The 121896-nt window shown below is 42.1% G+C and overlaps 1 protein-coding gene across 2 annotated transcripts; it reads left to right on the top strand.

Annotated features, from left to right (window-relative positions):
* Nucleotides 1–486: 486 nt before the first annotated feature.
* Nucleotides 487–70572, top strand: GPAT3 (glycerol-3-phosphate acyltransferase 3). 2 transcript variants are annotated; one of them, XM_044945702.2, is made up of 13 exons: nucleotides 487–583; nucleotides 1400–1686; nucleotides 11488–11554; nucleotides 38047–38317; nucleotides 43011–43085; nucleotides 46285–46374; nucleotides 49193–49286; nucleotides 54246–54361; nucleotides 57608–57663; nucleotides 58720–58805; nucleotides 59885–60013; nucleotides 60503–60582; nucleotides 69299–70572. In XM_044945702.2, exons 2-13 carry the CDS (start codon nucleotides 1546–1548, stop codon nucleotides 69408–69410), a joined length of 1317 nt encoding a protein of 438 aa, XP_044801637.1. In that variant the 5' UTR covers nucleotides 487–583; nucleotides 1400–1545; the 3' UTR covers nucleotides 69411–70572. The 2 variants fall into 2 exon arrangements, with proteins under 2 accessions (XP_044801637.1, XP_006072480.1); XM_006072418.4 differs by lacking the exon at nucleotides 487–583 and adding an exon at nucleotides 974–1229.
* The last annotated feature ends 51324 nt before the right edge of the window (nucleotides 70573–121896 follow it).

Genomic DNA, 121896 nt, shown 5'->3' with positions numbered 1-121896 from the left:
TACCCACCGGGAGAGAGGTGCAAAGGCCGAATATTTACATTCTTCGCCGGGGGATTCTTCTTCCTTCCACTCCTAGTTTCCGCTACACCTTAGGCCCCGGCAGCCTCCTTGGCAGTATTTTCGATCAGCCCTCTGAATTCAGTTTTTCTTGCCCTCCCTGCTTTTCCAGCTTGAAATAACACCCGAAAGAGACTGCTGTGAGATTTTTGGTCTCATTCAGTGACGACCTGGAAATCCCAGGGAGCCTGATTTTCTCATCTACCACACAGTCTCAACATCCCTTCTGCGGCTTATTCTTAAAAACAGATCAGGTTTGTAAAAGGCGTGAACCGCAATGAAGTCAATACCCCTCCAAGGTTGTTCGAAGGAGGGCCAGCCAGACGGCGGTGCGGGGACTGAATTCCCCGGCAGCGCGCGTCCGCGGGGTGAAGCCAGCGCGGGCCTGGCGTTCTTCTGTGGTTTTCGTGCCTTAAGTGGGGGGGGAGGGGGGGGGGGTGAAAGGAGAGGGGAGCTGTGGTCGGAATTTTGCCCCAGGAAGGGAGCTACCCTGGGCGGAAGGATTTCTGTGCGGCGGCAGAGCTAGGTGAGAGGTCGAAAAAAGCTTTCCCCTCCGGGGATGAGCTAGGTGTCTCCCTAGCGGCTCAGCAGAGGAGGGAGGGCATGGGGGGCGGGGGGAGGAGGAGGTGTGGGAGACCGGGAAGCCGACGGACCGAGGCGTTTCTCTCCATTGCGGCCCCCTGCCTTCAAAGCCCAGCCGAGAGGTCGTTTTATACCCAAATAGGACCTTCTCTAGCGTCCCGGACCTATCGGTAGTCCATTCTGGGCATGAGAAAAGGCTACCGTTTTGCAGATGAAAATTCTGCCCCCAAAGGGACCTCCGCTGAGAGTGCTGGGAGGCGGGGCGGCGAAGGCGGGAGGCCGCCCGGGGAGGCTGCGGCGCTTTCCGCGTGGATCCCGTCTGGAGGCTCCCCGTTGGGTGGCGGAGGAGGTGGGGCCAGGGCAGGGCGCAGAAATAGGGACTCCCGGCGTCCGCGCGCAGCCCGCCGGCGGTGCAGTCCTCGGCCGGGCGCCAGGTCCGCGGCGGTGCGGTGCCGTGTGCCTCGGTATCCTAGCCCGGGAGGGCCTCCGTGAGTCACCGCTTGAGTACTCGCAATCGCCACCCAGCGGAAATCAGACCCGGGGTGGAGCCGGTTCTCCGCCGCGCTCGCGTGTCTTCGCGCTTGCTCCAGGTCTGCGCTGCAGGCGACGGCTTCGGTGGGGGGCCTGGGCCTCCGGCGCAGAGGGAGTTAATCGGCCGCGGCTAGGAGGAGCCCGAAGAGGAAGGAAGGAAATTGCTGTCCTTCTGAAAGTTTTTTTTTTTTTTTTTTTTTTTCCTTCCTCTCTTCTTTTTCCCCCGCAGAGGTGAGTGCCGGGAGACGGCGGCGTTGACTCCTGGGAGCCGGGCTCCGCGCTGCTGCTCCCGGAGTTGCCTTCGGACTACCTGGAGACAGGGACGGCCATCGCACTCGGACCTCCTCCGTGGACCCCGTCGGGGTGCCCCGAGCCATGGATGGCGCGGAGCTGGCCGGGCAGATCCTTTACACCTGGCTGACTCTGGTGCTCGGCCTCATACTCCTGCCTTCGGCCTTTGGGGTGTCTTTGGGCATCTCTGAGATCTACATGAAGATCCTGGTGAAAACTTTAGAGGTGAGTCCGTGGAGGGATGCTGCGCCCCCTCCTCGGAGGGCTTTGGAGGGGGGAAACCCGGGGCGATGGGGAACAAGGTTAGAGCTGAGAGCCGAGGAGACGCCAGGAGACCAGGAGGAAGGTCAGTTGTCTGGAAGGAGGTGCGTTTTAGTTTATCCTCGGCCGTATCCCGGCTTCTCCCGCAGAGTTGGAGGGATCCTGAGACCATTGGACCACCTTGTTGCTGTGGTTGGAGGTAGAAAGACCCCCACTCCCTGCTATTATGATGATGCTTTTTACTCATCTCAATAATGCGACCGCCTTTTCTATCACCGGTATTTCTTTATGTTCTTTAAGCGAGGCAGCCGCCACCTCATTCTCCTTAGTTTTTATAACCTCAGGTTTCAGAGGTCCTTCTGTGGACTAAGATTTCCCGTCCAGAAAGGCATCAAGTTTATGCCCAAGATAAGAATGGATGGTAGAAAGAAATCTGATTATATTTTAGGAGTCATGGAAATTTAATCTAACCAATGGCACTTGACACGTCATTGAAAATCTATGTTTTCTTTGACTTCAGCTCTCCCTACCCTCCTGTTTCCAGATTTTGCAAAGAAAGGTGTTAGATGGGAGAGGCCCTGATGGAACAACTGTAACTTGCCCGTCATACAGGGTTTTATTAAGTCACCGAGGGTTCCCTGTGGACTCTCATCAGATGTAGGGAGAGCAAAAGTTATCCCCCCTTTACAGGTAAGGACACTGAAACTCTGAGAAGTTCAGTGGTTTGCCTGAATCAAACAGTGGAGACAGGGGTCTAACTGAAGTGAGGGCCTGTAGCCTAAAGGTTAATAGTGCAGACTCTGGTTACAGATTTGCTTTGACTTGGTACCAAAATCCCAGCACTGCTTCTCAACAGCGGACTCACCTACTTCTTATGCTTCATGTTCCTTATCTATAAAATAGTAACAATAAGAACTACTTCCATAGGGTTGTCAAGTGAGTTGAGTGAGTTAAAATATGTCAAGCACTTCAGATTGGTATCTGGACATGTTAGGTGCTGTGTAATGTTTGCTGCTATTAAAAGAATAATATTATTGGGACTTGCCTGGTGGTCCAGTGGTTAAGATTACATGCTTCCACTGCAGAAGACACGGGTTCTATCCCTGAGGATCTTACATGCCTTGTTTCTCTAGCTGCTACAGAAGCTTCTAATGTGCCTACGTGCCTGCTCAGTGGTGTCCAACTCTTTGTGACCCCGTGGACTGTAGCCTGCCAGGCTCCTCTGTACGTGTGGTTTCCCAGGCAAGAATACTGAGTGGGTTGCCATTTCCTCCTCCAGGGGATCTTCCCGACCTAGGGATCAAACCCCAGTCTTCTGTGTCTCCTGCATTGGCAGGTGGATTCTTTACAGTACCTTCTTACATGGGTTCTCATTCTTCTGCCCTTATTCTCTGTCTGCCCAGGGCTTGGCTTTATTTGCTCTTCTCCCTCAGCCAGGAGAGTGGCTTTCAGATACACATCTCTAATCTTTTATCTCCTACCTGGAGATTACCTGTTGATCACCAACCAGCTGCTGCTGCTGCTAAGTCGCTTCAGTTGTGTCGATCTCTCTGCGATCCCATAGACGGCAGCCCACCAGGCTCCGCCGTTCCTCGGATTCTCCAGGCGAGAACACTGGAGGGGGTTGCCATTTCCTTCTCCAATGCATGAAAGTGAAAGGTGAAAGTGAAGTCGCTCAATCGTGTCCAACTCTTAGTGACCCCATGGACTGCAGCCCACCAGGCTCCTCAGTCCATGGGATTGTCCAGGCAAGAGTACTAGAGTGGGGTGCCATTGCCTTTTCCCCACCCACCAGCTAATCTGCAAATCTTTGCTACCTACTCATGTTTTATCTCACATTTTTGTTGTACCTTATGGTTGATTTTCTGTCTAGTCTTTATGTTATATTTGACTGTTCATCAGCCCTCATGTTTTAAAAGTTCTGTTGTTTCTACTTGGGAGATATTTCAGTCTCGAACCTTCCTTCTTGATGTCACACTTTGGACATGGTCACAAATGAATGGTCACAAATAAATTTTTAGAGATGTGAATTTCACATGGTCACAAATAAATTTTTAGAGATGTGAATTTCCTAGCTGCCTCTTGCCTTAGATCATCTCCCTGTAGCAGATGATTATTTTCAGCTGGTGTTCACTCTTAGAACTCTGAAATGACTGAACTGTTCTCCCACATAGTAATATCTTTTGGAATTGATACTGCAAGTGAGAATAGAGTAAATTGCACACTCTATTTTCCAGGTGCCGACTCTTGAATGCTTGTGTAAGTCAGCTACAGCTAAAGAGACGTCAAGGAGACTGGCCTGCTAGTCCCTGTAGCATGTGTGAGTGCTTGCATGCTCAGTATTATCTGACTCTTTGTGACCTCATAGACTGTAGCCTGCCAGACTCCTCTGTCCATGGGATTTTTCAAGCAAGAATACTGGAGTGGGTTGTTGTTTCCTCCTCCAGGGGATCTTCCCGACCCAGGGATTGAACACGATTCTTGGATTCTTTATACCACTGAGTCACTGGGGAAGCCCTCTAGTTGCTGTTAGCTTGGCAAATAACTTCTACACTTTGAAAAGATATCTCCAGTCCAGGATCTGACTTTCAGTGTGGCAGGGCCTCAAGTTTTAATTTTTGTCCATCTAGATTTGAAGAGATTTTTAGAGATGTACTCCTTGTTAGTAAAACTCTCAGGAATGCCAGTTTTCTTTTTCTGCATTTGCGCTGGGTCTTTCTTGCAGCTGCTGGATCTTCGTTAGAGTAGGTGGGCTCTTCTTCCGTTGCAGCATAGGTTTCTCTTATTGTGGAGTATGGGCCCTAGTGTGCGCCAGTTCAGTAGTTGCGGTGCACAGGCTTAGAATTAATTTAATTTTAAATTAATTGAGAATTAGTTAAGTTCTCAATTAATTTAGAGTTAATTAAATTCTTAATTCCCCAACTGACCAGGGATCAAACCTGAAGCCCCTGCATTGGATGGTGAATTTTAACCACCAGACCACCAGGGGAGTCCCACCAGATTTCTAATTTTAGTGGAAGATAGACCAACTAGCTTGGAAACCAGGTAGATGGCAGCATAAGGAACCATCCTCTTTGCTAAGACCAAAGTTTATTAGGTCAGACAGATGCTTGGCATATATGTAGTTAGAATGGGGATTCATTTTGTGAGCCGCCTCTGATTTGGTGGTAGCTGCCCAGATTTCCTGTGTTTGGGAACAGCTGGGCGCCTCAGGGAAGAGCTATGATCCAGTGGCGAGGTCTGCTTTGGGCACAGGAGAGGGAGATGGTAACCCGGGGCTTTGTACCCTCCAACCAGAACAGCAATGTTGGAAGTTGACAGTGTTGCTCAGTTGTGTCTAGCTCTTTGTGATCCCATGGACTGTAGCCTGCTAAGTTCCTCTATCCGTGGAATTCCCCAGGCAAGAACACTGGAGTGGGTAGCCATTCCCTTCTCCAGGGGATCTTCCTGACCTAGATTTTGAACCCCGGTCTCCTACATTACAGGTAGATCCTTTACTGTCTGAGCCATCAGTGAAGCCCAGGACTGTATTTGGTGTTTGAAAGACATTTGTTAGGCAGAGTTTGGTATAGTGGATTGTTTTTCTGCCAACTATGGGAATAATTCCCTTAAAGAATGTGCTGGTTGTTTAATATTAAAACATTTTTATATTTGGACAAATACCCTACTCTTTGTTAAAGTCCATTCAAGGTCCAGATCTTTTGTTACTCATTATTCCTAAGTATATTCTCAACTGACTCGGTGGTTTCTTTCTTTTACTTTCCAGTTCCAAGAATATATGGCTTCCCAGGTGGCCCTGTGGTAAAGAATCTGTCTGCCAATGCAGGAGACTTGAGAAGCTTGGGTTCATTTCTTCTGTTAGGAAGGTCCCCTGGAGTAGAAAATGGCAACCCACTCCAGTATTCTTGCCTGGAAAATTCCATGGAGAGAGGAGCCTGGCTGGCTGTATATGTAGTTCTTGGGGTCCCAAAGAGTTGAACATAGCAACTGAGTGCACACACAGCCCCAAGAATATTGTTTGGACTCTTAAAAAAGTATATTTATTTAATTTAATTAATTTTTAAAAATATTTATTTGGCTTTGAGGGGTCTTAGCTGTGGCATGTGAGATCTTTGGGTTTTGTTGCAGCATGTGGGATCTTTTATTAATAGTTGCGGCAGGTGAAGTCTTAGTTGCTGCATGTGGGTTGTAGTTCCCCAACTAGGGATTGAACCTGGGCCCCCTGCATTGGGAGCTCGGGGTCTTAGCCACTGGACCACCAGGGAAATCCCTCTTTGGACTCTTTAATTAGAATTGGATATTTCTCAGGTTTCCTTGGTTACAGTTTACATACCATTTTAAAAGGTTGTTTAGTTTTATACATTGTGTGTTTACTCTGATAAGTTTTTTTGACAATGGGTAGCTTTTTTGTGACCATAAACTCAAAAAAATTCTGGAAGTTGCAGTATGAGGGGGTAATCTTCTGAATAGCTGACTATGAAAACGACTAGTTGTCAAATAACTCAGCCAGCTGAGGACTCTTCTTAGCTCTCCAGTTCAGGTAATAATTATTTATTAAGTACCTGCTGAATGCTGCCTTCTGCATTGCTGAATATCTTTATGTGTATTCATAAGTCCTTGATATGGCAAGCTACTTGAAAAACAGGGCTTGAATTCTTACCATAGAGTAAGTGAGTGATCCTCTAAACCAGTGATTTTCTTCACTTCTGTTTCTTTTTTGGTAGTTATTTATTTATTTATATATTTGGCTGTGCCAGGGCTTAGTTGTGGCATGCAAACTCCCAGGCCCCCTCTATTGGGAGCACAGAGTCAGCCGTTGGACCACCAGAGAAGTCCCTCTAAACCAGTGATTTTCTAGGGGTATCTAGTAATTTTTAGGAAGTAGATGTGTCAATATTATGACTTTATATTGGAGAAAGTTGTTTTATGAGTGCAAACTATGAAAAGTAAAACTTCTGACTGAGGGAATGCATAGTCCATGTGCTTGGTAGGGTGTATTAATATATATTTAAATCTCTGGAAGAGAATATGAGTTTTTTATGTTTATCAAACAGGAGCATGGATTAAAGGTTGAATTATGCTATTCTCAACCAGGAAGGGTTAATGATGCTTGTTATTCATTGGTCTAAGGACTGTTATTTGTTGGCCTGAAGTTCACAATTAGAGGGAAATAAAGAATGGAAAGAGAATATAGGATTAATGGAGAAAAAGATACAGGGGAGTGATACATAAATTGCTGAATCTAACCAGATATTGCAAGCAATAGATAGATAAAAATAAATGTTAATGGACTTAATTTTCCCCTCAACTTTTGGAGAATAATTTGGACACATGAACAGCTGCCTCCAAATTTCTGGCGTTGTAACCTTGGGCAGGTCATTCAACATCTCCACCTTAGTTTCTTCCTGTGTATTTAAGAATGTAGCTCACAGAGTTATTGTGCAGATTGAATGAGGAGAAGTGAATGAAAGCCCTTAATATACACTAGGTGCTCAAATCTTAGTGGAGTTTGGGTTGGAACCCTCTTTGGTTGTATGTGTGTGTGTGTGTTTGCTCCTATGTAGCCAAGAATTAATCTACCTTCAGATCTGATGGGTCAGCACACACATATTCAGAGCAGACTACTCCTGACTTGTATTTTAGTTACTATTCTTTCCCTTACCGTCTCCTCCATTCACCGGTTATTTTTCTGTCTTTTAAAAAAGGCAGGTCAATAATTTTCAGATGGTTAACACTTCTGTTGTTATAACACTCAGGTATCACCCCTGGTGTTAGAAATACAGTAAATCTTTTAGAGGGCCATGACTGTTTATGACAGAATGTGCTTAGTTGCTCAGTTGTGTCTGACTCTTTGTGACCCCACGGACTGTGGCTCGCCAGGCTCCTCAGTCCATAGGATTTTCCAAGCAAGAATAGTGGAGTGGGTTGCCATGCCCTTCTCCAGGGGATCTTTCCTACCCAGGGATCCAATCGCGGCTCCTGTGTCTCTTGCATTGCAGGCGGATTCTTTACCTGCTGAGCCATTAAGTCATAATAAAAGATAACTACCAAAGCAATGTGCTTCTTAGTTAACTTCATTCCACAACACCTCTCTGGGATAGGGTGTGTTATTCCCACTGATAGACTGAGGAGAGAAGGTTCAGAGAGGTGAGTTGACTGGACAGTGGCATACAGCTGTCAGTGGTGGAATCAGCATTTATCTTGAATCTAGAGCCTAAGTTCTTATTCTGCCAAGAGACCCTTTTATTTTGCTACAGTTGATGGCCAGCCATTGAGTAGGGCTAACCTTTTGTAAGTGAAGCCGCTCAGTCGGGTCTGACTCTTTGCGATCCCATGGACTGTAGCCTACCAAGTTTCTCCATCCATGGGATTTTCCAGGCAAGAGTACTGGAGTTGGTTGCTATTTGCTTCTCCAGGGGATCTTCCCAACCCAGGGATGGAACCCAGGTCTCTTGAATTGCAGGCAGACACTTTACCCTCTGAGCTACAATTTTGTACATTTTTCCTTTTTCCTTTCCCTCTCCCTCTCCTTAGTTAATTCTTATGTGTCTTTTTAGCATGGAAACCGGAAGTTGAATTGTCTAGCTGACAGTGTCACGTTTTTGCAAACTTTTGGCCCAAATTTGAAAAATTAGGCTTACCCATTTCTTTACTGTGAATTGTGGACAGCTACTTATTTTCTTTCAAGAGGATTTTGAAATTAAGTGAAATGACAACCTGATGGAAAGTTGTCAGGACTTCCCTGGTGGTCCAGTGGCTAAGACTGCTCCCAATGCAGGGGGCTAGGTTTGACCCCTGGTCAGAGGACTAGATTCCATGTGCCACAACTAAGACCAGACACCGCTAAATAAATAAATAATCATTAAAAGCAAAAGCAAAAAACGTGCTGTCTTGAACACAGTAACTGTGTTTTGGAGGACAGACTTTGGAGCTAGCATTTCAGGAGAGGGTCTTTGTTCTAAACCTCGGGTGATGACAGACATGGAGTTCTTTGGAGCACATCATGCTATTGCAGCAAAGTACACATATTAGTTTGTTGCCATAGCAGAATCCCATAAACTCGGTAGCTTAAACCGTGGAAATTTATTCCCTCACAGTTCTGGAAGCTAGAAGCCCAAGATCAAGGTGTCAGCAGATTTGATTTCTTCTGAGGCCTCTCTCCTTGGCTTGTAGATGGTGCCGTCTTGTAGGCAGTGACCTGGATGGTCTGTCTTGTGTATACGTGTCCCTAGTTCTTCCTGTTCGTATGAGGATACCAGTCATACTGGATTAGGACTTCACCCTAAGGGCTTCTTTTTAACTTAGTCACCTCTTTAAAGACTCAGTTTTCAAATACAGCCATGTTTTGAGGTACTGGGGGTTAGGGCTTTAACACATGAATTTGTACAGCTCAGCTCATAACAGCCATGCGATACCGATATTTTCCATCCTGTCAGCATGAACTGATTGTCCTAGTCTAAAGGTAATTCCCACTTATATAATACTCAAAAGCACATGCCCACATTAAAAAAAAAAAAAAGAGCTCCAAGATAAGGATGAATGTTTATTTACAAAATTTTATCTTAATCATATCTTTAGTCTACTTTACAACCAATGATAGGTACCAAGACTGTAAAGTGAAAAACTCTTCCCCAGTGGCTCAGTGGTAAAGAATCTGCCTGTAGTGCAGGAGACGTTGGAGACGTGGGTTCGATCTCCGGGTTGGGAAGAACCCTGGAGGAGGGCATGGCAACCTACTCTAGGATTCTTGCCTGGGAAGTCCCATGGACAGAGAAGCTTGACGGGCTACAGTCTATGAGGTCACAAAGCATTGGACATTGCGTGTGGTCACAAAGCACACACACACACACGGAAATAAACCTTCACCTCTACTGAGACAAGATGGGAGGCATAAAAGTCCAGAATTTGAGAATTCCTGCCTGGGATCAGCAAGGGGGAGAAAAGGACGCAACCAAATTAAGACTCTGAGCCTGTTATCATTTGTGACTTGCCACTTGAAGCCGGGAAGATTAGGCATCTATTTATAGGCTGTTTTCTAGGCACAAATGGCATGTTCCTGCTTTGCTGTTTGGGGTGTGGTGCAGGGGTCCTGATCCAGTCAGGTTATGCCCTACTTCTTGACCCTCATGTACATGTTTTGGGTTATTTATTCTCTAGCACTTATTTTCTTATTTATTTTAAAAAAAACCCTTTTATCTTTCTGCTTAATCCCTTCAAGCCCTGCAATAACTGAAGTGTGTTTTTTCATTTGTTTGTATTTTGGAAGGGGATTGTGCTGGGTGTTTGTTGAGGTGCACAGGGTTCTCTTGTTGCCGGTGGGCTCAGCAGTTGCAGTGCTCGAGCTCTCTAGTTGTGGCACGCAGGCATAGTTACCCTGCAGCATGTGGGATCTTAGTTCCCCAACCAGGGGTTGAACTCAAGTCTCCTGCACTGGAAGGCGAACTCTTAACCACTGGACGACCAGGAAAGTCCCAGTAACTGAGTCCCGATAACTTTTGCCTTGACATGCCTAATAAATCCTGTCTTTTTGCCCCTTCAAAGGTGCTGAACTCTTAATTGTAATTATTACAGTGACCTTTACTTCTTTTGCTCTTTTTCCTGCCTCCCCGAGTCAGTTTAGGCACTGTTAGCTTCTAGAATTGTAATCATCTGGATGATATTTTAATTGATCCTTTCTCAACTGAAGGTGGTAGCCATTGGCTTTTCTGGAGTGCTGTCGTAAGAGTTCACTTGCTGCTCTTGAACTGTGATGTTAATGGTAGATGATTGGGGAAATATATAAAAAAAGTATAAAGAAGAAAAGAGCAAATCACACCTTGCTATATTTCTGGGAGTTAATTTTTTCTGTTCTCAAATTCTCTCAAAACTGGTTCCTCTTAATCATAATATTTTCTTTATCTTAGTAGGTAAGTGACCTCATGGGCAGATTTTTTTTTTAACTTTTGTTTCTTTGTTGTTTTAAAAAATTTTTATTGGTGTATAGTTGCTTTACAAGGTGTTAGTTTCAAATGTATAGCATGGTGAATCAGTTATACATATATATATATATCTTTTTTTTTCACTTTTTTTAGATTCTTTTCCCAAAATAGGCCATTTACAGAGTATTGAGTAGAGTTCCCTGTGCTATACAGTAGGTCCTTGTTAGTTATTTATTTTATGTATATGTCAACACCAATCTCCTTAGTGATTTCATGGATTCCTTTCCAGCTTTCCAAGTCTCACAATAGTCCTTCTGCAAGCTTCTGTCTGATATAGGCAGTTAGGCATCTTTGAGAATGTCTCATCCTTGAATGCCTAATTTGTTATGAAAATAATATTCTTTGTGTCCTGTGTTTATGTCTTTACATGTATTAATCTCATTTAATCCTCAAGGCAACCTTATGGGATAGGAACTATTATCCTCATTTAACAGATGAGGAAATTGAGGCTGAGAGGAATTAGTTTTATACCCAGAGTTGATGCTCTTGTCCTTCATACTTTCTGACCTTTTCAAGGAGTAATTTTTTGGATACCAGGTGTGTGTGAGAGTTTTAATAAGGTAAACATGATCTTTTCCTCATTTTTATTTGGGAATTATTGGTAACTAATATAAGAGTATACCTGGGACTTGGAATGCTATTATATCAGAGATTCAGTGGGGTATCTCTTCAATTCGGATAGCATGAGGGCTTAATGATTAATTTCATGTTATTTAAGCATGGTTTAAATATGTTGCATCCTGTCTGTGGCACATTTTACATTCATAACTTCTTGTTTTTTGAACAGTGGGCCACATTACGAATTCAAACAGGAGTTGCAAAGCAATCAGACCTTAAAAACTCAGCTTCTGTCGGTAAGTCTCCCTTTTCATTATGATGGTTAAAATATCCAAATTGGGTAGATATGTGTCTACCCAACTTGAACTTGAAATATACCCCAAATAGTGCATTTTATGGGCCTTGGATTGTTCATAATTCTGTCCTTTATGCAAAACAGCAGCTTTCTGAGTTCTGGATGACTTTTCACTGTAGTCATACCATGCTGGTTCATCTATGTGTTCTTACAGGGTATTTCTAGAGGTATGCATTTAAAAGTGGGTGCCCATGGTATTTAAATGGTCTTAAGAAAAAAAGAAGGGGGCTAAATGGACCACCTGGGGTTAAGTTAAACCTATGTTGAGATTTCATTAGCACCTTATTCTAACTTTGGTTCTTAAAGTATGTTCCTTAAAATATTATTTCCTGCTAAAAACCAATTAGTAATTAATGAAAAAAAAAACAAAAAACAACCTCCCTTGTGATATAAGCTTGGGAGTCACCACATGCTACTAATAATGTCTAGTAATAAAGGCTCAGAAAATTTGGTAGTAAAGACCCTCCCTTAGTTTTTGTTAGAAGTGAATTACCAAATCAACCGAGCTGACTAGTCCCTGCTTCTGTTTGTGTGTTTTTCCTTTGTCCCCAAAACCCCTTTCATGTGAGTTAAGAACTTTAAGAATTTTTTAAGACACAGGGTTCATAGGGGAATAGAATTCTGTGGAAGCGATGGCAATGAAATTAGGAAGAAATAAACCCTTGATTTAATTAAAAGAATTAGGCTGTATGTGTTTTCCAAAAATAATGTATAGAAACAATATTGTGCCCATCTGATTTAGGGTTCAACATGGTCAAAATGTCAAATACTTCACTAGATGGGATGGAATTGGTCTTCAATTCCATGGAATTTGTCTTCTGAAGGCTTGTCTAAGGAATTGTAGATGGAATTACACTAGATGGAATTTGTCTTCTGAAGGCTTGTCTAAGGAATTGTAGAAATTATAGTACATTTTGGAAATAAAGAATTTGAAGGAACATATCTGTGCATTTTTGTATAATTAGATTGCTGTGTTCTAATGATTGAAGCAACTAGTGAGCTTTGCGTTGTCTATGTAAACACCAAAGGATTAGCACTGATAACATTTTTACCAAGATTGGGTATTTCCGGCTATACTTGATCCTCTTTTTATTGCCGGATACCCTCTCTGATAGTGACTAAACGGCACTAAACTTTTTTTTCTGGGTTCTCTTTATATGTGTGTCCTGTGATTTAAGGAGAGAAGAAACTTTATTGCTGATTTTTTGTTGCACTCGATGAGACTTTGGGCTGTTGTTGACCTTGGATGAAATTCTCTGGGACCTATAGATTGGGGTGGCGGCGGCCAGTATCTTGGGCCATGAATTTACAAGAGCACAAAGTGTTTCAATTTGGTAGTTAAGAGGATTAAAGTCACTAGGTAAGGGTGCAGCATTGTTTTAGTTTTGTAAAAATTGTTTGTTTTTGGCTGTGTCAGGCCTTAGTTGCAGCACTTAGGCCTCTCTAGTTGAGGCACAGGGGCTTAGTTGCCCCAAGGCATGTGAGGTCTTAGTTCCTGGGCTAGGTGTCCAACCTGAGTGCCCTGCGTTGGAAGGCAGATTTTCAACCCCTGGGCCACCAGGGAACTCTCTGTTTTAGTTTTTTCAGCCTAATGGGAATGAATATTTCCACTTGGATTTATTTATTTTTGTCACGCTCTTTTCTTTTCTGTCTTTGGTCTTTGCCTTTTCCTGGGTACCTCCAGGAGACAGTGGAAGTGAGCAGGAGGGGAAAATACACATCACAGTGGTTGGGAGTCATCTGTTGATTCTTTTGATGTCATCAAACACTTTTGATGTCTACAAAATTTGTCCTGTTTCCTTCAGAGTGGCTGTTCTTCCTTTTCAGCCTGTGCAGTTGGGAATTGACTATTGCAGAGACCAAGCATCTGTTGCCAGTGAGGCTGACAATGGATCCATAGGTGATTAAGACACGGTTCCTGTGGGGAGACGGGCATCCGACAGCCCATTGCAATAAATGCTAAAGTAGCTGCATAAGCAGAGGATGATATGAGGTCTCATGTAGGCTCTGCCATGTGCTGCTTTCATCTCTGGTAATCCCACAACTGTGCTTGGTATGCCCCTCTCCTCCTGACTTATGTCTTGTTTGGGTCACCCGGTGGCAGGGTGTGTCCCCTGTGGATACATTCTGATGCCTGGAGTCAGCCGGGAGGTAGTGTTGCAGTCCTAGACAGAGGCAGAGGGTGATGAAACCTTGAGCACGTATGTGTCTGGCTGGTGCAATCTCCTGCCTTCGGAACATCCTGCCTCTGTCCCGCGGCCAACTAGAGCACAAGTCAGGGTTGAGGCGGGCAGAGTTTAGGCAAGGGTCACTGGCAGGCCACGGGCCGGGGGTGTGGGTATGATTTTGAGATGTCCGAATGATGTAGTGCTGATGAAAGGTTTGGGGAACCGAGAGGAAGAGATGAGCTAAACAGGGATGAGAGTTATGTTTATTTTCTGCATCCAAAAATTCTCTCTGCCGCTCTTACTTGGTGAAACACATTTTTGGAAACACTTTTCAAATCTCCCTCTCCAGTTAAACCCCTCTTGTACTGTATTGGGTTGGCCAAAAAAGTTCTTTCGGGTTTTCTGTACCGGCTTATGGAAAAACACAAATGAACTTTTTGGCCACCCCAATATTTTTTCTGTGCCTTTATTGAATAAGCTGATTGAAAGCTGAACTTTGAGAAGTGTTATCTTTGTGCTTAAATACTTCATTGCCGTCCTTGACTGTACTCTACCATGACTTTTATTAAAACGCTGTCTTAACTCATTGAGCTTTAAATATAATCATGAAGAGGCTCTTTAAGAAGCTCTGTCATTGTACATTCCTCTTCTAAGTTAGGGTTAGTGTTAAAACAGTGGTGAATATAACTTTTCTCCTCCCTTCAAGTAACTGTGTTATAAAGGAAGCATTCATCTTAAGTGGAGAGTATAGAGTTGCCCTCTAACCTGGTTTTTCTTCCCTGAGAGCTGATGTGCTAGAAGGTAAAATAAGAGTCTTGGTTTCTTTGCATCAGCTGTGCTCTAGCCAGAGGACAAATGCATCTCCTTGGAACCCTGGAATGTGGTTTTTAACAACTTTTATTTTACTTTGTTATAAATAGTGGAAGGGACCTTTGGACTATAAGAAGCCACTTGCCTCTTTCTTTGGGTATCTGATTTCCAGGATTTAGGCTGCCAGACTTGAAGGAGTCAGTAACTGTGATTGTCATTAAAATGAATGTCATTAATTATATCATTTTCACGACTCAAGGTAAATTCCGCTGTAATCGCCTTATGGTGCTAGGACACCGTGATGATTACCAACTGAATGTTGACAGGCAGGAATTAAGGACCTGCAGTTGCCCTTACCTGGGGAGTGAGTCACAAACAATGCACGTAGAGGCTGCGGCTCACACCTGCTGGCGTTCCCTGGTACGTGTTGCTGGCCTTGTTCCGTGGTGCATGTTGCTGGCCTGACTCAGCATTATTGTCAGTGGGGAAACACACTTGCCTCCTCTGGCCCTCCACCTTGCTCTGTTCCAGCAAGGATTTGGGGCCACATGCTGCTGCTGCTGCATCGCTTCAGTTGTGTCCGACTCTGTGCGACCCCATGGACTGCAGCCTACCAGGCTCCTCCATCCATGGGATTTTCCAGGCAAGAGTATTGGAGTGGGGTGCCATTGCCTTCTCCGTGGGGCCACGTGGCTTACCGTTAATTAAGCCCCTGGGCTAAATTTTTCTTCTCTCCTACATCTCTTGCCCCTCAGCACCCCGACTCCACCTCTCCCTTCTCCCAAACATACACAAAGGACAAAATGCTGTGGCGAAGCTTCTGATGTACCCGTTCAAGGAGAATTCAGCCCCACTAATGTCTCCCACTAATTTCATTCACATTTGGAATTCTTTTGTGAGAATTGACTAACCATGTTGATACCAGTACAACATTATTATTAGTAGTAGTAGTTGTTGTTGCTGTTTGATTGCTCAGTTGTGTCCAACTCTATGTGACCCCGTGGACTGTAACCCACCAGACTCCTCTATCCATAGGATTTCCCAGGCAAGAATACTGGAGTGGGTTGCCATTTTCTTCTCCAGGGGATCTTCCTGACCCAGGGTTTGAACCCGGGTCTCCTGCCTGGCAGGTGGATTCTTTACCACTGAGCCACCTGGGAAGCCCTGTAATTCCATTTATATAAATCGACCAGGAGAGATGAATCCATAGACACAGAATACAGTTAGGGGCTGGGGTAGAGGGGTAAGGAGTGACTGTTTCACGGGTTCAAGTCTCCCTTGGTGGGAATGAAAATGTTCTGGAACCAGATAGAGGGGCAGCTGTACACTGTGAATGAGCTAAATACCACTGAATTAGATACTTGAAAATAGTGAATTTGGTGTTAGATGAATTTCACCTCAATTTTTGTTTTCTTCTTGCCATACCACAAGGCACGTGGGATTCTTTACCGCTGAGCTATAATGACAACTTAGTTTAGCGACACTTTGGAGGACAGTTTGGCAGTTTGTAACAAAGTTGAAGACCTACTTATTACCCGTTAACTCCTCAATTCCTGTGGTATCAAACCTATCCAAACTCAGCACGTATGTGTTAGGAGACATGTTATGAGTGCAAGGAAACATGGAAATGTGGAGATGACCCAGTTACTCCTGAGGAGGGAAGATTATGTAAGCTGCTTTATTTATACTGTACAGCAATCAAAATGAACTAATTGGATTTACATGAAGAAAACAAAATAGACAAATCTCAACGTTGAGAGAAAATAAATATACAGTATAATAATATTCATTTGAAATTGAGTACCTTAAACAGATATAAGGTTTAAGTACCTTAAACTATATATTTATGTAGATGTATGTCAATTAGTTAAATGAACAGGGTGACAATATACAGCCTTGACGTACTCCTTTTCCTATTTGGAACCAGTCTGTTGTTCCATGTCCACTTCTAACTGTTGCTTCCTGACCTGCATACAAATTTCACAAGAGGCAGATCAGGTGGTCTGGTATTCCCATCTCTTTCAGATTTTCCACAGTTTATTGTGATCCACACAGTCAAAGGCTTTGGCATAGTCAAGAAAGCAGAAATAGATGTTTTTCTGGAGCTCTCTTGCTTTTTCCATGATCCAGCGGATGTTGGCAATTTGATCTCTGGTTCCTCTGCCTTTTCTAAAACCAGCTTGAACATCAGGAAGTTCACGGTTCACATATTGCTGAGGCCTGGCTTGGAGAATTTTGAGCATTACTTTACTAGCATGTGAGATGAGTGCAATTGTGAAACACAAGCTGGAGTCAAGATTTCCGGGAGAAATATCAATAACCTCAGATATGCAGATGACACCACCCTTATGGCACAAAGTGAAGAGGAACTAAAAAGCCTCTTGATGAAAGTGAAAGTGGAGAGTGAAAAAGTTGGCTTAAAGCTCAACATTCAGAAAATGAAGATCATGGCATCTGGTCCCACCACTTCATGGGAAATAGATGGGGAAACAGTGGAAACAGTGTCAGACTTTATTTTTCTGGGCTCCAAAATCACTACAGATGGTGACCGCAGCCATGAAATTAAAAGACGCTTACTCCTTGGAAGGAAAGTTATGACCAACCTAGATAGCATATTCAAAAGCAGAGACATTACTTTGCCAACAAAGGTTCGTCTGGTCAGGGCTATGGTTTTTCCTGTGGTTAAGTATGGATGTGAGAGTTGGACTGTGAAGAAGGCTGAGCGCAGAAGAATTGATGCTTTTGAACTGTGGTGTTGGAGAAGACTCTTGAGAGTCCCTTGGACTGCAAGGAGATCCAACCAGTCCATTCTGAAGGAGATCAGCTCTGGGATTTCTTTGGAAGGAATGATGCTAAAGCTGAAACTCCAGTACTTTGGCCACCTCATGCGAAGTGTTGACTCATTGGAAAAGACTCTGATGCTGGGAGGGATTGGGGGCAGGAGGAGAAGGGGACGACAGAGGATGAGATGGCTGGATGGAATCACTGACTCGATGGACGTGAGTCTGGGTGAACTCCGGGAGTTTGTGATGGACAGGGAGGCCTGGCGTGCTGCGATTCATGGTGTCACAAAGAGTCGGATACGACTGAGCCACTGATCTGATCTCATCTGATGTGATGTCAATTAGTATGAAGGAGCCTGGTGGGCTATATACAGTCCATGGGGTCGCAAAGAGTTGGACACGACTGATGAGAGATTGGTCTTATGTCGATTAGTAATAAAATACTTACATAAGTGATACGTCAGCTAGAAGGAAGGTCAGGTGGAGAGGTGGGCTTTAACTGTACCTATGATTTTTTCTTTAAAAAATAACTGAAGCGGATAGGCCAGTGGGTTTCTTTTTTTTGTTGAACTCGTGTGTTTTGGTTAAACTTGTATTTTAAACATAAATGTTAAGAAAACCAATCAAATAAGTTATTAATATCAATAATCATTCAGCTAGAGTCTGTAGTCTGATGAATGGAACTAGTTTTATGTGAATAGAAAACAGACACTTATCTCAGGGGTGTGACTGATGGATTCAGGCTCCAAAATTCATCTCTAGTCAGTATGCCCAGTGCCGGGAATTTAAACTTAAACCTGTGGAACTGAGTTAGAGCTGAGTTTCACAACCTTAGTACTACTGACATTTTGTTGTTCAGTTGCTTCGTTGTGTCCGACTCTTTGTGACCCCATGGACTACTGCCCACCAGGCTCCTCTGTCCATGGGATTCTCCAGGCAAGAGTACTGGAGTGGGGTGCCATTTCCTCTTCCAGGGGATCTTCCCGACCCAGGAATCGAACCATGGTCTCCTGCATTGTGGGCAGATGCTTTACCAACTGAGCCATCAGGGAAGCCCCAAATGAAGGCTCTGACCTCTCTGAAGCTGAATCATTCTTTGTTACAGGGAGCGGGTCCTGCATAGGGTTCCGGGTCTCTACTCATTAGGTGACAGTAACACATTGTTAATGTGACAACCCAGATATTGCCCACTGTCCCCTGGGGGCAAAATCCTCCCCTTTCTCCCCCACCCCGCCTTCCACTTCTCTTAGGGAATAATACGTTAATCTATTGGTACCCACTCTCATTGGAATAATTTATTTATTTTTCTAACCAGTAGCACCTCAAAGGAGCAGAACTTGATTTCTCCAGTTTATGGCAACTGGTATGGGGGGAGATGGTATGCGAGGTAAGGCATGAAAACCACAGGGTTAGCGGGGTCACTGGATGGTGGGAGAGGAGGCGGCAGGTTCTTCAAGGAAAGGGAGAGGCGAGTGGAGGGAATCTTCCTTCAAAGTTTACCTCGTCATCCGATGAAAATAGACTTCCTCTTTTAGAGGAATCTTTACTCTCTTACCTCTGAACGCAGATGACTGTGCATGTTATTCTGGCCAACAGTGAGTAAGCGGGATGGAGTGGTTTTGGCAGGAAAGAGAAGACAGGACGTCAGAGCAGACTAATGGTCTTAACTGTGCGGTGAGGGATGGGTGGGAAAAGAGCAATTTGATCCTTACATCACAGAGAGGAAGGCTCCTAGCCTAAGAAACCAGTTTTTCCAGTATGTTTTAGCCCATAAAACATACTCTATTATTTTTCAAGATTGTTTTTCTTTTCATGTAGCTGTAACAAAGTGGATGACTTGCCCTGTGCCCTGTCCCTATTTTCTGTGAAATTAGGTTTTTTTTAAAATTTATTTTTTAAAAATTATTTTTTAAATGAAGGATACTTGCTTTACAGAATTTTCTTGTTTTCTGTCAAACATCAATAAGAATCAGCCATTAAAAAAAAAAAAAGTACCTAATCTAAGCAGATTTTTAATCTAATGGCAACCCACTCCAGTTTCCTTGCCTGGGAAATTCCATGGACAGAGGAGCCTGGCGGGCTGCAGTCCATGGAATCATAGAGTTGGACTGTGTTTTCCGGGTGGCTCAGTGGTAAAGAATCTGCCAATGCAGGAGACACAGGTTTGACACAAGGGATCTTCCCTGGGTTGGAATGATCCCCTGGTGAAGGAAGTGGCAACCCATTCCAGTGTTCTTGCCTGGGAAATCCCATGGACAGAAGTACCTGGCAGGCTGTAGTCCACAGGGTCAGAAAATAGTCAGAAACAACTTAGTGACTAAACAACCACAAATCCTCAGCTGTTGGAAGTCTCGTTGGTGATTTCGCTCTCTTTATCCCAATTCCCTCAGTTGTTTAGAAGAGGGGATCTGCATTTCAGAATTATGAGATTTGAAAAAGCTGGGTGTAAACGAAGACTCAAGGACTCTTTGAGAGGGAAAAGAATGTAGGATCAGATGATAAAGACAGTCAACTCAAGAGCACGTCTCCTGTTTATTTAGAGTTCTCTTTACTGCTGGGAGGGGTGGACATCTCACTGGGGACTCATCAAATTTAAAATGCAGCTTGTTATTTTAGAAGCATTCCTAAAACCAGCCTCCCCACCCGCCACACCCCTTCTGGCCACCCTACACCACAGAGAAAACCCTGATCAAAACGCCAAAGCTTTTCCATTCTGTTTCTGCCTTATAGGTGAGAACCTATCAATAATAATGATAATTTTTGTTAAACACTGACTCCATTGTGCAAACTTTATTTACATTGCTTATGTCAAGATAATGTCTTGTTAGGGCTTCCCATGTGGCTCAGTGGTAAAAAGAACCCACTTTGCAAGGCAGAAGACGTGGAATCGATCCCTGGGTCGGGAAGATCCCCTGGAGAAGGAAATGGCAACCCACTCTAGTATTCTTGCTTGGATAATCCCATGGACAGAAGAGCCTGGCGGGCTACAGTCCATGAGGTCTCAAAAGAGTCAGACACGACTTAGCAACTAAACAACAACATTGTCTTAATCCTCATTTTATGGATGAGAAAATTGTAGATGAAGAAGTTCAAGTAACTTGCTTCAGATCAAGTCACTAGTCAAAGGCAGCCTGGAAAGGAATCTCAATTTGTCTTTCCTACTCAAAACCCCTTGCCACCACTCCCTACCTAATCCATGCCTTCCTTACCAGCCTGTCTGGTCAATGACTTCTGATTCTCCCTTTGAAGGTTGAGGTGACTCTTGCACAAATGGAAACTCCTCTGCTGGGTGTTGGCTTTGTCACATCCTAGGAAACTCATAACATTTCAATCTCAAGACATCAACAGAGATTTTAAAGAAATGACTCTTTTCAGACTATTCAACATTATGATCAAAGCTACTGTACATAAATGCCAAACCCTAATACTGACATTTTAATTGAATTAATGGTTCATTTGATGATGAAGTTTTATGGACACTTTAGTGTTGTGGAATTTGTTGTTTAATCTGATTAGTTATGTCCAAAGCAATGAATAATGTGTGTCAGTCAAAATATAAGTCGACAGTGTATTGAATAAGATGTTAAAATGTTAGTTGTTAAAATGAAACTATGCCTGTTATTCCAAATGCCTGTTGGTTTCTCTGCAGTGTCAGTTGACAACTGATTACAGTGTCCATACTTCTACTCCATTGATGCCTTGAAATGGGTATAAATACATAATTCATTCCATGATTATATATCTGGGGCTAAAATCCTCCCATTTTATAATCAGTATTGGCTATTTTGTACGTTTCTGAACTACTGAGGGATATAATGATGGGAATCATGGTAGGTTTTCTCATCCATGTTTCTCAAGAGCTGCAAGTACATTTCCAGTACTTCTGGCTTACTGCTTTTAGTCTTGATAACCGAGACACTAATAGAAAATTACTCACAATGAAAAGGGCAAATTACTCTATCATAGATATATGAACCATGTAGAAATCAGGAAAATAGAACATTTATTTCAGCAGAACTTTTGCTTCTATCTTATTCCCAAATAACAGGGTCAACAAATGCATTCTGTTGGGTTGGCAGAAAGTTCATTTGGGTTTTTCCATACACTGTTACAGAAAAACCCAAATGAACTTTTTGGCCAGTCCAGGACCACGTTCATCTTCCTGTGACCCTGGAGACATCACTAAGTGATGATGTCTTTGTCACCACTCAGCCGTCTTTATGGTCCAACTCTCACATCTGTATATGACTACTTGAAAAACTGTAGCTTTGACTATATGGACCTTTGTCGGCAAAATGATGCCTCTGCTCTTTAATACACTGTCTAGGTTTGTCATAGCTTTTCTTCCAAGGAGCAAGCATCTTCTAATTTCGTGGCTATGGTTACCATCTGCAGTAATTTTGGAGCCCCAGAAAAGAAAATCTGTCACTGTGTCCACTTTTTTCCCATCTGGGTAGTAGCTATTTTTTTCTTCTCCTGGATGACCCAGTGGCACTGGATTGCATTCTGAACACTGCTGTACTCTTCTTGTACTGTTCTGTATTTGGGTCCTGTATCTCCTCAAATAGAACTAACTTACGTGGATGGACCTGCAAACACGTGTTCCTGTTTGAAAGTTCGCAAGTTGAAAGTTATGTAGGGGACTTACTGTACTTTGGAGACAGTGCAAATACATAGCAAATGACACCTTTCTTCAAGTTCTAAGAGAAAAGATTGTTATGGATGGTGGTTTCAGATATCCCTTTGTAACCAGTGGTCTCTTGGTTTAAGCAAAATGGAAATTGATAATGAATTCCAGAGACCATCCCTTGAAAGGAAGAAAGAAAGGAGATTAAGATTGGATACACAGCGCAAATGTTGGCTGTGTGTGATTTATAGCGTGCACCCGCTTGGTAGACTATATAAAGTACTCCAAGTCTTTGTAGAGGCTTGGTGTTGTTGATTTTTTCCCCTAAGTGTGGTAAACTTTTTGTTTATTAAGTTGGTATCTGTTAGTGTTTCATGCAAACTTGAATCCCCTTCCTTCCTCTTCCTGCTTCTGCCACAGTATTTGCACAGATATACTTGAATAAACGAATGTCCCCATTTTCAGTGACTCGCATGTTCACACAGTGAGTTTTTTTGCCAGTCAGTGGCAACCCACATGACCCTCTGCAACAGTTACTGAGTGTGTGACACCAGCAGGCATTGTGAAATCCCAGTACGGCAGTTCTCAGCTTAGCCTCTGATGCCCCTCTCAACGAGCCTGTGCCCAAGATCGCTAATTAGTAGGGAAGCTTGCGTCTCAGAGTACCTGTGCAAGAGAAAAACAGGCATTTTTTAATCAACAAAAAGAGCCGACATCCTTTTCTTTTTTTTTTTAAAGGCAGGACATTGCTTTGCCATTTCACCCTCATCTTTTTTTTTTTTTTAAATTATTATTTATTTGTGGTTGTGCTGGGTCTTTGTTGCTGTGCGTCAGCTTGCTTTAGTTGTGATGATGACAGGGGGCTACTCTCTAGTTGCGGTACGTGGGCTTCTGATTGTGGTGGCTTCTTCCTTTGTGGAGCACGGGCTCTAGGCACATCAGCTTCAGTAGCTGCGACTCATGGGCTCTAGAATGCAGGCTTGTTAGTTATGGCGCATGGGCTTAGTTGCAGCATGTGGGATCTTCCCGGATCAGGGATCAAACTTGTGTCCCCTGCATTGGCAGGAGGATTCTTAACCACTGAACCGCCAGGGAAGTCCCCATCCTCATCTTCACAGGGCAAGCCATCCGCTGTGTCTTTTAGTATAAGCCTGATTTAGTTGTAGTAAAAGCCTGATTTAAATACTGAAGTTGAAATTGTAATACTTTGGACACCTGATGCGAAGAATTGACTCATTGGAAAAGACTCTGATGCTGGGAAAGATTGAAGGCAGGAAGAGAAGGGGATGACAGAGGATGAGATGGTTGGATGGCGTTACTGACTCGATGGACATGAGTTTGAGCAAGCTCCGGGAGTTGGTGAAGGACAGGGAGGCCTGGCAGTGCTGCAGTCTATGGGGTCAGAAAGAGTCAGACATGACTGAATGACTGAACTGAACTACTGAACTGATTTATATTTAGAAACTTACAAGTGATATTTTGTAAGTTTGATGAAATATAGTATTTCCCCTCCTTGTCTTTGCAGATTATCAGTTAAAACAACGCCTGCATCATATAATGAGTGGGGTTGGTGGTTTATGGGCTCAAGGAAAATGAAAAGGGGAAAATGGAGTTCCGCTGATGTGAAGAATTTTGAGTTATTTTGGGAAAAAAGAGTATCAGGTGGAAGAAATTGTAAGCAAAGACAGAAGTGTAGGAGAGTCTAAAAGGTATTAGGGGCCCTAAGAACTAGGGGCCTAGCCTGGCTGGAGCTAGGATGAGGGAAGATGAGTTGGAGGTGGAAAGAATCGAGATTGGGTTTCAGTTCTGAAAGATCTTGAATGCCAGGCCAGGGGATTATTTAATTAAATTCAGAACAAATCTGGTAGCTTTGTGGAAGTGGGGCTAGACAGGAAGAGGGTGGGGGAAGTGGAGAAAGGATGGTGGTAGATGGAAAGCCATTCTGAAAGGTAAAGGGGCTTTGAACCAGAGCCATGAGGCTGGTGCGGAGGTAGATGGTCTGGGCAGCCATATATTATAAAATGTGAGCCATGGGGTAGAAGTCAGGACTAGAGTTGCGCGTTTGGGAGTTATTTGCAGAGGGTGGAAGTTGAAATGGTGGACTGAGTGAACTCACTTAGTGGAAGACATTTTATTGAGGCTAGAGAAAAAAGAAAAAATGGAAAAAGAGAAGGAAGAGATAAATGAACCAAATAAGGATTCACCAGGGAAGAGAATAGGAGCAGAGAGAGTCAAAATTCAGAGGAGAGGGGGTTCTGACTTTATATTTTCTCTCTGTATTTCTCTGCCCACTGATACCTTTTCCCCCTTAATTTTAATTAATTAATTAATTTGACTGAGTGTGAGGAGTCTTAGTTGCAGCACGCACATCTTCGATCTCTGTTACAGCCTGCAAGACGTTTAGTTGAGGCATGTGGGATCTAGTTCCCTGACCAGGGATCCAACCAGGGCCCCCTGCATTGGGAGGGCGAAGTCTTAGCCACTAGACCACTAGGGAAGTCCTGAAACCCTTTAGTCTTAATTTGCATTTCTTTTATAGAGAGTGTGATTTGGTACTTGTTTTATGTTTTTAAGGGCTATTTGTATTTGTTTTTCTGGGAACTGTCTACTCCCATCTTTGGTCATTTTTCTTTTTTTTGGCCACTTTTCTATTTCTCTTGATTTCTGTTTCACCTTGACATCTAGGCTCTTCTCATGCATTCAAGTGGTTAGCTTTTGTCTCTGCGGAGATAAAAGTGCTGCTTTCAGTTTGCAGTTTGTGTTTTGTCCTTTGCTTATCATGTGTCTTACGTTACGAATATTTTTCATCTTTATGTAGTCAAACTTATCAGTATTTTCTTTTTATAGCGTCTGAATTTTGAGTTTTGTAGTAGAAAGATTTTTTCCCCTCTGCCAAGTCCTAAGGGAATTTACCTAATGTTTTCTTTGATTACTTTTATGGCTTTAAAAAAACTTAAATCTTTGATTCATTTATTCTGGTCTGTTTGTCCAGATGACTATCCAGATGTTGCCAACTCCCTATTAAAAAGCCCATCTCTACCCAACTGATTTTCAATGCGTCCTTCATAGTTTCCTGTGTTCTAGTACATTTTTGGATCTATTTCTGAACTTTCTGTTCTGTAACATTTACTTGTCTTCTCTTGCACGGGTATGTTGCTTTAATTATTGACATTTTTAACAGATTGTTTTAATATCTGGTAGGGATTGCTATTTGGTCACTTTTCCTTACAGAAAACTGTCTTGATAATTCTTGCTTTTGACCCATATGATCTTGAGATTTAGCTTGTCTGTGATCAAGAGGAAATCCAGCATCTGTTTTTATTGGCACTGTGTGAAATTTATAAATTTCCTGAGGGTGGTTTGAAATGATCAGTGTGGAGTCTTCCTCTCCAAGGATATTACATCTTTCCATTGGTTTAGGTGTTTTTTTTTTTTTTAATCGTCCAGAGGTGTTTGAAAGTTTTCCTTAGTGTACATTTCCTCTTAAGTTTATAATTCTAGCTGATATTATAAATGGAGCATCTTCTTCCATCATATCTTCTAACTGGTTGTTGTTTGTATATTGGAAAGCTTTTGATTTTAGTAAGGCAGAAGAATATACTCAAGTAAGAATTCTCCTACTGTATGTAGATTTTCATATTTCCTTGTTTCTTTCCCCCAGGTATGCAGTAATTTTATTGTCAAATAGTGATAGTTTTGCCACCTATTATTCAACGTTAGTCTGTATTTTATTTCTTTTCCAGTTTATTTTCTTTCTTTCTTTTTTTTTTTGATTGCATCACACAGCATGTTGGGTCTTAGTTCCCTGACTGGGGATCAGACCCGTGCCCCCGCAGTGGCAGTGTGGAGTCTTAACCACTGGACTGCCAGCAAAGTCGCTCTTTTCCAGTTTATACTTCCTTTCTTTCCCTGGTCTAATGGTGCTGGCTGCTGCTTCAGTACAGTGTTGACTAGCAGTGCTGTTAGTTGTCATGCCTACTGGAGACAGGCCTCCAGTGTCTTCCCAGTAAGCATCAGGTTGGGCTTGATCTAGTTTTCCATCTTATGGTAAATACTTCTTGATGCTTGCTTTGTAAGTCAAGAACAAATGTTGAAGTTTTAATGTTTTTTCAGCATGTTTGGTGATGAATATACATTCCCTCCCGTTAGGGATATTTTGGTAAATTACATTAATAGCATAATATCTGAGTCATCTTTGAGTTTATGGACTAAACATTGCTTGACCATGATGTGCTAGAAACTGTCTGCCAAAATTGAAGTTAGGACTTTTTGCAATTGATCCTTATACTTGAGGTTAATGTATTACATACCAACTTACTTTTTCCCCCTCCTTCCCTTCTTTCCCTTGTCCCCTTTCTTCTCAGATTTAAAGGTTTGGTAGAATTCCTTGTAAAAACAGTTTGGGTCTGGGACTGATAAAGTTTCTTTACTCCCACATTATTTCATTTGTGCAAATGGTTCTCTTTAGAGCATTCATCTCTTGGTGTCAGTATTAGTAATTTTTTTTTTTTTAGTTAGAAAGCCAACACTTTTGCTCAGCTTATTGAATTTTCCAGGACTTTGTGCAAAGTTGTTTCTTATTCCTTTTATACTTTCTGTTTATATTTCTTTTTTTCCTCTTTTTTGGCTGTGTTGGGTGTTCCTTGCTGCGTGTAGGCTTCCTCTATTTGCATCACATGGGGGCTTCTTTAGTTGTGGTGCAAGGCTTCTTGTTTCCATGTACAGGCTTCTCTAGTTTCTAATTTCATCTTTGTAAATTCTTATTTCATACTTATGTGACTTTCTCCCCTGTCCTTATTTTTCTTGCTTGGATTAACTGATGGGATATATAGGTGTTTAAAGTAAACTTTACCCTTTTTATGTAAAAAAGAAAAAAAAAGTTGAATGTAACTCTTAAATGTGCCAACTGGGGAAACGTTACTACAGGAGCATAATTTCATAACTCTAATGCTTTTAAAAAAACTAGGCCATCGTGATAGAGTAGCACTTAGGAAACCAGAAGAAGTGCTAAGTCAGCACTTATTTTTAGCACATATCATGTATATGATAGTGGTAGCTTCATGATAAGTTCTGATTTTGTCCACCCCTTTTTTTTTTGGCCGTGCAGCTTGAAGTATCTATGTGGAATCTTAGAGCCCCCACCAGGGATTGAACCCAGGTGCTTGGCTGTGAAAGTGCCAAGTCCTAATCACTGGACCACCAGGAAATTCCTTGCCCCCTTTTCTTTTTATGGTTCTATTTTATGGTACACATGAATCTAGTTCTAAAGCAGGGACACTTGTGAAACTTCTGTGTAGTGATTTTGTTTTCAGTTAGCATTGTTTTCACATTTTTGCTTTTTATCTTTACCAATCTCTCCATTTCCAACAAGACAGAAACATCAGACCTTAAAACAACATCCAAATGACTGAGCAAACGGCAACTCCTCCTCTTAAAAGTACATCTGTTAATTTGACCATCAGATAGATAAAATATCAATAATAGGTCAGAAAACTAAGATCACGGCATCTGGTCCCATCACTTCATGGGAAATAGATGGGGAAACAGGGGAAACAGTGGCAGATTTTATTTTTCTGGGCTCCAAAATCACTGCAGATGGTGACTGCAGCCACGAAATTAAAAGATGCTTACTCCTTGGAAGGAAAGTTATGACCAACCTAGATAGCATATTCAAAAGCAGAGACGTTACTTTGCCAACAAAGGTCCGTCTAGTCAAGGCTATGGTTTTTCCAGTAGTCATGTATGGATGTGAGAGTTGGACTGTGAAGAAAGCTGAGTGCCGAAGAATGGATGCTTTTGAACTGTGGTGTTGGAGAAGACTCTTGAGAGTCCCTTGGACTGCAAGGAGATCCAACCAGTCCATTCTAAAGGAGATCAGTCCTGGGTGTTCTTTGGAAGGACTGATGTTGAAGCTGAAACTCCAGTACTTTGGCCACCTCATGCAAAGAGTTGACTCATTGGAAAAGACTCTGATGCTGGGAGGGATTGGGGGCAGGAGGAGAAGGGGACGACAGAGGATGAGATGGCTGGATGGCATCACCAACTCAATGGACGTGAGTTTGAGTGAACTCCGGGAGTTGGTGATGGACAGGGAGGCTTGGTGTGCTGCAGTTCATGGGGTCACAAAGAGTCGGACACAACTGAGCAACTGAACTGAACTGAAGAGAAAGATGTGAATGTGTATGAAATCTCAGTGTTCTAATACTTATTGGTAATAATGTGGTTCTCTCAATCCTAAGTATTTCTTTTTCTAAACCATTTTAAGGGGCTTCCCTGGTGGGAAAAACTCCGCAGCAGCAAAAACTCTGTCTGTAATGCAGGAGATGTGGGTTCGATCCCTGGGTCGGGAAGATCCCCTGGAGGAGGACATGGCACCTACTCCAGTTTTCTTGCCAGGAAAATCCCATAGACAGAGGAACCTGGCAGGCTACAGTCTATGGGGTCACAGAGTTGGACCTGACTGAAGCGATTGAGCACGCACAACTGTTTTAGGTTGTAGAGTAAGTGTGTTAACATAGATCTGTGCTTGTAGCAACAAAATAATAATGTGATTCAGAGGTGGGGGCCAATCCAGGTTTTGTGGGGGCCTGACGCTTAAGACAGTTTGGAGACTCTCTTTAAGAAAAATAATACTCAAAAGTAAATGTGGGAGCTTCAAAGGGTCTATGCAGGTGAGGAAACTGAGGCTTACCCTTGTTAACGGCACGGTCCATCTGTCTTTGGCTCAGAGACCTTGAATTCATTGTACAGTCATGGCTGAGGATGTAGCAGGTTATTTATTGGGACCAAAAGAGATAGAGGCTATTTTCTACAAAACTTGGCTGGGTGACAGTACAGGTTACTATACCTCGTTAATATAACAGATGTGGACAATTTTAGAATATGCCTTAGCAACAGCAATAAGCATCAGGGATGATTATCCTTTCTAAACCTTGACTGATCTGCAAGATACATGGGGCAGCTGCCTCTGCCTCAGAGAGGACTTGAAGAGGAAAGATACAGGGAGGACATCTGTGTGCTGAGTCATAAACTGGACAGAACAGCCTCCTCAGAGAACTTGAGTCTGGCCGAACTACAAACCAAGGGAGTATTAAATAGACCACTGCCCAGGGGCTGTTCTTTGTTGGACTTGTAGTGGGAAGACCTAAATAGATTGTGCTCTAATCTGTAAAGATTCCTGCCCCTGTTAAAAAAAGCAACAACAAAACATTAACTTGAATTCAGGCTTCCTGGGAAAGATGATTGAGCCTAGTTCAGTTAGTGACAAGTGTGTGTCCAGATTAATGGCAGATGGTGCTAACTTATAGATTTTCCCGTATCAAAGTTCATTTCTTTCTTCAGAGGTAGAAGAGATATTAGGAAGAACTGCTACTCGAGTAGGGCTTCTGTTTAGCAAGGAAAAACTAGCTGTTGTGGAGTTGATGGGGGACGATCTTAATTATGTCTTTGAGGTTTGTGAACGATCAAGTGTTGGACAGAGTAACATGGAATTTGGAAACTTAGGATATGAGGGAACATTTGGTTTCAGAGTCACAAGCTTGGTTTTTAAATCCTGGTTCTGTTCCTCTTTCTCCCCATGGCCTTGGGCAAGTTAATCACTCTGAGTCTTAATTTCCTCATCTGCAAAATGGGGATAATAGACAGTACCTCCCAGGATTCCGTCAGTGCATGTGTCAAGGGTTTAGCACACAGTCTGGCATCAGGAAGCACTCAATAAATGTCAGCTGTCTTTTAGTTCAGGAAAGAAGATAAAAATATCCATGGGAAGTGTAGGTGTGATTGTCTAGAGCCTCTAATTGAGAGGCTAAAAGCTGAAAGCTGTGGAGACTTTTTGTTTTTGGCCACACCATGTACCATACAGCATGTGGGACCTTAATTCCTTGACCAGGGATTGAACCCATGTCCCCTGAGTTGGGAGCGTGGAGTCTTAACTGCTGGACCACCAGAGAAGTCCCTGTGAAGACTCTTAAAAAAAAACACCAAAAAACCCTGAGGCATAATTAGGATACATTAAACTGTACAAATACCAGCTGTTCAACAAGATGAATTTTTACATGTTTGTAGACTAATGTGACTACCCCCCAGATTCAACTAAAGGTAGTATTCATCATCTCAAGGTTCTTGCAGGCCCCACTCTAGGAGACATCACTCATCCCTCAGTCCCTGCTGTAACCTCTCTTGATTTCTGTCATCATCATTTAGTTTTTCCCATTTATTGAAATTCACATAAATGGAATCATACTGTTCGGGCTGTTTTGTATCTGTTTTTTCACCCAGCATAATGTTTGTGCAATTTCTCCATGGCATGAATCAGTGGGTTGTTTTTTTTTTTAAATTGCTGTGGACTATTTCTTTATATGGGGTTTCCCACGTGGCCCTCATTTTTAAAGAACCCATCTGTCATTGCAAATGCAGGAGACTTAAGAGACGCTGGCTCCATCCCTGGGTCAGGAAGATCCCCTGGAGGAGGAGGGCACAGCAGCCCACTCCAGTATTCTTGCCTGAAGAATCCCATGGACACAGGAACCTGGCGGGCTACAGTCCATGGGTTCACAAAGAGTCAGACATGACTGAAGCGACTTGGCACGCGCACCTTTCTTTGCATACAAATACATACTAATTTGCTTACCTATTGTTGTATTGATTGAGATTTGGGTATTTTACAGTTTTTAGCTATTAGGAATAAAGCTGCTGTGACCATTGTTGTGAACCTATTTACTTGGTTTTTTGTACACACCTTATAGCAAGATTGCCGGGTCATAGGGTAAGCAAATGTGTTTTAACTGTTGAAAACTGCTAAGTGGTATTCCAAGATGGTTGTGCACTCTCAGAGCTGGGCCTGAGTTCCATAATCTCTTGAGTGCTTGGTATTTTGGGCTTTTTAAATTATAGCCATTGTGGTGGGTAAGTAGTAGTACATATCTCATTTTGTTTTTTTTAAAAACAGCATTTTATTAAAAACATCATTTTATTAAAAACATCATTATAAGTACTTTTCTCTCACTATGTAAAATGATGTGTTTGCTCACTTGTGTCTGACTCTGTGACCCCGTGGACTGTAGCCTGCCAGGACCCTCTGTCCATGGGATTCTCTAAGCAAGAATATTTGAGTGGGTTGCCTCCGGGTGATCTTTTCTACCCAGAGATCGAACATGCATTGTCAGGCAGATTCTTTACCACTGAGCCACCTGGGAAGCCCATGTAAAATGATCCATATGCTTAATTGAAAAATTAGACATGGAAAATGTATAAATAAGAAAATTAAAAAAAATCCCCCACATGAAATCCTGTTACTCAGAAAAGACCTAATATTTTGATGGCTTTCCTTATAATTTTTCGTCTATTCCTATGTATTTTTTAAAAGGTAGTTATTTTATTTTATTTTTTTTGGCCTCATCACATGGCACGTTGGGTCCTAGTTCCCTGACCAGGGATCAAACCTGTGCCCCCTGCATTGGACCGCCAAGGAAGTCCAGAAAATTAGTTTATTAGATTTAGGATTGGACCCTTGTGTCTGTATTTTTCTGGAGGAGGGTATGGCAGCCCACTCCAGTACTCTTGCCTGGAGAATCCCATGGACAGAGGAGCCTGTAGGCTACAGTCCATAGGTCACAAAGAGTTAGGCACGACCGAAGTGACTGAGCATGTACTCACATCTGTATTTTTATAGATACCAAAGATAGTCTAATGTGCAGCCAAGGTTGCGAACTACTGAGTTAGTTCTATTTTTTTTTTTCCTCTCCTTTCTGTATATATTAGTTCCTGGCCTGGCACTCTCTCTGTAATAACTGAATAAGCAAATGAACGAGTGCTTTTGATTTAGATGAGGAAATTGATTCCCAGCTAAATTGACTTTTCAAATGAGTTTTTAGACACATTAAAAAATATATATATCTAGTATTCATTTTTTAAAAGTAAAGAGAATAGTACAATTAATCCCATTATACCCATCACCCAAATTCAACAAGGATTTGTTTCATCTATCCTTTTTTTTCAGTTTTTCCTTTGTGGAAGTTTTTTTTTTTTTTTCCATTAAAAGTTTAATTAGAAATGCAATATGTAAGCAATGTAGAAAATCAGCGAATACAGATAAACAATCAAAAACACCATATTCTCACCTTAGTGAATGTCCTTCTATAGAAGTATTTTATTTTATCTTTTTTTATGAAAGTATTTTAAAACTAATCTAGATACTATGTCATTTTACCTCTAAGTACCTTAGTATGCATGCACCTCAAAAACTTCACTTTTAAAAACTATAATCCAGGTACCATTATTATACTTAACTAAGTTGATAACAGTAAACTGGATTTTAAAAGGTACTTAAGAAAGAAAGCAGTTGTCATCAGGAGCACAAAGAATTTGCTATGATAAAGCACAGTCAAATCGTCTAAATTATGTGCTGGAAATTGTATTTTGACTAACAGCCCAGTGAATTTTTTGCACGTGGTATGTCTCATGCTTAGCCTTGTCATATTACAGATAAATTATTTTGAAAAAAGGTGACAAAAAGTGGACTAGAAAGCTGTGCAGTTGCGTGACTGCGTAGTTGGTGCACTGGTTAATGTGTTAATATCTGTGATGATTAATGAACTGGAGACGCACGAGGACAGACTCAGTGGTCTCTTCAGGAAACCTTGGCCTTGGCCTGCTAGCATTGCATCAGGACCTTGAACTACGCCTAAGTGACTAAGCATGGGTCTTATCTCTCCAGAGCTTGGCACTGAATATTTCTGCTCTTTAATCCCAGCATCTCTGATTCACCCCACTCTCCAAAACCCAACGGCATATAGTTAGTTTTTACAGCTACTTTACCTTGGTCTCTTTAATCAAGCAGATTGCATTTATGGATCAGAAAGGATATTGGGGCAGAGGAGGGAAGAATGTAGGACTGGCTTCCTTGCTGAGACCAGAGCCCTTCAGAGCAGCTCCTCATAGCAGAAAAACAACCTTGTTACCAGGATTTGGTACTGAGACAGATAGACTCCTTCCTGCCCAATAGCTTAATAATTGGGTAGGGGGCTATAGAGTAAAGGGCTTCCCCAGTGGCTCAGTGGTAAAAGAATCTGCCTGCAATTCAGGAGATGTGGGTTTGCTACCTGGGTCAGGAAGATCCCCTGGAGAATGGAATGGCAACCCACTCCAGTATTATTGCTAGGAAAATCCTGTGGATAGAGGAGCCTGGTGGGCTTGGCTTGCAAAGAGTCAGACATGACTGAACGACTGAATACATACACACAAATACAGAGTAAACTTTTTTTTAAAGGGAAGTAGTATTTACTTAGCCCTGTAATAGATAAATCATGAAAATAGAGGATTAACAGATACTGTCTCCTTCGATTCCTTTTTTCCCATAGTTGTGGAAACACTCAACATAAGATCTACCTTATTAACAAAATTTAAAGTGTACGTTACAGTATTGTTAACCATAGGCCATACTGTGCAGCAGGTCTCAAGTATGATTTTTCTTAAAAAATTGAAGCATAATATACACAGACAAGGGTGCAAAATTATAACTGTACAACTTGATGTATTTCCCAAAATAAATGTATCCATGAACCTCTTATCTAGATCAAGAAATGGAACATTACCCGTGCCCCAGAAAGTCCTCCTGTTGCCTCCTCTAAGTCTCTACAGGATGAGGAATTTTTTATTTTTGTTAATTCCAAACTAGATTTAATTTTTAAATTTCTTGTGGAAATAGTGCTAAAGGAAATTTCTATTTCATGGTTCAGTTCAGTTAAATCTCTCAGTTGTGTCCGACTCTTTGTGACCCCATGGACTGCAGCATGTCAGGCTTCCCTGTCCATCATCAACTCCCAGAGCTTGCTCAAACTCATGTCCATTGAGTCTGTGATGCCATCCAACCATCTCATCCTCTGTTGTCCCCTTCTCCTCCTGACTTCAGTCTTTCCCAGCATCAGAGTCTTTTTCAATGAGTCAGTCTTCGCATCAGGTGGCCAAAGTACTGGAGGCCAAAGTACTCCAAGTACCAATTTCATGGTACTGGTACTGCATGATCTGTGATCACGTATATTTTGAGTTAAGTAGACTTTGCTTGTATAGGATTCCAGCTCAAACAGACTAATTCACACAAAGTTTCCATGAGAGAGTGTTTTAAACTCTGAGTTTCTGACGTTTGGAATATAGCCCATTGGTAGGTTAAGGATCAGTTTCTGTACATAAGCCGGTTATATCCACTTCTGATGTGTAGTAGACCCTGATTTTCTGTAGTAATCGCTGACCCAGAAAACATACTTTACAGCTGCAAGATGGAAAAACGAGCATGACTTATAAATGGGCAGTTATTCCAAGGGTTGACTCAGCTAATTTAGAGTTAATTATATTTGAGATGGTTTTAACTTAAGCCTCCATTTTTTTTAACGGGCCTGTCATAGCTGGTATTATTTATGTACCAATGACTTGCTCGAGGCAGGGGGCACAGGAAGCTTGTGCAATTCATCTCTTGCATTAGATGGAGATAGTTGTTGTAATTTTATCTTCATCCCAAACATGAACCTTGTCGGGTTGGCTGAAGCATTTGGTGTAAGGACAAAGTTCAAATGTTTGTGGCTTTCCTTTTTTGAAGTTAACTTGTAAAACAAAAGGAAATAGCTCCTAGAATCAAGGTTTTATCAATTTAAGAATTGGGGTCACTCTGAAGGATCAGGATTAATTTATTAACAATAGTGAGGTTTCCTTAATGACAATAAAAACCCAATATTGAAACATCTGTGCTAGTTTGATACATATTTATATAGCCCTGCAATGGCACCCCACTCCAGTACTCTTGCCTGGAAATCCCATGGATGGAGGAGCCTGGTAGGCTACAGTCCATGCGGCTGCTAAGAGTCGGGCACAACTGAGCAACTTCACTTTCACTTTTTTCTTTTTTTCCCACTTTCACTTTTCACTTTCATGCATTGGAGAAGGAAATGGCAACCCACTCCTGTGCTCTTGCCTGGAGAATCCCAGGGACAGAGGAGCCTGGTTGGCTTCCGTCTATGGGGTCACACAGAGTCGGACACAACTGACGCGACTTAGCAGCAGCAGCAGCAGCAGCCAACCCCTGAAACTACTACTCTGATTTGATGTTTATTATTTTTATGCATATTTTCATAATTCCCCTATACATGTGAAATGAAGTGAAAGTAGCTCAGTCGTGTCTGACTGTTTGTGACCCCATGGACTATATAGTCCATGGAATTCTCCAGGCCAGAATACTGGAGTGGGTAGCCATTCCCTTCTCCAGGGGATCTTCCCAACCCAGGGATCGAACCCAGGTCTCCTGCATTGCAGGTGGATTCTTTACCAGCTGAGCCACCAGGGAAGCCCCCCCTCCCATACATGTATGTATCCTTAAATAATATAGTATCTGTTGTTTTGCATTAAGCAAACTCTAAAAATATCACCTTTCATGTATTACTCTGAATTATCTGTTTCTTATGTTTAAAAATGATCTAAGTCAGTAAATGTTTAGTTAATGAAAAAAATTATTTGTTTACTTATTTAGTTTTGGCTGTGCTGGCTCTTCGTTGCTGCGCAGTCTTTTCTCTGGTTGCAGGAGCGGGGGCTACACTCCAGATGCAGTGTGTGGGCTTCTCATTTCGTTGGCTTCTCTTGTGGAGCACAGCCTCTAGGGCACGCAGGCTTTAGTAGTTTGCACGTGGGCTCAGGGGTTGCAGCTCCTGGGCTCTAGAGCACAGGCTGAATAGTTGTGCAACAAAGACTTAGTTGCTCCTTGTCAGTGAGATCTTCCTGGCCCAGGTATCAAACCTGTGTCTCCTGCATTGGCAGGTGAATTCTTTACCACTAGCCCTACCCGGGAAGTCCTCTGAAAAAGCTTATTTTTAGAAGGGCTGGTGGCTTAGATGGTAAAGAATCTGCCTGCAATGCAGAGACCTGGGTTCGATCCCTGGATCTGGAAGATCCCCTGGAGAAGGAAAAGGCAACTTGTTCCAGTATTCTTGCCTGGAGAATCCCCGTGGACAGAGGAGCCTGGTGGGCTACAGTCCATGGGGTCACAAAGAGTCAGAAATGACTGAGCGACTAAGCACACACACACTCCTGTCTCCATTGTGTTTCATTCAGCGATTTCCCAAGTAACTGGTCACCTTTCCCCTCTAGACTTAAAAAAAAAACCATCTGTACATTGGTAAATAACGAAACTCTTGTACTGCTAAATGTTGGCCATATTGGATAGAGTAACCCATTCTGAGTGGTACTGCAGTACCTGCAGAACATGAGGGTAATTCAGTAGAACACTGGCTTATTCTCTAATACTGATTAAACCCTTTGCAGAGATGAACAAAGATTAAACTAGTTGGACTGCACTAAGAAGATAATCTAATGATCATTCAAGAACTTACTTTAGTGCTCTCATTCTTAAGGTGGTTAGGTATTAGCTTTGCTTTGGGCAAAATTGAAAGAAAACCCACCCCAAATCCCAAAAGTAAAATCAGAAAACTTTAGTCTTTGTAAGGATACCAAACACTTTCCCAACCGCTCTCCGTCCCTATTTTATAAAGGAGGACACCAAGTTAGGTGACTTATCAGTTACACCTGGACATAGAGCTACCTGGTGGTTGTCCTAATAGAACTGGACTTTGGACTTCACGTCCTCTTTATTTTCTACTCCATTATGCTGCAGTTCTTTCAGAAAAAAGAAAATGGATATATTATAGCTGCTTCTTTGGATATACATCCAAGTTCTCCAGCAGGTAGATAACATAGCTCCCTCAACTGTCCTCATTGATTTCCTAGGAAATGGAAAAGTGAGAAAATCAAAGGCGATCTCTTTCAGGGAATTTAACATCTTAATTCTTGACTTTTCTAATTAAAGTTGGACGTAAATTTGTTTGTGGTACGCCCCATAGGGGCAGATGGATAGCCATGTCACAGTATATGCAGCTGCTTTTTATTCTTTGAAGATCTTCTCATTTATTATTTTTATTATGTGGTTAGAACTGGGTGGTATTAGTCATTTTTCGATTTATCAAACTTACACTACTTTGAAAAATCTTTGAATATTTTCTTTATGGAAAGTGTACAATAAACAGTATAAAGAGGAAAACCTAACAGCCCAGAGTAACCTCTTAATTTTTTCTTCTTGACATTTTTACTGTATATATATTTAATAGAGTTGAGTAAACCAGAGTTTTAGATCCTGACTTTTTTCACTTAACATTATAGGTTTTTTCTTTTTTTTTTAAAAGGATGTACTATATTGCGTTGTCTGGATCGATTATAATGGAAAATGCTACAGTAAACACTCTTGCCTGCATTTCTGATTATTTTCTTATGACAGTTTCCTAGAATTGGAATTATAATCATCAGCAAAACTATTTTTAGTCTCTTTATGCCAAACAGATTTTGACAAGATTGCTCCTTAACTGACTACCTTAAACCAAGTGTTCAGAGTTAAGCGGCACAAGTCATAGGACAGACTGACATCATGATTCACTGAAAATAATCCAGTTCCATCCTCATACAAATTGAGTATGAGAATACCTGTGTCATTTCTGTCTGAATTTTATCATTAAACAAACATGCTGCTGATTTGATCATGTGAATAGGCCACTGTGTCTGATTCACATTTCTTTGATGACTAAAAAAGGCATTGAATATTTATTAACTATTTATGTTGTTTCTTTGAATTCAGTCCATGAACTTTGCTTACTTTCTGGCTTTATAGTTTTTCACTGGGGGAAATATAAACCTTTGTTTCTACGTGATCTAGATCTATACTCGGGGGAGAGTTTGTTTCTGTGAGTTCTTTTGCTGATGATACATAGGGATGAATGCAAGCAAGAGGGATACTGAGGACGAGATTCCTCTGTAATGAACTGAAATCATCGGATAGAAGCCATTTCACGCAGACTCAGTGATTTTACCTCGTTTCTCACTGCAGTTGCTCGTCCTTTATTTCTGAAATCTGCTTCATGTTACCCAGTAGATGTATTTGTCTTCTGCATAAAGTAGCCTTTTTGATCACTTGTTCTTCTGTCCGATGGTGTTTTCTCATGTCCTGATGCTTTCTTTTAAGGTATTATCCAAAGAGATGAGTCACCCATGGAAAAAGGGCTGTCTGGTCTGCGAGGAAGGGACTTTGAGCTGTCTGACGTGTTTTATTTCTCCAAGAAGGGGTTGGAAGCCATTGTGGAAGACGAAGTGACCCAGAGGTTCTCCTCAGAGGAGCTAGTGTCATGGAACCTCCTCACAAGGACCAATGTGAATTTCCAGTACGTCAGTCCGCGGCTCACCACGGTGTGGGTGCTGGGCGTCATCGTGCGCTACTGTGTTCTCCTGCCTCTGAGGTACGTCTCCCCGCTGGCAACTACAGCTAGTCCAGCTTTCGTTTTATGTACTTAGGATTTTTTTTTTTTGAGGTGTACCATTTTAAAGTCTTTATGGAATTTGTTACAATATTGCTTCTACTTTATGGGTTTTTTTTTTTTTTTTTTTTGACCATGGGGCATGTGGGATATTAGCTTCCTGACCAGGGATGGAACCCGCACACCCTGCATTGGAAAGCGAAGTCTTAACTGCTGGACCATCAGGGAAGTCCCCCAGCTTTTTTTTTTAAATTATGTATGTAGTGATCACACGAGAGTATATTAATGGCAGTAATCCCACCCCTTCCCATTTATTAGTAGAAAACACCATTGAATGTGACCTCCACAAAGACATATTATCTCTTCTCTCATATCTTCCCCAGATGAAAGTATATATTCAGAATCCAGTATATATCCATCTGGATCCATGTCACTTTTTTAGTCATAGATAATTTGAGGATGGATTTTCATTGTTGTTGAGTCGCAAAGTTGTGTCCCACTTTTGCGACCCCATGGACTATAGCCTGCCAGGCTCCTCTGTTCCTGGGATTTCCCAGGCAAGATTACTGGAGTGGGTTGCCATTTCCTCCTCCAGGGCATCTTCCCGACCCAGGGATCGAACCCATGTCTCCACTGAGCCACCCGGGAAGCCCCGAGGATGGATAGAAAAGGGAAGTTAGAAAAAAGAAGGGAAAATAGGTACATTTTCGTGTCCACCAGAGTATCATCCAAACTGTGACTGCCTCTCTTCCCTGGTCTGCAGCGGTTCATAACTGCACAGGAGAGGAAAAAATTCCTGAGAGTGGTTGCCACATGGGAGAGAGAATTTGTTCCACTTCGATCTCTCTTTTTTTATATTAAAAGTTCACCAGTTGGGTCCACTTTGGTTCTAAGTTAGTGTGCCTCCTTATGAGGAGTTAGCCTCAAAGCCCAGTTTACTGGAGCCACAGCGTGGAGCATAAGTAGAAAAAGTGATGAAGCAGGACAAGCTGGGCAGCGGGAGGAAGTGGCTGAGGTCTCTTTAGTGTGATGGTGACAGGTAGAAATGCGGCTGCCAGGCACAACATGTCGCTGATGGTCTTGCTTCATTCCCCTAGATGTAGCCTTGGTGTGCTCCCAGTAGGGCTTTCCAGGCAGTTGCTACCAGCCAACTAAAATTGGCACGTGAGTTGAAATGTCTTTACCACCCCTAGGGTGGCCTATCCTTGCCTCACTCGGATTTATTACAAGGAAAGAGGTTGCTTAAGTGTAGGCAAAGGCACATTTCTACCAAGCTGTTTCTCTTTTCTTGTCCTCATGTTGCCAGTGTCTAGATGGTGGGGGTAGGAGGGAGGGGAAGGGAGAAAAAAAAATTAGATGGTGGGGGTATCTTTGGGGAATCATTTCAGCCGTGATAACAGAGTGAAACTTGAACATACTTGCTTGAACATTAAGTCAGTGTTCCCAAAGTGGGGTTTGGTGTGGAAAAAGGAAATGGTTCTGCTTTGAGCTTCCCTGGTAGCTCAGTGGTGAAGAATCCACCTGCCAGTGCAGGAGACATAGGTTCGATCCCTGAGCCACGAGGATCCCACATGCTTTGGAGGAACTAAGCCCTTGAGCCACAGCTACTGAGCCTGTGCTCTAGAGCTGGGGACCTGCATCTGCTTAGCCCATATACGCCAACGACTAAAGCCTATGTGCACCCTGGAGCCCGTGTTCTGCAACGAGAAGCTACTGCAGTGAGGAGCCTGCGTATCACAACTAGAGTAAACCCACGCATCAAAGAAGACCCAGCACAACCAAAAAAAAAAAAGTCCAACTTTTATGTATTGGAAGTTTCTAGTCTGTTTATAATTAGCACCTTCCATTGATATTATTTTATTCTTATAAGGAAATGAAATTTCAGTAAAGTTGAATAATATATAGATGAGCTCTTATATCTTCACTTGGTCCATTAGTCAGGCAGTGTATCCAAGCAACCCGAAGAAAGAGTGAGGATTTTACAGTCCAGGGCACTTGAGATTCTCTCCCATGTTGGTTAGCTTCCACTTGCTGGAGGGGCCCACCAAATAGTGATATGATTCTGCTATCTAGTTTAAATTTATACTCGTAAAATAGGTACATGACATACAAGATTCTTGCAAATAAACCACAGATTTAGGATAATCCAGTAATGTAAGCACCCAATAAAAGAAGAAAATGGCAGAATTGAAGCTCCTCCTCTTAGTACATACTCTTCATGTGAAAGAATTCCTTTGCAAGTACTTTTTAGAAGAAGCAGTTTGAAGGACTTGTGGACACAGTGGGGGAAGGAGAGAGTGGGACAAATTGAGAGAGCAATGTTGACATAGTTTATAGAATAGCTAGCTAGTGGGAAGCTGCTCTGTAGCACAGGGAGCTCAGCTTGATGCTCTTTGATGGCCTAGAGGGGTGGGATGGGTGTCGGGGACTGGGAGAGAGGCTCAAGAGGGGATATATGTGTACTTAGAGCTGATTCACATTGTTGTACAGCAGAAACCAGCACAACATTGTAAAGCAATTATACTCCAATTAAAAAAAAGTAGTTTCTACAAAGTGAGCATTTAAAACACAGATTGTGCTAAAATTGATTGCGTTGATGGTGGTATAACTCTGTGAATGTGCCAAAAACCATTGAATTGCCACTTTAAGTAGGTGAATTGTTTGACATGTGAATTGTATCTCACTAAAGTTCTTCAGCAAAACAGATTGTGCCAGAAAACTCTGTCATCTGTGAGAACTTTCACGTTGGCTCACTGACACTGGAAGACAGAATTTTCCATTAATTAACGAATTAAAATGTTCAGTAGTTTTGAACCCAGCTGTTAAGCATGTTAAAATATATGACCTCTTCTGATTTAATGTGTTAGGAGCAATTGATTCATTATGCAAGATGGCAGTATTTTAAAACGTGTGTAATTGATGGATGAGATTAAGCAGTCCTTTAGTTATTGCATTAGTGGCTGACATGAAAATATGGTGTCCAAAGAAAATGAAACAGACCTTCAAACTGCTGTCTCAAAAGGTGTTAAACCAAGACTTTAACAAGGTTTAAAACCTTAACGAATTTATAAGGAAGTCCTATTTACCTCGAAAGATTTAACATCTCAGCCTTTTCTTTTCGAGTGATTATATTTACATTTCTAAAAATAACTGTTTTCTTTTTGAAGTGATTGGCCCAGATATTACAAGCACTTTTTAAAAATTAGAAAGTGTCTGTTGAGATGAGAGGTCCTGTCTATCACCTTGTTTACTAACTTCTGAGCTATTTAGAACCTCACGAAGGTACAGCAGTTAAATTTGCATGGAAAATATAATGTGCTGTTCTTATTATGAAGGAAACTTTAGGTAAAACTTCCTTGCCATTTGCTATACCTTTTAAATTTCTTTGAGGAAAATTTGAATTTTTCCCTTCTGTCCCCATGATTAAAAAATACCCTGATGCTGGGAAAGATTGAAGGCAGCAGGAGAATGGGACAATAGAGGATGAGATGGTTGGATGGTATCACTGACTCAATAGGCATGAGTTTGAGTAAACTCTGGGAGCTGTTGATGGACAGGGAGGCCTGGCGTGCTGCAGTCCATGGGGTCGCAAAGAGTTGGAAATGACTGAGTGACTGAACTGAACTGAACTTAGAAAATACAGGAAAACAAGTTATTTTAACTTAGAAAATACAGGAAAACAAGTTATTTTTAGAGCTTTGCAAGATATTTTCTTTTATAGCCTCACCAGGCCACACCAGAATAACTACTTTCAACCTAAAATGACTTCTTTATACATTATGTGAAAGGAAAAAAAAGTGAAAGTGTTAGTCACTCAGTCCTGTCCAACTCTTTGCCCCCCCTGAACTGTAGCCCACCAGGCTCCTATGAACCGGGATTGTCCAGACAATAATACTGGAGTGGGTTGCCATCCCCTTCTCCAGGGGATCTTCCTGACTCAGGGATCGAAGTTGGGCCTCCTGCATTGCAGGCAGATTCTTTACCATCTGAGCCACCAGGGAAGCTTTATACACTGTTATGAGTGACATATGGATACCATGTGTAAACTGGATACTAGTGGGAGGAACAGGGAACTCAGCTCAGTGCTTTGTGATGACCTAGAGGGGTGGGAGGAAGGCTCAAGAGGAAGGGGATAAAGGTATACTTATAGCTGATTCACTTTGTTATAGAGCAGAAACTAACACAACATTGTAAAACAATTATACTCTAATAAAAAACTTTTAAATTAAAATATGAATATATTTTTTTTAATTAAAAAAAAAAAAATAACTTCGGAAAAGCAGAAGAGCAAGATTTTATTCTCTCCACTAGCCCGATTAACCCTTTGATAATTGCATAGACTAAATGTGGCAGTTTTGTGAACAAATTTCCAGGTCTGGTCTATACATCTGTAGGCTGGTTATGTGCTTGCTGTTTTTTTTTGAAAATGGTATCAAACCCTACACAGTATTTTGAAAGTTAATGCTGTTTTTTTTCCTCTCAAAATGTACCAAGAACTGTTCTTCTGTGTCAGAATCTATAGATTTGCATGATTCTTTGAATGACTGCATCATATTCTGTGGCGTGAATGCTCCACAACTTACTTGTGGTTTTGTTATTCTTGAATTTTATGTTCCTTCTCTTTCCCCCCTGCTGTTCAACTAGCTTTTGCATTACCTTTTCTTTTCTCTTTCAGGCTTACCTTGGCTGTCATTGGGATCAGTTTGTTTGTTATAGGAACCACCCTGGTTGGACAGCTGCCCAGAAACAGGTGAAATGTTTTTTTGTTTTTTTTTCCTCCTAGCCATTTAATAGGATTGTCCCTTTTCTTTCTTTTTACATTAAAAAAAAATTTTTCTGGCCATGCTGCCTGGCATGGGGGATCTTAGTTCCCTGAACAGGGATTGAACCTGTGCCCCTGCCTTGAAAGTGTGGTGTCTTAACCACTGGACCACCAGGGAAGTCCTGGATTGTCCCTTTTCTTAGCTGTGTCCACAAAGAGAATATTTGTGTGATTCCTGTGTACTGCCTCAAATTTATGGCCTTCAGTTCAGTTCAGTTCAGTCGCTCAGTTGTGTCCGACTCTTTGCAACCCCATGAACTGCAGCATGCCAGGCCTCCCTGTCCATTGCCAACTCCTGGAGTTCACTCAAACTCACGTCCATCGAGTCAGTGATGCCATCCAGCCATCTCATCCTCTGTCGTCCCCTTCTCCTCCTGCCCCCCAATCCCTCCCAGCATCAGAGTCTTTTCTAATGAGTCAACTCTTCACATGAGGTGGCCAAAGTACCAGAGTTTCAGCTTTAGCATCATTCCTTCCAAAGAACACCCAGAACTGATCTCCTTTAGGATGGATTGGTTGGATCTCCTTGCAGTCCAAGGGACTCTCAAGAGTCTTCTCCAACACCACAGTTCAAAAACATCACTTCTTTGGCACTCAGCTTTCTTCACAGTCCAACTCTCACATCCATATGTGACCACTGGAAAAACCATAGCCTTGACTAGATGGACCTTTGTTGGCAATGTCTCTGCTTTTGAATATGCTATCTAGGTTGGTCATAACTTTCCTTCCAAGGAGTAAGTGTCTTTAAATTTCATGGCTGCAATCACCATCTGCAGTGATTTTGGAGCCCAAAAAAATAAAGTCTGACACTGTTTCCCCAACTATTTGCCATGAAGTGATGGGACCAGATGGCTTGATCTTTGTTTTCTGAATGTTGAGCTTTAAGCCAACTTTTTCACTCTCCACTTTCACTTTCATCAAGAGGCTTTTTAGTTCCTTTTCACTTTCTGCCATAAGGGTGGTATCATCTGCATATCTGAAGTTATTGCTGTTTCTCCCAGCAATCTTGATTCCAGCTTGTGCTTCTTCCAGTCCAGCGTTTCTCATGATGTACTCTGCATAGAAGTAAATAAGCAGGGTGACAATATACAGCCTTGATGTACTCCTTTTCCTATTTGGAACCAGTCTGTTGTTCCATGTCCAGTTCTAACTGTTGCTTTCTGACCTGCATATAGGTTTCTCAAGAGGCAGGTCAGGTGGTCTGGTATTCCCATCTCTTTCAGAATTTTCCACAGTTTATTGTGATCCACACAGTCAAAGGCTTTGACATAGTCAATAAAGCAGAAATAGATGTTTTTCTGGAACTCTCTTGCTTTTTCCATGATCCAGAGGATGTTGGCAATTTGATCTCTGGTTCCTCTGCCTTTTCTAAAACCAGCTTGAACATCAGGAAGTTCACAGTTCACGTAGTGCTGAAGACTGGCTTGGAGAATTTTGAGCATTACTTTACTAGCATGTGAGATGAATGCAATTGTGCGGTAGTTTGAGCATTCTTTGGCATTGCCTTTCTTTGGGATTGGAATGAAAACTGACCTTTTCCAGTCCTGTGGCCACTGCTGAGTTTTCCAAATTTGCTGGCATATTGAGTGCAGCACTTTCACAGCATCATCTTTCAGGATTTGAAAGAGCTCAACTGGAATTCCATCACATTCACTAGCTTTGTTCGTAGTGATGGTTTCTGAGGCCCACTTGACTTCACATTCCAGTATGTCTGGCTCTAGGTGAGTGATCACACCATCGTGATTATCTGGGTCATGAAGATCTTTTTTGTACAGTTCTTCTGTGTATTCTTGCCACCTCTTCTTAATATCTTCTGCTTCTGTTAGGTCCATACCATTTCTGTCCTTTATCGAGCCCATCTTTGCATGAAATGTTCCCTTGGTATCTCTAATTTTCCTGAAGAGATCCCTAGTCTTTCCCATTCTGTTGTTTTCCTCTATTTCTTTGCATTGATTGCTGAGGAGGGCTTTCTTATCTCTTCTTGCTATTCTTTGAAACTCTGCATTCAGATGCTCATATCTTTCCTTTTCTCCTTTGCTTTTCACTTCTCTTCTTTTCACAGCTATTTGTAAGGCCTCCCCAGACAGCCATTTTGCTTTTTTACATTTCTTTTCCATGGGGATGGTCTTGATCCCTGTCTGCTGTACAATGTCACGAACCTCCGTCCGTAGTTCATCAGGCCCTCTGTCTATCAGATCTAGTCCCTTAAATCTATTTCTCACTTCCACTGTATAATCATAAGGGATTTGATTTAGGTCATACATGAATGGTCTAGTGGTTTTCCCTACTTTCTTCAATTTCAGTCTGAATTTGGCAATAAGGGGTTCATGATCTAAGCCACAGTCAGCTCCTGGTCTTGTTTTTGCTGACTGTATAGAACTTCTCCATCTTTGGCTGCAAAGAATATAATCAGTCTGATTTTGGTGTTGACCATCTAGTGATGTCCATGTGTAGAGTCTTCTCTTGTGTTTTTGGAAGAGGGTGTTTGCTATGACCAGTGCATTTTCTTGGCAAAAGTCTATTAGTCTTTGCCCTGCTTCATTCCCTATTCCAAGGCCAAATTTGCCTGTTACTCCAGGTGTTTCTTGACTTCCTACTTTTGCATTCCAGTCCCGTATAATGAAAAGGACATCTTTTTTGTATGTTAGTTCTAAAAGGTCTTGTAGGTCTTCATAGAACCGTTCAACTTCAGCTTCTTCAGTGTTACTGGTATGGCCTTAGCACATGTATTAAAATGCTGCTCACTTCATCTTAAGAGTCTCTATGTGATTTTCCATCATGCTTGCATTCAAATTGACAGAAGTTGCTCTTACAAAAGAGAAAGTGAAGAGGAGGAGGGAGAAAATAGACTGAGGGACTCAAGGAACACGAGAGACTCTTGTAGGATCGTTAGACTTGTGAGGCCAAGATCATAGTTGCCTCAGCTTATCTTGGTCAAGGATTTGTCACGATGGGAACCGTCCTCCATTAGAGTTTTGTCCTAACTGCTTCAGTGGGACCTTGAGAATTGAACTGTGCTCGTATTTCAGAACATAGTATGCTTCTGTGGAAGGAACACCCTGGAGCTTTGTGTTGTTTCATAGGAGAGCCCGGAGCTGCACAATAAAACGTTTTCTGTCTCTTTCAGACTCAAAAACTTCCTGAGTGAAGTGGTCCACCTGACTTGCTGCCGCATCTGTGTTCGTGCCCTCTCTGGAACCATTCACTATCATAACAGGTGAGTGTGTACCGCTTTCGTGCCTGCTTCCTCAGGTCAGTCTCGCATGTGATTGTCAGGAGTGGGTGGGGGAAAACAAGGGAAGGAAGAGTACTTCCGGAGTGTTCATCTCTACCGTGTAGAGCGTCACAGACATAACAATGCACCTGAACACTTCCGAAAGCAGTCCAGGGACTTCCCTGGTGGTCCAGTGGTTAAGAATCCACCTTCTAATGCATGGACGGGGCTTCAGTCCCTGGTGAACTAGGATCTCGCATCCCGCAGGGCAACTAAGCCCGCACACCACAACTAGAGAAGCCCAAGTGCTGTAACAAAGACCCAGCACAGTGCCTGCCCTTCCCCTCAAAAAAGCAATCCATTTGCAGAAAGTGAAAGTGAAGTCACTCAGTCTGACTCTTTGCGACCCCGTGGACTGTAGCCTACCAGGCTCCTCCCTCCATGGGATTCTCCAGGCAATACTAGAGTGGGTTGCCATTTCCTTCTCCAGGGGATCTTCTGGACCCAGGGATCGAACCCGGGTCTCCTGCTTTGCAGGCAGACGCTTTAACCTCTAAGTCACCAGGGAAGCCCCATGGCACATGATGATAAACATGTAATGACACCTAATAATTGGGCGTTTATGGTGTGCAGGCCTGGCCTGTGATTCTTTCTCCTAGGTCATCTCTAAGAGAAGCGCTATTATACCGTTTTACAGGCGAAGAAGTGGAAGCTCCAGGATTGGTTGTTTAGGGTCATATGCCTAATAAATGTCAGAGTTAGGTTTAGAATGGGGTTAATTAAAAATTTTTTTTAAATGTTGAAGGTGATAAGGCTGTAGAATGGTGGAAAGAAGGCTAGACTTGGAATTCTGATGCTGGTTTCTAGTCTCAGCCCTGCCAGCTTCTAAAATCCCAACACTGAGCTGAAAACAGAACCTAGCTTTCTGCTTCCCTCACCCCTTCATCAGGGAGGAGAAAGGTGGTAAATGAAGTCATTAGCCACATGAAGTTTGTTTTGATTGTTTTTGAATTGCTTTTCTGTAAATTCAGTTTTTTTATACTTAATATGATTAGCTTAAAAATTCTAGGACAAACATCTTTTTTCTACTGACTAGATCTTTTTTTTAAATTAAAAAAGAATTTATCTTTTAAAAATTACTTTCTACTTACAGTTATTACAAAATGTTGGCTATATTCCCCTTGTTGTACATTACATCCTTGAGCTTATCTTACACCTAAAAATTTGTACCCTCCACTCCCTCACCCCCGTATTGGCCCTCGCACACCCCCCCCACCCCCCGCCTTTCACTTATAACCATTGGTTTGTTCTCTTTATCTGTGTGACTGGATCTTTCTCTCTAATTTGTAGAAGGAAAATATTTCATCATTTGGCTTTGCCATGTGTTACCAACCTAAAAGCCCTCTTAAATTTCTAAAATTACATGACTTTTGTGATTGGGCTGTAAGTTTTGGGGTGAGAATGAGAAGAAAATGATTTGGTGAAAGTGTGACAAAGGAAACACCTTCTTCAGAAATGAAATGAAAGTGAAGTGTTAGTCACTCAGTCATGTCTTACTCTGCAATCCCATGGACTGTGGCCAACCAGGCTCCTCTGTCCATGGAAATCTGCAGGCAAGAATATTGGAGTGAATTGCCATGCCCTCCTCCAGGGGATCTTCCTGACCCAGGGATCAAACCCTCATCTCCTGCATTGCAGGCATATTCTTTACTGTCTGAGCCATCAGGGAAGCCCCTTCTTTGGAAAAAGTGCTTTAATTACATAGAGAGTTGTTCACAACTTGTTGTAGAATTGCTTCTAATTTTAAGGAAAACATGCTGAAGTTATGCATTTTGTTCCCTTTCTTCTCTGTTTAGGCTCAAAGAAAACTACTTTGCTTCAATAGTGTCAAATTCTGCTTAAACTTTGGAACAGAGGTTAGCAAACTAAACTATGAGCCTGTAGGCCGAATGTGGGCCATCCTCTGGATTTTGTAAATAAAGTTTTATTGGAACACAGCCATGCTTATTCATTTATGTATTATCTATACCTGCCATTGTGCCAAAACAGCAGAGTCCAGGAGTTTTGACTGGGATTGGCTGGCTTGCAAACCCTAAAGTATTTACTGTCTGGGCTTCCATAGGAAAAGTTTGCCAACTTCTGCTTTAGGGGGATAAAGCAAAGGAAACTACAGTACATTTACTCTGGATCACTCTGAAGCAACTGAAAGTGATATTTATGAAGATTGAAATAATATAAGAATACTTAGGATAAAATAAGGAAAGCTTACATATCACAAAGTTTATTAAAGTGATGGAATCTTTGTATTGATAATTCAGTCTAATATTTAAAATTTTTTTTCATTCTAAAAGGACAATATGATCATTACAGAAAAGCAATATAAATATATGTAAAGGGAAAATTGTGGGCCCCCTCCTCGTATACTCTTACCCCCCTCCCATCATACTGCCTAGAGACAACCCTTTTAAGATGAGCCCATATATTTGAAAGTTTCTTTTTTTTTTTTTTAGTGTACTTTAAAAAACAAAATAGCATGAATTTCTCCAGGTGTATTGTGAGTTAGTTGCTCAGTTGTGTCTGACTCTGCGACTCCACAGACGGTAGCCCACCAGGCTCCTCTGTCCATGGAATTCTCCAGGCAAGAATACTGGAGTGGGTAGCCATTTACTTCTCCGGGGGATCTTCCTGACCCAGGGATCACACCCGCGTCTCTTGCATTGCAGGTGGATTCTTTATCATCTGAGCTACTGTGGAAGTTGCTGTTTTGCAAAATAGTGGCCGTTTTTCAATGTTTAGTATTAACCGCTGTATGTAATTGCAGGCAGTACAGGCCCCAGAAAGGAGGCATTTGTGTTGCCAACCATACGTCCCCAATCGATGTTTTGATCTTGACAACCGATGGGTGCTATACTATGGTAAGAACAGCTCACTGGTATTTCAAGTACTTGCATGTTCTGTGGATTAATCAGACTTTTATTTTATTTTGGCACAAATTAGAAAGTTAGTTTTATATTAGAAAGTGACTGGGTTATACTATATAAGTAAGTCTATAAATTATTAATGCCTAGTCACTTCAGTCAAGTCTGACTCTTTGTGACCCCATAGACTGTAGCCTGCCAGGCCTCTCTGTCCATGGGGATTCTCCAGGCAAGAATACTGGAGTGGGTTGCCATGCCTTCTTTCAGGGGATCTTCCCAACCCAGGGATCGAACCCAGATCTCCCGAATAGTAGGCTGATTCTTTACCGTCTGAGCCACCAGGGAAACCCATAAATTACTAATATATTTACATACATTAATAATGTATTTGCATTATTTATATTATTAATATATAATTACACGAGGAATATATAGTGCAAGAAAAAGAAAGAAAATAGTCATTATATTTAAGGTAGTAAGAGATTAATGTACTGAAATATAGACACGCTTAAGCATGACTAGTCTTTATAAAGTTGACTCCATCTTGCTTCTAGAATCCCTGCAGTGTTTAATGACACTTTAAGACGTTAAAGTCATCCTCTTTAGAGCTGTACAAATCCCTCACCAGCCAATTAGTTCTTTCTCCCTTAAGGGAGTCATATGCAATTAAAAAAGAAAAAAAAAAAACCTGGCTCTTTAGTGAAGATCAAGCAAGAAAGGCTAATATTTATACCACATTTCCTTTGTCAGTTCTTGCTGACAGCCCCCAAAGAAAAGACAAAGCTTACTAAAATCAAATACCTCTAAAGACCTTTTTGTGGCATTTCTTGCATTTTTTTCAAATCTAAGGTGTTTCAAGTCAGTGGGTGTTTTCTGTCACCCTGAAGAAACTTGTCAAGATTTCCTTCCTCTCTTTCCTGTGCGTGTCAGGTTAAATTTGGAGAATCTCTGAAGGCGTTCTTTCCTGCATGGTGGTAACTATGCCCCAAGCTGGTGTGTGAAATAGAAAGATGGCACAGGGATCCTGAGGTGTGCTTGGTCACTATGCTGTGTCTGACTCTGCGACCTCATGAACTGTAGCCCGCCAGACTCCTCTGTCCACAGAATTCTCCAGGCAAGAATACTGGAGTGGGTTGCCATGCCCTCCTCCAAGGGATCTTCCCAACTCAGGGATTGAACCCAGGTCTCCTGAATTGCAGGCGGATTCTTTACCACCTGAGCCATCAGGGAAGCCCAGGATCCTGAGGAGGGGAATTTCTTTTCATATCTCATGTTGGTGACTTGGGCTTCACACAGAGAACAGATGGATTTTTTAAATTTCACTCGTCAGCTCCAGTAACTGATAGTAGGGGTTTGGTGTGTTTTTCTATGAAAGCATTTGAAGGGAATCTTTATTTTATTTATTTATTTAGAGATATAGTTGATGTACAATATTATATAAGTTTCAGGCTTACACTATAGTGATTCACAGTTTTTTAAAGGTTATACTCCATTTATAGTTGTAAAGTATTGGCTATATTCCCTGTGTTGTGCAATATGTCCTTGTAGCTTATTTATTTTCTAGATGGTAGTTTTGTACCTCTTAGTCTCCTGCTCCTATGATGGATAGTCATGGTCTGGTGTGCTTTCCTGGGAAGGCAACTGAAGTGTCTGTAGGCCACCGTGGAGTCCTGGTAGTTTGATTGCCTGTGGGTTATACATTCATTGAAGGGGGTGTGAAGGCCTTTGTAAAAACTATTTTTTTATTGGCAGATATTGTCTAAAATATAAGTTCAGATATATAACTCTTGGACAACTACATTTTAACAAGTTATACATTTCTCTAAGTTGTGGAGCTCTTCCTGAATCCAAGGAAGCTTTAACCACCTCTCTGAAAAGACTTATGGGAATTGGTAGTTCTTGACATTTATTAGGTTAGCAATCAGTTAATATTTATGTATCCTTTTTTTTTTTTCAGAAAAACAATAGCATGCATTTGCTTTATACCAAGAAATATTTTTATGTAGTTCCAATATGTTTATGGATTCCAAAAAGCCCATCCAGAGACCCTCATGTTAACAGTCCTTGATAGACCCCATCCAACTCTGGGTGTATATAATAATTCCTTGCATTTAAGTGGATAAGCACTTTCACATCCATTGTAATCTTTTGTGACCTTTTGCATCCATTGTGACCTCTCTGTAATCCAAAGAGGTTAGGGCTGAGATGTTTAGCGGAGAAAGCAGCTGTTTTCCTACAATACTATCTTTGTAAATTTCTTAACCAACTTGCCTAATCATGATTTTGTGTTTCTGAAACAGTACTCATTCTGTGTCTTAGTCAACAAAGATTGAGTATAACTCATTTGTGACTGTAGGCCTCAGAATTTTCTTAGCATTTTTCTGTGCTTCTTGATCATATATAATTGTCATTACAACTTCAATATACAATGGTATAATTTACAGTTTTAGCCAAGGATTGGAAATAGAACTACAAACTTTGATGGTTTGATGATAGAAACTAAAAGCCTGTTGGATTTATTTTTTACTTTTAATTTTTTAATTGTAGTTGAATACAATGTTATGTTAGTTTCAGGTGTACAATATGATGATTCATCACTTATATACATTATGAATTGATCACCACTATACGTTTAGTATTTGTCTGCTCACCATACAAAGTTAATGCAGCGTTAATTGACTATATTCCCTGTGCGGTACATTACATCCCATGGCTTACTTGTTTCGTAACTGGAAGTTGGTACTCGTAATCTCCTTCACCTATTTTGTCCTCCTCCGCATTCCTATCCTCTCTAAGCCAAATGGATTTTTCAAATTTGGGTATTTTCCAATAGCTCACATTATAAATAATGTTGCAGTTTAAACATTGTGCATATGTATTTCCATTTTGTTTGGGGTGTATCTTCAGCGTAAATTCCTAGAAGTAAATTATTGAGTTTAAGGATAAATGTTTGTGTAAAGTGACGTGAAAGTGTTAGTCACTCAGTTGTGTCTGATTCTTTACGATTCCATGGGTTGTAGCCCACAGGGCTCTCTGTCCATGGAATTCTCCAGGCAACAATACTGGAGTGGGTTTAGTTCAGTTCACTTCAGTCGCTCAGTCGTGTCCGACTCTTTGCAACCCCATGAACCGCAGCACGCCAGGCCTCCCTGTCCATCACCAACTCCCGGAATCCACCCAAATCCATGTCCATCGAGTCGGTGATGCCATCCAGCCATCTCATCCTCTGTTGTCCCCTTCTCCTCCTGCCCCCAATCTTTCCCAGCATCAGGGTCTTTTCAAATGAGTCAGCTCTTCACATCAGGGGGCCAAAGTATTGGAGTTTCAACTTCAACATCAGTCCTTCCAATGAACACTCAGGACTGATCTCCTTTAGGATGGACTGGTTGGATCTCCTTTCTGTCCAAGGAACTCTCAAAAGTCTTCTCCAACACCACAGTTCAAAAGCATCAATTCTTCGGCACTCAGCTTTCTTCACAGTCCAACTCTCACATCCATATGTGACCACTGGAAAAACCATAGCCTAGACAGACCTTTGTTGACAAAGTAATGTCTCTGCTTTTGAATATGCTATCTAGGTTTGTCATAACTTTCCTTCCAAGGAGTAAGCGTCTTTTAATTTCATGGCTGCAGTCACCATGAAGTGATTTTGGAGCCCAGAAAAATAAAGTCAGCCACTGTTTCCACTGTTTCCCCAACTATTTGCCATGAAGTGATGGGACCAGATGCCATGATCTTTGTTTTCTGAATGTTGAGCTTTAAGCCAACTTTTTCACTCTCCTCTTTTGCTTTCATCAGGAGGCTTTTTAGTTCCTCTTCACTTTCTGCCATAAGGGTGGTGTCATCTGCATATCTGAGGTTATTGTTATTTCTCTCAGCTGTCTTGATTCCAGCTTGTGCTTCCTCCAGCCCAGCGTTTCTCACGATGTACTCTGCATATAAGTTAAATAAGCAGGGTGACAGTATACAGCCTTGACGTACTCCTTTTCCTATTTGGAACCAGTCTGTTGTTCCATGTCCAGTTCTAACTGTTGCTTCCTGACCTGCATATAGGTTTCTCAAGAGGCAGGTCAGGTGGTCTGGTATTCCCATCTCTTTCAGAATTTTCCAGTTTATTGTGATCCACACAGTCAAAGGCTTTGGCATAGTCAATAAAGCAGAAATAGATGTTTGTTACCATTCCCTTTTCCAGGGGATCTTCCAGACCCAGGGATTGAACCCCAGTGTCCTGCATTGGAGGCAGATTCTTTACTATCTGAGCTCCAGGGAAGCTAATGTATATGTAATTTTAATAGATATTGCCAGATTTCCTTCTATGAGGGTTATAAGCTCCCCATCCTAAGGACTGTGTAAGAGTGCCTCTTTCCCACAGCCTTGGTTTTTTGTCATGCTTTTGAATCTTTGCCAGTCTGTTGGGTCTGAAATCGTATTTCAGTGTAGTTTTAATTTGTATTTCACTTAGTTTGACTTTATTGGAAAATGTCTACTTTTAAAAGCCAGCGTAAAGGCAGTACCACAACATAACTTAAAATTCAAAAGTGCTACTCAACAACATTTTGTGCTTATATTTGGCCAGTCATGTCCTTTGAGCATGGGCTTCCCAGGTAGTAAAACACTGCCTGCCAAAGCAGGAGGCAGCAGGAGATGTGGGTTCAATTCCTAGGTCGGGAAGATTCCCTGGCGGAAGAAATGGCAACCCACTCCAGTATTCTTGCCTGGAGAATCCCATAGACAGAGGATCCTGGCAGGCTACAGTCCATGGGGTTGCAACAGAGTGGGATACTACTGAGCAACTGAGCCTGCATGTATGACCTTTGAAGAGACTAAGAACTTCAATCAGTAGAAGACCAGTCTTTTCTCTGAGTGGGGAATAGGAACTTACTGGTTAAAGAAAAGAAGGCTTTTTTTGGACAGCTTTGCCTTTACATTTTTTCCATTTTCTCATGGTCCTTGTAGGTGGGCCAGGTTCATGGTGGATTGATGGGAATTATTCAGAGATCCATGGTCAAGGCTTGTCCACATATCTGGTTTGAACGTTCAGAAATGAAGGACCGACACCTGGTTATTAGGAGGTAAGCAGTGACATTACTTGGTATCCATTGGGTTGGCATAAAATCTTGGCCTTCCCATCAAAGAGGGCAGAGCCAGTGGTACTAAAGGTTAACACTAAAACTAAGGGTTAAAACTAAAATATATGGACCTCTGTTTGTGGTTCGCCATTTCCAGTGAGTCACCTGTCTTAACTGGATTTAAAAAATTTTGAATTCTGTAGTCATGGTGGTATAGATGATGTGGTTAGAAGACCCATACATTTACATTGCCCTGACTTAGGTATTCCAGTCACTGAATTTCTAAAACTGAAAATTACTAACTTGAATGTAAGTAATTGGTAATGGTTGGCTGAATAAATAGATGGTTGATTGAGTATTTGCTGGATGTTATCACTTACACGCATCTAGAGATTGACAGGCAAAAAGGCAAAATGGTTGTCTGAAGAGGCCTTACAAATAGCTGAGAAAAGAAGAGAAGTGACAGGCCAAGGAGAAAAGGAAAGATATGTGCATCTGAATGCAGAGTTCCAAAGAATAGCAAGAAGAGATAAGAAAGCCTTCCTTAGTGATCAATGCAAAGAAATAGAGGAAAACAATAGACTGGAAAGACTAGATTTCTTTAAGAAAATTAGAGATACCGAGGGAACATATCATGAAAAGATGGGCTTGATAAAGGACAGAAATGGTATGGACCTAACAGAAGCAGAAGATATGAAGAAGAGGTGGCAAGAATACACAGAAGAACTGTACAAAAAAACTCTTAATGATCCAGATAACCACGAATGGTGTCATCACTCACCTAGTGCAAGACATCCTGGAATGCGAAGTCAAGTGGGCCTTAGGAAGCATCACTAAGAACAAAGCTAGTGGAGGTGATGGAGTTCCAGCTGAGCTATTTCAAATCCTAAAAGATTGTGCTGTGAAGGTGCTGCACTCAATATGCCAGCAAATTTGGAAAACTCAGCAGTGGCCACAGGACTGGAAAAGGTCAGTTTTCATTTCAATCCCAAAGAAGGGCAACACTAAAGAATGTTCAAACTGCAGCACAATTGCACTCATCTCACACGCTAGCAATGTAATGCTCAAAATTCTCCAAGCCAGGCTTCAACAGTATGTGAACTGTGAACTTCCAGATGTTCAAGCTGGATTTAGAAAAGGCAGAGAAACCAGAGATCAAATTGCCAACAACCACTGGATCACTGAAAAAGCAAGAGAGTTCCAGAAAAACATCTACTCCTGCTTTATTTATTGACTATGCCAAAGCCTTTGACTTTGTGGATCACAACAAACTGTGGAAAATTTTTCAGGAGATGGGAATACCAGACCACCTGACTTGCCTCCTAAGAAATCTGTATGCAGGTCAAGAAGCAATGGTTAGAATGGGATGTGGAACAACAGACTGGTTCCAAATCGGGAAAGAAGTATGTCAAGGCTGTATATTGTCACCCTGCTTATTTAACTTATATGCAGAGTATATCATGCAGAATGCCTGCCTGGATGAAGCACAAGCTGGAATCAAGATTGCCGGGAGAAATATCAATAACCTCAGATATGCAGACGACACCACACTTATGGCAGAAAGTGAAGAAGAAATAAAGAGCCTCTTGATGAAAGTGAAAGAGGAGAGTGAAAAAGTTGACTTCAAACTCAACTTTCAAGAAACTAAGATCATGACATCTGGTCCCATCACTTCATGGCAAGTAGATGAGGAAACAATGGAAACAGTGAGAAACTTTATTTTCTCGGGCTCCAAAATCACTGTAGATTGTGACTGCAGCCATGAAATTAAAAGACGCTTGCTTCTTGGAAGAAAAGCTATGACCAACCTAGAAAGTGAAAAAAGAAAGTGAAAGTCGCTCACTTTCGTTGTGAAAAGTGTCCAACTCTTTGTGACCCCATGGAATTCTCCAGGGCAGAATACTGGAATGGGTAGCCTTTCCCTTCTTTAGGGTATCTTCCCAGCCCAGGGATCTAACCCAGGTCTCCTGCATTGCAGGTGGATTCTTTAGCAGCTGAGCCACAACCAACCTAGACATCATATTAAAAAGCAGAGTCATTATTTACCAACAAAGATCCATCTAGTCAAAGCTATGGTTTTTCCAGGAGTCAAGTATGGATGTGAGAGTTGGAGCATAAAGCTCAGCCCCGAAGAATTGATGCTTTTGAACTGTGGTGTTGGAGAAGACTCTTGAGAGTCCCTTGGACTGCAAGGAGATCAAACCAGTCAATCCTACAGGAAATCAGACCTGACTATTCATTGGAAGGACTGATGCTGAAGCTGAAACTCCGAGTACTTTGGACATTTGATGTGAAGAGTTGTCTCATTGGAAAAGACCCTGATGCTGGGAAAGATGGAAGGCAGGAGGAGAAGGAGATGACAGAGGATGAGATGGTTGGATGGCATCACCTACTGGATGGATATGAGTTTGAGCAAGCTCCGGGAGTTGGAGATGGACAGACAGTCCTGGCATGCTGCAGTAGACCTTGAGATTGCAAAAAGTTGGACACGACTGAGCAACTGAATTGAACTGAAAGGCAGACAGAGCTAGCACTCTTTATGGAACAGGAGAGGGAACTTCTGGGTCTTGGAGTGGAGTTAAGCTACCAGAAACCTTTGTTTGAAGCAGCTTTTTGCCTGAGACCTTTAACTGGAGGCACTCGAGTCATTGCTTCTGTAAATATGATGGTGGGCTATGCTTTTAAGAGTGAAATAGTACATACCTATTGAAATGTCTTTAAGGTTAGAGAACTGTTCCCCATCTTGTGATTACTGAGCAGTGGTGTGCATGCTGGCAGTTGTAATCTATCTCAACTTTGTTAGCTCTTAATACTTGTATAGAAAGGGACCAACTTGTGTTTATTTCCTTTCTCTTCTCCTTATTGCTTTGCAATTATATTTGTGTTAGTAGAGAGTAAAGAATACCAAAGAGAGATTGGGATTGATGTATGTACACTACCATGTGTAAAATAGATAGTTAGTGGGAAGCTGCTGTGTAGCACAGGGAGCTCAGCTCAGTGCTGTGTGATGATCTAGAGGGGTGGGATGGGGGTAGGGTGGGAGGGAGGCTCAAGAGGGAGGGTATATATGTATACTTATAGCTCATTCACGTTGTGGTACAGCAGAAATTAACACAATATTGTAAAGCAACTATATACCAATTTTAAAAAATTTGCATGATTTAATTGAACCTAAAAGAAAAGATACCAAAGGGGATTCCCACCTCTTTTTTTGAAGGTATAATTTAGATCGTTTATTTTTCTTCACAGACTAAAAGAACATATTGCTCATAAGAATGAATTACCCATATTAATCTTTCCTGAAGGTGAGAAGTGGGATTGCTTACCAAGCTATGGTTGATAACAACAGGTACCCACAGTATATGGGGAGCTGGATTGTTCTGGAGCTGGCATTCTTAGTCCAGATTTCTGCTGTCGTTTAGGAATGGCATGGCCTCTCTGAGCCAGTAATTCCCTACTTTCTTATGAGGTTTGATGGAAATCATGGTACCTTTTTGATCTCAGAAGTTGTTTCTGGGTAATTAAGTTTGATGGGCTTCCCTGGTGGCTCAGATGGTGAAGAATGTGCCTGCAATGCAGGAGACTTGGGTTCGATCCCTGGGTTTTGAAGATCCTCTGAGAAGGAAATGGCAACCCACTCCAGTATTCTTGGCTGGAGAATTCCATGGACAGAAGAACCTGGCGGACTACAGTCCATGGGGCCCCAAAGAGTTGGACATGACTGAGTGACTAACAATTTTACTTTTAATGAACTTAGGTATTCTCCATAACTTTATAAAGGTCCTTATTTTAAAATATATTGAAGTCGCCATCTGTTGTGAAGAAACTGTATCTTTAGAGTAGTCAACAATAAAGTAAAATTTGTTGTTAAACCTGCTTGCTGCTGCTGCTGCTGCTAAGTCGTTTCAGTTGTGTCTGACTCTGTGCAACCCCACAGACGGCAGCCCACCAGGCTCCCCTGTCCCTGGGATTCTCCAGGCAAGAACACTGGAGTGGGTTGCCATTTCCTTTTCCAATGCATGAAAGTGAAAAGTGAAAGTGAAGTCGCTCAGTCGTGTCCGACTCTTAGCGACCCCATGGACTGCAGCCTCCCAGGTTCCTCCGTCCGTGGGATTTTCCAGCCAAGAGTATTGGAGTGGGCTGCCATTTCCATCTCCAGCTAAACCTGCTTAGAACTGTTGAATTACTACTACTTAAACAGGAGTTAATTTGTAAAATGATAGTATTTAAAATATCTGTAATTTTAAAAAAAGTCTGTAATTTTGATGTGACCTGAATATTTTAAATTATTTTATAACAAAATATTTCCTTTTTAAATTGACTGCTTTAAAAAATTTCACTCCCTACTGATGTCCTTATAGGAACTTGTATCAACAATACTTCAGTCATGATGTTTAAAAAAGGAAGCTTTGAAATTGGAGGAACCATCCATCCAGTTGCCATTAAGGTAAGACAGATTACCCATTCTCACACCCCTCCCTGCCAAAGACAGTGACTTGGTCACTTTATTTTGATATAATTTCAAACTTAAGATTTGCAAAAATATGGAATACTTGTGTGCTCTTTGCTTCCCTGGTTGCTCAGACGGTAAAGAATCTGCCTGCAATGCAGGAGACACGAGTTTGATGCCTAAGTCGGGAGGATCCCCTGGGGAGGGAAGTGGCAACCCCCTCCAGTATTCTTGCCTGGAGAATTCCATGGACAGTGGAGGCTCATGGGCTACACAGTTCATGGGGTCACAAAGAGTTGGGCACGACTGAGCATGTGCTCTTTATTCATATCCACCTGTTGTTTACATTTGTCCCATTTGCTTGATCCCTTTTTCCGGCTACTGATAAGGATATAGGTAAGTAGCGGTTGGGGGACACTATGTGCCAGGCCAGTGTCTGCCTACTGAGGACACTGTGATGAGCAATCAGATACTATTCCTACTTTCACCCACCTTCCAGGGAAGTGGGCAGACAGATATTTAAGAATCATGTCAATAACCCTCCAGTCTAAGAGCTCTGAGGCTCTAGTCAGGGGAGTTGCCCGGCCTGGTTTATTCTTTATTTTGGTTCTTTTCTTTTGTGAAAAGTTTCACTGGAATATAGTTGATTTACAGGCTGTGTTAGTTTCAGGTATTCCACAAAGTGAATCCACTCAGTTATACATATATCCAGTCTTTTAAATTCTTTTCCCATAGAAGCTGTTATGGAGTATTGAGTAGACTTCCCTGTGCTATATAGTAGGTCCTTATTAGTTATCTATTTTATATATAGTAGTGTGTTTATGTCAATCTCCGTCTCCCAATTTATCCGTCCCCTCCTTTACCCCCTGATGACCATAGGTTGTTTTCTACATCTTGTTTGCTCTTTGGATCCTTTACTTTGCTTTGGATCAAGTGAAGTAGCTTTTTTTTTTTTTTTTTTTTTTTTTGGCAGGGGGCAGGTCTGATAGATGTTTGGCCTGTCATGTACTGGCAGGTAGAAGAGAAGCTGCCATTTAATTCCTAACTAGCATGCATTTTCTTTTCTCTTTTCACAGTATAATCCTCAGTTTGGTGATGCGTTTTGGAACAGTAGTAAATACAACATTGTGAGCTACCTGCTTCGAGTGATGACCAGCTGGGCCATCGTCTGTGACGTGTGGTACATGCCCCCCATGACCAGAGAGGTATTGCACAGATAACAGGTGCTTTATCTAATCAGATGAGGGTGAGAAAACCTTTACCTGCACATGTGGGTGTCTCCCTTCCTCACATCAGTTGAAGTTGGACTTTCTGCTTTCTCAGCAAAAGAGTCATTTAAAAAAAATGTATCTAGTGCTCTGCAAAGTCACGCTGGTTTTAGATCAGGAGAATTCTTTTCCATAATACTTTCTACCATTGTTGTTGGTTTATTGAACCTAGAGATACTGTAGAATGTTGTATCTTGAATAAGTCTAGTAAAGAGCATAATATATATACGTGATAAAGATATTAAACAAAAACAGCACTGCATTTTCTTGATGGACAAATGATATTTGCTATAATTCAGAATAGAGCATATTTGAGTTAAAAATGTGAATATTATACTTTAAAACAAATCTAAGTGATTGTGAGACATTTGAAAGCATTGTTTGAGAACTCTATCTTCAGGATGTACTGGTAATTTTTTATTCCAGGAAGGAGAAGACGCAGTCCAGTTTGCTAACAGGGTTAAGTCTGCTATTGCTGTACAAGGAGGATTGACTGAACTTCCTTGGTAAGAAATTTTTCAGAAGTATTATTACTTAAAAAAAAGATGTCATTTATTATGCTTGTTAGCTGGAGGTTTAGCTGACATTGACAGTGGTTTATACAGCATAACGATGGCTTAAATAAGATAGAATTTTATCTCCCATACTTCATCATAGGCAGCCTAGACTGGTATAACAGCTCATTTTGTATTGATCTACCATCCTCAGTATGGTCCAAGACGACTGCCCAGTGAGTACAATAACATGACTAGCAGGGAAGAACTAAAACAAGAAGGATGCATTCATGTGTTTAAGAGCAAAAGCTGGAAGTTGGACATACCACTTCCACTTCTGTCTGTTGACTCGAACTCAAGTCACGTGATAAAACCTTGCTGCAGAGGAGGCTCAGAAATGTAGTCTTTGTTCTTTGGCCACATTAGTGGCTCAGTCATGTCCACTCTTTGCAACCCCATAAACTGGGGCTTGCCAGGCTCCTCTGTCCATGTAATTCTCCAGGCAAGAGTACTGGAATGGGTTGCCATTTCTTTCTCCAGGGGATCTTCCCTACCCAGGGATCAAACCCAGGTCTCCTGCATTGCAGGCAGACTCTGTCCTGTCAGAGCCACCAGGGGACCTCCTGCTTGGCCATATGTCTAACTAAAATTTACGGATCTTTCACTGAAGAAGAAAGTGGGATTGGATTTGAGGGAAATGTATCTTTGAAGGCAGGGGGCAACTTACAAACTTGTTCTTATTTATCTCCAGCTGTAATTATATTAAAGAAAACTTAAAAACTTGACAGGAAATAAGTGAAATATTTTAAGTATGGATATCTATGGCTTTAGTTTTATGTTTTTTTAAGAAAGAATATAGGTGAGAGTATTAATCTGATCAGGCTGCCAGAACAAGCTCCCATAGACTGGGTGGCTTAAACAACAGAAATTTATTTTGTCTCATTGCTGAAGGCTGGAAGCTCTCTGGTGTGTCTTCTTACACGGGCACTGTTCCTGTCTTGAGGGCCCATCCCTGATGACCTCATCTATGCCTAACTGGCTCCTCAAAGCTCCATTTCCAAATACTGTATTATTGAAGGTTAGGGCTTCAGTACCTGAATTTTGGGGGGCACATGCAAACATTTAGCCTGTGTCAGTGAGGGTTGAATATCCCTAGGTTATAATGGGAGATTAAATTTGTATATACACACAGACATTGTTTTAGCATATTTAGCACAAAAACAGTCCATTCGTTAAGTCCTGTGCATTTAATAAAGTCCCTGCTATCTATCTATTTGGTGTTTTGAAAACACTTGACATGAGAAGTTCACGAGAGGCAATTTTGGGAGTGTCGTGGAGCAGGATGTGGCTAGCTAAGTCAGGCTGTCAGCTAGGCAGCCAAAACCTTCTGACCTGGCAGAGGGACCCAGGACTGCTTAGGGATTAAGCCTATGGAAGAAGGGCTGCCTGGATTCTTATATACCCTTTAATGCAAGGGTGGGGAATATATCTAAAATAATTTCATCAATTCACGTATCTTGAACATAACTAATTTCACCCACGAAAGTCTGTTTCTGGCATCTGTCATACTAATTAACAAGCCACTAACTTCTGTAGTGAAAGTGAGTGAGTGAAGTCGCTCAGTCGTGTCCGACTCTTTGCGACCCCATAGACTGTAGCCTACCAGGCTCCTACGTCCATGGGATTTTCCAGGCAAGAGTACTGGAGTGGGTTGCCATTTCCTTCTCCAGAGGATCTTCCGGACTCAGGGATTGAACCCTGGTCTCCCACATTGTAGGCAGACACTTTACCGTCTGAGCCACCAGGGAAGCCCGTTTTTAAATTCACTATGCTAATTAACAAAGCTTGGAAAGTTGATGGGAGATCAAGATAGTGGAAGCCTTATAGTGGCACCTCTGGAGGGTGGCCTTCTGATGAAATGCCTGGCTGACCACTCTGGGGCTATGAGTTCTTGATTCAGGGCAACTCCTTGAACTATGGTTAAGATAGGTTAGGACTAACATTCTTATTACACTCTCTAAACTGGAATATGTGAAACTAAATTGCAGACATCCTACTGAAACCAGGTGACTCAGAGTGGGACTTCAGTCCATGTGGCCGGGACTTGAACTCCACCTAAACCTAGATTGGGGCTTGAGCCCACTGTCTTTAAATTAGAATCACTCACCTGATGTCTGGGGTTACTGAGGCTCAGGTACTTTGTGTCTCAGTGCAGAAGAAATTCAGTAAGAGGCAAAGTGATAGGCAACAAGTAATTTGTTACTATAGGACAGTTGAGGAAATGCAAACAGGCGGGTTGCCTGTCCCATGATTTAAGTGGTCCACAATTTTATAATCAAAGGAAAATGAGGGAGAGGAAAAGACTGTCTTCTCTGAGTAGAGGTCAGGCTTACATCATTAGCTCCTCCTTTGTATTGGGCGGGAGAGTGTCTGACCCAGAAGGTCAAACTGGGACTATCAGAGCTTATTCAAATCAGTAGAGGAGTGGTAATGTTTTTCTTTCACCTGATGACCTGGGGAATGTCTCATGCTTTTTATTTATGGCTTTATAGCAAAACAAGCCTGCTTCATTCCATGATAATCCCATAGTTTTCTTGAGCAATCATTAACTTACAGTGGTCTCCCAAAATCTCCTAAGTTTCTCTGTCTGTCTGTAGTCCCATACCGAGACCTTTACAACTACCTGTTGTTGTTTAGTCCCTCAGTCGTGTCTGACTCTTTGTGATCCCACGAACTGCAGCACTCCAGGCTTCCCTGTCCCTCACTATCTCCCAGAATTTGCTCAAACTCATGTCCATGGAGTCGGTGATGCCAACCAACAATCTCATTCTCTGTCGCCCCCTTCTTCTCCTGCCCTGTCTTTCCCAGCATGAGGGTTTTTTCCAATGAGTCAGCTCTTTGCAGCAGGTGATCAAAGTATTGGGGCATATTCAGGGTTGGTTTCCTTTAGGATTGACTGGTTTGATCTCCTTGCAGTCCAAGGGACTCTCATGAATCTTACTAGCACCACAATTTGAAAGCATCAGTTCTTTGGCGCTCAGCCTTCTTTATGGTTCAACTCTCATATCTGTACATGATGACACCACCCTTATGGCAGAAAGTGAAGAGGAACTCAAAAGCCTCTTGATGAAAGTGAAAGTGGAGAGTGAAAAAGTTGGCTTAAAGCTCAACATTCAGAAAACGAAGATCATGGCATCCGGTCCCATCACTTCGTGGGAAATAGATGGGGAAACAGTGGAAACAGTGTCAGACTTTATTTTTGGGGGCTCCAAAATCACTGCAGATGGTGACTGCAGCCATGAAATTAAAAGACACTTACTCCTTGGAAGGAAAGTTATGACCAACCTAGATAGCATATTCAAAAGCAGAGACATTACTTTGCCAACAAAGGTCCGTCTAGTCAAGGCTATGGTTTTTCCTGTGGTCATGTATGGATGTGAGAGTTGGATTGTGAAGAAAGCTGAGCGCCGAAGAATTGATGCTTTTGAACTGTGGTGTTGGAGAAGACTCTTGAGAGTCCCTTGGACTGCAAGGAGATCCAACCAGTCCATTCTGAAGGAGATCAGCCCTGGGATTTCTTTGGAGGGAATGATGCTGAAGCTGAAACTCCAGTACTTTGGCCACCTGATGGGAAGAGTTGACTCATTGGAAAAGACTCTGATGCTGGGAGGGATTGGGGGCAGGAGGAGAAGGGGACGACAGAGGATGAGCTGGCTGGATGGCATCACTGACTTGATGGACGTGAGTCTGAGTGAACTCTGGGAGTTTGTGATGGACAGGGAGGCCTGGCCTGCTGCGATTCATGGGGTCGCAAAGAGTCGGACACGACTGAGCGACTGAACTGAACTGAACTGAACTGGAAAAACCATAGCTTTGACTAGACGGACCTTTCTTGAGCAATCAGTCTCCCAAAGTTTCCTCGGATTCTGTATCTATCTATAGTCCCCTACTGGGACCTTTACAACTACCTGTATAAGTCTCCTATTTTATCCTTATCACTGCCATCAGGAAATGAACAGGCTTACCAATGCTCTAGTTTACAGATGTCTTAGTGACCCATGTTCATATGTATAACTGGCTTCCTTTTCCTCATCCATTGTTTTCTATTCTTTATCCCCCTTCCTTTTACTTGACATCCTAACCCTGCTCCTGTCCTGAGGCCATTATGAAAAGCTTAGAGCTTTGGATCTGTAGCCTCAGATACCAAGAAAAGGAAGAAAGCCTTGAGAAACAAAAAGAGCCTAAGGGAGTTAGCTCCAGGACAGACTGTCCTCAGACAGATTGGCTTGAATAGCATGGCAGAAATGATCCTCATAGTTTTTAAATTGCCTTTTATCAGGCTACATGCAGTTTTATTAAAAAAAAAAAAGTTACTTTTAATTACCTAGACTCATCTTTTAAAAGAAAATAAGTTCACTGCCTTTCTGGTTATATTTGTCATTCATCTGTTGGGTATGAATTAACATGTCTAGATTTCCGCCCCCCTCCCCAGATTAAATGAGAACTTAATTGAAACATCTTTTTAAAAATTATTAGGTGACTATTTTTTAAATGTATTGATTTATTTTTGGCTCTGCTGGCTTGTTGCCGCAGGTGGGCTTTCTTTAGTTGTGGTGAGTAGGGGCTGTCTCTAGTAGCGGGGCATGAGTTTCTCATTGCAGTGGCTTCTCTTGTTGCAGATGTCAGTTAAAAAAGATGCACCATGTGAGAGTTGCAAGTTAAGTTTTATTTAGGGTGAAATGAGGACTGTAGCCCAGGAGACAGCACCTCAGATTGCTCTGAGAGACTACTCCAAAGAGGTAGTGGGGGAAGGTCAGTATATAAGATTTTGGTGAATCAAGCACTTTACAAAAGGTTTCTTGCTCGTCATGAAGAGCTGATGTCATCGTGAAGGAACTTTTAGATTTTCTAGATATGAAGAGATGCAAAGATTGGGATCATGAAATCAGTTCCTGAAAATACCTAACTATCTAAAGGCCTGTTCTGTCAGATTCCGTGGAGCACAGGGTGCCTCACTCTCTACCCTAAACTCCCTCAGGGGTTGTTGAGTGTCAACAGCTGCAGCAGCACAGAGTTCAGTCTCCTCAGAGGCAGATGGCAAATGCTATTGTTGTTGATCGGTTCAGTTCAGTTCAGTCGCTCAGTTGTGTCTGACTCTTTGCAACCCCATGAATCGCAGCACACCAGGCCTCCCTGTCCATCACCAACTTCCAGAGTTCACTCAAACCCATGTCCATTGAGTCGGTGATGCCATCCAGCCATCTCATCCTCTGTCGTCCCCTTCTCCTCCTCCCCCCAATCCCTCCCAGCATCAGAGTCTTTTCCAGTGAGTCAACTCTTCGCATGAGGTGGCCAAAGTACTGGAGTTTCAGCTTTAGCATCAGTCCTTCCAAAGAACACCCAGGACTGATCTCCTTTAGAATGGACTGGTTGGATCTCCTTGCAGTCCAAGGGACTCTCAAGAGTCTTCTCCAACACCACAGTTCAAAAGCATCAATTCTTTGGTGCTCAGCTTTCTTCACAGTCCAACTCTCACATCCATACATGACCACAGGAAAAACCATAGCCCTGACTAGACGGACCTTTGTTGGCAAAGTAATGTCTCTGCTTTTGACTATGCTATCTAGGTTGGTCATAACTTTCCTTCCAAAGACTAAGTGTCTTTTAATTTCATGGCTGCAGTCACCATCTGCAGTGATTTTGGAGCCCCCAAAAATAAAGTCTGACACTGTTTCCACTGTTTCCCCATCTATTTCCCGTGAAGTGATGGGACCAGATGCCATGATCTTCGTTTTCTGAATGTTGAGCTTTAAGCCAATTTTTTCACTCTCCTCTTTCACTTTCATCACGAGGCTTTTTAGTTCCTCTTCACTTTCTGCTATAAGGGTGGTGTCATCTGCGTATCTGAGGTTATTGATATTTCTCCCGGCAGTCTTGATTGCAGCTTGTGCTTCCTCCAGCCACTGGCAAATGCTCTTGGCAAGTGCTAGTCTGTGGTTGACACAGAGCGTGGGTTCTAGGCGCACAGATTTCAGTAGTTGCAGGACATGGGCTCAGGAGTTCGGTGCACGGCTTAGTTGCCCCTCGGCATGTGGGATCCTCCCAGACCAGGGGTCTAACCTGTGTCCCCTGCATTGACAGGTGGATTCTTAACCACAGAATCACCAGGGAAGTCCTCAATTGTATCGTCTTAAACTGGCTTTTATATTCAGCTGCTGCCCTCCTTAAGTACTAAGATCTCCTGCCATTGCAAAGGGGAATTGAATAAAGCTTTGAAGTCTTGAGGGGGTGACGAGTCGCAGTTGGAGTGCTTAGAGCAGTGGTCCAGATGGTAAGGCGTCTGCCTGCAGTGCGGGAGACCCAGGTTCCATCCCTGGGTCGGGAAGATCCCCTGGAGAGGGAAATGGCAACCCACTCCATTACTCCTGCCTGGAAAATTCCATGGATGGAGGAACCTGGTAGGCTACAGTCCATGGGATTGCAAAGAGTTTGACCCAACTGAGTGACTTCACTTTCACTTTCTTTAGAAGGGAGATGCTCAGGATTTTCAAGGACAGATTTCACTAATTGATTTGTTGCCCTTTTTGGCCTGGAGCTCAGAAAAGGAGGGATGGCCTTTCTTCTGGCTCTCTGTTTGTTAGTTCTTACCAACCATCCTGGATGACATCACCGACTCGATGGACATGAGTTTGAGTAAGCTCTGGGAATTGGTGATGGACAGAGAAGCTGGGTGTGCTGCATTCCATGGGGTCACAAAGAGTCAGACATGACTAAGTGACTGAACTGAACTGGTAACTCAGCTGGTAAAAAATCCGCCTACAATGCAGGAGACCCTGGTTCGATTCCTGTGTCAGGAAGATCCCCTGGAGATGGGATAGGCTACCCATTCCAGTATTCTTGGGCTTTCCTGGTGGCTCAGACAGTAAAGAATCCACCTGCAATGCCGGAGACCTGGGTTTGATCCCTGGGTTGTAAAGATCCCCTGGAGGAGGGCATGGCAACCCACACCAGTATTCTTGCCTGGAGAATCCCCACAGACAGAGAAGCCTGGTGGGCTACAGTCCATGGGGTCACAAAGAATTGGACTTGACTGAGCGACTAAGCACCGCACACATTGCTTTTATGTGAATTCTGAATAGTAAGAACTAAGAAAGGGAGGGAGAGCCAGAGGAAAGGCCATTCCTCCTTTTCTGAGGTCCAGGCCAAAACAGGCAACAAGTCAATTAGCAACATCTCTCCTTGAGCAGCCAAAACAGGCAACAAGTCAGTTAACCAACATCTGTTCTTGAGCAGATGCTGAGCGGTACCAGGGAAGCCCCTAAATGCTATGTATAGTGAGAAGCATCTCCTGTGGATAAAAGAGGCTCTTGTGGACAATTCTGGAGGTCTCATGACAACTTCTAACCTTATTTCATGGAAATTTCCTACAGCTGACCCCCTGGAAGATTTGTGGGCCAAAGTCCATTTTTAAAGTTGAGGACTTCGTGGTGGACCATGTCTTAGTTTTGACTCTAGATGCCTGAACGTTACAGCGGACTCAGGCTGCCTTCTGTTTGTAGGTCAAGTTCCGTCTTCACAGCATTGAGTTCACTGGCTGACCTGTGAAACACCCATCATCATTAGAGAGCATTTGGTAAACATTCATGCTTAGCTGGGTTAAAATTAAACAGGCAGAGAATAAAGTAAGCACCTTCTTGGTCCATGGTCTCCTGGGAATTAAAATCTAAAGTGTGAGATTAGGAGAGAGTAGATCCAGATAATCCAGTCTTCTTCCAGGTCTTCCAACTTGTTTCTTTGTATTGTCAAAAGGAAGAAAGACATACACAATCTTTTTAACTTTGGCAGGTCTGATTTTTACCACCCTGAAGTGAGTTCAAAGATTCGTAGGCTCTGAATTAAGGAATGCTGCTTACATAGGCACTGTGATTGGTTGAATGCCATTTATGTTTTTGTTGCTTGTTTTATTTTAGTCTCTTTTGGAATATGGAAGATTATCAATACTTACAATAGAGCACTTTGAATCAAAACATGACTTGTTAGACACAGGATTAGATTTGAATCATGAGCACATTTCTTTTTGAGGAATTTACCCCACCCCCACCCCCACACACAGCACCTTCATCATTTCTTATATGTGTATTTATAGTGAGACCAGGGAAACCCAGTAACTCAGATGGTAAAGCATCTGCCTGGAATGCAGGAGACCTGGGTTTGATACCTGGGTCGGGAAGATCCCCTGGAGAAGGAAATGGCAACCCACTCCAGTGTTCTTGCCTGGAGAATCCCATGGACGGAGGAGCCTGGTGGGCTACAGTCCGTGGGGTTGCAATGAGTCGGACATGACTGAGCGACTAACATACACATAGGCCGATTTAGATGAAAAAGTCTAGTACTTGGCTTTCCTTGGGGAAAAAGATAAACAGTCCGAGTTTTAATATAGCATCCAAATATGGAAGATAGCAGCCCTAACTTCTAAAAAAGAAACTGAGCAGTGAAATTGTGCTTAATTCTTACCAAACATCAAAGAGATTGTTCCTTCCTTTAAGTAGCACAGGTCTGGTTAAGCAGTAAAGCAGAGGCTGAAATCTGGGTCTTTCTGCTTCCAAATCCATTGTACTTTGCCTCCTCTCTGAGCATCTGCTCAATGCCATGGCACTGTGCAGCATGTATAAGTAGGTAGCCCTTTGCAATCATTGCTGGGAGTATTTATGTGTCTTTCTGTTCTCAGGGATGGAGGCCTGAAGAGAGCCAAGGTGAAGGACACCTTTAAGGAAGAGCAGCAGAAGAATTACAGCAAAATGATTGTGGGCAATGGATCTCTCAAGTCGGAATTGGACTGAATGCCATCCAGGCTTTCCAGAGCTAGTCCTTAGAGATGGAACGGGGTGGAGTTTTTTGTTTTTTGTTTTTTGTTTTTTTGGCGAGGGGAGGAAGGGAGTGTGTTGTTTTGTTTTACTTTTTTTTTTTTTAATTGTTAACCTTTTCTGCAGGATGGTTGTCTCTACCTCCTCGTGCCAGAGGTGGAACCCATGGTGCCCTTCTTGGCTTTTGTTGTTATAGCATTAGCCGCATCAACTGTAAAGTAGTGTACTGAGTTTGAACTGATTCTGCCTTTTGTGAAATGACTGTGGCCTTGTGGATTGAATGAAGTATTTGTACTGGAAAAAGTTCTTCTATAAAACACTTTGGGAACTCATTGAGAGGGCAGTTCTCAAGAAAATACCCCAAACTTTGTTCATGATTCATTTTCACACGCCCTTCCCTTCCTACTTTCCTTAATTGCTTAAACAAGGATTGCATATTAGATTCGAATGGCTGTCATGGTTTTGTTCTACTACAAGGTTGAAAAGAAAAATGGAAGATAGTCTTTAAGAGAAAGGACAGCTTTGTGGCCCCTTGGTCTGAAAGTTGAAAGGAAATTAAATATTTTTTACTCGTGTGTTAGAAGAGACATCCTATTTGGTGAGCTTTACCAAAGAAAAGTGAATCCCCGTTACAGTGAGTGTGTATTTATATGTAGGTGACTTTCAAATAGACCTATGTTAGCCAGCAACTGGCGATAAAGCTTTTAGTTTTCCATGTTTCTATAGTAAAGATCTCTACCTGATGCATCTTCCATCTGCTGATTTGTTTGATCCATGTCACCAAACACATTTCAAAGAGGAAGAGCCTCTGACAACCACCACCAGTCGCATTGAGTGTCTTCAGCAGAGGTGGGGGTGTTGTGAGTGAAGTGGGTGGCGCTGTTTCTCCCCCATTACCCCTTTGTCCTTTAGTTCAGAACTTTCCCATTTTCTTAAACAGGAAAATAAGTGGTAAAATTACCTTTTGGAATCTGAGCCTTAAATCTTTTAAAGGGGAAAATCAGTGTTTCCCGACTGTGCCGCATAAGCAACGTTGATAGCAATCTAGTGCCATCAGAGTGTTATTTCTCTTCTGGGAACCATGTATAAAATGTGACACTGTCTTACGGTGAATATAAATAAATTCTATATTTCTAAACGTGTGTTGCGTTATTTTCTCCATACCTCAACTCTCTTGCCGCCTTTTGATTTTTGAGTAAGTTAAGTTTTTTCACATTATAATCAAGGATTGTTTGTTTTTTCATTTCAGTGATATAGTTCGATTTTATTAGACTGCAACGGCTGGAAAATAAGAAACATGGACCGTTGGTTTTGGTGTGTTTTTTTCCTCTTTTTTTGTTTTTAAGCTAAGTTTGTCTGGACTCTGACTCTTGGACCTTGTCTTGTGCAAAGACATAGACTTGGGTTGTTTTGCAAATGAACGCGGGCCCTTCTGTCTTAACTGAGATAGGCCTGCCCCAGCACTATCAGCGTGTATTCTCCTCAAGCTACATGGATTTGATCCCAAAGGAAAATTTGTGAACAGGTGACCATCACGGTCAGCTAGCCTTCTCTTCTTGCTTCCCCCCATCTTTTTCCTTTGTTCTTGCTTTAACCTTTGGCCCCACACCCCCAAAAAACTCTCCTGGGGGGTAAGCTTAGACCTCAAATCAGTGAATTTGTATGTTGCGGTGACTCTTTTTTTCTCAAAAGATTTCCTTTTCTTTTTGCTTGTCATATTCAGTACAGCTTGAATTAATAAACTCATTTTATTAATTAGGTCAATTCTCAGGAAAGTTGGGAGAACAATTAACAGTTGTTTTGTTTGGATACTGATAATATGTATCTTTCCAAGGGTACCATGAAAGCAATAATGCTATCACATATTCACTAGAAAATCTAATGCTGTTATTTTAACAGAATATAATTGCTTTACAATGTTGTCTTAGTTTCTGCTGTACAAGGTGAATCAACTATATGTATACATATATCCCCTCCCTTGAGCCTCTCTCCTCTGCAAAACCCGCCCCCACCCCTTACCATTCCACCCCTATAGGTCATCACAGAGCACCAGAACCTTTGTCTTGTAAGTTTTTTACTTACACAACTAGTTTTCAAGTTGCTTTAGGAATTACAGTATTACTGAAAACATGTTTTTAGAAAGCAAATACTGCTCAGATTTAGCTTATGTTCCCTACTGCTAAGTCACGTCAGTCGTGTCCAACTCTGTGCGACCCCATAGACGGCAGCCCACTAGGCTCCTCTGTCCCTGGGATTCTCCAGGCAAGAATACTGGAGTGGGTTGCCATTTCCTTCTCCAATGCTTGAAAGTGAAAAGTGAGAGTGAAATCGCTCAGTTGTGCCCGACTCTTAGCGACCCCATGGACTGCAGCCTACCAGGCTCCTCCGAACACCTTTTTTTTTTTTTGACTTGCCTTTCTTTATATTTTATGCCCATTTTAGAAATATTGTGCCCAGAGTTTAGTATTCCTGGGACTTCTGTAACTATTGGTGTATGAAGGGTAAGCAGGATTTGGTAGGAAAAAATCCCATTAGATAAGCCCTTTCATCTAACACAGATTCATTCATTGAGTCTTGTGATGGGCCATCACCTAAAAAAAAGTGATGGCCTATTTTTATTCCTACCCTTTGTCTTGGTGACCTTTATAGACACTGGGTTTCAGGAACACCAAGGGTTTCTGAAACATCCTGGCACATACTGGGATTCGATGAGCAGCCATGTCTGAATGAGCAAATAATCCTCAGAGCATAGGGGAAACAGTCCTGGTTCACAGCCTGGAGCAAAGACCAGTGGTGAGGAAAGTTTTCTAGTAGAGGCAGACTTGCCAAGGTCTAGTCGACTTGGTGATTTGCACGTGCTGCATTTTGGGCACTCTATTAATATCTGGAAATACACAATAAGGGCTGTTGGTTTATCGTGACTACAGATAATGTACTGGGGTCATGAGGGCCGCCTCTGGACCAGAGTTGCTCTCAATAGCTGTTTCTGAAATATGGTACTTTTTAAAATGTGGTACTGCAGATCTAACTTGTTTCTTGCTGGGTCTAGTGGCTTATGATAGGAGACCACAGGGAGGATGAGGTGTGAAAACAAGGGACCCTATTAGGGAACTTGACAAAAGCTGTATGCTTGCTTTTTTTTTTTTTTTTTTGAATACTGGGTTCCAATGGATTGATGCTACTGGTATTTGATGTTATTTTTTGGAGTAATGGTTAAGATGAGATAAAGAGTCATAAAGACATTTTCTAATTGTGGCTGTAGCACTAATCAGCTTTTCAGCCTTTGACCAATTACTGCTCTGATTCTCATTTGTCTTCTTTTTATTTATTGTGAAATTCTAGAGCACACACAAATGTATGTGTGTGCATTTATGTGCAGGTATCCTTTAAGGGCAATGATAAAAATAGATACTTTGTTATTGGCATATTTGTTACCAAGCCAATAAGTACAACATGACTGTATCCTGGAAGATATGAAAAATTCACCAACTGTTATTCCATTTATAGTCAATGGACAGTAGGGTTCTTTTTAGTGTATTGAGACATGCTTGTGTATCTCTTGGTAGACATGCTGCGGACTTTCTCTGGTTGTATATATAGTAGGAATTGTTCTAGGGTAGGGTATAAATATTTCAACTTTAGCGTTGAAACAGCCATACATTTTCAAAAAGGTACCATTTTACACAAATTATACTATCAGAACTACATGAAAGCAACATTTACGTTTAGTGTAGTAGCATATTTAAATTTTATTTTTAATCTTATTTTGTGCTTTCTGGTTGTTTGTTGTTTTGTCACTAAATCATGTCCAAGTCTTCTGCAACCCCATGGATTGTAGCCTGCCAGGCTCCTCTGTCCATGGGATTTTCCAGGCAAGAATACCAGAGTGGGTTACCATTTCCTTCTCCAGGAGATCTTCCCAGACTAGGGATTGACTTCGAATCTTCTGCATTGGCAGGCAAGTTTTTTACCACTGAGCCAACCAGGGAAGCCCTGTTTTCTTTCTTACATTTTTAAAAATAGCTCTCTCCTTCTTGCCCTTTTTTGGATTTATTTCTTTTTCCATTTTCTCTGCTCAAGTTGGGGTTTAATGGTCTTGTTTGTTTTCGTCTGTGGTTACGTTATAAATTTCAACTTGCCGAAGTCTAAAATTGATCACTATCCTTACACTCATGAATTAAACAGGGACTTAGGATTTCAGTCATTCATTCCTTCTATGAATTTATATGATATGCATTTAAATTACTTATATAATCACAAAATATCATAATCATTGTTGCCATCGTAATCTTTTTTGTAATTTTACATAGTGTTTACCCATCTGTTGACTACTTTGTTATTCCTTACCTCTTTTATCTCAGCCCTTCCATGTGGGATCACTTTTCTGAATGAGAGTCTCTTGGTGGCAAATTCGGTTTTTGTTTTTCTGAATGTTTATTTATTTGTATACATTCTTGAAAGTTTTTGCTAGATGTAGAAGTTTATGTTCATATCGGGTTATTTTTCTCTAATGACGTTAAGGATCATCCCATAGTTGCTACTGAGAAGTCAGCTATGAGGCACGATTATTACTTCTTTGAAGGTAGTGTTTCTTTGAGCATATGTAAGGTGACTTGTTTGTGTTCTTTTACCACTTTCCTGTGATGTACTCAGTGTGAGTCTCTTGTTATCTATCTTGCTTGTGACTTGACTTCTCATCTGTGGTTTAGTACTTTTCATCAATTCTCAGATATTCCTTTCCATAATGTTTTTGTCCCACTTGCCCTCTCCTGTCTTTTTAGAAGTCTGATTAAGCAAGTGCTAGACTTTCTCACTCTATCCTATATGTCTCTTAATCTCTCTTTTTTATACTTTCCATTTCTTTGCCTCTAGCTAGACTTCTTTCTGGACAATCTTATGATTGTACCATTTCACTAATTCTTTACTTCTGCCTAATTTGCTGTTCTGGCCCTTCATTGAGTCTTTAATTTCAGTTTTTATATTTTTCATTTTTATGAGTTATATTTCTTTTTATTTTTCATTTTAATTTTTATGAGGCTGCAAGGTATTTTATTACTTGAAGGTTTTAAAATATAGTTCTCTAAAGGGCGTATTGCTTAAAATCACAGTGTTTAATATTTTTTTATTAAAATATAGTTTTATATTCATTTCAGTTTTACAGCATAGTGATTCAATATTTTTACAGATTATACTGCATTAAAAATTGTTACAAGATGTGCTTATCCTTGTTGCTTATCTGTTTTATACATAGTAGTTTGGGTCTGTTCATTTCATACCCTCAATTTGTCCTTCCCCCTTTCCTCTCCACATTGGTAATCACTAATTTTTTTTCTGTACCTGTTAGTGTATTTCTGTTTTGCATATACATTTATTCTTTTTTTTTTGTCTAAATTGCAGTGTAATTGATTTATAATGTGTTAGTTTCAGGTGTATAGCTAAGTGATTCAGTTATTCACATATCTATATCTGCATCTATATGTCTGTTTCAGATTCTTTTCTAAGTTATTGTAAGATTGAATATAGTTCCTTGTGTATTTGGTTCTTTTTCAAGAGTGCTTACTCTTCAGTAAGTTTTGGAGCATTTTACACATATAGATTTTATATGTTTTTCCACCTATTCCAAAGTCTTACATCTTTCTTGAGTCTGAGTCTTTTTTTTCCCCCTCTGTGGCTTCTCATTAAGGGAGTCATTTCTTGTGTGTTTAGAGAGTTTTCATGATGATGTCATCTTTGGAATTTTTATCTTCAAGCTTCAGGCCTTCAGATCAAGGATAAGCAAACTATAGCCCATAGGCTGGACCTTGTGCAATATTTTTTAAAGATTTGTAAGATTTTATTGGGAGACAGCCACGCCTGTTTGTTCACTCACTGTCTGTTTGCTTCTGTGCTACAACTGCAGAGCTGAGCAGTTGCAACAGTGACCGGATCACCCACAATGCCTACAATATTTACTCGCTGGCCCTTCACCTGGAATGGGTTGCCTACCTCTGTTCTAGGGTACAGTCAACCTGGCACCACTTTATACTGACTAGCTTGAGATTTACTGAACCATGTATATAGTGAGAATGTGGCTTGTCAACCCAAATGAGGTCATCTGGTGGTTTTGAATTCTCTGCCTAATGTTTTTGAGATTCGTCCATATTGTTATGTTTATGAGTAATTCTTTTCTTTTAATTGCCAAGTGGTTTTAAATCCTTAGGGGGAAGTTATTTTTCCCTTTCACTTAGCACTAAGGTTTGACACAGGCAATTTATTGGGCTGGCATCTGGGAGTGAAGGATGGGTGATTTCTTCTTTATCCTTACTTAAAAGATGTGGTTCTTTGAGATCCCATCCTTCAAGGAAAGAGTTTCTACTAGACTTCTCACCATGGGCTGGCCTTCAACTTTTTATCTGGTCCCTTAGGTCCTTGTTGTTGTGGTTGTTCAGTCGCTCAGTTGTCTGACTCTGTGATCCCATGGACTGTAGCACGCCAGACTTCTCTGTCTACTATCTCCCAAAGTTTGCTCAAACTAATGTCCATTGAGTCAGTGATGCCATCCAACCATCTCATCCTCTGCCGCCCCCTTCTCTTGCCCTCAGTCTTTCCCAGCAACAGGTCTTTTCCAATGAGCCAACTCTTCACATCAGGTGGCCAAAGTATTAGAACTACAGTTCAGCATCAATCCTTCCAATGAATATTGAGGATCGATTTCCTTTAGAATTGATTGGTTTGATCTCCTTGCTGTCCAAGGGACTCTCAAGAGTCTTCTCCAACACCATAGTTTGAAAGCATTGATTCTTCTGCACTCAGCCTTCTTTATGGTCCCTGAGGCTCTGGAAACCACTGCTCAAGCTTGCTTGGCTTAGCCAACACCCTCAAGGTGAAGGCCAATAGCTGGCCTCTCCAGTCCGCTTATCTGCCGAGGTTATGTATCTTCCTTTAGTCTTTGGCGTGAGTACCTTCTTGCTAGTTAATGTGCTGTGCTGTGCTTAATCTCTCAGTCGTATGTGACTCTTTTCAACCCCACAGACTGTAGCCCACCAGGCTTCTCTGTCCATGGGGATTCTCCAGGCAAGAATACTGGAGTGGGTTGCCATTGCTAGTTAATGGAAGCAGTCAAAACAGTTTTCTTTTATCATATAAAAAGAGGATGGGTACATGTTGGTAGAAATAAGAGTTCTAGAAAGCAATAGCTTTCTAAAAAGTTTCTCTGAGTCATTATTTTAATATAAAGAGCAGAGCGCTTCCTTTAGGATTAGAACTTAATTTACAAATTAAATACTGTGCTGAAGGTTTTTTGTAAGATGAAGTGATAAACAGGAAGATACAGACCAACACAGGGAAAGCTCTGAGATTCTTAACAGTCACATTGCATATGATAACCTAATGGCATGACGGCAGCTGAAAGCAGGTGCAGTGGTACTTTCTGAATTTTTGGCTGAATGACAAGCTCTCTGACTGCCTATGGTCTGAGTCAACATGGACGGAAGTCCCATCAAAGCCTTTGATTGCTCTTCACGGGGGTCAAAAATCTCCTTGATGGGTGCCCCCTGCTGTTGTAGGAAGCATACAGCAGTTCTGGCTACTCAATGGTCTCTTGGAAAATATGCCCCAAAACAGCTTTTAAAATAGAATATTTATGCCCTGTCTTGGTGAACTGAAAAACCGTGAATCCCTTTGAGCTTTAAGCTATGATTAGGGTGTGGGATGCCTGGAAGACAGGGACCAAAAAGTCAGTCTCCTTGCCAGGTGAAATATGATACTACTTTTAAAAATAAGTGAATTTAATTTTTTTGGAAATGCTTTCAAAATTATATCCCTTCACTTAAGATACATTCTTGCCAGTTATACAAACCAATTGGGAATGATAGCTTTCTTGGGAAAGATAGCTTTCTTGGGAAAGCCTTCAGATGGCTGTTTCTCTAGCTTTATAAAGTAAAACACATACATGGTGCCTGCTATGTGCACCTGGTCCAAGGACACAGCAATGACAAGGAATGACAAAGTTACTGGGTTTACAGAAATCCACAGTAGCAGCTGAAAAGCAAAAAATCAAGGTGCATGTTTGGACAAAACCATCACAAGGGATTCAATGTGATCTTTAAGTTTTTTTTTTTGTATAAACCTAAGATAGTAAATGCCTACGCATTCTTTAGTGTAACTTTAGGAAGAGTTTACAGAAAATTATACTCTTCTTATAGCTAGAGTATAGCGTCAACTCAATGGAGCTCTGTAACTGGGAGAAGAGAGTGAGCCTGATCTATGGAATGCATGCCTGACAGTCAACATTGCCAAATGGACTGAACATTTGACCTTGGTTAAGACCTGCTTATTATAGCAACCATCTCATACTGGTAACCCTGACGTCTTGTTTAATCACTCAGTCGTGTCTGACTCTTTTGCAACCCCATAGACTGTGGCCCTCCAGGTTCCTCTGTTCATGGGATTTCCCAGGCAAGAATACTGAAGTGTGTTGCCATTTCCTTCTCAAGGGGATCTTCCTGACCCAGGGACCAAACCCATGTTTCCTGCATTCTATGTCTCCCGAGTTACAGGCAGATTCATTACCACTGGGCCTGATTGTTGCTAAATTGGGCACAAGTGAGAGTTCCAGACTTCTAACTGGGAAGAATTTTCCGTGCTGGTTGTTCTCAAGGCAGGTTCTGAGGTTGTCCTTGAAGAGCCAGAATTTTCTTAGGATGGGACAGAGGAAGGATTCTGAAACCCTGTCTTACCCAGGAGGTTCTACAGTAATTTGGTTAATGAGTGGAGTGATGAATGAGACGCTGTGGCTTTAACCAATAAATCCCTTGGTTTAATACCTCTCTTTGGGAAATGCTTTTTTTTTTTTTTTTTAAAAACAACTAATTTATTTATTTATTTTTGGCTGCACTGGGTCTTTGTTGCTGCCTGTGGGCTTTCTTTCTCCAGTTGTGGTGAGTGGAGGCTACTCGAGCTGCGGTGTGCGGGTTTCTCATTGTGGTGGCTTCTCTTGCTGTGGAGCACAGGCTCAGTAGTTGTGGCGTGGGCTTAGTTGCCCTGTGGCATGTGGGATCTTCCCAGAACAAGGATGGAACCCATATCTCCTGCATTGGCAGGTGGATTTGTAATCACTGGACCACCAGGGAAGGCCTGGAAAATGCTCTTATTAAACAGTGGTTTTGTTTAGGTATTTAGCACATAATTTAGGTAATACAGATGATGATTCTGACTCTGCTAGTATGGAGGCCCTGTGCTGCCCAAGATAGGAATCCGCACCACAGGAGTTTCAAATCTGGAAGTGAAAACAGGCATCACTTACCACAAGAGGAAGTGGCAAGACCATTTTTTTTTTTTTTTTTTTTTTTTGGCCCAGGCACACAGTGTTGTGGAGTCTGAAGAAGTGGTTAACGCAGGGGATGAGAGGGCGTGTGGAAGGGAGGACATTTGAGCCATCTCTGGAGGGTAAGTGCTCTCTGATGAAATCAGGGAAAATGCAGATGAATGGATTCCTCCGTTCCTTATGTGCACCTAGGTACACCACGCCCTCCCTCCCGCCCCCCCGCCCGCCTAAACAAAAACAAAAGCCTCAGTAGGAGAAGGTTGTTTATAACCACGGAACTGTTTGTCTGTGAAGTGTTTCCTGTTCTTATTTTTAGAGCCATTTACTCTTTCTCTCCTGTTATTAATGCTACCTGAGCCCAAACCATCTTCATCTCTCACCTGGGCTACAGTAAGAATCTTTCATCGGATTAACCTGCTTCTGCTCTTCTCTCAAAAATAGTCTATTTGGTGACTGCGGATCACCAAATAGCATCCTAGTGAATGATTATGATCCTTTAGAATCATAATGGAATCATGTCACTTGCCCGTGAAATGAGCCCTGTGGCTCCTTCCTCCATGGACAGCTCCGCCCCTGTGCAGGTTTTGATACCTGCAGGTTCTGATACCCTGTGCAGCCTTCCGACCCCCGGTGTGGGGGCCGCCTTACGCTGCACCACCTGTGGCCTAAAGACCGGATGGTTCAGGAAAGGGAGAAGCAGAGAAAGGGGAGGTGGGAGAGCCATTCCTATTTTTTGTATTTTGAGGAGGGGACAGCGGGGACATTGGTTAGTGGTTGCAGAGTGTATCTTTTTTCCAACCTTTACTTTCAATCTTATGTGTTTCTTTAAATTACACATAGAGAAGTGTACATATTTAAAGATCCCTGGTGGCTCAGATGATAAAGAATCTGCCTGCAATGCAGGAGACCCGGGTTCAAGCCTTGGTTCAGGAAGATCCCCTGGAAAAGGAAATGCAACCCACTCTAGTATTCTTGCCCAGAGAATCCCATGGATCGAGGAGCCTGGTAGACTACAGCCCATGGGGTTGCAAAGAGATGGACATGACTAAGCAAGGAGCGCTTTAACTTTCACTCTAAGTAACAGGGTCATTTTCCTGCATAAATTTTTTTTTTTGGATGTGGATCACTTTTAAAGTCTTTATTGAATTTGTTGCGATATTACTTCTGTTTTATGTTTTGCTTTTTTGGCCCCAGGGCATGTGGGAATAGGCTATGCTATCAGGGATCGATGCCTCACCCCCTGCATTGGAAGTCTTAACCACTGGACTGCCAGGGAAGTCCTCTCCTGGATGAATTCTGATTTTGCTTTAACAGACAAGGAATGTCAAATGTTTTAGGGCTATGTTTTCCTTTGAAAACTGAAATCTGATGGATTTTATTGTTCAGTTGCTGGGTCATGGCCGACTCTTTGAGACCTCATGGACTGCAGCACGCCAGGCCTCCTGTCCCTCACCATCTCCTGGAGGTCTGGTAGTACTATGAAACAAACTGAGATCTGCTATTACTGTGCCGCAGAGGGTAAATGTTATCTTTACTTTTGCTCATATTCTTTCCTGTTGTTGCCATGCTACAGTACTGAGCAAGCAACTTCTCCCACCATAGAGGTTGGTACATCCCCTCCAGGCTGGCCAGTTAGAGAACTTCCTTTGTTCCCAGTGTGAACAGATGACCCAAGAGTGTCAAGCAGAGTCTTCTGAAAGAGCAAAAGGCATATAGGGGAGATAAGTTCTTATTTTTTTCTGAGGTTGCACATGTAGATCTCAAGATCCTGGGGTCATCTTTGCTGCACATGGAGAGCAGCTTGTTGAGAATGAAGCCAACATAGAGGAAAAAGTAGACAGAAAAAGCGGGATTCATCTTGATGGTACAGTTTGATACCCTTCATTCACTCATGCCTGAAGCCAGAAAACCCCATGAATTTTGAGATACAATAATCGATAAACTATTTTCCCCCTACTTAAACTAGATGGGTTTATATTTAGAGTGAGTTTAAATTTTTGGCTATAGTATGTTGAAAATTAAACAGTCCTAAAACAAATAGCTTTATAAATATATATGTATGGTTTATATACATATATGTGCACATACACAAAAACTTTCCAGCTAGGAATTTTTTTAACTTTTAAAAATATTTATTTATTTATTTGGCCATGCCGGGTCTTTGTTGTGGCAGGCAGGGTCTTCAGTTGTGGCATGTGAACGCTTAGTTGAGGCATGTGGGATCTAGTTCCCTGACCAGGGATCGAACTTGAGCCCCTTCCATTGGAAGCCTGAAGTCTTAGCCACTCGACTGCCAGGGAAGTCCCAGGAATTCTCTTTTTTCCCTCAACTGAAATCTTCTTTGGAACTCCAAAACATAATACTTTCACTGGATCAGGGATGGGCTTCCAAATGCCCAGAGCCTCATTCACTCAGTCTTCCTTTGCCTCCATCCATTCTCTCTGGGGCAACGCTGTGAAATCCTGGGGCTCTGCGAGACAAAAATGAAAGCCCGTTTTTGGGCAATGAATGTGCAATGTGCATTTTTTAGGAATTTCCCCTTTAGTTAAGTAGGGCCTAATTTTAGTGGTTTAAATATAAAACAAATACAATAAACCTGTTATTGACTATTTATAGAATTTAAATATCTCCCTCAGGGTACTTTTTGGACAGCATCAATTATCACGCTAATTAAATATTAATGCAATTAAACCTGAGTCCAGCTGAGATAGGTAACTGTGCCATGAGCTCCTGGCACCTTCCTGCCTGCTGCAGAGCACCTGTCTGAGGTACAGAAGCCAGTGTGGGTGTTGCCCCTAGACGAGGGAGACCTCAGAGTCACGGATTCTTTCAGCAGCTGCAGAGCACAGAATCTGAGTTCAAGGTCAGGGCAGACAGCCAGCCAGTCTGAGCCTGTCCTGAGCAGTACAAAGTTATCACACACTCACAGGAGCTAGAGGGAGATTTTTCAGAAGTCTCCCTCTCCCTTTAGCAGTGAGCTGGAGAAAAAGAGCACTTGAGACCCCAGTACCTCTTGTGATGAATCTATACCCGACTCCAGCCATCTCCTGAGGGAAGTCCCCATATTCAGCAGAACACACACACATTTTCTAATGCTGCAGAATGATAGGTTTTGATATAGGGCACACCACTCTGCCTGCAATGTGGGAGACCAGGGTTTGATCCCTGGATCAGGAAGATCCTCTGGAGAAGGGAATGGCAACCCACTCCAGTATTCTTGCTTGGAGAACCCCATGGACAGAGGATCGTGGCAGGCTGTAGTCCATGGGGTTGCAAAGAGTCAGACATGACTGAGTGACTAACACACTTCATTTTCTCACCACTCTGACATCTAAACATAAAAGGGATAATTGAACAGATTCTCAAAGGGGTTTAATAATAAAATACTGGGAATTAGAGGTTCCACTGTAGTTACACTTTAAGGGGGGCCATGAGAAGGCTGGTGTCAGTGCTTTTCTTCTGTAAACAAACCCCCTATTATTAGGAGAGAATGCTTTTGTTGTTGTTTAGTTGTGTCTGACTCTTTGCGACTCCTTGGACTGTAGCCCGCCAGGCTCCTCTGTCCCTGGAATTTCCCAGGCAAGAACATTAGAGTGTGTTACCATTTCCTTCTCCAGGGGAGCTTCCCTACCCAGGGATAGAACCTAGGTCTCTTGCATCTCCTGCATTGACAGGCAGGTTCTTTACCACTAGCGCCACCTGGGAAGTCCAGGAGAGAATGCTGCATTGCAGAAGAACAACTCTCAGAATCTCAGAATGAGTAAACCATGGCAACCTTCTATAAAGCAACATAAGGAGTAACCAATTTTATCTCCTTATGACTCTGTATGACAGTCTCTAGGTCCATCCATGTCTCTGCAAATGGCACAGTTTCATTCCTTTTTATGGCTGAGTAATATTCCATTGTATATTTGTACTACATCTTTATCCATTCCTTGGATGGACATTTAAGTTGCTTTTATGTCCTGGCTATTGTAAATAGTGCTGCAATGAACATTGGGATACATGTATCTTTTCAAATTATGGTTTTCTCCAGATATATGTGCTCAAGAGTGGGCTTGTTGGGTCATATGGTAGCTCCATTTTTGCTTTTTTAGGAACTTCCTTACTGTTCTCCATAGTGGCTGTGAGATAATATCTCATTGTAGTTTTGATTTGCATTTCTTTAGTAATTATTGATGTTGAGTACCTTTTCATGTGCCTCTTGGCCATCTGTATGTCTTCTTTGGAGAAATGTCTATTTAGGTCTTCCATTCATTTTTTTGGATTGTGTTGTTTGCTTTTTTTTTTTTATATTGAGCTGCATGAGCTGTATCATATATTAATGCATATATGTGGAATCTAGAAAAATGGTACAGATGAAACTATTTGCAAAGCAGAAATAAAGACACAGGCATAGAGAACAACTGTATGGACACCAAGGAGGGGAAGAGGAGTGGGTTGAACTGGAGCCTGGATTGACATATATGCACTATTATGTATAAATGGATACAAGAACCTACTGTATGGCACAGGAAACTCTACTCAGTACTCTATGGTGACCTAAATAGGAAGGGAATCCAAAAAAGAGGGGCCAAATACATACGTGTGGCTGATTCACTTTGCTGTACAGCAGACACTAACACAACATTGTAAAAAAATATACTCCAATAAAAGTTTTTAAAACAGAAGTAACCCATTTTCTCATTGTAATCTGGGAATCCCAGTCTGTATTAAAGAAAAACATTTTGGCTTTTCCTTTGACCTTGTTTTCTTTTGCTCTTTTCTTTTCTTCTATTTATAGTGTGACTCCTTCAACACTCAGTCTGGCTTTGGTCGCCTGTATCAGTTCATTTAGCTTTGCTATTTTTAGCACATCGTTGAGGTAGTTTTGGATCAAAATCATGTGCTTTGGCAGCACAAGTCATTCAGCTAACAAAGGGGTAGTAATCACTGGAGCAAAGCCAAGTCAGAATTTTTTTTTTTTTTTAAGAGTAGTATTTTCCAAGTGGTTATGTGAATTCTAGTGAGATTTGCTTTGGAACAAGAAGTATTTATTTCCCAGGACTGATCTCATTTCCTTCTAAAGTGGTCTCATCAAATAATTGCTTGCATCCTTAGAAGAAAATCCAGTTTCACAGACACAAGCCAAAGTCTGTGACCAAAAGTTCAACTTCAAGTTCTACTTAGAAAGTAAATAATGTCAATTAGCACCTTTAAAAAAAAAAATGGGAAATTGCTATATGATCAAAAGGTTTTACATTTCTTCCTTCTCTCGACTCCTAATAAATTCCAATTCAGGAGATTTTATTCTGCTGTTGTTATATTTACAGATGAAGTTGAGAGAGTGGATCTTCTTCTGGTGGCAGTTCAAAATACTTTGTGGATTAACCACCTGTCCTATATCTATAGCCCAACGTTCTGAACAAAAGCTTAGAGACAGTGATTCATTCATTCACTCAGTGATCACTGAAATAGAACCTTTTCTGACAACCTTTTGATTGGGCAGAAACAAGCGTTAATTTTTTGCGTTGATTGTTGTCTCACCCTTTTGTCTGTGGGTGTGGCCATGGGGCAGGAGTTAGGTCTGCCTACAGATCTTCCTCCAGTCTTGGGCTACATGTCCTAGCCCCTCATTGTGGTGGTTGTGGGGGCAGGGCGTGGCCAACATTGGTGCGTCCAGCTTTTGAGCATGGCTTGTGAGACCGGCTCCTAGTGCTCCATGTGGAGGGGCCAGAGGTGGTCCCTGCCATGTTGGCAGATTTGTTAGTGGCCAGTGGAAGTTACTGGGCTTCCCAGGTGGCTCAGTGGTAAAGAATCCACCTGCAAAGCAGGAGATGTGGGTTTGATCCCTGGGTCGGGAAGGTTATCTGGAGAAGGAGATAGCAGCCCACTCCAGTATTCTTGCCTGGAGAATCCCCATGGACAGAGGAGACTGGTGGGCTACAGTTCATGGGGTCACAGAGTCAGACAAGAGTTAGTGACTACACAGCAGCAGCAGCAGTGGGAGTGGTTGGCATTTGAAGACTCCTGAGGTCAAATAGGGTTGAAGGAGACTGTGTTTCTCTGTTTATCCCCTGGTGTTGGATTTCCCATTAAAGCTGCTAGATTCATGAAATTTCCTGGAAGAGAAAGGAACTTGACCTGTAGCTGCTTCAATAGGTGGATCTGTCTGAGCCACACAGCCAAGCATGTGGTTACCTGCCAGGTGTGCTTCTCTTACTTTTTAAAAAAATGTTTCATTGACATTTTTATTGTCATTTAATTTTTTTTTTTTTGCCGTGCTGCGAGGCTTGCACGTGAGGCTTGCGTGGTGTGTGGAGTCTTAGTTCCCTGACTTGGGATCAAACCTGCACCCCTGCAGTGAAAGTGTAACGTCCCAATCACTGGCTGGCCAGGGCAGTCTCCTCTCTGACTCTTCTGAGTTGTGAAAGTAGGTGTCATTGCTACTGTGTGTTCTGTATACCAGGGACCCTGACCCTAGGATGTAAGAATTATTATCCTCATTTTTCAGGTGATCAGGAGTGAAGCCCACAGAGGCTAGGAGGCTACCTAAGGCCCCACAGTTTTTGAGATGGAGTCACAGCTAGTAAACATTTAAGATATTTCTTTGTAAATATTTTACTGCTATATTTTTCAAAATGGCTGCCACTCCTTATCACTTGTTTTCCTTAATTCTAATTCTTTGCCTCAGCATTCCAATTGCTTTTCTGATTCATTGATACTGTATGTCTTCTGGTTCTTCTCTCTCACCTTTGTCTCCCCATCAACCTGTCTGGCAATGTCTGAACACTTTACCCTCCCCTGCCCTATACACGCAATTGGAAACTTCCTTTGGGCTCACTCCTTTCTTCTTTTCTGTCATCACCATTCAGGCAGCGTTCAGACCTGTTCACTCCATTGCTAGATTGTAACAGTCTTGGAACCAAAACTCTCCAAATCCAAAGCCACCATTAGATTCAGCTTCCTAAAATACCCTTTCGTCCTGTCCTGGTTCCTTACTAGGTGCCGAACAAAGGTGAATTCCTTAGCCTGGAATTCTAGGCTCCCCACAGTATGGCTCCAAACTAATAAAATTGTTATTTGTTTATTTAGATTTATTTATGTACTTATTTTTTTGAGGACGCCCTAGGTGGCTCAGGTAAAGAATCTGCCTGCCAGTGCAGGAGACGTAAGAGACGTGGGTGCGATCCTAGGACGGGAAGACCCCTTGGAGGAGGAATTGGCTACCCATTTATTTTTGGCTGTGCTGGGTCTTTGTTGCTGTATAGGGGCTTTTTTTCTAGTTGTGGCAAGGCGGGGCTACTCTCTAGTTGCAGTACGCAGGCTTCTCTTTACTGTGGCTTCTCTTGTTGTTATTTAATTTTTAATTTTTATTTTTAGAGCATGGGTTCTAGGACACATGGGCTCAGTAGTTGGGGTGCACAGGCTTAGCTGCCCGCAGCATGTGGCATCTTCCCTGCCCAGTGATGGAACCTGTGTCCCCTGCATCGGCAGGCAGATTTTTAATCACTGGACTACCAGGGAAGGTCCAGCATCAATTTTTAAAAATCTATAAAATGGGCAAAAAGTTGTTACTGAAATAATATATTTAAACACTTATTAAATTATAAAATATTCTGCTAATGTGAGGTGTTAATAGTATCTTCACAGAAAACTCTAAGATGTAAATAGGGAAGGAATTATTCTTCGTTTTAGAGGGGAGTAAATGAAAACAGATTGGTAACAGGGTTTGTGGTCACTGTGAATTAGTGTTGAGGGCAGGACTCAAATTTCTGATTTACTGTCTAACACTCTTCCATGATGTCACATCCAGTGTTCAGAGGAGTGGAAGGTGTACAAACCAGGAGAAGTGGTAGGAAGATGTATTTTTTTAAAACATGAGCAGATGAATGCAGTGATTTCAGAGCTGTCCCTGTGGAGTTGAACCTAAGGCATCTCTCTGCAGAGGCTGTATATCTGGTTGTCAGTACATTGAAAAGGAACATAGCTACATTTTAGGTATGTTTTAGTTAAATTAAAAGATGGACGTGTATTTATTTTAAGGTGATGATTGAGATACCTTCCCCATGTGTAATGGAATTTTCTTTTCTGGCAATGCTGAAGACAGTTCATTTAGCTGCATATGTCGTCGGTGAAATTTCCCACATGCTTACACGAAACATTTGTCTTCTCCAGATGGCCTGTGTAAAGCCCAGTTGTTCTTCCAAATAAATTTATAGTTATGATAACTGTGGTATCTCTCTAGACTAGATGAGAGTTTTTCTCTTGGAAAAGGAAATGGTCTCTTTCCATTCAAACAGGGAAAGTGGGCACCCAATTGTATTAAGGCTGAAACTTGATGGGGTCTGAATTAGAGAGGTTAGTAGGTTAGGGGTCCTGCTTTTATTCCCTCTCCATCCTTCAAATCTGTGTGGTCTTAAGCTCCCTCCGTAAAAGAACCCCAAACATAAAAAGATCTCCAGAAAAGGGTCCACAGATTTTTTTGGTCAGTAATACCTTTCTTTCTTTGTTAAAAATTCAAACATTTATTATTCAACAGTTAATATGTAAGAAAGAATGTCTGCACCACATAAGTAATTAAGAAACCTACTAATAAGTTGAACATGGAACCACCAATCTGCTTCTGAGCCAGGACATTGTTAATGCTATTCAATTGATCTGTGGTTCATTTCCTTCCTCCTTCTTCCCTTCCCACTATGAACCACATTGTGCTTTCCGAAATTTTCATGAGCTGACTATAAAGAGTTTTGAAAACTTTTTAGGAGAATATGCAATATGACTTCAGATGTATATTTATCCAATACAGTAATTCTTCACTTCGTGCTGAGGGCTTTCAATCTATGGTCTTCTTTGAAATTCACAACAGTTCTATGAACTAACTTGGATGGAAATTTTATACTTTTGCAGGTAGAGAAAAGAGGCTCACCCAGGACTCATAACTGATGAGTAGGTATCAGAGTTGAGGTTAGAACTAGAGCCTTCAGACCCCAAGTCCTGTGATCTTTGCTCATAACGACATTGCCCATGAATAAGTAGCTGCTACCGAGTAGATTTCCAAGGAGAAATCCATTTTCCTGACCTGATAGAAATTAACACTGCAGGTCACAGTAGTAGACCACAGGAGCTTGTATTGTTAGCAGATTCAGAGATTCAGGGCCATATAGGGTACCTTATTTTTCCTTGTTTTCTCAGTCCTCGGCATGGTATCTGAAACACAGTAGGCCCAGGTTAGAAGCCTGGGTTCTGGCGTCCAACATCATGGCATTGCAAACTGGCTCTTCATTCAGTAGCTATGTGACATTGGGCAGATAAATTAACCTCTGTAAGCCCCAGCTACTCCCTTGTAAAATGAGTTTAATCATACCAATTCTCAGGAGTGCTGAGAGGAGTAAATGAGACAATGACTATGTAGTGACAGCAGAGGGATTGCCAGGGAGCAAGCACTGAATAGATTGTAGCTAAAAATAAAAAAAAGAGTGTCTGTTTCCATGTCCTTGGGCGAATCATTTGATTCCATCTGTTCCCCGCTTTCCAAAGCTTCAGAGCCTTATGTGTGCAGGGAGAGGGTTAGACAAAGATGAATTCTCAGGTCTTTCGAGCTCTGACTTTCAGTGAAGCTAAATACAGTTCCCAAGATTTCTGCTGTGTTAGTTTATTATTTGACTTTCGAAAACCTATCCAAATGCCTTCGTTGTTTGTACTTCCAAGTCCTCACGTGGCACACAGACTAGTGTGACAAGATAGAACTGCAAAATAATAACCAATGCTTTTCTTTTCTGCAATTTTCTTGTTGCTCCATAGACTACTGCTAGCATTCACTGCTTTGGCCCTAGAAAGTGTAAAAATTGAGTTTTATGTGATTGAAAAAAATGCATAGCAGCATTCATTATTATATTGAAAGTCAGCCTTCCTTTTGGAAGAGTCAAACTTTTGAAAGAAAAAAGGAGGACTTAAGCATTGAGTTACCTTTCTAACTGTGGTCTGGAAAGCATGCGCAATGGTGTGGGAGTAGCGTCCCATCAGACAGGCATTAAAGTCTAAGTCTAATGTTAGAATCCAAGTTTCAGACAGAACGTGACCGAGACTTTGATGCTGTTGAGTGTCTGAGATGAGCCTTCTGCACTGAGCCATGTAGTGGAGGTGGAGGATGAGAAAGGAGAGACATTTTTAATTCATCTGGGAGATGTCAGAGCGGAGAGGACCTGCCTCTTATTTCCCAGGTGAGCTTTAAGGCAGCAAGCCTTGGAAGTCCTTCTGTCCCAGTCCCCATACTAAGATGGCGCAGCTGAAGAAGAGCGGAATGGTGTGGCGTGTATAGGCACAATCTCCTCCCATGGCTCACCCACAGGCGCGAGTGAAGTTGCACAGAGCAAGTTACCAGAATGGGTGAGGAATTGATTGGAGAAGCCTTGGAGTGTGGTTGAGGAGGACCCATGATGACTTGCGTGGGGGTGGTGGCCAGAGGAAAGGAGGAGGCACCAGACACTTCTGCATGCAGAGGGAACTGAGGTCTGTGAAGCGAGGAAGGATAGGATGAATCGTGTAAGCAACAAAACCAGCCTGAGAGGAGACCACTGGAGAATGGTCTGCGGATTGTATTCCTGTGGATGGCAGGCCAATAGACTACCCTGCTTAGTCTGGGAGACAGGTGGACACAGTTACCAGGCATGCCGGCTGCTGTGTGTTTTACTAGATTAGCTCCAAAGTGTCATTTTTGTTTTTTTCTTTTTTGCCCCACCACATAGCATGTGGGATCTTAGGTCCCGGACCAGGTTCCAAACCTGCAGTGGAAGGGTGAAATCTTAACCATTGGATCTCCAGTGAGGTCCCCCAAGGTGCTATGGAAACCTAGCCACACATTTCAGAGCTCCCTGGGAACAGACCCCCATATCACTTGCTACTTAATATTAAACTGTAATATTAAAATATTCAATTATTTTTAGTCTGTAACTTTTCCTCTTGGGATTTGAGTTATCTGGTTGTTTGTTCTGCTGTTTTAAAAAAACAAAACCAAACCACCATCTCCTCTCCCTAACCCACCACTGGTCATCAGGCTTCTGAAACTGAAGAAGGAGGAGTGAAGAAAGAGGGAGTTAAAGCCCTGAAATGGGGAAATAGTTCAGAAATAATACTTTCTTAGCAATAAAAATACTATCTTATTTTTCTGTGCATGTAAGCAGCTTTGCATACATCCCCTCGATTGATCCATGTAAATTAGGCTGTTACAGATGAGGAAGAAGAGACTCAGATTTCTAGATTGAAGCTCTTTCTGCTGCCATTATGATCAGAAACACAGTGCCTAGAGGTGTGTGCGGTGTGTGTACTGTGCCTGTGTTGGAGGTGGGGGAGAAGGTGTGGGGACTGAAGGCAGATTTTTCTAGAGGAAAATGTCAAAACAGCCCAATCACTCAACAGAGGCACGATGAATGAAGGGATAGAGTGATTTGCTTCAACAAGTCATGAGGATCTGGCTTTAGATATACGGATAATGGCCCTTTTAATTCCCATTTTCCTTATGACATCATCACGTACTGTTCGTCAAAATGTTCTGGGAGGAAAACGCCAGAGCTCAGAGATCAGGCCAATTATTGTGGAGACTCTTTTGAAAGAATATTATGCTTCACTCTGCTCAAGGGTACATGGCACACCGTAGGACCCAGAAGAATCCACACTAGGTTTACAGGCTCTAAGGGACACAGGGACTTTTCTGTGTCTTTTCCTTTTTTTTTTTTGAGTAGCAGAAGCATCCCCCTTGACTGGGTTCTTAGTGGGCCTGTCAATCAAGATGCCCCTCCTTGGGCCAAGGGTTGATCACATGATCCACTCTAGGCCAATCAGATTCCCTCTCTGAAACCGGAGTCTGGACTGAAATGTTCAGGTGGACTGAAGTGATTCACTTTGAGGGAGACAACTTGAAGAGAATCTGGTCGTTATTTCCTGCTACCGAGATCTTCAAAGCTGCTCTGTTTCCTCCTTGGGGCCTGATACTTCTCTGTTTCTTTTGACTTGATAAGTTACCACATGCCCTTGTAATTTACTGCTTTTAGTTTAAGTCACCCAGAGTTAATTTTGGTTGCTTCAGTCTAAATATCTCTAACAGGACTTTCCTGGTGGTCCAGTGGTTAAGGCTCTGTACTTCCAATGTTGGGGGCAGAAGTTAGTTCCTGCCTGTGTCGTAGAGCAAGAAAAAAAGAGGAGGGGAAAAACTCAGGCTTCCTTCATTGCACAGCATTAATAAAAAAAACTCTAGGAAGTACAGCAGTAGTACAGTGTTGCTCAGTATTTTCTTTGTTGTGGGCAGTCTTCATATTCTATGCAAATACTTTGTACGTTTGCTAACTTGTGGAGAAAAAGCCCTTTTCAGGCAGAAGACAAGCTGGAGCCAGGTTAAACAGTTAATAAAAGTGTGGGAAATCTGAGCTCACCAGGAAACAGTGGGTTCAAGAAGAGAAAAGGTAGTTATAAAGATGTCTATTGGTCAAGAACCCTGTGTAGGCACTGTTTACAATATCCAGGACATGGAAGGAACCTAGATGTCCATTGGCAGATCAATGGATAAGACAGCTGTGGTTCATATACACAATGGAATGTTACTCAGCTATTAAAAAATGCATTTGAATTAGTACTACTGAGGTGGATGAAACTGGAGCCTATTATACAGTGTGAAGTAAGTCAGAAAGAAAAACACCAATACAGTATATTAACGCATATATATGGAATTTAGAAAGATGGTAACGATGACCCTGTATGTGAGACAGCAAAAGAGACACAGGTGTAAAGAACAGACTTTTGGACTCTGTAGGAGAAGGCGAGGGTGGGATGATTTGAGAGAATAGCACTGAAACATGTATATTATCATATGTGAAATGGATCACCAGTCCAGGTTCGATGCATGAGACAGGGTGCTAAGGGCTGGTGCACTGGGATGACCCCGAGGGATGGGATGGGGAAGGAGGTGGGAGGGGGGTTCAGGATGGGGAACAGATGTACACCCGTGGCGAATTCATGTCAATGTATGGCAAAAACCACTACAATATTGTAAAGTAGTTAGCCTCCAATTAAAATTAATTAATTAATTAAAAAAAAAGAACGCTGTGTAGGGTTGGAGACCAGGTCAAATTTGATCCATCTATGGCCAAGAGAGTTTAGGGAGAATTCTTGTTGGGACAAGAATAGATCAGAACTTCTTAGTCAGCCTCTTCCTTGGGCAGCGTGTGTGCTGGAAACAGGTTGGACGCCAGTGACTGGCATAGATCCTAGGCTCCCTGAGTTAGACTGTTCTCCCAGCCTGAACTGGACTGGACCCTGGAACTGTCCTGTGAACCTGCCATTATCAGGACATAGATCTTGTCCTGATAAATAATTGCACCTGCTTTATAGTCACTCTCTGCCTTCAGGAAATTGTCTCAGATTTGTGACACTCATTTGTTTACTCATTCAGTAAATATTTATTGAATGCCAGTCCCTGATATTGATGCTAAGTACCTAGTGGTACAGAATAGATACAGTTCCTTTCTCAAGGGGATAGTAACTGTAGAGATGGGGAGAATGATATTAAGCATATAATTAGATAGAAATTTATAATTACAAATTGTACCACGTGCTAAGCAGGAATATTGCAAGTTGTGATCACGATATAACATGTGATTGTGTTTTACTATCAAAGGAAGGGCTGTGGAGAGAGACTTTTCCTGTAAAGAGGGTTCACCAACTTTCATTCTGATGGTAAGATCTTTGCATTTTATCCAAGAGGCTTTGTGCGATACATTCTGTAAGATACAGTATATTTTTGTGTTGGCTTTATGTGTAGCAGATTGTAACTGAAAACTGATGGCAAGCTTTAAGAAGACCTCTTGGGCCAATGGTGTGTGTGTGTTCAGTGGCTCAGTTGTGTCCGACTCTTTGTGACCCCATGGACTGTAGTCCTACCAGGCTCTTCTGTCCATGGGATTTCTGAGGCAAGAATACTGGAGTGGGTTGCCATTTTCTTCTCCAAGGGATCCTCCCAATCCAGGGATCAAACCCGAGTCTCTTGGGTCTCCTGCACTGCAGATGGATTCTTTACTACTGTGCCACCTGGAAAGCCCCTTGGGCCATTTGGTGGGCATTAAATCTGATTTAGAGATGGGGACATAAACTTGTGACTCTAAGTTTCAACAGGGAAAGTGATTTAAAACTCATTAAAGTTGTGTTTGGCTGTGAAGAAAGAACAGATAATGAGGCTAATTTCATGGGCGCATCATAGGAGTTTGGAGATCTCAGCTGTCATATGACATGTTGATATGACTAAATAAAAAAATTATTTATTTTTAATTGAAGGATAATTGCTTTACAATACTGTGTTGGTCTCTGCCATACATTAATATGAATCAGCCATAGGTATATATATATCCCCTCCCTCGTGAACCTTCCTCCCACTTCCACCCCATCCCACCCCTCTAGGTTGTCACGGAGCTTTGGTTTAAGCTCCCTGAGTCATACAGTAAATTCCCACTGGCTGTCTATTTTACACATGGTAATGTATATGTCTTCATGCTACCCTCTCCATTTGTCCTACCATCTCCTTCCCCTTCCCCACTGTGTCCACAAGTCTGCTCTCTGTGTCTGCATCTCTGCTGCTGCCCTGCAAATAGGTGATATAACTAAATTTCCCAAAGGCATTGTAGGTGCATCTGTTATCCTGAAAGAAATGACCAAACCTCACCTTTTTACATTTGTTCAACATGTTAGTGATTTGACCATCACCTGAAGACCGTCATTAAGGGCAGGATACTCTGTGAGGTACACTGTAACTACCAGAATGTATATGGAATCATCTAGAATGAAGCAATTTTGCTATCAATAAGAATCTATGTGGTGCATATGCATGAAAGTGAAAAGTGAAAGTGAAGTCACCCAGTTGTGTCCAACTCTTAGCGACGCCATGGACTGCAGCCTACCAGGCTCCTCTGTCCATGGGATTTTCCAGGCGAGAGTACTGGAGTAGGTTGCCATTGCCTTCTCCGAAATAAGATCTTAGACTTTGGCAATCATCCTGAGTGGCTGAGAAGTCTTTGGAAGAATGCTTTAGGTGCCATCTTGTGGTCGGAATTATGAATGTATTGAATTCAACTCCTCTTCAACTTTCCAGAAAGACTGTTTAAAAAGTTTATGAGGTTCCCATCAGCTATTTATTTGGTGCTCTATGATGACTTAGATCGGAAAAGGTGATGGCACCCCACTCCAGTACTGTTGCCTGGAAAATCCCAGGGATGGTGGGGCCTGGTGGCAGCCGTCTGTGGGGTTGCACAGAGTCAGACACGACTGAAGAGACTTAGCAGCAGCAGCAGCAAATGACTTAGATGGGTGGGGTGGAGGTAGGTGAGAGGGAGGTCCAAGAGAGAGGGTTTACATGTATGCATATAGCTGACTCACTTCATTGTACAGCAGAAACTAACACAACATTGTAAAGCAATTATATTAAAAAAAAAAGAAAAAAGATAAAAGTTTATGAGGACTTCTGGGCTGTTCCGACTTAAAGCCTCACCCCATAGAACTAGTGTCTTAAAAGGAGTTTACATTATTTGGCTATGACAAAGCCTTGGTCTATTAATCGGTTCTCTTTCTGTGTCAGTTGATAGACACCTGTTTCAAACTGTCTTAAAGAAAAAAGGTGTTATCTTGCAGAACTGGGGAAGCAGCTGCAGGAGCCAAGGCCTTGGGGGCTAATTCCAGGTCCTGTTGTCACCAGGACCTGACCTTCTGTTTCTCATTTCTGTTTGGTTTTATCCCCTCTTGCTTCCGGGAAGAGTGCTGCTAGAAGTCCAGATTTCAAATCATTTCTGCGTTGTGACTCAGGTTCAGATAGAAGAATCTTGAAGGAAGGACTTTGGCCCGATTTGGGTCCCATACCAAGCCTGGTACCAATCATGCCATAAGGGGAAGGGGGCACCCTGAACAGCCAGCTAGAGACTGTGATCACGCCCTATGGTTGGGGGTGGAGGAGAAGGCACCTTAGCAACATGAATATGTTACCATAGTGACGGAACCTGGGGGAATGCTTATAGGCAAATGAGCAAACAAAAGGCACAACCCGACCCACTACAACTGCACTACTTGGACCCCAGCACACATCCAAACCCTTCCTCAGATCTGAAACAGCCCAATAACTATCCCGAGTACATGCAACAACACAAACTTACCCTCTCTTTAAGCAGAGGCAACTCAAAGATGCACTGAGTTGACAAATTCAACACCAACAAGTTCAGGATTTCTAGACAATGTACATTCCTCTTAGGTCCAGATAGAGTGTCCAATCTTGGCCCAACAATCTGTTTCCGTTAAGGGAAAAAAAAAAAAAACCTCAACCACAAAGTCAGTTCACTTGAGTTGATCTATTTTGGGTTGCCTTAACTTACCTTTGAAAATTTCCTAAAGAAAAAAAATCCGCTGAGAAACATGTCAGTAAGTCAGACATTTTAGAGACATTCAATCATGTATTCAAATAAACAGTTATTTGAAACTCTCATGTTTGTCAGTTATTTTAGCTCCTGGGAATATGTCCCTGGTTTCTCTGAACTTAAAAATCTGGAAAATAATTACAATACTAAGCAGTAAGGGACTGTAGAATGAGTCACATATATGTTTAACTTGTAGCATTTTTCAGAATTCTGTATATTTCACAAGTGGTCTTTATGGAAAATTAAAACCGCTGAAATAAGAGAACCTCATTGATACAGAGAATAGGACAAACATCAATAGAACCTCACAGAGTTAGCCATATTACTGGGAATAATTTCAAGTGAAAGATACTTGGCAATGGTTTGCCTAAAAAGACTGAAGCATTTTCTTCTTCTTTTGAATTTTTCTAGTCTTTTGTTCCAAACAGAGTTTGTGCACTTGAGGGCTGATTAATCATGAAACAATGTTGAATCAATTTACATTATTCATTAATTAGTTTCAGAGCTCATTATCTTGTTGGTGTTTCTAATATAAAGCAAATTGAATGATTTATTTTAAGACCTACATTTAGCTTAATGATAGAGAAGAAGGATAGAGTAGTGCTTAAGAGCATCGGTTTTGGCACTGTATTGATTAAGATTTGAATCCTAGCTCCACTCTTATTAATTGCCTGACTTTCAGCACATTTTTTAACCAAAGTCTCCATTTTCTGATCTGAGTGATGGGAGCAATAGCAGTACTCACCTCGTAAGATTATTGTGAGGGTTTGATAAACGTATAACAGAATTAGTAACTAGTGCTTCCCTGGCTCAGAAAGTTAAGGATCTGCCTGTAATGCAGGAGACCTGGGTTCGATCCCTGGGTTGGGAAGATCCCCTGGAGGAGGGCATGGCAACCCACTCCAGTATTCTTGCCTGGAGAATCCCCATGGACAGAGGAGCCTGGCGAGCTACAGTCCATGGGGTCGCAAAGAGTTGGATGTGACTGAGCGGCTAAGCACAGCACAGCACACACATCCTTTACTGATTGAGGGTTGCTTTGGGGGTGTTAACTCCCTGACACCTTTGGCTGACCATTTTGTACCCAGTGGAAATCTTTAGTTGGGGAGATGCAGGTATAGTCCTTGGTATAGAAAAGCATCAGTATGGCTGGAACTCTGTTGAGGCTATGAGTGACTGAGTGTGGGTTGGGGGGATATGGGTGGGGTACCAGAAATGTGTGCTAGAAACTTTTCCGTGAATCCCTCTTAACTACATGAGGTGCCCTCACTCTGTGGTTCCACAGACTCTTATTTTCTTTAAACTTTTAATTTTATATTGGAGTATAGCCAATTAACGATGATGTGATAGTTTCAGGTGAACAACAAAGGGACTCGGCCAACCATACACATGTATCCATTCTCCCCCAAACTCCACTCCCATCCAGGCTGCTGAATCATACTTAGCAGAGTTCCACATGCCATACAGTAGGTCCTTACTGGTTATCCATCTTAAATATAGCAGTGTGTACAAGTCAATCCCAAATTCCCTAACTATCCCTTCCTCCCATTCTTCTCCCCTGGAGGCCGTAAATTCCTTCTCGAAGTTTCCACAGATTCTTGTTTCCTCCTGTATAAAACCTACCGCATTGTACACATTGTCTATTCTTTCTCCTGGGCTATCATCTCTACGTGGGCAGGGACAAGATCCACATTGTTCACTGTGGCATCTCCAAGCCTAGGTGATCAGTAAATATTTGTTGACTGCATGTTCTGATCAGGAATAAATAAATGTTCATGGCAAGAAAACTATATGAATATTAATAAAGCAAGTTTTTGTACTTTGTATTTCTACACATAGGATAGTATTGCTGAACTCTTTCAACACATAGACATGAATGCTTGGTTTGAATCCATCTGATCTGGGGTCAGACTTGAAGGAAACTTGTCTTTCACAATTTTATGGTCCATGGAAAAAGTAGAGATCAGATATTTCCCTCTCTTAAACAAATATGGTAAGCAAGGAGTAGCTTCCATGAAGGTAAGATGGAATAAAAATGTTATTAAGCTTGAAGTCTTTTAAAAATTTATTTATTTTTAATTGGAGGATAATTGCTTTACAATGTTGAATTAGTTTCTGCTGTACAATGAAGTGAATCAGCTATATGTATACATATATCCCTCCCTCTTGGGCCTCCCTCCCACTCCCCATCGCACACATCTAGGTCATCACAGCCCTGAGCTGAGTTCGTGCTATACAGCAGCTTCCCGCTAGCTGTCTATTTTATGATAGTGTGTATTGGTTCTGTTTGTGAAGTGACTTGTCAAAGTTTCCCAAAGGGAGCGTGCATGCAGGTTCAGTTACTCAGTCATGTCTGATTCTTCGCAACCCCACAGGCTATAGCCCGCCAGGCTCCTCTGTCCATGGGCTTTTTCCAGCAGGAATACTGGAGTGGGTTGTCGTTTCCTCCTCCCGGGGATTGATTAAACCCGAGTCTCCACTGTCTCCTGCATCAGCAGGTGGATTCTTTACCACTGAGTCACCTGGGAATCTCATTCCCAAAGCAAGAGAGTTCAGCAATTTTGGACAAATTTCAAGACTGAGAATACAGTGGCGAAATGTGACAATTCTGCCAGTAGGTGGCGTGTTTCACGAAGCAATCGAGGTGGTTTTATTTTGCGTTTGGACTGTTTGAGTTCACATTAATCTCAAAATGAATTGGATTAGTTTCTGAAGGATTGATAAGATTTTAGCATCAGGCAAGCAATAACGGGAGAAAAATCAGTCACCCTCTTCCACAAGCAAAAAAGTCAGAGGGAGATACAATCTTTGCAGTTCATACAACTGCAGCCAGTAGTATGGTGAAGAAGAAATACATGAAAATGACGGTGTGTACAAATCTATCCCAAACTCCCTAACTATTCTGTCCCCATTTCCTTCCCCTGGACATGTACACACTGCTCTATTTAAAATGAGTAACCAGTAAGGACCTTGTATAGCACAGGGAATTCTGCTCAATGTTATGTGGCAGCCTGGATGAGAGAGGCATGTAAGGGAGAATAGATACATGTACATGTATGGCAGAATCCCTTCTCTGTTCCCCAGAAACTATCACAACATTGTTAATCGGCTATACCCAGTACAAAATGAAAAGTTAAAAAAAATAATGGTAATTATAAGTTGGTTATATCCTCTTTTGTGGCCTGAATAATTCCAATTTTGAAAACTGTTTTGGACAGGCACATATGCCAGGAAAAATTCAGATTTAATGGATAGTTCTGTTATAGGGTTAAGAGTTGCTTAAATGTACAGTTTTAAGATGAACTGGGAAGTATTAGACTTAGCTTTGTGAATTACCACATGGAAGTGGAAGTGTTAGTCACTCTATTGTGTCCGAATCTTTGAGACACTATGGACTGTAGCTCGCCAGGCTCCTCTGTCCATGGAATTCTCCAGATAAAAATACTGGAGTTGGTTGCCATTTCCTTCCCCAGGGGCTCTTCCCAACCTAGGAATGGAACTCAGGTCTCCTGCAGTGCAGGCAGATTCTTAACCATCTGAGCCACCAGGGACTTGACTTTGTACATTACCACCTAAATACATATAAATTACCACATAAATACCACATTTATGCTTGCAAATTATTACATTTAAAAATGAGTCATACAGTAATTTTTAATACTCTGATATGTATAACTTGACAAACTGCTGAGCTATCTTAATATTTCAAATGAATTTAATAAACATGTATTGGGGGTCTACTATGTACCAGGCAGTCTGCCAAGCACTGGAAGTACACAAATTAGTAAAACGGAGGCCTTCCTTCCATGTCAGCCTTCAGCCCAGCTGTTTGCAGACCTGTGGAGACCCTGCTTCTCCTCCATCACAGCTAAAGGTCTCAGTCCAAGGGCTGTGGTGCAAGGAGAGGACTCAATGCTCCCTAAATCTGTGCTCCCTTCTGTAGCAAGGTCCCTGCTTCTCTCACACAGAAACCTTGCCTAGTCAGGGGCTGCAGAGGAGTTAGAATTGTTCACCCTCTGATTATGCTCCAGTAGTCATGTATGGATGTGAGAGCTGGACCACAAAGAAGGCTGAGAGCGGAAGAATTGATGCTTTCAAACTGTGGTGTTGGAAAGGACTCTTGAGAGTTCCTTGGACAGCAAGGAGATCAAACCAGTCAATCTTAAAGGAAATCAACTTTGAATATTCATTGGAAGGACTGATGCTGAAGCTCCAATACTTTGGCTACCTGATGCAAAGAGCCGACTCATTAGAAAAGACCCTATTGCTGGGAAAGATTGAAGGCAGGAGGAGAAGGGGAGGATGAGATGGTTAGATGGCATTACCGACTCAATGAACATGAGTTTGAGCAAGCTTCTGGAGGTGGTGAAGGTCCAGGAAACTTGGCATGCTGCAGTCCATGGGGTTGCAAAGAGTCGGACACTACTGAGTGACTGAACAACAACATGTCTCTTGTACTACCACACTTTTTGTGTTCATTTTTTAAAAATGTTTTTACCATTTTAAAAATGGGTTTGAAAGTGGTTTTATTTTTTATCTGTTTTGGCTGTGGCACGCAGCATGTGGGATCTTACTTCCCTGACTAAGGATGAAATCTGCAACATCTACGTTGCGACAGCAGAGTCTTAACAACTGGACCACCAGGGAATTCCCTCTCACCCTTCAAACAGGGAAGAAGTATGGTCATTTTGGATGTATATTAAAATCCAGTGATAGGTTAAAAATGCTCATGCGTCACACCTGAATTTTATAATTATATCCTTTTCCAGGATGCTTGTAGAAGGTTCAAAGACATAGCAAAATGGTCAAAGTCATATTCTAGGAGAAGGCTTGAAAATGACACCTCTTGTGCCACGGCTCTAATAAGATTGTTCCCAGGTTTATCCGCTCCTCATCATCCAGAAAGACTGAGAAAGGTAAAAGTTGTGCTAGGCAGTAGCAGAAAGATGCCCAGTTACTTTTTATGAATCAGAGCTTTTAGAAGAAATGAGCAGCAACCATTTTGAAATGGGTCATAGAACAAAGACATCTTTGAAAACACACAGTCCTGGTTCAGATCCCAACTTAACCACATGTCAGCTCTGTGATTTGGGGTAATTTATTTAACTGCTGTGAGCCTTGGTTGTCTCACTTAAAAAAATAGGAATTATAATTCCCAGCTCATAAGGTTGTTGGAATGCTTGAAATAGGATAACACATGGGAAAGCAACCATCATTCCTGGCATATGAGGCAGTCAAGAAAATTTTAGGATTACTTTTCCCCTCTTTGGGAGGGGGTATGTGTGGTCAGTTGGGCTTCCCTGGTGGCTCAGTGGTAAAGAATCCGCCTGCAATGTAGGAGATGCAGGAGACGGGTTCGATCCCTGGGTTGTGCAGATCCTCTGGAGGAGGGCATGGTAATCCACTCCAGTATTCTTGCCTGGAGAGCTCATGAACAGAGGAGCCTGGCAGGCTATGGTCCAGTGGGTTGCAAAGAGTTGGCCATGACTGAAGCGACTGAGCATGCATGCATGTGTGGGTGGTCAGTCACACAGTCATCAGACAATGTGTAAGGATGTTTGGTATCAAAATGATGTCATCACCATTGACTCATCATCTCTTGGTTTGCTAGCAATGCTCCTCATTTTGGTGGCAATGTCAATGGACAATTTCTTTGTCTATTGTAAAGTCAATGGGCAAAGGATTTCAAGGGCTGATTCTGAAAGTGTGTGTGTGTGGATGCTCAGTTGCTTAGTCGTGTCTGACACTTTGCAACCCTATGGACTGTAGTCTGCCAGGCTCCTCTGTCCATGGGATTTCCAGGCAAGAATACTGGATTACATTGCCATTCCCTTCTCTAGGGGATCTTGCCAACCCAGGGATTGGACCCTTGTCTCCTGCATTGACAGGTGGATTCTTCACCCCTGAGCCACCTGGGAAGCCCCAAGTCTGAAAGCATCCATAGGCAAATCCAGAGTGGAAAGAGACCATTTATATTTTTCACACATGTTCTTGTAACTGGTAAGTTGGAAAGCTGGCATTCTCAAAGAAACTGATGAGATGACAGGTGAGGTTGGGGCATCCCAGAGCCTTCTCATTTGCTGTGTGATCCTCAGCCTGCTGGCTTAAATGAAGTGAGGAACAGTTTCTCTTCAACTGCCATGGACAATATGGGAGCCCGACTGCTTTTGTTGCTGATGAAAATATTATGGCCTCAGTTCCCTGTAATCAATTTACTGCTTTATGGACCTAAAGTCCTCCAGAGAATTTAATAAATTCACATAATGTTTCTAAGTGCTGCATTGTGCATTTGGAGCGCTGATTTAGCTGACAAATGTGAAAAATTCGTGTAGCTAGACAAATCCCCAGTGATTAGACATGTGTAGAAGCTAAAGAGAGCACGTTGCTCTGGAGAAGGTCAGCATTAACATACGGCAGAGATCCTTCTCTCGTGATCAGCTTCATGTCCCCCCAGTCCTGACAGTTAATACCATCGGACTGAATATTTGCAGGGGGGGTTTCCACTTCCAGTGGGGCTGCACTTTTGGTTCCCTAACCACTTGCAGCTTCTGATCTGGGCAGAGCAAAGAATAACAAAAAGGCAACGTTGGAGTGTGTGACAAGCATGGTACCCACTGGATTTAAATAATGAAATGGTCACTGAATTATGGACATTTGACCCCAAAGATGTCAGAGTTCTCTAAGGGAGATTTTTATGGGCTAATATCATAGGTCACTTGTTTAAAACTGCTTTCACTTAAGTTGTATTGAATCTTTCTGCACATCTTTTTCTTTCATTCTAATTTCTTTCCTTAAATTTACCAAAATAATACATATTAAAGAATTTTTATTGTTCAAGATAATCTCTCTTTATTGATGTACATATGAGCATTCTGCCTAGTTATAATCAATCCATCGATTGCTTTGTCTTAAAAAATACCATTTTATATTCCATTTTTTCTCATTAATGTTATTTCATACAAGCAATAATGTTATTTTATATCCATCTAGATGGGCCACAAAGCTGTGGTTTCAAATAGCTTTTTAGTATTGAATTTCTGGAACTTATCTCTTAAAGTGGACAACTGCTGTGTGCTTCAAAGACCACTATTGTTCACAATTACTGCAGATTTTATTGCTTGACTTTTAACTTGAATTTTGATTTTCAGCTTGAGCCATATTTAGGATTTAGCTTCCCTGGTGGCTCTGTCAGTAAAGAATGCCTGCAATAAGGTAGACCTGGGTTCAATCCCTGGGTCAGGAATATCCCCTGGAGAAGGAAATGGCAACCCACTTCAGTATTCTTGCTTGGGAAATCCCATGGACAGAGGAGCCTGGTGGGCTACAGTCTATGAGGCTGAAAAGAACTGGACATGACTGTACAATTGAGTGTATTCACACACACAATTTGCCATTTTAACCATGCTTAAGTAACAATTCCATGGCACTAAATACATCCATGATGTTGGACAGTCATCACCACCATCAATTTCCAGAGCTTTTTTCATCTTGTAAAACTGAAATTCTATACTCATTAAATAGCATTTTTCATTCGTCCATCCCCTCAGCCCCTGGTAATCACCATTCAACATTTTGTCTCTATGAATTTTACTACTCTACCTCACATAAGTGGAATCTTATGATATTTGTCTTTTTGAGACTGGTTTATTTCACCTTGGCTTAATGTCTTCAAGGTATGTCATAATTTTCTTCCTTTTTAGGGCTGAATAATATTCCAGAGGTGATGGAATTCCAGTTGAGCTATTCCAAATCCTGAAAGATGATGCTGTGAAAGTGCTGCACCCAATATGCCAGCAAATTTGGAAAACTCAGCAGTGGCCACAGGACTGGAAAAGGTCAGTTTTCATTCCAATCCCAAAGAAAGGCAATGCCAAAGAATGCTCAAACTACCGCACAATTGTACTCATCTCACATGCTAGTAAATTAATGCTCAAAATTCTCCAAGCCAGGCTTCAGCAATACGTGAACCGTGAACTTCCTGATGTTCAAGCTGGTTTTAGAAAAGGCAGAGGAACCAGAGATCAAATTGCCAACATCTGCTGGATCATGAAAAGCAAGAGAGTTCCAGAAAAACATCTATTTCTGTTTTGTTGACTATGCCAAAGCCTTTGACTGTGTGGATCACAATAAACTGTGGGAAATTCTGAAAGAGATGGGAATACCAGACCACATGACCTGCCTCTTGAGAAATTTGTATGCAGGTCAGGAAGCAACAGTTAGAACTGGACATGGAACCACAGACTGGTTTCAAATAGGAAAAGGAGTACGTCAAGGCTGTATATTGTCACCCTGCTTATTTAACTTCTATGCAGAGTACATCATGAGAAACGCTGGACTGGAAGAAACACAAGCTGGAATCAAGATTGCCGGGAGAAATATCAATAACCTCAGATATGCAGATGACACCACCCTTATGGCAGAAAGTGAAGAGGAACTAAAAAGCCTCTTGATGAAAGTGAAAGAGGAGAGTGAAAAAGTTGGCTTAAAGCTCAACATTCAGAAAACGAAGATCATGGCATCTGGTCCCATCACTTCATGGCAAATAGATGGGGAAACAGTGGAAACAGTGTCAGACTTCATTTTTCTGGGCTCCAAAATCACTGCAGATGGTGAGTGCAGCCATGAAATTAAAAGACACTTACTCCTTGGAAGGAAAGTTATGACCCACCTAGATAGCATATTCAAAAGCAGAGACATTTCTTTACCAACAAAGGTCCGTCTAGTCAAGGCTATGGTTTTTCCTGTGGTCATGTATGGATGTGAGAGTTGGACTGTGAAGAAGGCTGAGCGCCGAAGAATTGATGCTTTTGAACTGTGGTGTTGGAGAAGACTCTTGAGAGTACCTTGGACTGCAAGGAGATCCAACCAGTCCATTCTGAAGGAGATCAGCCCTGGGATTTCTTTGGAAGGAATGATGCTGAAGCTGAAACTCCAGTACTTTGGCCACCTGATGGGAAGAGTTGACTCATTGGAAAAGACTCTGATGCTGGGAGGGATTGAGGGCAGGAGGAGAAGGGGACGACAGAGGATGAGATGGCTGGATGGCATCACTGACTCGATGGACGTGAGTCTGAGTGAACTCCGGGAGTTGGTGTTGAAAAGGGAGGCCTGGCGTGCTGCGATTCATGGGGTCGCAAAGAGTCGGACACGACTGAGTGACTGATCTGATCTGATCTGATGCATATACCACATTTTGCTTATCCTTTCATCCAGTGATGGACACTTGGATTATTTCTGTAGCTATATTTTTAGTATTTATTAGTTGGGAAAATCCAGAATAGAGTCATAGACCATTTGCAGCGACACTGTAGCTCCTTGGGGATGCCTAGGATGGAAAATCACTGCATAAGAGGCTTTCATTTTTAAAAACCTTTTGGTAAACTCTGACCTGAATGGCAGCATGATGCAATGCTCTTATAAACAAGATGTTTAACTGTGAGACTCCCTGTCACCCAGATATTAGCAGTAGATGGTAAGAAATGGAAAGTTTGGGGGTTAGTGAAGGTCCCTTTCAAGAGGACAGGACTTGTTAATGAACATGCTTTCTAGGAGTTCCACTTTATATGGAGAATGGCACCGTGTGCCATATCTAACTGTAGTGTGTTCCTGTCGCCCATCTTGAAATGGTAATGCTTATACCAGGCAGACAAGATTCTCCATTATTACTCAAATGGTAAACCCTTGTGACGTTGTGATTTTATTTTTGCACTATTTTGTTGCTGTCACTCCTGATAAGCATGTCTCTATACTTGCCAGGTTAAATTTGTCGCCAGTTGTAAGACATAAAACGCATACCTCTATATGTACACATTTTTTTCATTTTCTAAAACGAACATCATAAAAAAGACAGAAGCATGACCTCAAAAGGCAGGATACAGACTCAAAATATTGTACAGCAGCTTCATCTTTTTATTAGATTTTCTGTGTTTTCTCCCCCCTAGTTGCTGGATAAAATCCATACAAATGAAATACTGGCTCACTCAGTAAATAATAATGAAAAGGTAAATTCATTTTACAGAGAAGCCAGTACATGTAAGACATCATCTTGAATGACTGTGATTTTCTTGAACTGATCACCAGGCTATTATAGTCTCTCAAAAATAATATCTGGCTTTTAGGCTCTCCAATTGTGCCTGCGACCTCTCCTTAACCCTTTGGCTCTTAAGAAAAATTGATTTTTTTTAACCATGTGCACTGAATGCTGCTAAAATTACATAGGTGCCATTTGGTTCACATCACTTTGGTGTTGGAAGAGACGACAGTACACGCCAAAGGTCTTCCTTCTGCCATCATTTCCCCCTCAACTACAACACCCAAATATTGCCTCTTCAATAGTTATGACATGAAGATATTCATATATGATATGAATAACTAATTCAAACTATTTTTTTAAAAAAGAAATAGAAAAGAAATACCTCTAGGACTCAAATTTTGTTTTCTTTTACAGTTTGTTCTGGACTTCCTTGGTGACTCAGAAGGTAAGGAATCTGCCTGCAATGCTGGAGACACAGGTTTGATCCCTAGGTGGGGAAGATCCCCTGGAGAAGGGAATGGCAATCCACTCCAGTATTCTTGCCTGGAGAATTCCATGGACAGAGGAGCCTGCCAGGCTATAGTTCATGGGGTTGCAAAGAGTCGGACATTACAGTTTTGTTTTCAAGTTTATCTTGTAGCTAATTATGTGTTGAAACCTATTTCAGATTCCATCTTATGTTTTTTGAAAAAGTCCAAATGTGTGTGTGTGACAATTTTGTTCTTTCTTCACTATTCTCTCAGACTGGTGGGAAGAACTACATTTAAATAGATGTTTATGTGTCAGAGAGGATGACTGAGTGACCAGCTATCTTGGTTTGCTTAAAATGGAGGGAGTTCCCAGGACATGAGCTTTTCAAGGCCAAACTTGGGAAAGTCTGGCCAACCCAGGTGAGCTGGCCACTTTGGAGAATGGGTTTATTCTGGATTTGCTTCTGGGTGAGAGAAAGGTCAAATTCAACTCAACAACAGTTTTTATGAGCAATTTCTATGTAAAGGGCTTCCGAAGGCAGAAGTTTAGCGAAACAAATGGGCTCTCAATGAACTTTCTACCTGGAGGAGCTGGGGAGTCACATGTCCAGAAAGCAGAGGTCACGCCTGTACAAGCCAAGTGCCGGAGGAGCCGGTACACAGGCCATGGGCATCCAAAGAGGGAATGGCCCCTCCGAGTGGTCTGTGCTCAGATAGTCCTCTTCTAATCAGAAATAAAACCGCCAGGTCACCACAGAATGGGCTTCCTGGATGGCTCAGCAGGTGAAGAATCCACCTGCAATTCAGGAGACACAGGAGACGTGGGTTTGATCCCTGGGTCAGGAAGATCCCCTGGAGGAAGGAAATGGCACCCCACTCCAGTATTCTTGCTTGAAAAATCTCATGGACAGAGGAGCCTGGTGGGCTATAGTCCAATGGGTCACAGAGAATTGGATATGACTAAGCACAAGCACACACCACAGAAGGCCGAGCCGAACTTGCCATGCTGTACAGTGGGCTCACACCAGCTAGCTGTTTGACACTTGGGAGTGCACACGTGTCAGTCCCAATCTCCCAGTTCACCCCACCCCTTCCCTGAACTCTTGCCCACATGTCCATTCTCTATGCCTGTGTCTCTATTTCTTCCCTGCAAATAGGTTCCCCTGTACCATTTGTCTAGATGTCACATATATGCATTAATATAGGATATATTTGTTTTTCTCTTGGGGGTGAGGGGGAAAGCCAAGAGGGAAGTTATATATGTATGCATATAGCTGACTTACTTTGTTGTACAACACTGTAAAGCACCTACATCCCAATTTTAAAAAAAGGGGTATGTTTAAAAAAATTAAAAACAAAAGAAATAAAATACCTATAGCTCAGAAATGCCATGTAAATAACTATTTACTGAGCATCTGAGAAAGTAAAAAAGCGAGTAAAGTCCTTGAGTCAGAAAGAATTTGTCCTCAGTTCAACATGAGGCTTTGTCATTATTAAAAGCTTTATTCAGCTTTATTGAGAACTTCAAAGATGGAAATAAATTGGAAGCTTTTATGTCTTCGTCTCTAATATCAGGTGAGTAGCAGCCTGAGGAAACACTCCTGTAACCTTGAGAAGTGTGTCCAGGTTGAAATAGACTTGAATTTGAGGGAAGGGAACTGTGAGCTTGGCCAGATAGGCCTCCTACATGCAGAGAAGCCAGGCTGGTGGGGTGAGGGTCTTTAGAAAGGAGGCCTCGGAAATTCAGCAGAGTAGACTGTGGGTGGAAGCTGAGGATGGGCAGGCCCTGGTGCAGTTATGAGGTTCCTGTTCAGTCCCTAAGTCGTGTATGACTCTTTGCAACCCCAAGGACTGCAGCGGCTAGGCTTCCCTGTTCTTCATTATCTCCTGGAATTTGCTGAAACTCATGTCCATTGAGTCAGTGATGCTATCCAACCTCTGCCACCCCCTTCTTCTTTGCCTCCAATCTTTCCCAGCATCATGATCTTTTCCAATGACTTGACTCTTCGCATCAGGTGGCCAAACTATTGGAACTTCAGCATCAGTTCTTCCGATGAATATTCAGGGCTGATTGCCTTTAGGATTGACTGGTTTGAAATCCTTAGTGTCCAAAGGACTCTCGAGAGTTCTCCAGCACCATAGTTTGAAAGCATCCATTTTTTGGTGCTCAGCCTTCTTTACGGTCCAGCTCTCACATCTGTACATGACTACTGAGAAAAACCACAGCTTTTTTATAGTAGATAGTGAAGCTATGGACCTTTGTCAGCAAAGTGATGTCTCTGCTTTTTAATACACTGTTTAGATTTGTCATAGCTTTCTTTCCAAGGAATAAACTTCTTTTAATTTCATGGCATAGTTACAGTTGCCACCAAAACGAGAAGAAAGCAGGCTGAGTGTGGGATGTCTGTCCTGATTTTTGAAGGTGTGAAAAGTGGTGGATGGCCAATGGGGAGAGGCTAAGGGTGCAGTCAGACAGTCCTTTATTGGAATCCCTTTCCCAGGGCTTTCTAGCTGTGTAACCTGGGGCAATTGACTTAATCCCTGCAAACCTCCATCTTCTTGTTTGTGAACAGATACATAATTCCTTCATGATAGTTATTAGGATTAAATAAGATAATGTAAGAAATTTAGTTCAGTTCCTCTACATAATTCTAAACAAATAGTAGCTATGAACACTTTCATTTCTAATAGTAGGGCAGCCATCTCATTGATGTTGTCAAACTGTGGTGCTGGAGAAGACTCTTGAGAGTCCCTTAGATAGCAAGGAGACCAAACCACTAGGGAATCAATCCTAAAGGGAAATCAACCCTGACTATTCATTGGAAGGACTGATGCTGAAGATGAACCTCCAGTCCTTTGGCCACCTGATGCAAAGAGCTGACTCATTTGAAAAGACCCTGATGCTGGGAAAGACTGAAGGCAGGAGGAGAAGGGGATGACAGAGGATGAGATGGTTGAATGGCATCACTGACTGAATGGACACGAGCTAGAGCAAACTCTGGAAGATAGTGAAGGACAGGAAAGCCAAGCTTGCTGCAGTCCATGGGGTTGCAGAGTTGGACACAACTGAGCAACTGAACAACAACAAAGTCATCTCATTCACTTGCCATGATTAAATAATAACATTTGGTACTTCTTTCTCATCATTTTATACCATCTTTCTTCTTCCTGAACTTTTAATTGATATGAGTCAGATTGAAAGCATAAAGTATCCATTTGATAAATTTCTTAGGATTGAAGTTTGACCTGTGTGACAAACCAGCTGATCCAAGATTTCATCAGAACCAGTAAGTTTCTTCCCAGGACTCCTCTGGGATATAATTTATTCTGTCCTCCAAGGGCTGTCTGCTCTCCTCGGCTAAGAACCAGGATGGAAAGTAGAAGGGAGACCTCATGGATAGCTGTCAGTGAAGTACATGCAAGGCTTCCCAGGTGGTGCTAGTGGTAAAGAACCTGCCTGCCAATGCAGGAGACATAAGAGACCAGGGTTCGATCTCTGGTTTGGGAAGATCCCCTGGAGGAGGGTGTGGTAACTGATTCCACTATTCTTACCTGGGAAATCCCATGGACAGTGGAGCCTGGTGGGCTACAGTCCATAGGGTAGTGAAGAGTCAGACAGGACTGAAGAGACTTAGCACATGCAGCAATACATGTGATGGACAGTGGGAGCAGCCTTGCCCACACAAACCCACTCTCCTCTCCCTACAGCAGTTCCATTGACTTTCTGAACCAGGGAAAGTCATCCTGGGGTCGAGGATTAATCCTTCTCAAGTGTTCTGGCAGGGATGAGAGCCAGAAGCAGGTACAATGAAGGCCAGGTTTGTATTCAAGGAGAAGAGAGACACTTTGAAGTACCTGCCTTGGGCAGCAAAGCAAATTTATAGCCTATCCTCCTTACTGGGCAGCCGGAAACTGTACCCAGTCCAGATAGTAAATTTGCTGAATTCACCTTCACATGGTTGGATTCTGCTGCTAAGACTTTTTTTTTTTTTTTTGGTTTTAAAGGAAACTAGGAATTCAGTCTTTAAAAAATTACAGCTACATTGACATATACACACTACCATGTATAAAACAGATAGCTAGTGGGAAGCATCACTGACTCACTGGATGGGAGTTTGAGCAAAATCCAAGACAGTGAAGGGCAGGGAAGCCTGGCGTGCTGCAGTCCCTGGGGTCTCAAAGAGTCAGACGTGACTTAGCGACTGAGCAACAAGTAGGGAGCTGCTGTATAACAGAGGGAGCGCAGCTCGGTGCTCTGTGATGAACTAGAAGGATGGGATGGTGGGGTGAGAAGGAGGCTAAGGATGAGGAGATATATGCATACATGTAGCTGCTTCACATTGTTATGCAGCAGAAACTAACACAACATTGTAATGCAATTATATTCCAGTTTAAAAAAAATTACAGCTACAGACTGGGCTGAATGAGGTTATTCTCTGCTTAGACAGTGAATATTTATGGTCACCTAATACCAGAAAACAACATTTAACAGTTGGTGGCGAAACTTGTGGACTGGGCAAGCAATGTGAGCATCAGCTGTGTTGGTGGCTGGGATTCAGCAGTGTCTACAGAAGTAGATCTGTTTAAAGTGCTGGGGAGCCTTGTGGGAGAGGACTGACCCTGAATGAGGCAGGAATCAGGCTTCATGAGCCCAGTCCTGGACCAAGTCTGGGGTAAGGTTTTGGGAGGACCATTATTTGAATGGGCCTCCCTAGTGGCTCAGTGGTAAAGAATTCGTCAGCAGTGCAAGAGCCATGGGTTCGTTCGATTCCTGGGTCGGGAAGATCCTCTGGAGAAGGAAAAGGCGACCCACTCCAATATTCTTGCCTGGAGAATCCCATGGACAGAGGAGCCTGGCAGGTTACAGTCCATGGGGTTGCAAGAGTCAGACATGACTTAGCGACTAAACCACCACCAGCACCATTATTTGAATTTATTCTACCTCATAGATGAGTAATGAAAAAAAAAAGGCTCTAAGGCAGAAACAGACAGAGTCATGATGCTACAACATCTGTTTGTAAGCAGACTAGAGGTGCTTCAATGATAGAACTTTCATAAGACAAACAGACTCCTGAGACATAAGACCCCATTAGGTCATACTGCTGATGGAGAAGCTCAGAGGCTGGAGAAGTGCCCACTATGTTGAGCTGAGGTGGGAATCTGTGAAGAGAGCAGTTTTGCCATGTAGCAAACATGGAGTTTGCATCTACAGAATGGATGTTGTGGGTTGGATTCCTGGAAAGGTGACTCTAAACCAGAGGTTATTGTGTGAGTTTATTAGGGGTGCTCCTGGGATTAGGACTTGCTGGGGAGGGATTGGGTGGAAGGAGGGGTTGGATGGCAGTGTGGCTACCCCCATGGCTAGCTCTGCAACTACAATAGCCCTTTGGAGTTGACCCCATTTGGGGCTTGGAGGCTGGATTTTCATGTCCCTATATCAACCAGTCATCAAATGCAGGTTGACCCTGGGAAGTGGGTAAGACTGTGGCTGAGGTTGTTGCATTCAGCCAACTTGAGGGTAATTCCCAAGGCCTGAGGGTTGGTGGAGGGCAGCAAGCCCAGGAGGAAGGGGGATAAATCCTTCAGTCCTAAAGCTGAGATTTAGGTGGGATAGCACAGTCTGTTTCAAAGAGATTTACTTTTTGAGAGACCAGTGAAATGTACTGAATGAAGTGCTTCTGGTTTGGGGACATAGAAGTCAGTGTGACTATCAAACAAACTGAGTGCTAAGTCGCTCAGTCATTTTCGACTCTTTGTGACCCCATGCTCTGTATAGCCCACTAGGCTCCTCTGTCCATGGCATTCTCCAGGCAAGAATACTGGAGTGGGTTGCCATGCCCTCCTCCAGGGGATCTTCCCGACCCAGGGATTGAATCTACATCTTTTACGTCTCCTGCACTGGCAGGTAAGTTATTTACCCCTAGTGCCATCTGGGAAGCCCAACCAAACTGTAGTAATCCTCAGATCTGGGAATCGGGGACTGACTGCATCTTTAAACTAAGCTTTAAATCAGGTCAGATGAAAATGAATGAGCTCCAATCTGTTCCTATGGCCTTCTCATTCTGAGAAGAGCACAGCCTAAGATTTCTCATTCAGTTCAGTTCAGTTTCATCACTCAGTCCTGTCTGACTCTTTGCGACCCCATGGACTTTAGCACCCCAGGCTTCCCTGTTCATCACCAACTCCCGGAGCTTGCTCAAACTCATGTCCATTGAGTTGGTGATGCTGTCCAACCATCTCATCCTCTGTCGTCCCCTTCTCCTCCTGCCCTCAGTCTTTCCCAGCATCAGGGTCTTTTCAGATGAGTCAGTTCTTTGCATCAGATGGCCAAAGTATTTGAGTTTCAGCTTCAGCATCAGTCCTTCCAGTGAATATTCAGGACTGATTTCCTTCAGGATTGACTGAAGATTTCTCATACTCCAGTCAATAATAAGTACTCTGTGTACTTCTAATGTTGGCTGGTGCTATAAAAATAATAGCAGTAAAGATAAAAACAATCACAATTAACACAAATTGAGTGTTACTATGTGCCAGCACTCTTCTAAATGCTCTATTTATTATTTTCTATTTAACCCTTACAATAACCCCACAAGGTAGGCAGTTTTATTATTCTCACTTTCAGGATGAGGAAGATTGAGGCTCAGAGTTTAAATAACTTGTCCAAGGCTATGTAGCTGATAAATACAGTGCTGGGTTGCAAAATCAGTCAGGAAAAGCAAAAGTGGAAAGATCAAGAGAGGGAGAGGGTGGGAAGATTTGGGAGAATGTCATTGAAACATGTAAAAAATCATGTATGAAACGAGTTGCCAGCCCAGGTTCGATGCACGATACTGGATGCTTGGGGCTGGTGCACTGGGACGACCCAGAGGGATGGAATGGGGAGGGAGGAGGGAGGAGGGTTCAGGATGGGGAACACATGTATACCTGTGGTGGATTCATTTTGATATTTGGCAAAACTAATACAATTATGTAAAGTTTAAAAATAAAATAAAATTAAATTTAAAAAAATGAAAAAAAAAAAAAAAAAAAAAAGAAAGTGAGGTGGTCCTCAGAAGAGATGATCCCTGATGCTTTGAGAAATGGTCACATGAAGTTTCCTGACCAATGTTAGTGGCATGACAGGCCTACTCTTTCAACAAGTGAGAGTGCTGTGTCTGAGCTATCCTGGATTAGCCCATGGAAAGCATGGCCCCCTGAATAGCATGGCCCATTCGAGGTGTTCAAAAGAGATTTATTCAGTGATGGATGGAGTGAATGTACTGGAAGGATTATTATTATTTTTTCTTGGCTGGAGACTCCCATTGGACAGAGGTTGCAAAGCATCAGACAGGACTGAAGCAACTTAGCATGCACATGTGCTCAAAACAGAGTTAAAACCCTGGACAATTTTCTTACTCTCTCTGAGCCTCAGTTTTTCATCCGTAGAAAGGAAATGATGTCTTTGGGGAGATGTGAGGTTTGGAGATAATCACTGATGTAGCATAGAGTTTTGCACTGCATACACATTCAACAAGTGGGAGCAATTGTTGCTGTCGTTATTATTCATTTTGCTCCACATGCCAGAAGGTGATGCTTGATTTAAGAACTATGAAGAAGAATGAAATGCCTCATTCTTTCAGCTTTGGAAGGCTTGACTACATCATCTCTAGCATTCTGTTTTAAGACAAAGTCCGGAATCCTAGATTTTCGTGTTTCTCAGGTGCGGAGTTTTTAGACAAATAATTTGTACTGAAGTAAAAATGGAGCTTCTTGGTTCCATCCGGCCCCACCTGGCCCCCTTCCGACATTTTCAAGGCACGTCTTGCTTTTATTACCCTTGCATTAACAGATCTACTTCAAGGAGCTTACCGTGACCCAGGAAATGGAGGCTGATGAAAATTGGAGGAGGAGAGAGGGCAAGAAGACATAAAAGGGATTTTATGTTCTTTTTTAGGAGTCATTAAAGTAGTGTAAAAAAAATCCTTAAAATGCCACACAAAGTAGTGTTTAGATAAGACTCAGAGGACATTTTCTATAGACAGATGGAAAAAGCCAGTCTCTGTGCTTTTGGCTGAGTTAATTCCTGGGTAAGGGATCTATCAGTCAGGGCTTGATTGGATATAGGAGAAAACTCTTCAGTTATTTTAAGCAGAAGGAAATTTCACACAGGGAATAAACGTGCTTATGAAATCACTAGAGGGATTGGAGGAGGAGGTCCTGGGAGGCCCTCCAGGTGCTAGTACCTAAAGCACAGCCCACACCAGCTTGGCGGAGGGCCACCACTTCAGCACAGTGGGGACATTGGAGAACCAGCAGGTTCCTCGGGCTGCTATTGGTCCTGAAGTCACGTTACCTTAGTTGTGAGTCTGGGGTCAGGGTGCTACCACCTCCCCTGTCGGTTCACAAACACACCACCTCAACCAAAACCTAGGGGTCAGGAAGCTGGTCCCGTCATTGTTGGCTCTGGAGCTGTGATCGTCTGATAAATCTGTACTGGCAAAGTTGAAACAGGAGGCAAGGGGGCAGAGCACAACCTTTAAAAGAATGACATAGCCCAAAGACATGACATACACTGATTAGAACCAAAGTAGTCCAAGATGGTGGACAAGTTGACTTCCACTGGACCTTGAGCCTCAGAATATCCTCATTGTAACACGTCAGCCTCAGTATATGCTCACTGTAACACATTAGCAAGCTAAGTGACACACCCACAGGCGCCATGACAATTCCAAGACCCACCATAAAGGTAAAAAAGTGGAGCAGTGGCCTGATTCCTGGAAATATCCACCCCTTACCCAAATTAGTTGGAATAATCCTCCTACTAATTAGCCTATGAAATTACCCAGCCCATAAAAATTAACCATGCCATATTGTAACACCACTCTCTCCTGAGATGGCCCACTTTCTGTGAAGTGTGTTTCTCTCTAAATAAATCCACTTCTTACCTACCTTCCTGTCTACTTTGTCTCTCACTGAATTCTTTCTGTGATAAGACCAAGAACCTGAGCTTCATTAAGTGCTGAAACCAGAGTGTGATCTTGGAAGACCATGGGTTTGGGCTGGGTTCGAGTCCTGGCACCACATGCATTCAAGTTCCAATCTGAGGCACATGGTTTCAAAATGAATATCTCCCTCCCTACTTGACTCAGGATGAAATCCAGTTCTTGCCCAAATTCATCTTCAAATGAGTCATGGAAATGGAATTTTTATCTTTCCAGCTTCCGCAGTGCAGGAAAGCATGGTAGACAGAGGTTGGGATGAATGAACAGCAAATCCATCCGCTGTTCCCACCACATAGTGGTTTACAGGGTGGAAAATTGGGAAGGCTTCGATTTTTTCTTCTTGCATAAGCTGGATTTTGCATGTGTATGCAAAGAATAGCACATGAGTGTTTGGAAGTGTAAACCGTCCACTGTTACCTTATCTTGATCCCATGACTGATTTCAGTGAACTCTAACACTAAATCTGAATTACTTGGAGGCCAGCACTTTGTTAACACCAGACACATTTAGAGAGAAAAGACAGTTTAAATATCATTGGAGGAACTTCCCTGGTGGTCCAGTGGCTAAGGCTCCACACTCTCAGTGCAGGGGGTCTGGGTTCCATCCCTGATCAGGAAACTAAGGTCACATATGCCGCAAAGAAGATACTGCATGCTGCAATGGATTGCAGCCAAATAAATAAGTAAATGTTAAAAAAAATTGGAAAAAGCAGTCCCTGTCCTTTAAAACTATTTTCAAAAAACCCATTAAAATCTCATTAGATAAATAGCAACTCCAATTCTTATTTACAAACATATTTAATAGTAATGAGCTTAATGGAGCTGTTTATTTTGTAATACACTTGGAAAACTATTGCTTCTCCAGCGACTGTGACCAAATAAGTGCCCAAATTATTTCTCTTCAGACCCTTTGGCCATGGCTAGATGCTTGGGTCAGAATCAAGTTTCCTTTTAACAAAAGCACATAGAGCAGTAGTATTTGGAGCCTAACTGATGAACACACCGGCTTGTAATCTCCATTTGTAAAATTTATTTATAGCTTGTAATCTCTATGAGATCAGGGACCATACCTTTCAACCCCCTTATCATCTGCTTCCCACCACTGTTGATGCTGTTTCCCAGGATCATGGACATAGCAAGTGTGCAGCCAGTTTTTTTTGACCATTTCTTAACTGAATGATGGAATACAGGAATAAATAACTGCTTAAAAAGACCACATATTTGCTCAAATCACAGTGAAATATCGTGCTGTGCTGAGTTGCTCAGTCATGTTCAACTCTTTGCGACCCCATGAACTGTAGCTCTCCAGGTTCCTCTGTCCATGGGATTCTCCAGGCAAGAATACTGGAGTGGGTTGCCATGCCCTTCTCTAGGGGATCTTCCCAACCCAGGGATTGAACCCCAGTCTCCCACATTACAGGTGGATTCTTTACCATCTGAGCCACCAGGGAAGCCCAAGAATACTGGAGTGGGTAGCCTATCCCTTCTCCAGGGGATCTTCCCAACCCAGAAATTGAACCGGGGGTCTCCTGCATTGCAGGCAGATTCTTTACCAGCTGAGCTACATTGGGAAACAGAATAGAGATTTTCTGCTTTGGTAAAGCACTTTTGATTTTACAGTTCAACAGTTCAGCTTTTATTTATTTATTTTAAACAAGAATACTTAGGAAAATGGTCCATGTATATCACAGATCATTTTTTTTCTCCCTCTGGTTTTTATTCTGCAATAGACACAACAATAAATGAAATTTCCAATGTGATTATGCTTTGAGCATTTCATTCCCTGGAAGATATAGCTGTGGACAAAGAGAGGGAACGTATTCTCTTATGGATATGTTCTCTGGGGTAGCATCCATACCCTAGTCTTCTTTATAGTACTTTGCATGCTTTCTTAGATTTTATAAGTCACCCCAGAATGACTATGTTCTCAACATTTTTATCCTCCCTATACCCTGATCAATACCATCCCTTTTTTCCTTTGCAAACACCAGTGGGCAAAGCAAAATTTTGCTCTGTAGATAAACTGTAAATTGGTTTCCCTAGTGAACTTACAGCAGATGACTCAGAATAGAGTTCCACAACAGACACGGTCAAGATGCATTATCAATATAAAGTCAAATACTTTTCTTTTGATGAGTCTTCTGGTAGGGGAAAAGACATGAGTTATAGGCAATCTGCTTTCATCATGGTGTTTAATTTGTGTGTCTGAAGGAGTGTGATAAATTACTAGGTAAAAAGTTCAGAGGTTATTTCATCATTAACCAATCCCAAATTATTTTTGAGTACTTGGTGTATGGATGCCAGGTACTGTTCCAGATGCTAGAAATACAGCATAGAAATGAAAATTCTTGCTTTCACAGAACTTACATTCCATTTCAGTTCAGTTTGGTGCAGTCACTCAGTCATGTCTGACTCTTTGCTACCCTATGGACTGCAGGACGCCAGGCTTCCCTGTCCATTACCAACTCCCATAGTTTACTCAAACTCATGTCCATTGAGTCGGTGATGCCATTCAACCATCTCATCCTCTGTTATCCCCTTCTTCTTCAATCTTTCCCAGCATCAGGGTCTTTTCCAATGAGTCAGTTCTTCACATCAGGTGGCCAAAGGATTGGAGTTTCAGCTTCAGCATCAATCCTTCCAATGAATATTCAGGACTGATTTTTTTTTTTTAGGATTGACTGGTTGGATTTCCTTGCAGTCCAAGGGACTCTCAAGAGTCTTCTCCAACACCACAGTTCAAAAGCATCAATTCTTTGGCACTCAGCTTTCTTTATTGTCCAACTCTCATATCCATACATGACCACTGGAAAAACCATAGCTTTGACTAGATAGATCTTTGTTGGCAAAGTAATGTCTCTGCTTTTTAATATGCTGTCTAGGTTGGTCATAATTTTTCTTCCAAGGAGAAAGCATCTTTTTATTTCATGGCTGCAATCACCATATGCAGTGATTTTGGAGCTCAAGAAAAGAAAGTCTGTCACTGTTTCCATTGTTTCTGCATCTATTTGCCATGAAGTGATGGGACCGGATGCCATGATTTTAGTTTTCTGAATGTTGAGCTTTAAACCAACTTTTTCACTCTCCTCTTTCACTTTCATCAAGAGGCTCTTTGGTTCTTCTTTACTTTCTGCCATAAGGGTGGTGTCATCTGCATATCTGAGGTTATTGATATTTCTCCCAGCAATCTTGATTCCAGCTTGTGCTTCTTCCAGCCCAGCATTTCACATGATGTACTCTGCATATGAGTTAAATAAGCAGGGTGACAATATACAGCCTTAATGTACTCTTTTTCCTATTTGGAACCCAGTCTGTTGTTCCATGTCCAGTTCTAACTGTTGCTTCCTGACCTGCATACAGGTTTCTCAAGAGGCAGGTCAGGTGGGCTGATATTCCCATCTCTTTCAGAATTTTCCACAGTTGATTGTGATCCACACAGTCAAAGGCTTTGGCATAGTCAATAAAGCAGAAATAGATGTTTTTCTGGAACTCTCTTGCTCTTTTGATGATCCAACAGATGTTGGTAATTTGATCTCTGGTTCCTCTGCCTTTTCTAAAACCAGCTTGAACATCTGGAAGTTCATGGTTCACGTATTGCTGAAGCCAGGCTTGGAGAATTTTGAGCATTACTTTACCAGTGTGTGAGATGAGTGTAATTGTGTGGTAGTTTGAGCACAATTTTTGAGCTTTGGGGCGCTGGAGCCAAGAGCAGCCAAGAGGAAATACCCCACATCCAAGGTCATTAGCTGCAGCCATGAGGAGATACCCCATGTCCAAGGTAAGTGAAACCCCAGTAAGACGGTAGGTGCTGAGAAAGGGCATCAGAGGGCAGACAGACTGAAGCCACAATCACAGAAAACTAACCAGTCTAATCACATGGGCCGAATTTTTGTCTAACTCAATGAAACTAAGCCATGCCATGTAGGGCCACCCAATATGGATGGATCATGGTGGAGGGTTCTGATGAAATGTTTTCCACTGGAGAAGGGAATGGCAAACCACTTTATTATTCTTGCCTTGAAAACCCCATGAACAGTATGAAAAGGCAAAAAGATAGGATACTAAAAGAGGAACTTCCCAGGTTGGTAGGTGCCCAATATGCTACTGGAGATCAGTGGAGAAATAACTCCAGAAAGAATGAAGAGATGGAGTCAAAGCAAAAACAACACCCAGTTGTGGATGTGACTGGTGATAGAAGCAAGGTCGTCTAATGCTGTAAAGAGCAATATTGCCTAGGAACCTGGAATGTTAGGTCCATGAATCAAGGCAAATGGGAAGTGGTCAAACAGGAGATGACAAGAGTGAATGTGGACATTTTAGGAATCAGCAAACTAAAATGGACTGGAATGGGTGAATTTAACTCAGATGACCATTATATCTACTACTGTGGGCAAGAATCCCTTAGAAGAAATGGAGTAGCCATCATGGTCAACAAAAGAGTCTGAAATTCAGTACTTGGATGCAATCTCAAAAATGACAGAATGATCTCTGTTCGTTTCCAAGGCAAACCTTTCAATGCCACAGTGATCCAAGTCTATGCCCCAACCAGTAATGCTGAAGAAGCTGAAGTTGAATGGTTCTATGAAGACCTACAAGACCTTTTGGAACTAACACTCAAAAAAGATGTCCTTTTCATTTTAGGTGACTGGAATGCAAAAGTAGGAAGTCAAGAAACACCTGGAGTAACAGGCAAATTCAGCTTTGGAGTACAGAATGAAGCAGGGCAAAGACTAATAGAGTTTTGCCAAGAAAATGTACTGGTCATAGCAAACACCCTCTTCCAACAACACAAGAGAAGACTCTACGCATGGACATTGCTAGATGGCCAACACCGAAATCAGATTGATTATATTCTTTGCAGCCAAAGATGGAGAAGCTCTATACAGTCAGCAAAAACAAGACTAGGAGCTGACTGTGGCTCAGATCATGAACTCCTTATTGCCAAATTCAGACTTAAATTTAAGAAAGTAGGGAAAACCACTAGACAATTCAGGTATGACCTAAATCACATCTTGTATGATTATACAGTGGAAGTCCCCATAGAATATTATTAAATAGAATTTGGGATTGTATTGTTATTGAATTGGTCGAATGGACTCCCACTTGGACCCTAGCCTGGCCAAAGCCCTCTGCCTTGGTGGGGAAGGTTCTTTTTTGTTTGGATTTGCACAGCCAATAACATAATCAATATTGAGACTGAAGAAGCACAAGCTTTATTCAATGGCCAGAGAATGGAAAAATGGGATCTTAGTTCGCAAATCAACTTCTCAACCCTACTGGTAGGAAGCTTGAGGTAAAAGGGAGGGATTGGGTAAAGAGAGGGGGAATATTCATGAGCTATCTGAGAACAGGGGTGTAGTTTGCTCAGAACTGAGGCAATACTCCTTTTCAGTCCTTGTATAGGCTCTCCCGGTTGTCATAGGTGGCACTGACCGCAGTCTTGGTGCTGGTGGGTGTGTCAGCTGGCATGCTAATTTATTACAATGAGCAGGGTAATGAGGTTTGGGACTTCCCCAGAGGCTCAGATGGTAAAAAATCTGCTTACAATGCAGGATCCCTGGGTTCGATCCCTGGGTCGGGAAGGTTCCCTTGGAGAAGGAAATGGCAACCCACTGAGTATTCTTGCCTGGAGAATCCCATGGATAGAGGAGTCTGGCTGGCTATAGTCCATACAGCCCATGGGGTCGTGAAGCGACGGACATGACTCAGCAACTAACACTTTCACTTTTCATATAATGAGACTCAGGGTCTACTGAAGATTGTGTCATCTGGGGATGATCTTGGATTTGACTGGTTCTAACCAGTCCCAGTGGGCTGTTGCTTGTCTCTTCTAGTGGTTTCCTGTAGGACAAAGATAACGCTTCTCTGCAGCTTAGGTTCTCTTAAGGAAGGAGAAGTGTTAGAGCTGGAGGCTAACAGCCATGGCAACAATATTAAGAAGAGCAACAATGTAGTTTTCATTCCTACTGTTGTTGGCTTAAAAAAACTGCTCAATGTGAGAGTCGAGAGTTAAGTTTTATTTGGGGCAAAATGAGGACTGCAGCTCTGGAGATGGCACCTCAGATAGCTTTGAGAAACTGCTCCAAAGGTCAGTATATATATCATTTTGGTGCAAGGGGCATGCATGCAATCAAGCACTTATTTTTCCAGAAGGTTTCTACTAGTCTCGTGAAGCTTTTGCTATCAGGAAGAACAGTAGTCACCATGAAGGAATTTAGTGCTTTTCTAGATATGGGGAGATACAAGAATTGGACTCATAAAATCAACTCCTAAAAATACCTATCTGTAGACCTGTCTTCCCAGTTTTTCCCCAAGCACAGAGTGCCTCACTTCTGCTCTCCACCCTGAACTCCTTTCAGAGGGTGTTGAAAATCAGCAGCTGCAGCAGTACATAATTTAATCCTTACAGAGGTAGAAGGCAATCAGTTCAGTTCAGTTGCTCAGTCGTGTCCGACTCTTTGTGACCCCATGAATCACAGCACTCCAGGCCTCCCTGTCCATCACCAACTCCTGGAGTTTATTCAAACTCAAGTCCATCGAGTTGGTGATGCCATCCAGCCATCTCATCCTCTGTCGTCCCCTTCTCCTCCTGCCCCTAATCCCTCCCAGCGTCAGAGTCTTTTCCAATGAGTCAACTCTTCGAATGAGGTGGCCAAAGTACTGGAGTTTCAGCTTTAGCATCATTCCTTCCAATGAACATCCAGGACTGATCTCCTTTAGAATGGACTGGTTGGATCTCCTTGCAGTCCAAGGGACTCTCAAGAGTCTTCTCCAATACCACAGTTCAAAAGCATCAATTCTTCAGTGCTTAGCCTTCTTCACAGTCCAACTTTCGGATCCATACATGACCACTGGAAAAACCATAGCCTTGACTAGACGAACCTTTGTTGGCAAAGTAAAGTCTCTGCTTTTGAATATGCTATCTAGGTTGGTCATAACTTTCCTTCCAAGGAGTAAGCATCTTTTAATTTCATGGCTGCAATCACCATCTGCAGTGATTTTGGAGCCCCCCCAAAATAAAGTCTGACACTGTTTCCATTGTTTCCTCATCTATTTCCCATGAAGTGATGGGACTGGATGCCATGATCTTAGTTTTCTGAATGTTGATAATGGCAAGCGCCAATTTGTAGTTGACACTGTGCTGTGGACGTTATTGGAGGAAATGTGCTCAAAAGGCAAGGACAGAAATTTAAGAGCAGGAAAAAACAGAGTTTCAAGGACAAATTTTGGATTTAGTAAATGGAGATAATGTGG

Source organism: Bubalus bubalis, chromosome 7 (genome assembly GCF_019923935.1).
Source record: "Bubalus bubalis isolate 160015118507 breed Murrah chromosome 7, NDDB_SH_1, whole genome shotgun sequence".
Classification (NCBI taxonomy): Eukaryota; Metazoa; Chordata; class Mammalia; order Artiodactyla; family Bovidae; genus Bubalus; species Bubalus bubalis.
This window is presented reverse-complemented; position numbering and strand designations above follow the sequence as displayed.

Bases quoted from the DNA above. Each gene is read 5' to 3' on its own strand.
- GPAT3 (XM_044945702.2), top strand. From the start codon at position 1,546: ATGGATGGCGCGGAGCTGGCCGGGCAGATCCTTTACACCTGGCTGACT. The intron at 54,362-57,607 runs GTAAGCAGTGAC...TTTTCTTCACAG, and splicing joins CGACACCTGGTTATTAGGAG to ACTAAAAGAACATATTGCTC. The intron at 60,583-69,298 runs GTAAGAAATTTT...TTCTGTTCTCAG, and splicing joins GGATTGACTGAACTTCCTTG to GGATGGAGGCCTGAAGAGAG.